The sequence below is a fragment of the Lepidochelys olivacea genome (genome assembly GCF_965140295.1).
Source record: "Lepidochelys olivacea isolate rLepOli2 genome assembly, chromosome: 3".
Lineage (NCBI taxonomy): Eukaryota > Metazoa > Chordata > Testudines > Cheloniidae > Lepidochelys > Lepidochelys olivacea.
In genome coordinates this window covers 87,556,607-87,700,785 of record NC_140413.1, presented here as the reverse complement: position 1 = coordinate 87,700,785, position 144,179 = coordinate 87,556,607, and the positions used below count along the sequence as shown (strand labels likewise).

At 41.6% G+C, this 144,179-nt stretch overlaps 1 long non-coding RNA gene across 1 annotated transcript; it reads right to left on the bottom strand.

The window, feature by feature from the left end:
• Positions 1-25,684: 25,684 nt before the first annotated feature.
• Positions 25,685-86,550, bottom strand: LOC311517743. Its single transcript, XR_014710784.1, has 3 exons — positions 86,220-86,550; positions 25,927-26,034; positions 25,685-25,765 (listed from the first exon to the last, which is right to left on the bottom strand). It is a non-coding gene; the product is annotated as an uncharacterized lncRNA (long non-coding RNA).
• Positions 86,551-144,179: the final 57,629 nt, after the last annotated feature.

Genomic DNA, 144,179 nt, shown 5'->3' with positions numbered 1-144,179 from the left:
ATATAACTCTAAGCAGCTAAAAATGAGAAAGATGGCATTTCCCAGGACTCAACAAGATTTGGACACCTCAAATGTGGCAATACTTTATATGTAGTTAGGGCAAGTAATTGGGACAAATCCATTGTTCTGGCAGCAATATTTGTCAGTTCCTGGAAAACGTTTTCAATTATATTTGTGCACAGATGTGAAAACAGGAAAGAGTACAAAGGTACAGTATTATAGAAAAAATAACACTTTTTAAGTAGTGCACAAACTCTCACAGCACTTTGTTTATCTATTATTGATTTTCATATAATAGAGTTTAAAGAGATATAGCCTAATTCTCAAACACGCCTTTACAGGACTTCCAGTTCCTGCATTTGGATACTTAAATCAGCATTACGTCCACAGAATATTTACATACCAAATGCCACTCTGAGCATCCAAATGATAGATTTAGTGATCCTGCTTTGGTATGTGGCATCAAATAGGGAAACATGCAGCAGAGGAGGGGGACACATTGGCTCAGGGGTATGTGAAAGAAAAACCCACAAAATAAACAAAATAACGCCCCCCCCAATATGTCCATTAAAGGCCATAATTCAATCTAGACATGACCAATAGAAAGCCCAAATGGCTGTTTGGTAGATTTACATGCGGAATAGGTTGGCCAGTCCAGTTTCCAGTGGATAGATGTTTACCTCACAAACCAGCCTTGTCAATTGTCCCAGCAGAGAGACCATAAAATGGAAGATTCTGGAGAGTGAACTATAGTCTTACTCTTAGGGGGGCCAAAAACATGCTGATGTCAGTTGAAAGACTCCCTTTGAGCTGAATGGCTCAGGCCTAGATTAGGACTCGGACATTTTGGTTATGCAGCAATGTGGAGAAATGTTCTGGTGTATGGAATTCTGAGACAAATGAAGAAGATTGTTAATTATCTTCTGTTATTTCCTCTCTTTCCAGTACCAAAGACCATAAGCAGATCCACAGAAAAGTTTGAGGTTACTTCATCTTTTCCTTCTTTAGTAAAAGGATCCTGAAATGCATACTGACATATCAGACAACATCAGTACCAGCTTGTATCATGAGAGATGGAGTTTTAGTAGTTTTGTTCCATGCTGTAGGTTTAGTGAAAATTTGCCCATTTTATGTCCCCACCCACCCATTTGTGAGCCAGTACCTAGGATTAGTGTACCTATAAAGAAGATAGGATCATGCCATGACAATGTGCTCATGCCTTATAGCAGTAAACTCAAACCATTCAATCTGTGTAGCTTAACAGAGAGAAGGTTAAACGGTGCCTTGTATCTAGATTGGGAACAAATATTTAATAATGGACTCATCAGTCTAAGAGACAGGTATCACATGATCCAATGCTGGAAGGTAGACAAATTCAGACTAGAAAAAAGGTGCAAGTTGGGAGGGAGGGGGTCCGTTTTTTGTTTTAACTGAGAACAATTAGTCATTCATACAATTTATCAAGAGTCATGGTGGATTCTCCATACTTACAACTTTTAACTCAAGATTGGATTTTTTTTTCTGAAAGATATACTCTAGGAATTATTTTTGGATGTTCTGTGGCTTGTGTTACATGGAAAGTCTGACAAGATGATCACAATGGTATCTTATGGCCTTGGAAACTATGCAATCATCTGTTGGCAAACAGCTCTGGATACAGAAAGAGCACACTACAAGAAATGGTTTCAAAACCAAATATTAGGCAAAATTTGTTTGTATTAAAGTTTCATTCCAAAATGTAAATTAATCCCACCTTCTTTGAGGTCTTCATGGAGTTTGCCAACCAGGACCCACTTCCAGATGAACTGGACCAATATATGGTTTGTACCAAAACTATCAAACTTGTAATTTAACTTTAAAAACAAAAAAGTGAAGCAAAAACAGTTCAAGCTTGGTGGTTCTAACAGTTTTGCTTTAAGCCAGATCTTACGACAATAACTGATGGGTGCAAACCAATGCAAAGGATTGCGAGAATCTGTCATTTTTTTAATTAACCATATTGACCCATGAACTTTTGATACACCCATTAAAAAGTTGTCTAAAAATTAAGAGTACCTTGAGGTTTGAGTTGAACCAAATTCTCTCTCATTCAGTGGCTTACACACGCTTTCCCTCAGCTCATTTGGAGGTTGATTACAAATGAAGTGTCAGCAGGGTTTTAGCAGTCCTCATTAGTGAATTTATGCAAAGAGGAGAGTCTTGAGCACTGTACAGAAACATGGCATTTGTAATGTTTCTTTTTATGGATTTAAAAGATTATGTGAAGTCAGAAAGGATGTATTCTTGAAATCTTTATTGCGGCTTTCATTCCCTCTGTGCTTAAAGTATATTTTGAAATTATTTAGTTGGATGAGAATTTAATAGAGGTGACATTAAAACTTTTGCACCAACTTACGTTGCAAGCAATTCACATGCATGCCCTGGAGAATTCAATGGTGATGTCCAAGTTTAGCCTTATAGATATGCACAGAGGACACATATTGGCTCTCACTGCACTAAGAAAGGAGGACACTGGTTAGCAGAACCAATAATAAAGACCTCAAGCCATGCGGTCATACACAGTGTCCCATTGCACATGGCACCACCCTCACCAGACATAGGCTAAGGATTTATTTTTAAATGAGAAAAGTTGAAACAGATGTAAATATCAGGAGTCTTGTGGAGAGAAGGGTGAGTGTGTATGGGGGAGATGCATTGATGGGGGAATGGTGAAAAGGAACAGGAACTTACTAGTAGGAGAGAAGTTGTGTCCAAGACAATTTCCAAACTTCCTCCAAAAGGTATACCAGCCTGGCACTACAGTATCAAATGTATACAATCCGTGAGGTGAATGATCCAGTTAATATAAAGTAAGAACACTCCTTCATTTTTCCAGACTTTTGTTGGGCTCAGGGTCCAAATCCACAAAGGTGTTTAGGCATCTAAATCATTTATTTCAATGGGAGTTAGGCACCTAAATGCTCTTGAGGATCTGGGCCCAAAAGCAGGAGTCTCAAATTACTATTAAAAACATAAGAATGGACATGCTGTGTCAGACCAATAGTCCATCTAGCCCCTCATCCTGTCTTCCAACAGTGTCCAGTGCCAATTGCCTCATAGGGAGTGAGCAGAACAGGGCAATTTATTGAGTGATCCATCTCCTATCATCCAGTCCCAGCTTCTAGCAGTCAGAGGTTTAGGGACATAGGATTGAGTCCCTGGCCATCTTGGTTAATAGCCATTGATGGACCTATCCTCAATGAATTTATTTAATTCTTTTTTTATCCGAGTTATAATTTTCGCCTTCACAATATCTCCTAGCACTGAGTTCCATAGTTTGGCTGTGGTTTTGTGAACAAGTACTTCCTCGTGTTTGTTTTAAACCTGCTGCATATTAATTTCATTGGGTGACCCCTGACCATGTTTTATGGAAGGGGTAAATAAGACTTGGTGGTTATTCACCTTCTCCACACCACTCATGATTTTATAGACTTCTGTCATATGCCCTCTACCCTGCCCTTAACCATCTCTTGTCTAAACTGACCAATCCCAATCTTTCAAATCTTTCCTTATATGGAAAAAGAAAAGGAGGACTTGTAGCACCTTAGAGACTAACAAATTTATTTGAGCATAAGCTTTCGTGAGCTACAGCTCACTTCATCGGATGGTATGGAAACTATTCCATACCCCCTAATAATTTTTCTTGCCCTTCTCTGTACTTTTCCAATTCTAATATATCTTTTTTGAGATGGGGTGAGCAGAACTGGACACAGTATTCAAAGTGTGGGCATACCATGGATTTATATAGTGGTCTTATTATCTCCTTCCTAATGGTTTCTAACATTTGGTTAGCTTTTTTGACTGCTGCTGCACGTTAAGCAGATGTTTTCAGAGAACTGACCACAATGACTTCAAGATCTCTTTCTTGAGTGGTAACGGCTGATTTAGACCCCATCATTTTGTATGTATAATTGGAATTATTGTTTCCCAATGTGCATTACTTTGCATTTATCAATATTGAATTTCACTTGCCATTTTGTTGCACAGTCACCCAGTTTAGTTAGATCCCTTTCTCACTCTTCGCAGTCAACTTTGGACTTATCTCGAGTAATTTTGATCATCTGCAAATTTTGCCAACTATTTACTCCTTTTTCTAGATCATTTATGAATATGTTGAACAGCACAGATCCTTGGGGACCTCACTATTTACCTCTCTCCATTGTGAAAACTGCCCATTGAGTCTTACCCTTTGTTTCCTATCTTTTAACTAGTTTCTGATCCATGAGAAGACCTTCCCTCTTATTCCATAATGCTTACTTTGCTTAAAGATCCTTTAGTGTTGGACTTTGTCCAAGGCTTTCTTAAAGGACAGGTACACTATATCAACTGGATCATACTAGTACACACGCTCGTTAACCTCCTCAAAGAATTCTAATAGATTGGTGAGGCAGGATTTCCCTTTACAAAAGCCATGTTATTCCTCTTCCACAACAAATCTTGTTCATCAATGTGTCAGATAATTGCTCTTTACTATAGTTTTAACCAATTTGCCTGGTACTGAAGTCAGGCCTCTGGAGCGTTAAACAAAACTTTTTTTGGAATCCCCTTTTTTTAAGGAATCCTCTTCCTTAGAAGTTTTTAAGGTCAGGCTTGACAAAGCCTTGGCTGGGATGATTTAGTTGGGATTGGTCCTGCTCTGGGCAGGGGATTGGACTAGATGGCCTCCAGAGGTCCCTTCCAACTCTGTTATTCTATGATTCTATGAAAACGAATGCATTGCATTAGCTATCTCCCAGTTATATGATACACAGGCTGATGTAAGCAATAGGTTACATACCACAGTTGTTAGTTCTGCAATTTCATATTTGAGTTTCTTCAGGGTTCTTGGATGAATACCATCTGGTCCTGACTTATTACTGTTTAAACTTTCAATTTTTCAATCCAAACCCCTCCTCCATTAACACCTCAATCTGGGACACTTGCTCAGATTTCTCATCTAAAAAGAATGGCTCAGATGTGGGAATCTCCCTCAAATCTTCTGCAGTGAAGATCAATGCAAAAAATTCATTTAGCTTCTTCACTATGGTCTTGTTTTCCTTGAGTGCTCCTTTAGCACCTCAATTGTCCAGCGGCCCCACTGATTGTTTGGCAGGCTTCCTACTTCTGATGGACTTTAAAAAAATGTTTGCTGTTAGTTTGTCTCTTTTGCTATTTGCTCTTCAAATTCTTTTTTGGACTGCCTAATTAGACTTACACACTTGACTTGCTAGAGTTTATGCTCCTTTCTATTTTCCAGTTGACTTCCAGTTTTCGAAAGATGTCTTTTTGTTTCTAACCACCTCTTTTACTTTGTTCTTTAGCCATGGTGGAATTTTTTTGGTCCTCATACTGGTTCTCCCTCTCTCTCTTTTAAACTTACTATAACGCTTATTATATTTCTCACCCAAGTAGAATGAAGTACTAGAAATCTGTCAAATAGGGTTGTTCTCGGTGAGGTTTTCAACCCCATTTTTCAGCCTCCAAGAGTTTTGTAGACAAACATCCAAACATAAGCATTTTTTTTAAATTTATCATTCACTGATTATGACAAATAAGCTCATATTATTAGACTTTCAGGATAATTAATTTTACCAGTAACATAAGAGAATATGATTTTTGTATCAGAAGTGCTTACAATATACTTTTCAAGGCTTCATATACACTTTTCCAAAGAAATCCCCACTTCAAAAGAAGTCAGTGGCATTTGTCATTCACAAGGGAAAAAAAGGATGAAGTTAGATGTGCAGCGTTTTCTAGAGAAATGTCAGCTGGGTCATAAAATAAATGCACCATGAGGATCCTGTTTTGTGCTCAATTAAGTGAGCAGGGGACATCTAGATTAGATATGTGCAAAATATTTTCTGTGAAAAGCTTTTGAACAAGATGTACAGGTTTTTTATTATTATTATTATTATTTCTTCTCATGTCTCGGCTCCACCTAGTTTTTTACTTTAAACTTCTCTAACATTGTTTAGACAGGCTTCCCAAGTCTTTGCGAACTAGGAAGATATTACAGCTGGATGAAATATTTATACTGAAAGGAGGTATTTCCATTTAAATCTATTCGTTTTTCCAAACTTTGAACAACTCTAAGAAATTTTAATTGTTTGCCAGTGGAAATATTGAGTGAAAAAAGGCTCTTTTGACAAAAATTGTTCAGTGACCTGAAATGACATAAAAATAAAAATTTGGTGGGTGCACAAAATACTTACACGTTGAATTAGTCAAATATACAAAACTTTCCATTTTTTTTACATCTAGATATATTTTGTGCTGTATGTAGTAGTTTCTCAGTAATCTTTAACTGTTTGAACATCTATTAGAATCAGGGTATTAACCATGCCTTAAAGATATTTTTGACCTACAGAAAGATATTGTTCCTTCTAGCCTACTAATGGTTATCATTTCTCCGTTTTGTTTCCTGGCCAAATCCCCTACACTGAATTTGTATAGTATGTTTAACAGAACCAAACCAAACAACCCCAAAACAAAAATAAAAATCAGAAAACACGGACTCTAACCATAGAAAAAAACATTGTGAACCATTTAGATTACAAAATATGTCACAATCACTTGCCTAGTATCTAGAATTGGTAAATGATTACAGCAAGATTTACCATGAAATGAACGTTCCCAAAGAAACTAATCCAGATTTGCACCAATATAAAATCAGAATCTGTTCCTGGGATTGTTTATTAGGGAGTCACTTAAGGTTCATAGGCTTTGTGTTAATGAGACAGGGTTCATAGCCCTGGTGTTAGTCCAGACAGACGAGATGGTTCCTAAACTGTGATTGAAGATGGGGCATGAAGTCAGTAAGGTATAGAGAGAGAGAGAGAGAGAGCGCGGGAATTTGGAGGGGGTAACACAGAATGAGAGAAAAGATGGGACATCACAAACAATTGGTCAGGCAGAAGTATATGAACCAGACAGAAGAACAGATAGAAAGAGAAAGGGCCAGAGAAAGAGTGGAGTAAGTTAAGGGATAAGGCAGGCAGAGGCCAATGTGACAACAGGATCAGAAAAGGAGAGTACAGTATAATTGTGGGGAAACGAAACAATAATTGCCTGTTTCTAGGTACATGTGAAAAGATTAGTTGCCACCCAATATTTTTTTTTATCAAAAAGTGTTCAAGCTGCCATTATTTGTTCCATGTTACAGTACTCCAAATATTAAAGCACTGACTCAGAAAGAAAACAAACCAATGGGTCTACAGTCCCTGTATATTTCAATTAGTTTGGGGGACCATTGCCAAAATATAAACACTCTTGTCTGCACCACAGATTGGGAAATTAACATTGTTAAAGAGAATGTAAATTTCTCTTTAGTTTGGAAAAAGCAATGGAATGCACAAATTTTGGGGGTGAATCCCCATCACATGTTAGAGAAGAAAAACCCCAAATAGAGACATGTTCCACACCTGTGGGGTCATTGATTGGTTGCCTCCTGGCCTAAAGGGGTGGAGGTAGATGTTGAAATGTTAGTCACCTGGGTCTTATCAGCAGACTGGGGGTACTCACTAGGGGAACACCACAGAGAATTAACCTGCAGGAGCTGGGTAAGGTCCTGGTGAGGTGAAGTCAGGGCTAGAAGGAGAAGGGAGAGCCCTCAAGGAAGCTGGAACAGTCCCCAAGGGGGGGAGGTAATGAAGGAAAACCTACTACACAAGCAACAGAGGAGGAATTCTGCAGAAGCAGGTTAGGCTCCTGTGGGGGGGATGGTTGTGAGAAGGGCCTCTATGAGCATGCCAGTGGAGCCTGGGGGGGTGGAAGACCTGTTAGTATAGAGATTTACTTGGATTTTCAGTGCGATTTGTTACTCTGGAAGGTGTTTTGAACATTTATATAATATAATGGCTGGAGGGCCAGGCCACAGATGACCCTAGAAGCAAGTGGTGTGCAGAGGCAGGCAGCCTGCAGGGGGCACTGGAGACAAGGACCCCTTGCAGCATTGCACCCTGATGCAAGGGGGCACACTTGTGGTGTGTATGCTACGTAAGTGTCCAATAACAAATACTGTGCATTGTAACGCTATCTACATGGCAAGAGTCCACCAGCAGTGGTATTTTAGAAAAATATGTAGCCTTATTGAGGCTAGGTTAAAACAGCCAGGAGGCTTGGGTTCTGCTTCTGTTGCCAGTATGCTGAAGTACATCTCCCCCCGCCCCAACCTCACTGATCATTACTCTGTGAAAGATCATAAAATTAGTGCTTATTTTAACTTCTAATAAATATATCCATACATATGTCCCCTACTAGCTGTTCAAAAAAAGTCACATGCAAATTGTATACAATACACAATGACATCCTTATCAGCCTAGCATCTTAAAATCCAGGCATAATCAAAACAAAGGAAGCCAGACATTAACCCCTTTAGATCCTATTTTTTCCCCACCTTTCCCAGATGTTGTGCCCTGATGGTAAACAGAGTCAGGCTATGTTGGACCAAGCAGAGAATGAATTCTAAAGTCAAAGCCCTGCCCCCCCACTGAGAATGCCCTGCCAGCACAGCTCTCCCCAGCAAATCAAGGACCTTTCAGAACCTACTCTGCTTACAAGTGTGGCCAGTCGGAGAACGCTTCAATCTCTTTGGTCACTCGATTACAGACCTAAAAGTGGCAATTCTTCAACAAAAAAGCTTCAAAAACAGACTCCAATGAGAGACTGCTGAATTGGAATTAATTTGCAAACTGGATACAATTAACTTAGGCTTGAATAAAGACTGGGAGTGGATGGGTCATAACACAAAGTAAAACCATTTCCCCGTGTTTATGCCCTCCCCCCCACCTCCGTTCCTCAGATGTTATTGTCAACTGCTGGAAATGGCCCACCTTGATTATCACTACACAAGGTTCCTGGCCCCTGCTCGTAATAGCTCACCTTACCTGATCACTCTTGTCACATTGTGTATGGTAACACCCATTGTTTCATGTTCTCTATGTATATAAATCTCCCCACTGTATTTTCCACTGAATGCATCTGATGAAGTGAGCTGTAGCTCACGGAAGCTTATGCTCAAATAAATTTGTTAGTCTCTAAGGTACCACAAGTCCTCCTTTTCTTTTTGAGGAGAGAGAGTAACACGGCTGCTACCCTGAAAAGTGTGGCTATGTTGCCTACAAGCCCTCAGGCAGCTAAGGGTTCATCAGTCAAAATCCAACAACTTAAATTCTACCTGAAAACCAGCCAGCCAGGGCATTCAGAGAGCATCAGTGCAACAGACTTCGAGAGATGTTCCATTCCTGAAGCTGAAAGCAACATTCTCCATCGTCCAGATAGCCTTAGGGCATAAGCTCCATTTAGAGGGCCTTGCTACAACTTTAATGCTGCTACAACTAGGAAGATTTGGTGGGGACAAGTGCTACTCTGCCACATGCAGATGAGCAAGGCTAAAAAAGCAGCACAGCTGCCATTGTTCTACTGTTCAGGAGTCATGTTACAAACAGGTCAAGTTCCCCCTCCTCCTCCATTTTGTATATGTCCAAGTATTGCTCTGCTGCTCGCTCTCTCCAGCACACGTGGTGGTGGTGTCAAGGCTACAAGAGCGAGAAATATAAATCCATTGGCCAAAAACTCAGAGGGACTGTACAGCTGTTCCGTGCTCATGTTCTAGAGAACAAAAGTCCTGTCTACCCTTCTAAGGTCAAATTCTTTATGGCCTTCAGAGCCACCTACAAAGTTTGATCTAGTTTCCCCACAATCTTGAATTCACTATTTCCTTTCAGGCTATTCTACAGGGAATGACTTGAGATAGAAAGTCTTGTTGGTTTATTGTTTTTTTTTTTTTATTTGGGAGGCATTCACATACTCAGGCAATGAGAACAATAGCTAGAACAGTCAGACCCTCCCACCTGTTTAATAAGGTTTTCCACAGGCTCAAGTATTTGGCCAAAGTTTAAAAAGGCATTAGCTGAATTATAGTGATTAATTTTGAGGTTTACTGTCCTTTACAGTCTTTCCATTCTGATGGGGTTAGAAAACAAAAACTCAGCATAGTTTTATCAGCAAATTATAACATCACCTTTGCCATACTCCTCAGTTTGTAATAGGCATATCTATCCCATTACAATAAATAATGTAAATAATTCAGTTAGAACACAATGTAACTTTGTTCTCAGTCCTTTGAGTCAGAGATCTTGTGTTCTCTTAAGAGCGGGTGCAGGGCATTAGAGCATCTTGAAGAGACGAGACAGAGGAAAAGTCACCTCCAGCTTCATAATCAAGAAGACATTATGAAAATTTCTAAATAATTGTACCTTAGAAGGTTTATTCTGAGGTGAAGACTGTCCTGTCCTTGACTAAGACTATTTGCCTAGTACTCAGAATGGCTGTTTGCTGCCTCTCTTTTGGGATGCTTCTTGGAGGCCCAGGTGTCCACATTGACAGGGATGGGATTATAAGAATGAGTCACTGGACTTTGATTAAGGAAAGTCCTACTCAACTATGGGAGATTAGGCATAAAGAGGGAAAATTCTGCATTGAAAGAAAGTGATCAGCAAACATCTGAGCTAAAGACCTATTAGAGTCTCCACTAATATACCAAATTTAAGATATGTACCTAAATATGCTAAACTATTTGTTTCCAACTTTATCTTAAAACTTGTTATTTATACTCTTGCTAGGTCTGTACAAGGTTTTGGATTATGTTTTTGGCAGTTCCTCTGTATTTTCCTTTTGCAGGGCATGCCTGCCCTGTAGCACCTGCTGTTGAGTTCGCTGGGAGCTGCAGGTACTCCCTACCTCAGTTTCTATTCTCAGGAAGCCAACAACTCCACCTTCCCCTGTTGGAAATATTAATGTTCTATTTACGTTTATAGCTCACTGTTGGGCAAAATCATTAGGAGATCTCAGACTAAGATGCCACTATCTATCTATAGTAGTTATAGTGTCCTATCACCAGAGTTTCTGAGCACCTCAGAATTTTCAATTTAGCCTCACAGCACATCTGTGAGGAAGAGAAGTATTCTTATCCCCATTTTACAGATGAGAAATGGAGGCATAAAGAGGCTAAGTAACTTACACAAGAAGCCTGGGGTAGAGCAGGGAAATTAACTTACATTTCTTAAGTCCTTGACTTGTGTCTTAGCTACTAAGGCTATCCTTCCTCTAACCCATACCTCCAACAGGGGCTGCAACCAAAAAATATGAGCACACTATGCCACACAGTAAAATCAAATTAATACAATTTGCTGAACTTGGCTGCATTCTGAACTGATCAGGGAGGAATGCTTATCTGATCTTGCAGAGGAAGAGGGATCAAGAGTGTCTGGTCATGATCCAGAGCAGAGCCCAGAGGGAAGAGAAATTTATAAAGAACACTGCTTGCAAATCTAAAACAGAGGGCACCATAATAGCATCTGCTTTCAGATTTCAGATCTACATCCATCAAATACTTGTAGGTTTATTTGGCAAGAAGATGAGGTTTAAATTCCAAAAGGTTAGAAGCCAGGGAAAAACCATTCGGAATATCATCTGCAAAAGAGTGAATGTCTGTTCAACAATGTCAACAATTTTACCATGTGGACACAGCGGGTCACTGAACAGAGCTGATTATGATAATGAGTGACCCTTATTAAAAGAGCAGTCTTGTAACCAGTCATAATCTGTTTCATAGTGTATGTACATCAAGGTGCACTTTGAGCCCTGAAGCCATCCACATCTTCTCTAGACACATACAGTCCAAGGATGAATTTGTGAATACATAGTGGACGGCTGGCTGTGAATGTACAGAATGTGTTAGCTGCAGTTCATTCAAAAAGTAAGATATTGTGTGACCTCCAACCAGTAGAGGCCTGGGAGATAAATACAAACCCTTCCACTTCTGATTTACATCTCACAGGCTTTCTGAGCAGTAGAATTCACTTCTTAACTATGAGCCACACTCTCAGAAATAGCTCATGCGAGTGCAAATGCAAAACTCCTGATGCCTCTTCTTATGGGAGAAAACTCACAGGTTCATTCTACACCTGTTGCCATTGTCCGTGACTTCACCTTGGTTCACAGAATCCTAGTGTTGTTACATTGTAACTATAGCCAAAGCAATACTGAATATGGACTGTACGCTGGACAGTCATAGACCTGAACTGGAGCAAATCAACATTGACTGCACTGAAAAAAAGTGTCTGAATTTGTGAACACTGAAATCACCACTGACTTTGATGAGAGTGGGACTGCTCCCCAAAATCAAGCAGCAGCAGAAGCCAAACTGGGTACCAGAGATGTGCTAGAAAATAAAGATGTTAGCAACATAGCTGACATGTGCAGTATACATAATTAAAATAATGAAACCTTAACAAGAAAATGGGAGGTACTTCTCCTCTTCCCTTGCAATATGTTTTTTATTTATATTTAGGGATGGGCTTAAGCCACAGAGTTTTGAACAGGAGCCAGATCTTGAAAATCCCCAATTTCTAGATAATGCTTTGCTACCTGCTGGTGACCATCCATTTGTTGACGTCTTTTGTCTCTTTTTTATAAAATGATTACTTCAGCCTATACTATTAAAGATTATGAAGGGATCTTGTAATAACATTTGAATATCTATAAAGAAAAATGCTTCTACACTGCTATTTTCTTCGGTGATCCTCAACCAACTACATAGAAGGCCAGAGGGGTTAGTTTGACCCCCATCACCACGTTTGAGAAGATCTTTAGCATCTCTCACGTATTTAGTTTTGGAATGTGTTCTCTTTAGAGAGATTGTTTTATTTAGCAGTCAGCTAGTAAATGTTTTGGTGACCAATATATAAAATATCAATATTTCAGTATGTGTTGGTCCAAGAGGTGCAATCCATTTTACTAACAAATGTATTTTCTGATTCCATTTTCAGCTGGTTTGCTGTACATTACCCATACTAGCATTGAAGAGGAATACGCTTGTCAGCAACACAGTTTGTCATCAATTTAATCTTCTATTCTGTACCAAAAACTATGCTGAGAGATTGTTAAGGTTGTATAATTAATCAATAAGTAGTAAGGAAATGCCCAAGTGAAGGTTCTATGTATAGCCTTGACTCTGAGCCCTGTGACACATATGTTAATATAGTCTTTAATTACATAATCACATTCTATTTCTCAAATAATATATCATACAAACTGTTTTCTACAAACTAACATGTGTGTATTATCTTGTAGTATTGTGTATTAGTCTGTGTATACCAGAGTATTTGTAAGTTATTTATAACAGAAGCACAGTAATGACTTCATTAAGGTTCAGGATTTCCCCCCCCCCCCTTAAAACTGGGTTTCAACATCTTTATTTTGTATGAAGAGTACAGAATAGTTCAGGGTTCTTTCTCAAAGTTACTACAATCTCAAGCTTCCCCTCCTAACACACTGTAAACTTAGCATGTGCACATATCAACTTTGAATCTTTACTAACATTGCTGGGGTTGTAATTACTTATGCTTTAAGGGAAATTAATGTTCTCTGTGTGTTTCCTTAACAGTTGGAGACAGATTGAAGATTTTTGTGACATTACAGAGCATGTCAGTGGAAACATGCTATTTGCATGTTATGGAACATCTCTCAACCATTCCCTAACTTGGTATTTCCTTGCTTTTTATAATTTGCATTGGGAACACATCACACTTAAATGTTACCACTTTTAAATTAACTTCTTGTTTATCAAATATGAAAAGGCACTTAGTGCAGTCTAGTTGAAACCAATACAAAAATGATCCCAACATATATAGGAGTTTAGAATGAAACTGCAACCAGCTTTTCTCTTTACAGAAGACGCTTGTCACAAACATTCACCTCCAACTTGCAGTGTCAGATGATAACATTCACATAGAGCTGTAGCTTTCCAAAGATCTGTATTGTCCTATTTGTAAAAGATTGCAAAGCACTTGACAAAGCCTGACTAAGCCCTATTTTATAGATGGCATAACTGGGTATATAGATTTGAAACACTCTGTCTGAGAACCCCTTTAGTCGAACAGATGGCATATGGGTCCTTTACATCAGAGTTCAGGGACCTCTTCCCAGCTCTACCACAAGCTTCTTATGTGATACCGAACAAGTCATTAAGACTAAATTTTCAGCTGTGACAAGTAAATTTGAGTTGCTTTCATTTTTTGGTGCCCTGATTGACAGACCTAGTCCGTGTCCCTCCCCCACCCTTTCTGACTGACCACAGAGCAGCCAGAATTTTTTCCTAATGAGGCACCTGATGATGTAAAATCAGATCAGATGGCTCTATTCTATCCATTCCAAGTCTCCCTCACCAAGCTTAGTAGGTGGGCTGAATTGAAAGGGGGTATGTTAAGGATCATTGTGCATGCTGGTAATCACAATCTCGCAGAATGATCTCTAGGGGACCATTACTACCAGGGTATCTCAAGAGTCTCTTATACTGGATCAGCTCCCAGCCAACCAGAAGATTGGGGAAGTGGAAAGGTAGCTTAGAGGCACCTTTCTTCCCTCCCGTCTCCGGTCCTCTGCTGAATGCAGATCGACTGGAACGCAGGGTGTGGCCTATAGAGTCTTATTTTCAGAAGTGGTGAGAGCACGCACAATTCCAGCTCAGAATAATGGGATGTTTGAGCCATCAGCATCTCCAAAAAAATCAAAGCTGTTTCTTAAGCTGGGCCCCCAAAACTTGGAACATCCACAATTATCAGACACTTCTGAAAATGTTGGCCTTCACCCCTCTGTCTCAGTTACCTCAGCTGGGAATTGGGGTGCTCTTTCTTTGCCTCCCTTCTCGGGGGGAGGGGGGGGTTGGGGAGTGGTATGAACTTCACTAAATAGGCCATGATTGGTGCTGTGCTACATGTATGGGGTTCTCAAAAGAGACTTGGGGAATTAGGTACCAAAATCCAGTTCAATGGGATTTTGGGTTCATTGGGTGAAATCCTGGTCCCACTGAATTCAATCACAAAACTGCACATTGCAGCCAGATTCTAAGCCAATGTTGGCTGGTTAATAAATAAAGTGAAACCAATCGCATCTCCTTAAATGACCACAAGGAACAAAAATATAGGAAGTCTTTTAGTTTTTCTCATCATTCAGGCATCAATCTGGTTAATTACAAATGGAATTCTGTTCAATGAGGTAAAACAGGGGCACCCTAAGTGCAGCCTGCAGACTAAATGTGGCCATGGAATATTAATATGTGGCATGCAGTTGCCTTCCCATTCACTGTACTTTAGTAAGCCTTTAGTAGAGTACTAAAGACTTTAGTAAGTCTTTAGTAGAGACAAGCTGCTGTAACAGGCTGTGGAGCAAATCAATTCTAAGCTAATGGCACTTCAAATGTTTGATTCCCATTACTAAAAAAAAAAATCCAAGCAATTTCTCATATGGAGCTATAAGAACAAGAAAATTACTGTGTAGTTGTAATTTGAAAATATATAAGTTTATATGCAAATTAAGTGCCACTCTTGGGATCCTAGCAAATAGCCAATGCAACACATTGCTCTCATAAAGCTTGCAGAAGTGTGCGATACAAATATCATGACTAGAAAGAAAAAGTGATTTTTCTGTGTGTAGCTTAAAAGTAAATACTCTGAAGCTCAGACTGTCTGTTCTGTATTTTGCTTTGAGAAATGCCTGAGTATGGAATAGCTGTGTTTGACTAATATGGACTGAAACTTCAACCCAGTTTCATAGAAAAAAGCTGGAGATAAGTCTGCACTTTAGAAAAGCAAACTAGGAATAAGGGAACCATCTGAATTTCTGTTCTGGGATTGGTTCTGAGCAAGGACGTGGACAGGCTGATATCACAGCTGTGAAGAGGTATCATCTACATTTCAGCTTGGGTGATCTATTGCTTCCTCTGACAGCCCTTTAACTGTAATTTTGGAAAGGCTTAAAGATTGGAAGCTGCTTTGTGTCTAACCCACTTACTTGTAGGAAAAGATCCAAGTAACATCCTGGTAAGAAACAGAAAGCTTTCCTGACATGTCATAAAACACAGCAATTGAAACCAGATACCCTATTACAGAGTTCCTTTGGATTGATAAGGGATAATGAATTATGGTCTATTCTGTGGGATGCTACAGATTGTATGATATTAGTTATCTTCTTTTAAGTCACCAGAAATATGTTCCTCAAAGTCCAATTTGTGGATCTAATTACGCCTCTGAAGAACTAAATCTCAGCATAAAGAATTACTAGCAAAAGGCTACCAATGGTAAATTTACCACCATCTAGAAGTAAACAATTTTAGTGAAGAATTCAAGTGAAAACAGATTAAGAATATGACATTGAGTCTAATGAAACTGGAAACTAGGTGCAACTCCAATGTTTTCTTTTTAACATTCTTGAGGCCTGTAAGTAGCCATTTAAAAAACAATCCAGGATCTCCTGTTCTGGGACAAAAGAAGTGAATGGTCACAAAAGGGTTTTCCTTCAGATACTTCTGTATCGTTTCTAAGATTTAAAAAAAAAAATCTAGCTCTTCTGGTTGTGGTGATTGCATTAAATATGTGTTTGCAATGTTGTTGTAGCCATGTTGGTCCCAGGACATTAGAGAGACAAGGTGGGTGAGGTAATATCTTTTATTGCACCAGCTTCAGTTGGTGAAAGAGACAAGCTTTCAAGCAATACAAAGTTCTCCCTTCCAGAAGAGATGCAAAACCTGCAGACATTTCTCCACTGCTCTAATCATCAATACTCCACTACATACATCTTTCAAAATCCATGGGTCCTACACATGCCTATCACACCACATGGTATACTTCATCCAGTGCCCTAAATGCCCTATAAATAACTATGTGGGTGACACCAGACAATTAGTACACTCTCAAATGAGCTCACACAGAAAAAAATGATAAAAGACAAAAACACTGTTTCAGTGCCGGGTGAACACTTTTCATAAAATGATCACGCCTTGTCTGACCTCTCAGTCCCTGCCCTCGAAGGAAATATGCACAACACTTCCAAAAGATGAACCTTCAAACTTTAAATCATAAACTTTGCTAAACATTGAAAATCATGGACTCAATAGAGACACAGGATTTATGGCTCATTATAACAATCTGTAACCCACTGACCCCACCATTTTTGTCCTATGATTGCAGGGATATTAATGCGTCTGTCATGAGGTCACGACTCACCACTGCTGGTGCCTCCTGCTGGTTGCTCCGGGAATTAGCTCTTGTCCGCTGCGGAGTGCCCTCTGCGCGTAGTGTCTCGCCCATTGTCTGCTCTGCTGCGCAAGAACTGCCTTGCTCCCTGCTCAGCAGCATCCGCTTCAGGACACTGCCCTCCGGCAGTGCCCCTTGCTCCAGTCTCACCCCCTTTCGGTGGGGGATAGTAACAACAGTCCTTTGACTTGCACCTGCCTCAGTGGCCAACCACAACCCCAAAGTCTAGCCCTTCACCTCAGGGGCAAATTGCAGTCTGTCTCTGCCATACTCCTCTGTGGTCAGGTCCAGTGTAAGGGGGAGAAGAGGGGGACCCAGGCCCACCAGCTACTCTGGGTCCTGACCCAGGGACCCTCTAGCGGCAGCCTCTCTCTGCCCTCCTTCTTTCGCCTCTTGTGCGCCTATCTTCTCTGGACCGTTTCCCCTTTGGCCCAGTGCACCTGCTTGACCCTTTCTAGCAGGGGCCACAGCCTGGCAGGTAACTGGGCTGGAGTTCTCCTCTGCTCCTTGGAGCCTGCCCAGCACTGCTCTATCTAAGGTGCTACCTCCTTACCTCAGGAGCCAGTCCTCCTCCCTTGCTAGCCAGGGAGAGACTGCCCTCCCCTCTGCTAGGCAGCCTTTATATAGGGCCCAGCCAGGCCCTGATTGGCTGCCCCTTCCTTGTCCCTGACTGGCACTCTACAGGCCTTTGCTGATTGGCTGCTGGTCTGCACAGCTTCTCTGGCCTGTTCCAGGCCTTTCTCTCATGGAGTAGGGCAGCTGCCCCACTACAGGGTCACTTCACCTTGAATGGTCCTTTGGAATATATGTTAACTACTTATGCTAAACAATCTGTTCGACCTTGTATTTAGCTGTGACACTCTGAGGCCATGTCTACACTACAAAGTTTTGCTAATGCAAGTTATGTTGTCATACAGCCACCACCATTAGTACATCGCTTATGTGTGTGCATGCTTGGCTCCTTGCGTCAGCACAGCACATACTCGTCATGAGCACTTGTGTCAATACACAGTACGGTGCACCATGGGTGAGTATCCCAGTGTGCAACCTGCTACTATTCAGTGCACTGTGTTTTGGGTAGTTTTGACACTGCATTATGGGGCAGACATGACTAGAGCAGGGATGACTAGGAGCAAGTGTCAGTTTCCCATAATAAAATGTTCTCCATCCCATAATTTAATCTCTATCCCATAATTTCCGCACCGATTTTCAATTTCCTATGAACCCACAGGAGGCTTGACACTGGACCATCTCTGACAGAACCATGGAGCCTGCACAGGTCTGCACTATTATTGTGAGTGTTGCAAGCACAAACTGCACAATCCTCCAGTATTTGCAGAGCTGAAAGAAGAACCAAGGGAACATGACAATTTCCAGGAGGTCAGTTTGTTGTGGAACATAGAGAGAGCCAATTGAAGGTGGTTGGCAGCATTCATGGAGTAGCTGCAAAGAGTGGAATCCTGCTTCTGGACATGAGAAATGAGCCCTGACTGGTCAAACGCCCAACAACATCTTTGTAAAGAAAACGATAGAAACTTGGTTTTTGTACATGAAGGTTTATAATTTCTCTACTATGAACACAGCTAAATTTGTAGACAAACTGTAAAATTGAAGGATACACAGTTATTTTTCAGACCCACAGTTCTCGGGTCCTTTGAGGATTCATGTGTGTTCCAATGAGACATTTACATTCAGTGAGATGTTTACATTCTATCGAATGTAAATGGTCTTAGAAGCATCTTAGGGGAAACCACCAATCTTTCTAACCCTATGCCCCGTGCTCTGTCCAAGAAGTTAGACTATCTGTCCTGTGATGTCATACGGGGGCAGGCCTTCATTAAACTCTGCTAAAAAGAATTAGCAGCTGACTAGTAAGCACACTCTGAAGTGATTCTTCTGTAGTTTGCCATTATTTTACAATATTTTTCCTCCAAATCAAGCACTAGTATTCTTGTGCATACTCTAGTATGAAGACTGTGCATCTACAGCAAATTTCTGGTTTCAAACGTAAGCCTATCTTTCTATGATTGTATCTAAAAAGTGGGGTTAATTTATTATTATTTTTACAATAGGAACAGTATCTTTTCTGCCATTTGGTATAACTTAAAGAACAGCTGAAGGAAATTGCTTACACTTTCTTAAAAATAAATCCACCTTTCTGGAAGATATCAAGCATGGAAACTTTCAGTCCAAAGTGTGAATGTTTTGGAAAGGTTATTAGCATGTGAAGGGAGGAGACTGCAACGGTAAATGTTTTAAAATGTAAAGGTCATATCCTGAAAAACTGTGAATAATCCTTACACACATAACTTGTCCCAGTGAGAACAATTAGTACCTGCAATAATACTGTAATTCTGTTACTCAGAATTATAGTATATTATTTCAATGTCTTTTAAAATCTGAATTTAACACAAAACAACAGCTGAAATTCAGTTGGCCTAAAAATACACATGAAGGAGAGATGTTTGCTAAGTAGCTGACTACAGAAGTTGGTCCAATAAAAGACCTTACCTCACTCAACTTGTGTCCCTAATGTCCTGGGACCAACACAGCTACAACAACAATGAAAAATAAGGTAACTCTTCTGAAATGTTGTACGTATCTAAAGGGCTGCATCAGTGTAGAAATGTGAACAACAGATTGTTTAATGTCATTAGGTACCAGTAAGTTTACCTAGTCTGACATATTGTACAACAAAGAGCACAAAACCTCACCCAGCAATTCCTGCTTTTTCCTATGCTATTAATGTGGTGTACCTTTACATTTCTAGACTTGTCCCATCCAGTAATTCGTTTTGAAAAAGTTAAATTAAATGGATTGCAGTCTAAACATCAAATAGTGGAGAAATTTTAGCTATTTATAGCATACATTGAAAGTGTTAATAATACCCTTTACCCTATAAATTGCCTTGGGGCTTGATGTGATTTCATAAGACACTTTGTCATTAACCTCATTTGTACTTTAGTTTGTAAAAGTATGTTTTATGACAGGTAGTGTATTTTATGTTTAGAGCCATCACATTCAATTAGGAATTGTTTTTATTGTTTAAAAGATTTCTCCTTTCCACACATACGGTCATGTGCTGCTTTAGGATTTCAGTACTAGGGCCAACCGTAGCTATCTACTAAAAGTATGACTGTATATGATCCTGCAGTCTGAGGGAGCATCTTGCTCATGTCAAAGAGCACTAACATTAGGGCTGACCAGAAAACAATCGTGAAAAATGTCAGGGTTTCAAAATTTGTTTTTGTTCTGATGTGGAACAAAACAGATCTTTTGTGAGAAAGAGAGAGACCCACCCCAGAATAGCCAATTGTTTGGCAATTAGGGCCCTCCCTTGGGAAGTGGGAAAGTCAGGGTCAAGTCCCTCTTCCTAACCAGCAGACTATTCTCTCTCTCATTTTGACCAGAAATTCCATCCTGGACCTAAGAAACTTTCTCAATGGAAAAAAAAAATAGTTTCATTAGGAAATTTTCAACCACCTCTGAACTAATGTGACTTTCCCTGCCAGCTGGTCTACCATGACCTCCTCCATCATCGCTTTGAGGATGGAAGTTAGTTTTACCAACCAGAAGCATTCAAAAATCATGAGATTGGCATAAAAATCAAGAGATTATAGCAAATAATACATTTTGGATTATTTTTATTTGCTTTCTGGAAAATTGCAACAGAAACAATTAGAATCTATTTATCTTGGATAGAAGCTCCATCCTAGTACTGTTGACCAATAATTGCAGATTTGGCTTTTCATCTGATTTTAGCGTGATTTCCAAGCCCAAGTGATATGTGAGGGAACATCTGGATGCACAAGTCACAGTTAGCTTTTGTTCACTTTGCCATAATGTTTTTTTCTGTTTCTATGATGATTCCTCACATGAATACAACTAGTTTGCCTGTTTGTGGCAGCACTACTCCCAAAAAGTAACAGTTGCTGTAGTGTGTCAAACAGGTGGAGAGTCCAATTATTTATTTAAGTGCATTTACCTGTTTTGTTTGAACTTTTATCAACTATCCCAGACCCATGTACTGTACCTATTCAGAAGGTCCCAAAGATTCTATTGACCATCCCTGTGAATCTTCTTATATTGGAAATATCTTGAGGTTCAGGCAAGGCCAGTAATGTCTGGATCAAGTTAAATTTCATTTTTGCTTGTTCTACGTCCTAAGAATTTTATTTGGTCCTCAAATTCCAATTTATCTTTAAATAAGAGGCCAGCTTCTTTGTCTCAGAACTGCACTGTTCACCATGTTCCATTTTGTTTCTTCCGTGTACAAGAGCCTTGTCATGACAAAGGATGCCAGGCAAACCTGTCATGATCTGAGAGATTCTGAAACGTTCTGATGTTGAGCATATGTGGAAAGGGAGTCAATTAAAACAGTACCCTCCACCTGGGGTGATTAATGTGGTTAGTACTACAGAATGTTTTGTGAGAGTGATTTACCAGGAGCCTATTATGGCTCAGTAATTAGTTTGTCCTCTGATAATATAGCTACTGTCCAGTCAATTTCAGGAAGTAGCTCTCTTTCTGTCTCTCAACAAGTTTTCTTAAGCAGTGTGAGGTCCACACAAACAAGAATCTTACAAGGGGACTGTGGACTAAAACTATGTCTGCAAAGCATGGTATAGAAAGAGCCCAGCTTCACTGTCTCAGAGCCAAGATTCCGCTATCTAAAAAAACATCCTTATGCCTTCCATTCTTTGTATTCATTGTCTATCCACAGTAGCTCTGTGAGCTTTAGAGCAACAGGAGTTGCTGATGGAAACAACTTTCTTTTCTCACTTAACTTGTTACTTGTTTTTTATTATATGTGCTTTCAACTTCTCCACTAGGCAAGGCCCTTTATTGTTGGCAGCTATGGCAGGGGTGTTATCAATCCCCTTTTACCCATTGTTTGTTTGAAGACCTTGCCCTCTTCTCCCTAGTTTCTGTATACATTGATCAAAAGAATCCAATGCAGAGTCACTGGACCCACCTCAGGATCCCATCCACTCTTTGCAGGTCTTCATCCTTGGAGCAATAGTGCCAATTCTAAATGTAACATTCTGACCAATGTAGGACCTGTGAAGGAAACTCCTCTAAAAGTTGCCCAAGGTATCACTAATGATGATCAGTAAAAGTATCTGACTTTCTTCTATCTTTTTGGCTAGACTGGAAGCCAATCAGAACCTTTCATATCTTGGGTACCATAGCCTCAGCTCCCTAAGTTTTCAAAATCAAACTCTTTGGCTTTGGACTTAATTTTGGCAAATCTTTCCAGCTCTACTGGTGGGGCTTTTTTGATTGTTAGTTTCTTGTTTTGTTGTTTGTTCCTCCATAAAAATTATTTGATTTGCTTCTTTGAGGTAGTGGCAGCTTTTGTCTCTGTATCATGGCAGTTCCTGTCTCTTCAAAGCTGAGGCTAGTTCTGCAGCTGTCTCTTGTTTGTTATGGAGATAGGTTCTCTTTGTTGCTCCGTAATCAGTCCGGAATGCAGCTGCACTTCCCTCTTGCTTTTCTAAATTTTGGCAGGATGGCTATAGTCATGTATTTACTTCTCTATTTAAAGCCTTTATTCAGGTTCCTTTTTCAGCCTCATACTTGCATCCTTGGTTTTCCTCTTTTTTGCCAGTTCCCTCAGGTAGAGATTCTTTCTGCTGTACTTCCTAGTGCAGCATCAGCAGCTCCCTCTCTCCTTAACTCCAAACCTTCCCCATTGAATCAACAGTTCTGGCTTTTGGAATCCTGGCTTCCAAGTTGTTGGATAGCACACAATTAACCTGGATACATTCCTTTTTTCATTAAACTGAGTATAGTGCTTGCAAAAGTACTGAATAAAAGTCTTCTGTTTATCCACAGAACAAGAATAGAAATGGCACCAGCAATGTACAAGCTGTCTCACACTTCTTCGCCACCACCACATCTCCACCTTGACCAGAAAGAGATCATTCTTTGGTGTGAGTGTAGTTAAGTCTCCAGCCCATTCAGTTTTTGCATCTCAGACTTCTAATAAAGCTACCAGTTACCACCAGTCATGGTGGTGCTTTATAGCATGTAGAATGTTTTCTACTAAGAAGCAGGTAGAGATTACCATTATTTTACACACATACACTACCAACCCAACCATCCCTCTACACACACTTCATGTGACTGGTGTTTGATTTGGTTTGAATTCTGGGTGAGGTTGTGTATAGGTATCTGAACTATTTTTGTTTTATCACTGGTTTTAGCCCTGTCCTGTCTGGGTGTGAATCTTCTTTCAATTGACTGACATTTTGGAGCTAATTGATGATTTCAATAACACCGTTATTTGCTTGCTTGCTTTGATCTGACCATATTGTGGCTGGTGAAGAAAAATTACATTCTATAAATATTTAAATTAAAATTCCCTGGGTGTTTTACAGTGACTCTGGAGGTTGGCTCAAGGCAATGGGTTCAAACTACAGGATTGCAGATTTTAGTTAAATCTCAGGAAGAACTTCCTAATTGTAAGAATAGTAGGGCAATGGAACAAACTGCCTAGGGAGGTCATGGAAGCTTCTTCACTGGAGATTTTCAAAAAGAGGCTGGATAGCCATCTGTCTTGGGTGGTTTAGATGCAACAAATCCTGCATCTTGGCAGGGGGTTAAACTATATGACCCTCGTGGTCCCGTCTAACCCTATAGTTCTATTATTCTATGGTTTTAAGTCCTGTTCCTGCCCACAATGGACACAGTTCCTTCAGCAGAGATTTTCTGAGAATGGTTTCCCAGTCAATAATTTCTCTCCATTCTCTACTAGCATCAGAATCTGAGCCCCAGTTTGACAGCAAATAATTGATAATTACTCTTTGAATATGGTTTTTCAACCAGTTGTGCACCCACTTTATAGTAATTTAATCTAGCCCACATTTCCCTAGTGTGCTTATGAGAATGTCATGTGGGACTGGGTCAAAAGCCTTACTAAAACCAAAATGAATGAAGTCTACAGCTTCACCCCTATCCACTAGGCCAGTAACTCAGTCAAAGAAGTCGGTTTGGAATGATATGTTCTTGACAAATCCATGTTGGCTATTCCCTATAACCCTATTATCCTCTGGGTGCTTACAAATTGTTTAATATTTTGCACCCATACTTTACAAATATCAAAAGTTAGGCTGACTGGCCTATAATTTCCCAGGTCCTCTTTGTTCCCCTTTGTACAGGCAGGTACATATAGTACCTTTCTCCAGTCCTCTGGGAACTAATCCATTCTCTAGGAGTTCTTGGAGATAATCACAAATGGTTCTATGAAAGCCTCAGCTAGTTCTTTAAGTATGCTAGGGTAAATGTTGTCAGCCCTGATGACTTGAATACATTTAATTTATCTATCTGATTTGGGTCCTGCTGATGAATGTGGAGGGTTGGGAGACAGCATTTGCCTTTGACATCCTGTGGTTTGGGAGGGGAGCAGGCTTACTTTCCCTGTCCCCACAAAGTCAAGAGTTGTCAAAGTAACACTCTCATTAATCCGAGAGGCCATGTGTGTCTTTAGGTGGAATATCACTCCACAGCAAGGATTCAAGCTTATAACACATAAGATTCCAAGTGGACTATATAGCCAAAAATCAGATAATTAAAAATATAGAGAGATAGGAATTAAAGTTGGGCAAATAACGGGAAGCATTTTCAGCAAATAGTCATGCAAAAATAAGACAAATTATTCAAAATAAAAGATTTGATCAGTTCTAACATGAATATGAATTTTTTTTTGTGTATAAAAAGGATTTTTTGATGGTTTATATCCATTCAGGTTTATCTGAAACCCACTTACCTGCTTCACCAATTTATCTTTTAACCCTACCTCATATCATAAATATGTCTAGTTGTCTACTGTTTGCTTTTATTTTGTTTTCTTCTGTGGCTTCACCTGGCAACTTATTCAGTATATTTACTGCTGCTTGAGTGAAACAGGACTGACAGAATTATCTATTTCTGCATTACATGTGAATATTAAAAAAGGAGGAAGCTTGTCTTAGCGTTGACTGTATGCTGAGCCCATCATGAATATAGACCTCATAAAGACCTCCTGGCCTGGAGACCACCATAAGTGTAGGTACCTCAAAGTGCAACCTTCTTAAACAGGCAGTAATTACTCTTGGAGTATCATGGAGATGATCATTGAAGTCTCCCAGGAGAAGAGGGCATTTTGTACTCTACTTTTTTACTACTGTACTCTACCCCAGGTGGTACCTGAGGTATGTTCTACCTTTGTTCACTGAAAGGAGAATACCTTGTTCACAAGGAGCATAAATGAATATCCTAAGGGAAGTAGGTAAAACATATATTATATCTAAAGAAAAGGCTGTTTGGTGTAGAGGGAAGATGAATCCCACTTGTTATGGCATGGATATGAGTTACTTGAAGATAGCATGTTTATCTTCATATTATAAATCAACTGTATCATAAGGACGTGGCCAATCACCTCCTCATTGCTTTAACTGTATGCTTGTACAGTGCCCTCTGTTTGCTTATTCCTTTTAGTGTGTAAGCTGTTGAGGGCAGAGTCTCTGCCTTCCTGTGTATTTATAGTAGAAGCAAAAAATATAATAAATAATGGTAATAATAAAGATCACCTGTGCTATCATTGTCCAGATGGATATGAAGAAAAGCCAGGGTAGGGTCCTATGCACATTCAGATGCCAGTTGCTGTCAACCTTAAAAAATAAATATTTATACATTTTCTTTAGTGATAGTAAATTATTTTAAACCACAGTAAATAGATGGAACACTTTAAGTAAGTGTTGTTTTGAGAATTTTTTTCATCCTTCTCTTTGAACTGGTTAGAAAAACAAACAAAATGAATTTATGTACTTACAGTATAGTGATATACTCTAAATTCTCCACTCTGTCGGTTTTCTGCACATTCCATACAGACTGATGTTCCCATTTATTGGGCATATTGAATTTCTCCTGGTCTTGCCTTCTGTTATTAGAATTTACAGAGAGAATAGAGATACATGTTGTTAGCAATGAAGTTTGTGAGCTACACGACTGTACCTCAGATCAAACATTCCTTCACTATGATGAATGACTTCCTTTCAGCTTTAAACTTCTGAAACAACTGTTTATTTCATTTCAAGTTCGCTTTAATCTATATTTGAAGGAGCCAAATCTATATTCAAGATCATATCTCCTGTGTTGGTGTTAGATCATAACTTCAGTGGGGAAATAAAGGCAATTTAAAGACTTTGTTTAGGAAGCTGATCGTTTTAATGTGTTAATATCACATCCTGTATGGAATTGTATAGCTGGCAGGACAGATGCTCCAGACACTAACATCCATTGCTACTGTTTATACTCAGTTTATGTTCTGTGGTTAAGGAACATTTGCATTATGGTAAGTGGTAGTTTAGCCAGGCAGAATAGGACATAAGAGTTTGAGGGAAACTTTAATGCCTTTTAGGTCAGGTCTACACTTCAGACCTGTATTGGTATTGCCATGCTGTCTGGAGTGGCTCACAGCTGTGTGAGTACCTACCTCAGGGCAGACAGTCAGAAAACAGAGGAGACACCGATGGCGTGTTTTATAATTAGATTTCACCAAGCTAGTAAAAAATCTGAACTCCTGGATCACTGTGACATGTGACAAGTGTGACATCACTCTTGCCATGGAGTCACAGACAGTCCCCCTAGACTCTCCAATTTATCTTGCCACCCAGAAAAAATGTCTTTGACTTTGTGATAAAAGATAACTTACATCAAAAATCACACCACCTCAAGTTGGTCTCAAGTGACCATTCACTTACCCCAAAGCACTTGGTACTCCAGAATTTATACCAGACACAACTAGTAAACTAACTAAAGGTTTATTAGTGAAGAAAAGGAAATGAGAGTTATTGAGAGGTTAAAGCAGGTAAATATATGCACAGGTGAGTCACAGTTTGTAATTCCAAATGGTGGAAGTGACGTAATAAACTGCTAGTTTCCTAAAAGTCTTTTCAGGGTACCCAGATTGCCTCTGATGATCTTGGCTTTGCATTCGGTACACTTCCCTGTAAGAGTCCAAACAGTCCACAGATGCTGCTTTTCTCTCTCTCTCTCTCTCACACACACACTGACAGGGCCTCATGGACTTTTCCTTTGATGATAGAGAGTGAGGAATGCATTTTGAGTTTTTGACCTCCGATCATCACACATGATGCCCACTTGCTTTGAAATTAGAACTTTTCTGTTGAAGTTCTTCATTTGCATTCCACAAGGCCTCTTCCTGTTTGATGGATTATTTCGTTAGAGGGTTACGAACAATGTAAATGTTTCCTATTACATTATAACAGGATACAGATAAGTGAAAATAGTGGAACTAACATCGCATTAGTTTTCATGAAGCTTAAACATCAAATACACTCTTATACATTTAACAATCACTTTATACTATACTAACACACAAGTGAATTGACCTGGGCCTTCGGCATACGCGGACACCTGGGTTGCCAGTGTCACAGGTATAACTACATCGCTCAGGGGTGAGAAAAATCCACTTCCCTGAGTGATATAGTTATACTGACCTAACCCCCACCCCCACGTAGACAGCACTATGTTGATGGGAGAAAGACATATCTTCACATAAGTGCTACAACTGCACCGATTCAGCATTTTAAGTGTAGACCTGACCTTACTGATGCTATCTTCTGGGGTTGGGGATGAAGAGGCTGGTTATCTTTTAACACTCTCTCCCTTTCACCTCTGCATAATAGCCAACTGTCCTCTCCCACACATTCAGGAATAGCTATCTGGCTTGTCCCTCCCATCCGGTCTTCAGAATAGCCACCAAGCCTATAACTGCCTATACCCTGAAAATGACATTGTCTTTGAGGGATGATGCAGCAGCAGGAGTTGGAAAGATCCTGCTATTCTTTTTATAGAAGTCCTCTAACTCTGGGGCCAAGATGCCTGAAAATACACTGGACTAAAAGAAATTACATCATCACATTATCTTCAACTGACCCTCCTAATTTTGACTGACCCTCCTAAATTTTGAGAACATTCCAATATTAAACATTTTCTAAGTATACTTATATTTTGTAGAATTTCTGTTTCACTTGGTTTATTTGTTCTACAGTCTTGTGATAAGAATTACCAGGGATATTTGTACCTGGAAGATGTTATTTTCCAGGGGGGAAGGATAGCTCAGGGGTTTGAGCATTGGCCTGCTAACCCCAGGGTTGTGAGTTCAATCCTTGAGGGGGCCATTTAGGGATCTGGGGCAAAAATAGGGGGCTTGACTAGATGACCTCCTAAGGTCCCTTCCAACCCTAATATTCTATGGTTCTGTTTGTGAGAGAGGCAAGCTTTCTATGGTGGAATCTCCTTCCTTAGAAGTTTTTAAGGTCAGGCTTGACAAAGCCCTTGCTGGGATGATTTAATTGGGGATCGGTCCTGCTTTGAGCAGGGGGTTGGACTAGATGACCCCCTGAGGTCCCTTCCAACCCTGATATTCTTTGATTCTATTTCCTAGACCTAGACTAATCACACCACAAAACTCAGTCCTTTTCCATCTCATCAATCCCATCTATAATTGAATCCATAGAAACCGAATAAAGTGACATGTTTAGCAGCAAGGTCCAGATCCTAAATTGCTGGATCAGTGATTTGGCTCTCATATAACCATATTAGACACCTTTATAGTATTTACATTTGACAAAACTGGAAGAAAATTAATTGCTGTTTGTTAAGCCTCTGAAAGTTAACAAAATTGTGGTACAGGCTAGATCATGTCGTAATAGGCCGCTCAAAAGTCAACTGTACGCAGTATTCTACCTCCAGATACATAGTAACATGGTCCTCATTATCAAAGGCTCCTCAGATCTGCAGAGATGAATATGAAATATGGTGCAATGCTAGCTAATTTTTAACAAGGGAACTTTTTTGGGAATTCACTGGTGATTGAACACAAGGGCTTTGTAGGACCACAGTGGCCTTTTGTATTTAATGGAAGACTATTGAAAAATGCTGTGGATAATGAATAGAAGTTTTTCCCCTGCAGATAAACAACCAGAGATTTATCATCTGATAACTGCTGTGTAGCTCAGTGAGACATTTTCCTTTTTCTGATACAGTGTTTATGATGTACTAAACTTGCAAAGCACTTGTGACTATTCACCATATAGAATCAAATCTGATTTTGTCTGCAGGCCTTTGATAATACTGTTCAGGAAATTTTTGATGGACTTTAATTCATGGGACTAAGGTTCAAAAGAAATCTTCTTGTTATATTTCTCATAGGTCTGTCTTCATCCTTCTATAATATGCATCCTTTACAGTGACAAAGAAGCTGAGAATAGATTAGAAAATACTTGAAGATGTGGCTTTTAGTCCTTATTTAATTTCTATAGATCCCTAGTGATGTCATCCCCATTAAAGTCTATAAGACTTTTCCATAATGGATAGTGACTGAAAACCCATAGACTTGGTAGCACTTATCAGGGAGTGTAATCCTTGGACTGGAATGGTAAAAAACATATCGTCAGGTGTGCCAAATGGAAAATGTTTCCTGAATGCTTTAACCACTCTTATGAGACAGCCTACTATATATAAAATAGGAATTAAAAACAGAAAATATTTTGGGTGATATGAAATGTCTGAGCTAAGTCCATAAAAATTAGCATGAACTTTTCAAAGCTGATCAGTATATGTGGAGTGGTGCAGCAATTTCAACAGCACTTCAGTCTAGTTTGACCATTCAACAGATTAGCTCATTTTAAACAAAAATTGATATTCTAATCCAGGTAAATCAAATCATACCTTGTTACTGCATTTCCACTATTCTTCTCACAGTCATACCATCATACCTCCAGTGAAGGTAGGGCATTACTCTAGTAGTTCAGAACCACAGACTTTTACTGGTAATTCACAAATGATTGGTAGATAACTGGTAATTGATAAAGGAGCATTTCCAGGAGGGAGGGTGACGTGTATTATCCTCCTGACCAGTAGGTGTCATGATTTTGCACTCCCCATCATACCCTAGATAAAGAAAACCTGTAATCATTGTTGGCAATGGGAGAAAAATGCCCCTTGATTGGAATGGGGCTAGAACGTGGCCCTATGGGTGAAACGTAGCCCTTTGCAGAAGGCTTACAGAAGGCCTGAACCATTTTAAAGATATAAACAGTACTTAAATGGTGCCTACGCCTTGTACCGGCTCTCTACAAAGGGGTCACTTTCATTTTAAATGCACTGGGTAAACACAACTAGTGGATGCTTGTTAATAATGAATCCCCATAGTAACAACTTTTGCTAAGAGCAATATTTTGCCAGGAGCCAATCCCATCCCATTGACTTTAACTTTAAAGTGATTTGGATATTGCCAACAAGCATGCTGCTTATCAACAACTTCTTTTTGGAAGAAAGACCCCGGCCAGAGGCAGGTTTGTGGGGATGCAGCTAGGCAAGGAAGCAATGGGGCTGCATGATACCTCTCCCTGAGCCCTGCCCTGACACTGAGAGTCCAGGCTTGGCATGGCTGCAGGCCTACAAACCCTCTTGCAGCCAGGGAGCCAAGGCCTGGATAGGAGGTAGCAGTCTGGGACACCTGCATGCCCGCCTAGTGAAGGAGCCCCGTCAGAATCCCAGCACTGCAGATTGGGAGGGGCACAAGTAGAGAATAGGGCTGCAGCCCAGATGTCAGGGTTTTTCACGGGAGGTGGGGGTGCTGGGCTGCACGGTACTGTGCTCTCTGAGGTGTATCTTGCTCTGGCACTGGTGGCCTGGAATCAGCATTTCCCAGTGCTACCTTCCCTGGCTATAGCTCTATAGGCAGGTTTCCAGAGCTGCAGCTAGGGAAGGCACAACCTAGCAGTTCCTGCCTTAGCAGCAGCAGCCCCACAAACCTACCTTTCACTTATTGCCAATTCTCGGGTAATAGCAGTGTTTGGCTGGAGAAAGAGATGTTGCTATATATTATTTTTTCAATGTACATAACAAAAGATTAAAGTATTTTCCTTATGTAAATTAATACACTGAAATGTAACACCTGTGGGGAAATTCACCCAAAATCATGTTACTGTACAGCTCAAGGTAGTCGTTTTCTTCTGGTGCACAAAAAGCTCATCAGGTAACATGTTAAGGCTTCCTTAATTTGGGGTTCTGTATACATAAAAGAAACCCCAGAAACAAGTTGTGCAGTAAAAATATTCCGAAGCATAAAGTATTTCATGGGAAACTCATTGTGAAAAAAGAAAGACTGCATCCTAATGAAGCTGTCTGGCCCCATTTTGTGTAATAAATTTAAGAGGCCTGAAAAGGGGGAAATGCCTCTTTAGTTTAATAACCATTCATCCGTCAGGATACCCCACCACAGATTTTTTTTTCCTGTCGTTGACCATTGATAGAGATATCATAAGCATTTTTAAATAAATGCCTCAAATACGCTCTCATTCTGATAACTGGAAAGGGAAAGACTATAGACATCTACATGAAATCTCCTAGCACAATATATCGGCAAGCTCTCAATATGGCCCCCTCTTCACCTGGCTTATAGAATAGCCAACACTGGTCACAAGTCAATTGGAGAAAAGACAGTGAAGGCTCCCCAGGATAGGCCTTGCTATTTGATTTATTTAATAAGGGATGGGGCAGTACTTTTAACATCAAGGTTGACAAAACCTCTAACCAGAACCCTGGCACAATGAATTAGATGGGAATCTGACCATGCCCTTTGCAGCTAAGACTGAATACATTCACAGTTTGTGTGTGAATGTGATGAGAGAATTGCACTTAAATTGTCCACCTAGCCACTAAACCTTACAGTAGGCTGATATATCTAGGAATGACATCTCATACTGACCCAGGAAGGTAAAGGTTTAACATCTCTAAAATTGCTTAATCTTTGTTATCTGACACTCTCTAGAGTCCAAAAACTAAAGGCATCAAAGGGATCCTCAAACCCTCTTGCTAATTAGAAGACTTTCACTCATCCAATCAGGGACCAGAAACAATCTCATGTTAGTTATTTCACCAGCTAAAGAATGCAGCACGAATTTTGAATACCGACTACCCACAGAAAATTGTTCACAATCTATATATAGAATTAAAAACAATCTTTCAAAAATTGACTTGTTGAGTAGATGTGAATAATAACCAATCAGGAAACTTTATAAACATGCCGAAGAAAAGGAGGCTAAATTGGTCATGTACAAATGATTCCTTCTGCTTCAGTTCATTTTCATGAAGGAGCATATCGAAGGCAAGGAAAAGCAAATTTGATGTCTGCTTAGAAATAAGCATACTGTATTCTTTGCTCTTTCTGTTAAAGAGCAACAGACATCTTGACAAGGTTCTTTTGTAACCCATGCATCAGTGTATCCCTAGGTATCACCTGAGCCCAATATTTTCTTGCCCTCTACAGTAGTACATGACAGAGCATCTCAGACAGGCTCAAATTGAGCTGCAAAGTTCAGACCTGGATCTGAGTTTTCCCACAGTTCACAAACTTCAGCTGGGTTCAAACTTCTAAATGAAATTTTTCCAAAGGCAAGCTAGTTCCCATATATCTAATCAAATCATTAGGTACACAAACCCATGGGTCATGTTAGACTATTTGAAAGAGTTTGTCCCCTCTTAGTGTTTCAGAATGCTGCTCCTCAGTATATTGTTTATTGAAATATAATTAAAAAGATGACAATGGCAAGAATGACAGAATTTTTCAATATCCTGCTTATCTCCGCTATCTAATCTAAGCAGTGTTTAGAGTTTAGGGGACAAGTGCAGAGTTCAGTGAGGCAAAAAGTTAATATACACTTAGAAGTTGTACACAGCATGTCTTCTCACTTACAGTGTATATAAAGGTATAAATTGCATACACGTAATAGTTTAGAACCATGGAAAGGCTTATTCTCAATGAGAAGAGTGGGACTGCCAATGTATTTGGCCTCACAGCTTGTCTTATGAGAAAATTGTTTCTAATGCTATAGTTACACATTATGCAGTGTTTTATTCCTTCTGTCCATGAGCTCAAACATTCATGAAAATTTTATACATACTTTTTTTTTGCAGTAGTCATACAAAATAGATTCTGTATAGAGATATTATGATTGCATTTGCTATGTTATAGTTTTAAAATGTCAACACTTGCATTATGAAACTCTATTTTCAGGGTTTAAAACTCTGATAAAAATGATCTCCAGAATAGTTTTCAATAGTAGTATTCAAAATGTTCTGAATAAAATTCACCCATCTCACACCCCTAGACTCGGTGTCCATCCTTCAGATCTAACCAGAACCTCTTTGAAAATTCAAACCAGTGCAGTTAACTTTTTTTTAAAAATAAGAATAAATTGTGTCTTGAAGGCACGTACCTGGGAGAGGGTACTATAGAGCCAAACCACCCAAAGGGGACCTCAGGGAAGGATTGTGCTTTTCTGTCCATGGGGCTGCTGCCTGCTGCCCTGAAGCAGAGGTGGGACAGGGTTTTAGCCTCACTTCCACACTGCTCAGTCTGGAATCACATGTTCCCCTGGAAATACATGAAGAGTGCAATTTCTGCACACCCCTGTGGTTATAACTGGCTCATGAAAAAAGGCTTGCAGGAGTAGGGGAGGTTCCTTCTGCTTTCCCCTTGCACACTAGGGGATCATTCCCCTCTATTCGACATTAGTGAGGCCTCATTTGGAGTACTGTGTCCAGTTTTGGGGCCCACACTACAACAAGGATGTGGAAAAATTGGAAAGAGTACAGCGGAGGGCAACAAAAATGATTACGGGACTGGAACATATGAGTTATGAGGAGAGGCTGAGGGAACTGGGGATGTTTAGTCTTCAGAAGAGAAGAATGAGGGGGGATTTGATAGCTGCTTTCAACTACCTGAAAGGGGGTTCCAAAGAGGATGGCTCTAGACTGTTCTCAGTGGTAGCAGATGACAGAACAAGGAGTAATGGTCTCAAGTTGCAGTGGGGGAGATTTCGGTTGGATATTAGGAAAAACTTTTTCACTACGAGGGTGGTGAAACACTGGAATACGTTACCTAGGGAGGTGGTGGAATCTCCTTCCCTAGAAGTTTTTTAAGGTCAGGCTTGACAAAGCCCTGGCTGGGATGATTTAGTTTGGGATCGGTCCTGCTTTGAGCAGGGGGTTGGACTAGATGACCTCCTGAGGTCCCTTCCAACCCTGATATTCTATGATTCTATGACTACGAGAGCCAATCACAATGTGGTTCTGTATTTTTAATACTTCATCATCTGGACATTATGACATTATTATTAACTGGTAGCTGAAAACCTGTGCTGTTGCATGGGTGTGGCAATTGAGCCAAATTATCGACCATCTGTGCAGTCTCCCTCATGTAACCAACAAAATTGTTGCATGGAAATTAGCTGTAGAGTGATTGGTTGAGTTAACCTCCGATATCATTAATTTCTGATACTACAATGGTGTGGGACTATTGGCATGGTGCAGATACATGTCTTACTGTAGCTATACACAACATGGGCATAATTTGTAAAGTCAAGAAAGCTGCAAACTTAAAAACTGGATGGTAACAGACCTTGAATCCCAGTGACAATCAAACCCCGTGATATTCTAAACAAAGAGAGCTCTCAGCCATGTTTGTAGTTGTTACCATTGCTTCAACTTGACTCAGACATTCTAGGCTGCAGAGTGACACACAGAAGGACAATCGTGAAATTTTATTATATAGATTATTTGTATTTCAGTAGCTCCTAGATATCCCAGTTCCACTGAACTGTACAAACACATAACAAAAAGATGGTCCTGTCCCAAGGACACACAGGAAGAGGAATTTCTCTTGTGGTATTTTCAACATAGCCAAAGCCTTGAGGTGTTTGACCTTGTAAGAAATCATATTCGACACTGATAGCCAAATCCGAGCCTCTGATAAGCCAAGGAACTTCCAATGACTTCAATGAGATCTAGGTGTGTCTTGAGAAAGGTGTCCTAATATGTACAAAAGCAAGACAACCTGGTCCAAATTAATCCTTTGTGTAATTCCATTGGCTGTAATGCAGTTACACTAAGATTACATTTGGTCTCCAGTATCTCACTGCCTGATACACATGCTGTTCTTCTATCTATCTAGGTTTATACTGCACTTGTCACTGTGGTAGTTGATCTAAATTTTATTAATGAGAAAATCTTGCTATCTGTCTTTTTTCTTCCCACACACTTCATACATTTTCCCCGATTCAAATTAAATGCCAAGTTGATAAATGAGTCTCCCTTTCACCTTCCATGAATGGTTGATAGTTTTCTAATGTCAAAGCCATAACACTTAATTTCTTTGACCCCTAGAAAACATTCAGGGTAAAATGTTTCGGGTAGTTCAGATAAAAAATTGAACATTTGGGTCTTTATTCAAACAGGAACAAAGGTTCTGAGATTCTCTCGTCACTAATTATCATTCTAGGATGGAAATTTCCCCAGGCCTGATGGACAGAGACACCCAGGCCTATAACACTCTCTGTCAGAAATAGTTATCCCACTTCTATAATGGATACAAAGAGACAGAAGGAAAGATTAAAATACAAATGTCTAAATGCCGCTATCAAACTATAACTCTATACCCAGTTGGTCAACGAATGTAAAAAGAATGAAAATCCAATCAATGTACCACTATATACACAAATATTATTAACTTCCATATACATACTCAAATACACATTATTGGGCTATATGGACCTCTTAATTTCTTTGACCCTTTAAAACAATGACCCCTATAAAACATTCAGGGTAAAATTCAGGGTAAAACATGGCCTGTAAATAAATAGTAATAGGCAAAATGTTTGCTATTCCTGTGCCATTTATGTTTTCTTTCTGCAAATGTTTAAATGATCTACTTTTGCTGGTGCAAATGGTTTTGGAAAACAAATTTCAGGTGGCATACAGGAATATTCAGTAGTAATAAAGTATAATATATAAAATAATAAATTCTGTAAATTTTACATTTGTGCTTAGTAATACTTGTGCAGTATTTGCCCATGCAATCACTCAATCAAGAAACAAAAACACATGACTTATATGGCCAATCAAAACTAAATAACGCAGCTTAAGATTTGAATATTGATATACAATTCATGGCCCAGATCCTCAACCTGTATTGACTTCAATGGAGGTAAAGTTTTACATCCGCTGAAGATTCAGCCCCAGTTGTGTAAAACACAAATAAATGGCATTCTGCTCCAAGATATTTTGCAAGCAGTAAAGAGGATAAATGTGCTGAATAATTCTTCATCTTCAATTAGTCAGTTCTTATTAGTATATGCACATGAATATCATTGATCCAATCTGATGAAGTTAACAGAAACCCTTTACTGCAATATACTTTAGCATTCACTGCTCCAAAGTAATACCAGCTATAGCATGGGCTTCATTCCTGAATGCAGAGATAAGATAACACTGCCATATGTTAAGGAAACTTCTTGTATTTAACTAATAGGTCTCCAAGTACTATAAATAAGAACTAGGAGTGAAAAAAAAAAGCTTATGAAAGGAATAAAGCAATATTTCTACTTAAATGGTTCTGAATATGTTTGACACTGTTTGGGTCAGCTGTGGCTTAGTGGATGCTTTCAGTAATTCAGAAATCAATAATATTGTAACCGTTGAACAATCATGCACATAATGGTAGCTATCCCTTTTTAATACTCCACTTTAAATGTGCATGCCAGAGTTTAATTTAAACTGTTGTGTCTGTTGGTAAACAGACAAAGGATGAATTTGAAATGGCTCAAAATCTAATGCATTGATTCAATTGTGATTATTATAGTAACCACTCTTGAATTACTCTCCTGGGTGAATACAAGAAACTGAAGAATAACAGGCATAGAAACAATGCGTTTTAAGAATTATACTACACACATTATACCACCAGTCAAGAATGGAAATGGAACAACTTATAGCAAAATGTATTTGTTCCCGGGATCCAGAAAAAAGATAGTACACTGCAGTCATTTTAAAATGGTGTATAGTTGCTTGTGTAAATAAATATAATCAAAACCTTCTGAACAACTTGGGAGGTATTAAAAATTGGACAAAAAAAACAAAAGAAATTATGATTCTCTAAAAAAAGGAGAGATTCAGACATACATCAGGATTAATTCTATTCCTAGAAACATAATGGAACAAATATTAAAAGAAAAGGTTGCTAAATTTCTAGGGCCAGATTGTGATGGCCCACTCAGGTATGTAAGGGGTGGTCACAACATGAATTCCCTTTCTAAAGCGTTGAGTCTAAATTTCAGATGCCTCCAGTCTCCTTATTGCAGGTAACATACATTCATCTATTACATGCTCTACAAATTCTTGCTGTGTGAAGCTGTACATTTATGTAAATATCATCATAAAGCCTTTACAAGGGATTTCTCTCAGTGAACTGATTTATAGTTAAACTCCTTTCATGGGGAAGTATTTATACTCAGTCTTTTCAGTGCACTGCAATGTGCAAATTGAAATCCCATTTATAATAAACCTTCATTTACAGTGAAAATGTTCTCTGAAAATACAAAGTTCACTATAGAAGGCATCTGTTTTTGAATTTTACAAAAGATATGGTGAAGAATGCCTGAACCAAACCACAAAGATTTCTCCTAAACAATCCAACTTTTTACAAGACATTGCTTTCTTAAGTGATTAAGTAATTAACATTCTGAATGCTTTACTGGATGAACATACATTATTTTCTTTTGTTGGAAAGTATATTTTATAAGGATCAAATGTCTGAACTGAAGACAGGGAAGAAAGGAAGGAAGGAAAGCAAAGCAGAATGTCATCAGGAAGAGTCCAAGTAAAGGGATTGCTTTGCTTTTTCTCTTGTTTGTTTTTTTATATATTAAGTAAAGTCTGAAACTGTGCTAAGTGTTATGTAGAGCAGGCTGAAAAGCAAATCTTCAAAAAGCTAGATAGCCACTCATCTACTAAAGAATAACAAAAATGTAGTGATTAAAAGCAGATTTTTAGTAGCCAGAAATTTAGAATAAGGGGAAATATTTCAGTCCTACCAACCAAAATCTATGTTTAGCAGAATGTGGATCAGAGATTCTCCAAAGTAGGTCTCATTACCATTCCTCGATTCTGTTTGTACAAACAACATTGAAGAGAATTTTTAATGTCACTGGGATGTTAGCTATGCCCAACCAGATGTGCAGCTTCTTTATCAAACTTTTCCCCGACAGTGAAAGATGGTGATATTTCTATGCAATTAATTTGCATATTGTTGTCCACTGATGGCAGTAAGGAATTATTCTTAGAAAATTCAGTCCATGCTGTAATATTTCAAGTCTGGATACCAAGGTGATGGTTGTTTCTATAAATACACAGGACACTACAGTAGATAAACATAAGAACGGCCATTCTGGGTCAGGCCAATGGTCCATCTAGCCCAGTATCCTGTCTTCTGACAGTGGCAAATGCCAGGTGCTTCAGAGGGAATTAACAGAACAGGGCAATTTTTGAGTGATCCATCACCTGTTGTCCACCCCCAGCTTTAGGAAGACAGAGGCTGGGGACATATAGAACATGGTTTTGCATTGTTGGCCATCTTGGCTAATAGCCATTGATGGAACTATCCTCATGAACTGAACTAATTATTTTTTAACCAAGTTATTTGTTTTGGCCTTCACAACATCCCCTGGCAACCTGAGTTCCAGAGGTTGACTGTGCATTGTGTGAAGTACTAGCTTTTGTTTGTTTTAAACCTACCACTCATTAATTTCACTAAGTGACCCCTGATTCTTGTTTCAGAGTAACAGCCGTGTTAGTCTGTATTCGCAAAAAGAAAAGGAGTACTTGTGGCACCTTAGAGACTAACCAATTTATTTGAGCATAAGCTTTCCGATGAAGTGAGCTGTAGCTCATGAAAGCCTATGCTCAAATAAATTGGTTAGTCTCTAAGGTGCCACAAGTACTCCTTTTCTTTTTCCTGATTCTTGTGTTACACAAGGGAATAAATAACACTTCCTTATTCACTTTCTCCACACTATTCATGATATGATACAAATTAGGCCTATCTCCTCTTATATGTCTCCTTTCCAAGCTGAAAAGTCCCATTTTTTTAATCTCTCCTCTTCTGGAAGATGTTCCACCCCTCTAATTGTTTTTGTTGCCCTTCTCTGTACTTTTTCCAGTTCTAATATAACTTTTTTTTTTTTTTTGAGATGGGGCCCATGAGAACTAACACTCAGTGGTTCTCCCTTAACCTTTGCCATTTTACGCCTCATTTTCACATGTGCCTATTTTCACTTTAGCTGTCTACAGTGAAGGAACAACACTTAAATTATCATAATTCTCAAATTTAAGCTACCCTTCATTAAGATCTGATTCCTACTCAGAGGCAGGGGGGATGAACAGTAATGCGGAGTAGTAAACTGGATTTTGTTTGTAACCTTGAAGTGGGATCGTAAGGCCAGTTTATTTATACTGTTAGAAAACTTTGGGGACAAATTCATCCCTAGTGTGGGGTTACACAAGTTACCCCTTCTAAAGATTAAGACTATACTCCCTAATAATTGTTACCGAGCCCACAGGGTTCCCATGAGTCTACTCACCACTGGACCCCCTCCTGCTAGCTGTTCTGGGGATTAGCTCTGCCAGTCTAACCTCTCTTCCTGCAGGCGCTCACTCCATCTCCCATTCTCTCATTGCCTCTATTGGGACTTGACTGCTCTCTCTTGTGGCTTGACCTTCTGGCCAGATCACTGTAGTTTTCCCTTTTCAGGGTGTGTGTTCTCTGTACCAACTGGCATAGGCACTCTTCCAATTCACTGCACCCTCTACCCACAGTAGTGCCACTTCCTCAGTGGCTGGTTAGGGAACTCAGGACCACCATCTTCTCCAGGCTCTAGACCAGGGACCCTACTGCAAGCAGCTAAGTCTGCACAGTCCTACACATTCCTGCTGTTTCCTTAGACTACTCCCTACATTGCCTCCAGGAGGCTCCTTCTCTCCCTTCTTCTAGGTATGCCCTTCCTCTAACCAAGCTCTCTTCTCTCTGTAGCCTCAGAAACAGTGACTACAAACCTCACTACAGCCTCCTTCTGCCCTCAGCTATCTTTTTACAAACACTGCCTGTTCCTGTCCAGCTGAGTTCATCCTTTAATTAATCCTCATTGCTCCCTGGCTCCTCCTCCAGATGCAGCCTAGGTGATTAATTGGCCCATCTAGCCACCTAACCCCTTTAGTGTCAGGGGAATACCCCATCACACCATGATTATCTCTTATGGAATTGTGCTGTAGAATCTAATGATTCTAATACGAATGAAACCAGTAGGGTTCTATCAAAATTAAATAGTGTTCTACACTAAAAGCAGATTGAATTTAATATGAAGTGATCACCTTTCATTCAAATTTTTCTTTCATCCATATAATTTAATGGAAAAATATTTCTATACAATGACATAGTCTGGATTTAAATATCTTTAGAAAATCTATAATTCTTTATACAACTCTATAGGGTTCTTTTAAAAGAAATTAAATTTGCCATAGATATTTCATAGTCATAATGTGGTTCATAACAATACTCTGCAACTACCTTTTACACAGGAGCTTCTTACTGCAATATACAGCATGATGACATGATTGCAGGAATGAATGAGTCTAGATAAGACTAAACTGCCATATTGTAGGTGCAAAGAGCAATTATACTATTAATACTTTTGTAAAAACTGAACCTTTTGCAACCAAACCCAATGCGATATTTGGATCACTGTTTCTTTCTTTTCTTTTACAGAATCGTTCAGGCCCAGAATAAGTATTACAGGATGTGCTGAGTCAGGCATTGACTCAGAATGCTGTCAATCAAATCCCCACCAGTATACATTAATTGGGACCTGATTGAAAGACAGGCAGTTGCAGAAGGTGCCAATTAACTAATAGAGATTCAACTGAGGGGCTAAATGGGTGAAAGTAACCTTCTGCAGCTGGGATTATATAGGCAAATAGTAAGGACGTGCTAGGGAGCCTGAAGAAAGACAAGAACAGATCAGACTGACTGCTGCTGCTAATACTGTACCTTGCCCAGAAGCTAGCTAATGACTGTAAACAGTATGTAAATAACACTCCAGGCTGTGGCTTTCTGAGGGGACAAAATAAAGCATGATGCTGGTTAACAACACCTGGAGTTGTGATTGTCAATTACTCAAGCTGGAAAAGAGTCTCAGAAGAACCACCCCATGATAGTAAATCTTCACTGCAGTGTTAATCTGGGTTCTTACTTGGGTGTAATCCCTATTTTGCCTTCCGTCCATACAGAAAAACCTGTGGTCGAAGTTTTGTGGTGTGTTCAACTCAAGCTAGTTAGCCAGGCTCAGCATATAGTTTAAAGTCTGAGTGCTGTTTACGCTCTAGCTTCTAAGCTGCCCCCTTTGCAGTGTGGATGCAGACTAATCAACTCAGGTGCATCTAGATCTCCAATGCTGTTCCACAATTCCCGTTAGGCTGTATTTTCTGACCTACTCCCTTCTTCCGCACCAATAGTCACCTACCAGTTAACAGCTAACAGTTCAGTGTTCAAACCCCATATTGTATATGGCTTACTGTACTGGCAACATTTCTACTGCACTTCCACAGCATTTGAACATAGATGGCATCTGAGAAAACATCCTCCACATGCTGCCAACTGGCAAGGGGTTGACACCAAGATTCTGGTGGATCTCTGATGGGAGGTCAGTAAGAGACATAATTTGGGAAGACCTACATGAAATCTGGAGTTCTCTGCCATTTTTTGGTGTGGACTTGTAGGAGGGGATTCATCAGGTGGGCTCTCAGTGCTGGGCTGAATCTCAAGAATGTATGCTGGAAGAAGAGTTGTCAACCCTCCAGGATTGTCCTGGAGTCTCCAGGAATTAAAGATTAATTTTTAATGAAAGATTATGTCGTGTGATGAAACCTCCAGGAATATGTCCAACCAAAATTGGCAGCCCTAGCCGGAAGACCACAGAGCAGAACTCCCAGTCCAGTAACTCACTGAGACTGTGTCCATTCTAGGATGGAGTAGGACTAGCTGTGCAGTATGTTGGTCAGGCTTTTGAATTCAGGAAATCTATTGTGGCAAGCATGGCTGCAAGTGTGCAAAACAGGGATGGTTATTGCAAGCTGAGCAATGCCTGCAAATGCAGGGAGATGGGTGGCACAAATGTATATTCATGTGTTTTTTCTCACAGGGGCACTAGCAGTAGAACATTTTCTGAGGCAGCCAAGACATTAAGTCTCCGGGGTGATCTGTGGTAATATTAAAGTCCAGAGCACTTGAAAAACCTCTTGGCAGTACAGTCTGGGGATCCGGCTACCACAGGTGGAAGAGGGAATTGAAGAGGCACATCTGTGGTGGCTCTGTGCTGCTGCACCCTAGCCCATCATCCTGTTTATGTTGGTCTGAATTTTAGTCCACTCCTTGGTAATGATGCAACAGGAACTCCAAACCGCCTTTCAGGTTTCTGGGCAGAGCATACTTCCTGTCCCCCCACACCTTGTAGCTCATTAGTCCCCTCTTGTCATTAATCTGCCTACCAGTTACCAAGCAATGAAAGAGCACCAGAGGCCTGTGACAACTGCTCACTTCTCCAGTCAGGGATCTACAGCAAGTAAAAGTCTTCTGATACTGCCACCAATACCTAGAATAAAGTTAAGCCCATCCCTGGCCTGTCCCCTTCACACACCCAAATCCACAAAATCTGATATTTAAGATAAAATAAATACAAAGCACTTGCCATTGTCTTGGTAGGATGGAATCCTGGGACACAGCAGTGATGGAAGAAACTATGTGCCAAGGAGATAAAAGCTGTGACCTTTGCCTTGCTGTGGTGCAGAAAGTTAAAGAGGAGAACCTCCTCTCCATCCCACCCTGGAAAGAGGAATGATGTGCTGTTTCAATGCTTTTCAGGTCACCTACCCCAGTGATGGCAAAGCACCACCCAGGAGGTCACTGATAGTCAGCAAAAAGGTCCAGAACCTCCAGGGGAAAGGAAAGAGAGCCAGAAATGACCTGCAGTAGGAGATTGTTGTTGTTGTTATTAGCATTATTGTAGTGTCTAGGAACCCTAGTCAAGGGCCAGAAGCCCATTGTGCTAGGTGCTGTACAAACAGAACACAAATACAGTCCATACCCCGAGAAGATTACACTCTAAGCCCTGGTCAACATTATGGGTTGAGGTCAAATTTAGCAGCATTAGATCGATTTAACCCTGCACCCGTCCACATGACAAAGTCATTTTTGTTGATTTAAAGGGCTCTTAAAATCGATTTCTGTACTCCTCCCCGACAAGGAGATTAGTGCTAAAATCGAGATCGCCGGGTCGAATTTGGGGTAGTGTGGACGCAATTCGACGGTATTGGCCTCTGGGATCTATCCCAGAGTGCTCCATTGTGACCGCTCTGGACAGCACTTTGAACTCCGATGCACTAGCCAGGTACACAGGAAAAGCCCCGGGAACTTTTGAATTTCATTTCCTGTTTGGTCAGCGTGGTGAACTCAGCAGCACAGGTGACCATGCAGTCCCCCCAGAATCATAGAGCGTAGAATGTTTCTACGCTCCCCCTATCATCTCTGTCCCCGAGGTTATCGCAGATTAGACGGCGAAAAAAATGCACTCGTGATGACATGTTTTCCGAGCTCATGCAGTCCTCCCGCACCGATAGGGCACAGCTTAATGCATGGAGGCATTCAGTGGCAGAGGCCAGGAAAGAATTGCTGGGTTTGCTTAACAGCAAAAGTATCATGCCTCGCTGGCTATCCTTCCCGAGCCAGGTCGCTGTGTCACATGCACTCCGCGCTGTGTCAGCCTTGACCACTTTGTGAGCAGGAAGGCCATAGATATAGACATTGCATTAGGTAGCTTCTGTAGCTAGAGAAAACATTCCTGTGCATTCGGCAAAGTCTGTGGCATAAAAAGAGAAGCCCTTTCAAGCTGGGTTTCTGTAGCATAGTGGTTATCATGTTTGCTTAACACGTGAAAGGTCCCCAGTTCAAAACTGAGCAGAAACAGGTCACTGTTTCTTTCTCTGACTCACCTTCTGCATTTTTAGTCTTAGAACAGACTGCGCTGTGAAATTTTACATTGAATTATATCAATTATGAGTTAAATAATACGGAAGCTCTCTCTAAGTTATAGTCCTGGGTTCCTTACCCTTTCAGCTGCTCTGATAAATTAACATTTTTGTTAGGGGTGGGGGAATATTTTCATGAAGCCTTTTATAGGGACTAAATGCTATCTAGGACTCTGAAATAATCTTGACGTGGCCCATAGAGTGCAATTCTTTGTTCTGGATTTGTCATTCCACAAGTTGAACTGCTCCTTACTACTGTCCAGGCTTCATGAGTCATGGGAGCAAGGGACAGGCTGGGGTAGGTGCGACCACGCGGTGCTGCCGGCTGGGAGAGCAGCCTGATGCAGAAGCCTCCAGCTCGCGTGATGGTCCAAGCAGGACTGAATCTCCAGAATATGAAGCTTAAAGAATAGAATGACCTGGAGTCACTCCCATTCGGTGCTCTAAGACGAGGATATCCATGTCTGTCCAGGCCCCCCTGATCGACCTCACCGAGGTCTTCCAGGAGCACCCAGGAGATGTACGATGGCTACCAGTCCTACTGCACCGTCTGCTGCGAAGGCAAGGAGATGCTGCTGTGTAGCAATGCAGTACCGCGCCTGCCAGCAGCACCCAGGAGACGTATGGTGATGGTGAGATGAGTGGGCTCTATGCTTTCTGTGACATGGCAAGCATGGCAGTGGGCTGAGCGGTGCCGGCAGCCGGGACCCTGGCTGGCAGGAGCCGGCGGACGGAGACCCAGACCAGCAGTGGGCTGAGCCACTCAGCCCGCTGCCAGTCTGGGGCTGCGTCCACCCAGCCCGACTCAGCCCTCTGCCTGCCTAAGGTTCCGATCATCCAGGCAGGCAGCAGGTTAAGTGGGGCCGACAGATGGGACCCTGGAAAAAAGGCACAAAACTATTGTCTGCCATTGCTTTCATGCAGGAAGGGAGGGGGGCCCAACGACATGTACCCAAAACCACCCACAACAAAGTTTTTGCCCCATCAGGCATTGGGAGCTTAACCCAGAATTCCAATGGGCAGCGGAGACTGCAGGAACTGTGGGATAGCTACCCACAGTGCACCGCTCTGTAAGTCGATGTAGCCATGGTAGTGAGGACACACTCTGTTGACCTAATGCGCTTAGTGGGGACATACGCAATCGCCTGTATAAAATCCAATTCCAGAAATCAACTTCTATAAAATCGACCTAATTTTGTAGTGTAGACATACCCTAAGTATATAAGACAAGAAACAACAGATGAATACACATAGACAGGGGAGCACAAGGAAATAATGTGACAATATTGGACAGCATGATAGGCAGTGGTCTCAGAAGGACTTTTCTTGCAGGTCTGACCAGCCCTTGTAAGTGCAGAGGGAGAAGTTGGAGCAGAACTGACAGAAATAGGGTTTAGCACAGGCCATGCTGGAGAAGGAGAAAAAGATGGCAATAATCTACAGTGAGTATAACCAGGTAATGAGGGAGCAAGACCATCAGCTGCAAAGGGAGTGTACAAGCAGTTGTTTGACATGATGGCTAGGGAGCAGAACATGTCCAGTCTGCTCCAATGGCTTCTCCTCCAATCTACCATGTCCTGCAGCCAGCGAGACAATTCTGGGTGGGCGATGAGCCATGCTATGCATTCTATGAATGCAAGCACACATGGGCAGAGGAACCCACTGCACTTCACTGCCATTTACCGAAAGGGGAAGGAGAACTGATAATTCCTTTATATGGGACATTGAACTTCTTGGGGGTTATTTTTTATTTGATTTTTATTGCACTTTGATTTGTTTGCACTTTCTTTAGTTTATGGCAGCTGGACTACCTGCGTGATTTTTAATAAATTATTTTGCTGTTCAGACCTTCAGTGTATGAATACGTGGGAAACAATAAAGAGAGATAGGCACTTCAAAGCAAAGATTTTAATAAAGTCTCAGTTTAACAATACATAACATTGATTATCTCACAGGTCAATTGATACAGTGCACTACTATTGTGCTCACTTAATTCCTTCCTATTACCCCCTTCAAACCAAGGATGTGGGCACATACAGCATCACTTACTTCCCTTGTTCTCTCAAACCCAAACACAGTTATCAAAGGTGAACTTTCTGGCTACCTGTACAGGGCCTGTAAACCAGCAGAGATATCAATCCTCTACAGGCAAAAGTACTCTCCCTTCTACTCACATATGATGTGCTGTGCAAAGCAAGCCCTAATAACGTGAATCATATCATACACATTGGCATCCAGACTGTTTTGTAGGTAGTGCCATCCTGCCTTCAGTTTTCCAAATGCACCAGTAGGATGGGCAGTAGAGGCTAGATTGGGTCTCCCAAAATAACAGTGGACACAGGCACTCTTGAAATCTGGATGAGAATAAAGTCCCAGCTTGTCAAAATTTAAAAACACTAGATGCCTGGAATATGCTGGGATCCTGCTGGGGCATCCCACACTGGGGTTGTGACTCTCCCACTATGGTCATCAAAGGCCTGCACAATGAGCAAGTAATATCCTTTCTGATGTATTTTGATGTATTCCTGTGCACCTGAGGGTGGGATAGGAGGTGACAATAGGCACACAGGTGCTGTAGATGGCCCCAGCAGTTTCTGAACCCCATTCACACAAAGCAACCTTCACAACTCATTGGTAAACCACAGCAATAATTGCCTTCAAACCTCCATCAGCACAGCACTGACAGTTGAATGGCCAAAACCAAACTGGTTAGCCATGAATCTATAGCAGCTGAGGTAGCCAGCTTCCAGTTACTAATAGCAATCTGCTTCGAGACTAGTCTCTCTCATCTGTGATTCCTGGGGCAGAAGGACTGAGTCTAGCTCATCACACAGCTCCAGGAAGGTGGCCTTTCTCATGATGAAGTTTTGGACCCACTGCTGGTCATCCCACGTCTGCATAATGGTGTAGTCCCACCACGCTGTGCTTGTGGTCCTGCTGCAGAACTGCCAGTCAGCCTGTGGGGATTCCACAGCTATTAAACCCTGTATCAGCCGTCTCCACTCTGCCATGTCAATATGCAGGCTGTGTGATCTACTCAGCAAGACATCTTCTCAAGGCAAGAAGCCCCTGCTGAAATGCCCTCCACTATGTCTCATGCCCTGCATCTGCCTCCTGTTGCCAAAATGAGATTTGCATTTATGCAATAAAGTCATAAAGTCATTATATTCCTGAGTTGGATCCATTCCTTGTCATAGGTTGGAACGAAGGCTGAGGATATAAGTCAAGTATGTTGATCCAGAAGTGGCTTACTTTACTGAGTTCCTAGGCTAAGACCACTTATACACAGGGGCCTGGGCAAGTTTTCCCACAATACACTGCAAAACACAGCTTAGTTCAGTGCAAAGAACCATGGAAGTCCTAGCACCTTACACAGGCAACTCTGACACCCAGTAGGGACGCAGTAACCCAATTAGAGCTTTGAAGTCTGGCTAAACCAACCTTGGAGCTGAGAACTGAAGTGAAGATTTGAGCCAAATGTTTCTAAACCGCATGTGGAGTTGCTGAACTATAAGAGTTAGTAATTCTAGCAGCTATCCAGTATTCAGACCAGCAGAAAAGAAAGAGAAATATGGAATGCAGAAAATTAAAAGGCATAATATCTTTGGCACTTTTCCTATCACTTTATTGAATAATACTGCAAATGAAAAGACAAAGACCCAGTATTTAATAAAGAAAAAAGACAACAGCTGCTTATAAGAGTCCAGCTGTGGAGGCCTGGTTATGCTTTCAGGCACATTTTGTGCAAAAGTGAAACTGAAAGCTCATAATTAAAAAAAGTGATCTGCAAGGTTCCATAGCTTGTTTTGCAGTTCAGAGGAGACTTGCTAAGACCACACTTAGCCCTGGCACAGATGAGAAACCAAAGTGAAAGCAGAGGAAAATTTGCTTACAGAGTACAGATTTCATTGTCTGAGGCAAAGCTGCCCTTGATTTGCTTCAGTCATTGTAACAATCAGTCCAGCCAACTGTTTACATGCTCTCCATTGTGTTCGCGTTGGCTAGGAAATGGCAGACTCAAGGAGATTTTCTTTCTGTCTGCACCCCAGGGAACAGTAGGAGTTCACACACTTGACAGACAGAAAGGCAGACTGGACTTCTCTTTCCAAGAAACAAGAGAGTGGCTTGCTTGTCAAGCTATTATATTGTGGCACAGAACCCAGGAGCATATGTGGCTTAAACCATGTCACACTGCACTGTTCAGATCTCAGGAGAGAATGGGAAATTGGTAGGGATTTGAGGGAAGAGACAGTGCCAGGAATTTAGTGCACTGCAGAGTCTGAAATATTTAGCCCATTGCTACCCACTTGAGTCTCAATGATCCTTAAGTAGCCTTTTCTTGGCACTCAAATGGGGAGCCAATCAAAATATATTTGACAATTGAAAGAGTGTAAGAAAGGGGGGAAAAAATCAAGCTTTTCTAAGTAATATTTAAATAGTTGTTGCCTTCCTGTTAAAAGGACCTCAGTTAGCATCACTGCTGTCATACCAACACTGTCACAGTTGTGAACATAAGATGCTCACCTGGGAGAGGACCTAAAATTTAAATATGTCCAGGATTAAGCAATAGGCCAATGAAACTCAAAAATCAACATCCATGGCAATCCTAATGGATTACGATTGGGAGATCTTTGTTTTCCCCCCTTTGCATTCCTTGGTTTTGTTGTAATGCAAGAGATTCAAACACCGTTGTAAACCATTTGTCTAACTTGGTATAAAGTGGCCCATCTTGGAATTTAACATCTCTTGAGTTGCATAACTGTACTTTCAGTTCTGCTTGTCAGATGTGGAACGTCTTGATGGAGTAAGACAGGATTTAAAATGAATGCAAACTTGCAAAAAATATTTCACTTGAGGCAAACTTTGACACTGCAGATTCTTAATGCAAAATTGGGTTGGACAGCACTTATCAACTAGCTAATCTGCTCCACTCACACCACTTCTTAAGGATACAGAATATCAGTTCAGTCCCTATGATATTTCCTAGAGATCAGGCAGTGAACAATAGTTGTTATTTTTTTGTTTACGTTAAAGTCGTAAATTCAACTTTTACTATGCAGGCAAAGCCAGTATTTGTTAGCTGGGAACACACACTGAGATTTAGTCAGCTACAAAAGGAAATCAGCATGGGTCCGTATTTCAAATATTTCTTTTCTCTAGATTTCTCCTTCTAAATGTATGTGAATTGTGCTGGAAATATCCACTGATTACTAGTAAAGAAATGTTAATTGAGAACAGTCTTTCCAACTATTTCTACTAACTCTACATGCTAGAATTATGTGCTATCTAACCCTCAAAGATGCACACTGCTGTTTAAAGCAATCTGGTGAAATGTGATGACTGACCTAGAGACTGCACTTCTGAGGGATTGAGTCTCCAGCCAAACAAAACACAAAGAAATATATGGTTGAAAATAGAGAAGTAGGAACAGAGCTATCAAAAGAATGAATCCCCCAGTGAAACAAAATACCAAGAATTAAAATTTAATATGGTAGAAAGCAAAGTAAGCATTTTACACCTCTATTAAATTCTCCTTATAGGTTTTCTTTGCAAATACAGAAAAGATGGGAATTCTGCCTCCTTTACACAGACCGTTAAAGTTTTGTTGGTTGTGATTTATTTATTTACACAGATCTGACAAATGGCTTGAAATGAAATAGCTGCAGCAGGGAAATGATAAATTATCTAGAGAATAATGCAGTTTAAAACCTAAACATATGTTTATAGTTGCTGTTTTGGGCGGGATGCCAAGGGGGCATTTTACTTAGCAAGTTATATTACTATTTTTTATATAAAAATAAAAGGCTCCAAAAATAATAAAGGCAGTATGGGAAGAATTCTCTTTGCCATGTTTCTGGAACGTAGGAGGAATGAGATTTTCTAAAGAATTCACACACTGTTATTAAAATGTCAATTTTTAATACAAAAAGGGTTGGGGGTTCAGTAAAGATATGCATTACACAGTAAATAATCTGGTCACTTGGTTGAGGTGCAATTTCTGGACACCTGAGTTGACCGCTGCTTAGAACAATTAGTTCTAGAGCACCCAAGAGGAGATGGTATACCCAACTTATTCCAAAGTAGCACATAAGAGATGGTTCAAGCACTAAGCAATAGTGAACACAGGATAGTTCATTTTAACATCCTTGGGAGGAGGAAAGTCTCCATAAACTAGCATGATGACTCTCTGGCAGGGACTTAAAAAAAAAATAGGGAAGATTATCCAAAATGCCTTAAAATCAAAAGTAAAGAAATGACCATACTTGCATTCACTATAGATGCTACTTAAAGAAACAGTAATAGTCTCTCAAAAGGAGCACAATACCTCTCAACATAAAAGTAAGTAGGAATCATAGAATCATAGAATCTCAGGGTTGGAAGGGACCTCAGGAGGTCATCTAGTCCAACCCCCTGCTCAAAGCAGGACCAATCCCCAAGTAAATCATCCCAGCCAGGGCTTTGTCAAGCCTGACCTTAAAAATATCTAAGGAAGGAGATTCCACCACCTCCCTAGGTAACGCTTTCCAGTGTTTCACCACACTCCTAATGAAAAAGTTTTTCCTAATATCCAACCTAAACTTCCCCCACTGCAATTTGAGACCATGACTCCTTGTTCTGTCATCAGCTACCACGGAGAACAGTCTAGATCCATCCTCTTTGGAACCCCCTTTCAGGTAGTTGAAAGCAGCTATCAAATCCCCCCTCATTCTTCTCTTCCGCAGACTAAACAATCCCAGTTCCCTCAGCCTCTCCTCATAAGTCATGTGTTCCAGTCCCATAATCATTTTTGTTGCCCTCCGCTGGACTCTTTCCAATTTTTCCACATCTTTCTAGTAGTGTGGGGCCCAAAACTGGACACAGTACTCCAGATGAGGCCTCACCAATGTCGAATAGAGGGGAACGATTACGTCCCTCGATCTGCTGGCAATGCCCCTACATATAATCCCAAAATGCCATTGGCCTTCTTGGCAACAAGGGCACACTGTTGACTCATATCCAGCTTCTCGTCCACTGTAACCCCTAGGTCCTTTTCTGCAGAACTGCTGCCTAGCCATTCGGTCCCTAGTCTGTAGCAGTGCACGGGATTCTTCTGTCCTAAGCGCAGGACTCTGCACTTGTCCTTATTGAACCTCATCAGATTTCTTTTGGCCCAATCCTCTAATTTGTCTAGGTCCCTCTGTATCCTATCCCTACCCTCCAGCGTATCTACCACTCCTCCCAGTTTAGTGTCATCTGCAAACTTGCAGAGGGTGCAATCCACACCATCCTCCAGATAATTTATGAAGATATTGAACAAAACCGGCCTCAGGACCAACCCTTGGGGCACTCCGCTTGATACTGGCTGCCAACTAGACATGGAGCCATTGATCACTACCCGTTGAGCCCAACAATCTAGCCAACTTTCTACCCACCTTATAGTGCATTCATCCAGCCCATACTTCTTTAACTTGCTGACAAGAATACTGCGGGAGACAGTGTCAAAAGCTTTGCTAAAGTCAAGGAACAATGATTTCCCAGTTTCATTAAAAAGAACAGGAATACTCGTGGCACCTTAGAGACTAACAAATTTATTTGAGCATAAGCTTTCGTGAGCTACAGCTCACTTCATCGGATGCATCTTTTTGCGGATACAGACTAATACGGCTGCTGCTCTGAAACCTGTCATAGTTTCATTAAGGCAGTTTTTACTTCACAGTCCCATCATGGTGTTTGTTGGACTCGTGCTAATAACACTTTAAAAAGCCCTGCATAGTTAAAGCCAGGGCAAAACTTATGCATAACAATCGGTTTCCATTTTTAAAAAGTAAAATTACAACTGGGCTAACAGGTCATGGCTATGGTAACTTTCTGCACAATAGAAAGTGCAACAATTGAGAATGCACATTTTTAATGTGGTTGTGTATGATATCGTACTCTCTTTGACTCAGTATGCACAAGGAAGATCCACATGTCCAGATAAATCTGTGCTTGCTTTCAAGTGTGTGCCTGGAAAAGACCATTGAGAATGGAGCAGGGAGCACACTGAACTAATTAATTCTGAAACCAGTACAACCTCCCTAAAATGATGTATTTAATAGCATATTGCACCTGGTAATGTGCTCTCCCAATATTCATCTTAAGGTTAGGAGGGAGGACAATGTTTTTCCAATGCCCCATTGTGCCTGTACCTCTTGTGACAATGTCCGAGATCCCCACTGCTCTTCTGCACTATCTGCATCTACACAGAGAGAAAAGTGGGGACCGCAGACAGCCCAGTAGCATAAAGCTGTTGATATTCACATCAAAGTAGTTCTTATGAAAGGAAATACTAGAATGTTGCTAAATTCAAGCCACCCTTCAAAGGTCTATTCCCTATTCCTTTTGTTCAGGGAAGTAAGATGAGAGGTAGAGCAAGAGAAGAAAAAAAGGAGAGGGACAGACAGAAATAATGGAGAGAGAGGAAAAGGGGGCATGTGGAGATGGTAAGGAGAGATAAGTGTTCCTATGGTCTATGGATCCAAAAAATCTCATGGCCCACTCATGCCTAGATACGAGAGGGATTGCCCATTTTCAATGGTATCCAGCCTCCTGCCCTATGTGAAGCACAAACAAACTAGCTAATGTGATTTAAAAAAAAATCCAAATGATGGTGGCATTTGTTTTTTTTTAAACTAGGTCTGACTAAATTTCCTGTAGAAATCACGGGGAACATCATGTGCCACAGTAGAAAATGCTGTTATCTAGGACTGTTTTTAATCCGGACATTCTGTTACATTTGCATTTGCAGGTGTACACACAGAAGTTCACGCCTCATGCTTGGTTTATCTAATCATCCAAAAATAGATAAAAATCAGAGCTCTTCCTATGGGCGTCCCAGATTCTAGCCATATTTGAAGCAACAGTGGGATGAATGATAAAATCAGACCCCTCTCACTCCAAGTGTAAGAGTGAACTGAAATACAACAATACAAACCTGCTGCTAATATGGGCTGGTCTTTCAACATTTTAAAGGCAGTGCTGGTGTAGCCAGGGGGTGGGAGGTCACCAGTTTATCCTCCCACCCCCTCCAACTCCCTGAAAGTGATTTCTGTAACAGCTCCTACCCCATCTGCTGAAGTTCCTATCACTCTCCATCTTCCCATTAGGAACAAAAAATATGGCTTTGGTGCTATGCTTCCTAGCCCTAACAGGGCAGATTCTGCTGAGCTCTGCACACCTAAGACTGGCTCTGCTACTAATACTGTCATTTTGTGATATATTAATCATGGTCTTCACAGTCTTAGAAACCGAGTGGGTAAAGATCCAGGAGCAAGATGTCTGTGTTTTTTTCAGTTTGATCTCTCTCTCTAGCTTCTTATATGTACCCACCACAGTACATCACTCTGATCCTAAAGTGATGTTTGTGATAATGGTAACTCTTATTATTAGATGGGGTAATTTTTGTCTTTTTCTGTAACTCCTGTTTCTAGTAAAACATAATTTAAAAAATCCAGTAATAGTTAATTCTGAAGGTTTGTAAAAGAGCTGTGTGCGCTGCTTTTAAGCTTGTGTACACAGTAAATAACAGACATAAAAGGACAAGTCTGAAAAGTTCTGGAGGTTCAATTACAATAAACACCCATCAGATGTGATGCTTTTCTAAAGCTTGTCTGTTTCATTTTGGCTAAGAGACATCCTTAGCTCACAGATGTAGCTAATTTTAGCACATTACTCTAAATTTACATTTCCTGCCTTTACCTTGTTCATGTCAGCAACATTACATAATTTTTATGTCTATTATTTATTTTGCATTTAGTAACAGCTTATCCCTTCCCCATAACCAGCCACAAATAGACTATTGTGAGTCTATGCGGGCGGACATCTTCTTCTGCAAATGTAACAATGTTCTGAGCCAGCTAACAGTCATCTAGTCTTCATTGTTCCCACCAAAGGAATAAGGAGGTTACCTCCTAAACAGTCCCAGTCTCTGTGAAAATCAACATGAGCAGCATTGGCTGGACTGCACTTCCCTGGAAACTTGATTTGGAGCAATGAATAAAAGTAGCATCGTTACTTAAAGATAAGTGGGGTTTTTTTTGCCTACTTTGAAGTCCTCAGCTTGATACATCAGCTCCATAATATTTCACTCCTCATTCCATGGGTCTTGAAGAGTTACACAATGCACAACCATAGTGGGATCAAACTGAGGGAGAGCAATGTAGTGTTTGGAGAGAGACCAGAACAGAACTGTGTCCAAATACCTGAAATAATTCCAGCAGAGTATTTAACTGCCTCGCCAGTTATAAGGTAGCAGAAACAAAGTAATGATCTGCATTCCCATGTGATTTTGTGAGCACTTTTTTCTCTTTGATGTGAGCCACCAGCTCTGGAGACCATTGTTTGCAATGGAAAGAATGGTTTCAGGAGAAGGATGGTGAGTGGCATGATACAACATGTAGAAATGGCAAGCAACATTGTTTTGGCAGGGAAGATGACACTTGTATTTACACCTATTGTAGTTTCTACTTACAAAAACCAAAGCACTGCTTTGAAATGAATCACCTTGCGTGTGTTTTAGGCCTGCAAATGTGGCCATGTAAATGATGACATACAACACCATTCAGAATGGAACTATAAATGGGAGGCAGCATAGTCCAGTAGATTGTGCACTCTGGGCTCTGCGTCAGAAATGGAACCCAATGCTTCTAACACAGTCTCTGACTAGCTGTTTGAAGGAGTCATTTCACATCTCATCTTGCTCCTTACCCTTTCCCTTACCCCTATTGGATAAAATTATGTGGCCTGACTTATCCTGGAAGTCAGAGTGGGCCTTTCTGACCTTAAAATCTATGAATCTGTCTGATAAGTCATCATGATCCATCAGCCCTTGTCATAAATATAAAGGGAAGGGTAAACCCCTTTGAAATCCCTCCTGGCCAGGGGAAAGCTCCTCTCACCTGTAAAGGGTTAAGAAGCTAAAGGTAACCTCGCTGGCACCTGACCAAAATGACCAATGAGGAGACAAGATACTTTCAAAAGCTGGGAGGAGGGAGAGAAACAAAGGGTCTGTGTCTGTCTGTAGTCGTCTTGGCCGGGGACAGAACAGGAATGGAGTCTTAGAACTTTTAGTAAGTAATCTAGCTAGGTATGTGTTAGATTATGATTTCTTTAAATGGCTGAGAAAAGAATTGTGCTGAATAGAATAACTATTTCTGTCTGTGTATCTTTTTTGTAACTTAAGGTTTTGCCTAGAGGGGTTCTCTATGTTTTTGAATCTAATTACCCTGTAAGATATATACCATCCTGATTTTACAGGGGGATTTCTTTATTTCTATTTACTTCTATTTTTTATTAAAAGTCTTCTTGTAAAACACTGAATGCTTTTTCATTGTTCTCAGATCCAAGGGTTTGGGTTTGTGGTCACCTATGCAAATTGGTGAGGCTTTTTATCCAACATTTCCCAGGAAAGGGGGGGTGCAAGTGTTGGGAGGATTGTTCATTGTTCTTAAGATCCAAGGGTCTGGGTCTGTAGTCACCTAGACAAATTGGTGAGGCTTTTTACCAAACCTTGTCCAGGAAGTGGGGTGCAAGGTTTTGGGAAGTATTTTGGGGGGAAGGACGCGTCCAAACAGCTCTTCCCCAGTAACCAGTATTAGTTTGGTGGTGGTAGCGGCCTGTCCAAGGTGTAATATTTTGTACCTTGGGGAAGTTTTGACCTAAGCTGGTAAAGATAAGCTTAGGAGGTTTTTCATGCAGGTCCCCACATCTGTACCCTAGAGTTCAGAGTGGGGGAGGAACCTTGACATGGTGGCACAGTGGTGGGATTAACCTGAAATCATTTTGATATCCAGTTGAGATTTTTTGAACTAGAAATACAGATTTTAAAAAGGAATTTTTAGGAAGTCCAGAAGGCAGCTTTGAAACTGAAAGCAGCTTGGTTTCTCTCTGCTTTGTGGCCAAGCAGAGACAAAAGGGGATTATCTTGTGAATTGCAGGTTTTCTTTGCCTGGAGGCAGGGTACTTAACTCCTGCAGGGAAATTCACAGTCTTCCAACCCAGAGGTTTTTTTTTCTTTTCTTCCTAAAAGTAAATAGGGGGTGTGTGCTCTACCCATTTGCCTGGAGACAAAAGTGGCAGGGTTTTTTTTAGGATTTTGATTTTTTTTTTTTTGTTTTACAAGGAGCACAGGTTTGAAAAGAAAATTTTTTTTCTTCTTTGGGCTGGGTAAGCAGGTTTCCAAGTAGTTGGAGGTTTTTTGCTTTAATTTGGGCCCAGAGCAGAGACAAGGGAATTGTCTTTTTCTGTAGGCTGACAATCACTATCAGAGAATAGGTATTCTATTCCAGCACAGCAAAATTTTACAGCCAAGTTTTGTTTGTTTATTTCTAAACCGCGGGTGTAAAGTTAGTTAAAAACAGAGAGGTTAGAATGGCCAAATCCTCAGCTCGACTACAGCTGGAATTAGCCAAATTTCAGGCTGAGGAAAAACAAAGGGAACATGAAAGACAGATAGAACTCATGCGGCTGAAGGAGGAGGAGAAGGAAAAAGAGAGGAAGCATGTGGAGGAGATGGAGAGGATAAAGGCCCAGCAGAATATACCAACAAACCCTAGCAATCCTTCTCCAGGTACCACTTCCCATCCCAGAAAGTTCCCCACCTACAAGGCAGGTGATGATACTGAGGCCTTCTTAGAAAACTTCGAAAGGGCCTGCCTTGGGTACAACATCTCTACTGACCAATACATGGTAGAGCTGAGGCCGCAGCTCAGTGGACCCTTAGCTGAGGTGGCAGCTGAAATGCCTAAAGAACACATGAACAAGTATGAACTGTTTAAATCCAAGGCGAGAGTCAGAATGGGGATAACACCCGAGCAGTCTCGTCGGAGGTTCAGAGCCCTAAGGTGGAAACCAGACATGTCATTTACCCGACATGCCTACCACATTGTAAAACATTGGGATGCCTGGATATCAGGAGCAAGTGTTGAATCTCCAGTAAATTTGCCCTTCCGAATGCAAATGGAACAATTCTTAGAGGGTGTTCCTGAGGAAATAGAAAGATACATCCTAGATGGGAAACCCAAAACTGTAATTGAGGCAGGAGAGATTGGAGCCAGATGGGTGGAGGTGGCAGAGAAGAAGAAAACTGGTCGCAGTTGGAGCGGAGACCAGAAGGGACCACCCCAGACCACACCCTATTACCGGGGGCCGCCCAAAGCCCCACCTACCTCCCAAAGAACCCTCCAGACCCCTTATCGTCCCACCACCCCGTTCTCCAGCAACCCTCCTCGCCCCAGTGACCCGTCAGCTGGACGATGTTTTAAGTGTAACGAGCTGGGGCATGTAAAGGCCAACTGCCCCAAGAACCCCAACAGATTACAGTTCATTGCACCGGAATCACACCAGAGGTCCACAGGCCCAGATACCTCCCAGATACCCTTGGAGCGGAGGGAAACTGAGTGTGGGTGGGAAGAAGGTCACCGCGTGGAGGGACACTGGAGCACAAGTGTCAGCTATCCATGCTTCCTTAGTGGACCCCAATTTAATCAACCCAGAGATCCAAGTGACGATTCAACCCTTCAAGTCCAACTCTTTCAATTTGCCTACAGCCAAGTTGCCTGTCCAGTACAAGGGCTGGTTAGGAATGTGGACTTTTGCAGTCTATGATGATTATCCCATCCCCATGCTGTTGGGGGAAGACTTGGCCAATCATGTGAAGCAGGCCAAGAGGGTGGGAATGGTCACCCGCAACCAGGCTAAACAAGCCGTGAGGCCTAGCTCTGTTCCGGAAACTTCTATCAGGACCCAGTCAGAGGTGATGGACCTGGACCCCAGGCCAATGTCTGCAACAGCAGTAGTGGATCCAGTCCCAGAGACCCAGATGGAACCAGTCCCAGAACCGGAACCAGCCAAACAACCAACACCAGACCCCGTGTCAGCACTGAATCCAGTACTTGCAACCTCAACACCAGAGGGCCCCACCGAACCTGAACTGGCAGCAGCCGATAACCCTACACAAGAGGCTCAGCCGGAGCCTGAATCCCAACATAGTGCACCAGCGGAGAGCGGTTCACAGTCAACAGAAACAGCTCCATCCCCTATATCGCTTCCAGAGGGACCAAGCCTAGGTCCACAATCCCATGAGGAACTGATGTCTCCAGCATCAAGGGAACAGTTCCAGACCGAACAGGAAGCAGATGAAAGCCTCCAGAGAGCTTGGACGGCGGCACGGAGCAACCCACCGCCTCTCAGCTCTTCTAATCGATCCAGGTTTGTTGTAGAAAGAGGACTTTTATACAAGGAAACTCTTTCTGGGGGACACCAGGAAGACTGGCATCCTCAGAGACAGTTGGTAGTTCCAACTAAATACCGGGCCAAGCTCTTGAGCTTAGCCCATGATCACCCTAGTGGCCATGCTGGGGTGAACAGGACCAAAGACCGTTTGGGGGGGTCATTCCACTGGGAGGGAATGGGCAAGGATGTTTCTACCTATGTCCAGTCTTGTGAGGTGTGCCAAAGAGTGGGAAAACCCCAAGACCAGGTCAAAGCTCCTCTCCAGCCACTCCCCATCATTGAAGTTCCATTTCAGCGAGTAGCTGTGGATATTCTGGGTCCTTTTCCGAAAAAGACACCCAGAGGAAAGCAGTACATACTGACTTTCATGGATTTTGCCACCCGATGGCCGGAAGCAGTAGCTCTAAGCAACACCAGGGCTAAAAGTGTGTGCCAGGCACTAGCAGACATTTTTGCCAGGGTAGGTTGGCCCTCCGACATCCTCACAGATGCAGGGACTAATTTCCTGGCAGGAACTATGAAAAACCTTTGGGAAGCTCATGGGGTAAATCACTTGGTTGCCACTCCTTACCATCATCAAACAAATGGCATGGTGGAGAAGTTTAATGGAACTTTGGAGGCCATGATACGTAAATTCGTAAATGAGCACTCCAATGATTGGGACCTAGTATTGCAGCAGTTGCTCTTTGCCTACAGAGCTGTACCACATCCCAGTTTAGGGTTTTCCCCATTTGAACTTGTATATGGCCGTGAGGTTAAGGGGCCATTACAGTTGGTGAAGCAGCAATGGGAGGGATTTACACCTTCTCCAGGAACTAACATTCTGGACTTTGTAACCAACCTACAAAACACCCTCCGAACCTCTTTAGGCCTTGCTAGAGAAAACTTACAGGATGCTCAAAAAGAGCAAAAAGCCTGGTATGATAAACATGCCAGAGAGCGTTCCTTCAAAGTAGGAGACCAGGTCATGGTCTTAAAGGCGCTCCAGGCCCATAAAATGGAAGCATCGTGGGAAGGGCCATTCGTGGTCCAGGAGCGCCTGGGAGCTGTTAATTATCTCATAGCATTCCCCACCTCCAACCGAAAGCCTAAGGTGTATCATATTAATTCTCTAAAGCCCTTTTATTCCAGAGAATTAAAGGTTTGTCAGTTTACAGCCCAGGGAGGAGACGACGCTGAGTGGCCTGAAGGTGTCTATTACGAAGGGAAATGTGCTGGTGGTGTGGAAGAGGTGAACCTCTCCATGATCCTTGGGCGTATGCAGCGACAGCAGATCCAGGAGCTGTGCACTAGCTACGCGCCAACGTTCTCAGCCACCCCAGGACTGACTGAACGGGCATACCACTCCATTGACACAGGTAATGCTCACCCAATTAGGGTCCACCCTTACCGGGTGTCTCCTCAAGCTAAAACTGCTATAGAACGGGAGATCCAGGATATGTTACAGATGGGTGTAATCCGCCCCTCTGAAAGTGCATGGGCATCTCCAGTGGTTCTAGTTCCCAAACCAGATGGGGAAATACGTTTTTGCGTGGACTACCGTAAGCTAAATGCTGTAACTCGCCCAGACAACTATCCAATGCCACGCACTGATGAACTATTAGAGAAACTGGGACGGGCCCAGTTCATCTCTACCTTGGACTTAACCAAGGGGTACTGGCAGGTACCGCTAGATGAATCTGCCAAGGAAAGGTCAGCCTTCATCACCCATCTCGGGCTGTATGAATTTAATGTACTCCCTTTCGGGCTGCGAAATGCACCCGCCACTTTCCAAAGACTTGTAGATGGTCTCCTAGCGGGATTAGGAGAATATGCAGTCACCTACCTTGACGATGTGGCCATATTTTCGGATTCCTGGGCAGACCACCTGGAACATCTACAAAAAGTCCTTGAGCGCATAAGGGAGGCAGGACTAACTGTTAAGGCTAAGAAGTGTCAAATAGTCCTAAACAGAGTGACTTACCTTGGACACCAGGTGGGTCAAGGAACTATCAGCCCCCTACAGGCCAAAGTGGATGCTATCCAAAAGTGGCCTGTCCCAAAGTCAAAGAAACAGGTTCAATCCTTCTTAGGCTTGGCCGGTTATTACAGACGATTTGTACCGCACTACAGCCAAATCGCTGCCCCACTGACAGACCTAACCAAAAAGAAACAGCCAAATGCTGTTCAGTGGACCGGAAAGTGTCAGAAGGCCTTTAACAAGCTTAAAGCGACACTCATGTCTGACCCTGTACTAAGGGCCCCAGACTTTGACAAACCGTTCCTAGTAACCACAGATGCATCCGAGCGTGGTGTGGGAGCAGTTTTAATGCAGAAAGGACCTGATCAAGAATTCCACCCTGTAGTGTTTCTCAGCAAAAAACTGTCTGAGAGGGAAAGCAACTGGTCAGTCACTGAAAAAGAATGTTATGCCATTGTCTACGCTCTGGAAAAGCTATGCCCATATGTTTGGGGACGGCGTTTCCACCTGCAAACCGACCATGCTGCACTAAAGTGGCTTCACACTGTCAAAGAAACTAACAAAAAACTTCTTCGGTGGAGTTTAGCTCTCCAAGATTTTGATTTCGACATCCAACACATCTCAGGAGCTTCTAACAAAGTGGCTGATGCACTCTCCCGTGAAAGTTTCCCAGAATCAACTGGTTAAAATCGTCCTTGAGATGTGGAAAATATTGTTAGTCTTTATGTACTTGGTAGTATATTTAGAGATGCATGTGTCTTATTAACTCTGTTTTCCTAGAGCTCCAGGAAGACATCCCAGCCAGTGTTTCACCCTAGCTGAGATTTGGGGGGCGTGTCATAAATATAAAGGGAAGGGTAAACCCCTTTGAAATCCCTCCTGGCCAGGGGAAAGCTCCTCTCACCTGTAAAGGGTTAAGAAGCTAAAGGTAACCTCGCTGGCACCTGACCAAAATGACCAATGAGGAGACAAGATACTTTCAAAAGCTGGGAGGAGGGAGAGAAACAAAGGGTCTGTGTCTGTCTGTAGTCGTCTTGGCCGGGGACAGAACAGGAATGGAGTCTTAGAACTTTTAGTAAGTAATCTAGCTAGGTATGTGTTAGATTATGATTTCTTTAAATGGCTGAGAAAAGAATTGTGCTGAATAGAATAACTATTTCTGTCTGTGTATCTTTTTTGTAACTTAAGGTTTTGCCTAGAGGGGTTCTCTATGTTTTTGAATCTAATTACCCTGTAAGATATATACCATCCTGATTTTACAGGGGGATTTCTTTATTTCTATTTACTTCTATTTTTTATTAAAAGTCTTCTTGTAAAACACTGAATGCTTTTTCATTGTTCTCAGATCCAAGGGTTTGGGTTTGTGGTCACCTATGCAAATTGGTGAGGCTTTTTATCCAACATTTCCCAGGAAAGGGGGGGTGCAAGTGTTGGGAGGATTGTTCATTGTTCTTAAGATCCAAGGGTCTGGATCTGTAGTCACCTAGGCAAATTGGTGAGGCTTTTTACCAAACCTTGTCCAGGAAGTGGGGTGCAAGGTTTTGGGAAGTATTTTGGGGGGAAGGACGCGTCCAAACAGCTCTTCCCCAGTAACCAGTATTAGTTTGGTGGTGGTAGCGGCCTGTCCAAGGTGTAATATTTTGTACCTTGGGGAAGTTTTGACCTAAGCTGGTAAAGATAAGCTTAGGAGGTTTTTCATGCAGGTCCCCACATCTGTACCCTAGAGTTCAGAGTGGGGGAGGAACCTTGACAGCCCTCACAAAGAGAGTGCCAATCACAACACACCATTCGTGTTGTTCTAGCCAGTTCCTCAGCCATCCACTGGCCAGGCTGTCAGTGGCACCGAACACCCAATCAGCACAGAACGCTGCAGCCCAGGACCCCCGAGCTCAAGCAATCTGCTAGCCTTACTTTACCAAGTAGCTGGGATTACAGGTGCGCACCACCGCGCTTGATGACTGATAAGTACCTGAGATATATATTACATTTATATAGGTGGGGGAATAATACCCACAAATAATTGCCAACCAAACAGCAGAGTAAATGAGTGTGTTTCTAATAGCCGGGGACTCTGTGGTTATGGAGTAAAAATGTCAGTGGATTCACATTATTAAGGCTCTACCAAATTCCTGGTCCATTTTGGTCAATTTCATGGTCAGAGGATTTTAAAAATCAAATTTTATGATTTCATCTATTTAAATCTGAAATTTCAGAGTGTTGTAACTGTAGGATACTGACCCAAAAAGGAGTTGGGAGGGGGGTGTCGCAAGGTTATCGTGAGGGGGGTTGCAGTACTGCTACACTTCTGCGCTGCTGCTGACAGCAGCGCTTCCTTCAGAGCTGGGTGCCCAACCAACAGCCGCTGCTCTCCGGCTGCCCAGCTCTGAAGGCAGCACAGAAGTAAGGGTGGCAATACTGTGACCCCCCTAAAAATTACCTTGTGACCCCCCCGCAACACCCTTTTGGGTCAGAACCCCCAATTTGATAAATGCTGGTCTCCCTCATGAACAGAAGACCAGATTTCAAGGGGGAAGACCAGATTTCATGGTATGTGATGCATTTTTCATGGCCGTGAATTTGGTAGGGCCCTACACATTATCCACAGATATTGTGTGATTCAGGATTGACTAATAAATAGATGTATAGCTACTTACTCTGGAGTGGGTCCGGAAATTAGCAATTTTTGTTCTCATAAACGACATCAACTTTTTTCCTCACCATATCTGATCATTTGATTTTAGTTCATATGGGACCTGATTCAAAGCCCACTGAAGTTAATAGAGAGGCTCCCACTGACTTCAGCACACTATAGCTTAGACCAATACATAGCATCTCTGATCAGCTCTTCATTCCTATTCAAAGCTTACAGCGAGAAAAGGCATACTCTGGAAGCCTTTTTGCTTAAACCTTAGACTTTGCCACTGACGAATGTGTTCCGTAAAGTTCAACTAACATTTTTTTTTTAATCGTCTCATTCTGTAGGCAGACACAATGTGAAATAATAGAAAGCAATTAGGCATAAACTACATATCAGAAAAACAGCATTAGAAATAAGAACCTTAGCAACAAATGCCAGGGCACAAAACCAGGGAAATGATATGGATGGGAAAGTTAAATGACTGATGAAAAGAAAAGTGTGAGCAAATGATAGATAGAGAGATGAAAGAAGAAAATGTTAGGAAACACCACCAAAAGGGAAAATAAAGAAAGATAATAGTGTTATCCCTTGCAAATAGATTAAGAAATGGGAATCAAGCCAGTGAAAGGAATAGAAGAATGGTATTATAATCTTTTCTTGAGAATGATGGCAATGAGCCATTATCCCGTTGGTTTTACCTTGGGTCGTTGCCCAGGCTGGACAATTAAAAAGATATTTTTGTCAAAGCGCCAACCATTTTATCTCACTGCTGTTAACAAGGTGTCACTACCAACTGTGCACACTGATTTAATCAGTAGTCCTAGGATTAAGAGAAACAAAAAGCATTCAGTAGAACTCAGACAGCTCGGAAGCACCTCCTTTGTGATAATGGTGAGTGGGCTTTTAGTCTCAAGTAGCTTGCAGGTCAAATATGGGACGCTTAGTAAAGTAAATGGTGACAAATTCAAAACAAATTGAACCAGCCAACTATGCTTTTTCATTGCACGCTAACCTATTCTCTTCTCCTCTCTCTCCCTGACTGGTGCCATCCTCAGGAAACCAATTTTAAATAGAAACATCAAAATATTAATATCCCTGGTTGCCCATCCAAAGCCTAAGGAATGAATATTGATGATCCCACAGTGTTGCCACTGAAACCTATCACCACATCTATTTTCCAAGGCTCCTTCTGAGGGCTTTCCTGGTTTGATGGTGGAATTATTTTAGTTGCATTGGATCACATTGGGTTAATACATATGTAATGCTGAAGCTTTATTGTAAGTGGTTCTAAATGATATACAAAAATTGCAAAAATGTGAAAAAATGAATAAAATAAATGCTTATAGGAGCTCATTGTCTATGTCACTCTCTCATAAACAGATTGTTGACGCTATAGCCGTTTCCTGAGGTTTTATTTTTTAAAAATATTGCAATTCTTGGAACCATTTCCACTCACTGTTTAGCTTTGAGAAAAAAGATAAGCAAGAATTCTCCATACTGTAAAGCAAGCAATTAAAATCTCATTCACTACACTGTTTGAAGTAACCATCTAAGAAAAAAAATATAATCCACAATGTGTAGGATTACAGCTGTTCATGCCTGAGAATGGGTGGGCAGATTGCTCTCCTTACTTCTTCAGTGTTTGGAATCAAGTGGGTCAAATCAAACCCGACAAAATCAGGATCAGATACAAGATCAACACATCCTTTTCAGCCCTTCTCGTTTTCAGTGCATATGCCCAAGAGATGTGTTAACAGATCAATCCCTGGATTTTAAAAATGTTTCCAGTCACCAGAAAATTAAATGCAACAGTTTCCACCTAAACAATTGTTTTATACGGAACCTTTACCCTTTGTGCTATTTTGTGATCGGACAGTGTACTAGATGGTATAGGGGGGTAGTTTACCATCCTGATCAGTTACAGATACAGAGCTCATTGTAGAATAGGGCCTTTATTGACTTAAAACAGCAGTAGTGACTGCTATTGTCAGGACTTTTTCTGGGGCTCCATCCCTAACCAATTTCCAGGTGCTCATAATTTTCTGAAACTTAACTTTTTGGGTTGAAATGTCCCAAGTTTTTTTGTTTTGTTTTTTGTCAGCTTCAAGGATGCAGATCTCAAAGTGCTTTACAAAGGAAGTATTCCCATTTTACAGATGGGGAAACTAAGTCTAAATGACTTTCCCAAGGTTGCACAGAATGTCAGTATCATAGCCTGGACTAGAACACAGGGTCTTCCAAGTCCCCATCCCATGGTCTCTTTACTAGGCCATGTAACTACATTCTGTACATGCACTATACCTATTTTTTTATGGTCTTTTCTTGCTAAGGACCCACTCCAAAGCCACTGAAGTCAGTGGAAGAAGTAAACTATAAAGTGCACAGCTAAGGAATACCATTCCAAACATGCATGGCTAATTTAACTGTGCAGTGAAAAATGTAGTGAAGGTTTCCAGTGATTGAGGCAAGCACTTACCAGGAGCCTTGCTATTACTTGTGGTGTAACTCTTAAGGTAAACACTGTGCTGCTACTCTGGTTGGCAGGAATACACTCTTTCCCATTGACTTCCTAAGGTGTGTAGCGAGAAGATATCCCACCACCAGCACCCCATGAGTACAGCTGGTAATAAACATTGAATGACCAAAATGTTTCTGACCAGCTATACTCTTAAAGTTACATAGGTTAGCGGGAGAGAGTTTCTGTAGTATATAGCCAACCAGTTCACATTATTATTTTTTTCCCTTAAAAAAAACACCCAAGGAAAGTCATCACCAGAATAACTGCTAAAATTAAGAATGTAAAGGCTGCAGGGCTGTGTGCTCAAGACAGTGAACAGGAAAATTAAGGCTGCCCTTTGCCTCCCCATTATATGTCTTCTTTATGATTCAGTCACTAATTATATACCTCATAGGTGCTAAGATACTATGGTGACAGGACCCACTAAGTAACTAGGCCTCATATAACACTATTTCATACCATACATGTTTTCTACAGTCATATTCATGTATCATTTTATAGTAATTGTCACCACACTGTGTGCTACCTAGACCCCATGAAAATTATCTGAAAATTACACTGGGAACCATATTGCCTGTATTTAGGAAAACATAGCATGCAAGTAAGGCTTCACTTGGCATTACAGACATAACTCTTTTTCTGGTTTGTCAAGAAGCAAAGATTTTGGGTTTACTAGTGGCTTATGTAGATAAACAGTTAAAATATTCTAATAATTGTTTCCCATTAAACTCTACCCTCCTCAGATATGTGCAACAAAATATTAACGTAAAAGGAGAAAAATGGGAAAGAAGACAGAGAAAACTAGTTTTGCTTCCCATAATAACATACACAAAAGGAGCCTGTTATATTCTGCCTCAAACCACCCAACCCTTGTAGAACAGAGAAATATCTAAGTGGAACTAAAACCCAGATTTGTTTTTTTTTCAGGCAAATACTCTGCTGCTGACCTATAGGGCCAAATATGCTAGCTCAAGCCAGAAATTCATGCTTTACTCACAGTCTCTTCCAAGATAGCCACAGTGTTGTAACAAGACGTACCCTTGTTTATATGAAATAATGGCACCGAGATTATAATGAACATATTGCAATGTAGTCTGCAGACAAAGAACTACATCATTCTCACTGAAAACAGTAATTTCAATCACTAAGGACTAGCTTCTGCGCTGGCATCTGCATGAACAATTCCCATTGTTGAGTTGTGTGCCTGGAGTTAAAAGAAGATTTTGGTCTTATGTTTGGCAAAGAGTGCCCATAAATAGTTGAAAAGGATAAGGCCTTGGTGAGACACCATGCATTCCAGATCAGGTTTTCTGTTTTTCATCCTAGAAAGTCCTATTGATTCCTATTTTTACAATGAATTTTGTGTTCATCCTTATGTTGCATTGGGAAGAAAATGGAATTACTTAAACAGAGGAACAACTTGATCCAGAAGATCGAGTGTGGGACCTGGAGCCAGAAACACCTGACTTGGAATTCCAGCCACAATACAAACACAGAGCTGATCACCTGTTCTCTCTTGTCTTATGTTTAGCTTGCAAGCTCTTTGGAACATGGGCTGTCTTTTTGCAATGCGCTTGTACAGGGCTTGGCACAACAGGGCCTTGATCCCTGAATAGAGTCTATAGGTGTTACCATAATACCAATAAATCAAAAAATAATAATTGGAGAGAAATCCATCAAAAAAGTTCTATCCACTGTGTTTTTGAATCTTAAAGTACATTCCCACCAACCAAGAAAAGAATCCTCCAGGAACTCTATTAAATAAGCAACAACCTGATGTAATGAATTATTCTTCATGCTTGGGAATGTCACATATGTAAATCCAAGTAAAGTTAAACACAAACCTGAACAAAACACAAATTTCATCTACCTTTCATAATACCATAGTCAGCCGATTACCACAGAGAGAAAAAGAGAGGTTTAACAGACACTTAAACACTTATTCTAATCTTTTTGTCAAACCAATGCAGCTACCCTTCTAAAGTGTGAGATCATTGGTTTGGCATTTTCCTATTAAAACTTTCCTACCTCTCACCCTGTAATTGGCCTGTGAATGTGAGATTGCATGGTAACAATATCCCTCACCAGAATATAAACTTTTTCTAAAGTTCTTGAGTGACATGTAGCAGATACTATAATTCACTTTCAACCACGTACGCTGAGATGCAGTAGTTTTCCTTTTTAAATCTGTGTGCTATTAGACTGCAAGGGCTAGAAGTGATTTGGAAAAGAAGTTTAGAGCCTGGAATGTCACCAGACAGAATCCTTTAAAAATTTTCAGAAAATAGCTGTTTCTAAATCAAAGTATGAAAATACTGAGGCGGTAATCTTCACACCTTAGCTATCAGCCTGCTAACGTCCCCAGTACAGCACCCAAAAAAAAGCTGCAGGAAAAGCTACTATGTTCTGGAATTAATCTCTTACCAGTAAATGAAGATTTCTATAACTGGAGTGTCATGTTTAACCAATATTTTATGTCAAAAATGTGGTAGGATAGCACCCACCTGTGTGGGACAGAGGTAAATGGGAGTCTTAAATGAAACAGAGATAAGTTTATATAATCGCTGAATAAAACTGCTGAGGCATGTGACCTCTACTCAGCTGTCCTGTTAATAACTCATAACCACTGGCGGCAGGGAGACTTTTCCATTCAGTACAGCCAGAGACAGCTTAAATTAATAAAAAGGAGCAGGCCAGTGGTACAGTCTGATCTGCAGTAAAGCTGTCTCTTGTCTGGAAACATCTGAATTTAACATGAATTAAAATCTGAAAAGTTCTTTTAAACTTTTGCTGCCTTTCTATGTTCCTGTGGAGATCAGGGCGTTCACATTTCAGAGCGCTGTTGTCAGAAGGATTTTCCCACTTGCCTTCAAACTGTTTGGTTGTTCAGAAAATTGATTTTATACACCCACCCCATATGTGGCTTTATGCCTCAACATGAGAGCAAAAATACTCTGATTCTCGCAATTCATAAATAAATAGAATAAAAATCATACTCTTCCGTGGTACAGTCTTTCACCATCTCAAAAAGCGGCAGCTAAGTTTAATAGAACCACCTCAATCCAAGCAAATTAATCTTTTAAAGTATTTTAAAGTAGCATTTAACCAGTATCTCAAAAATTGGTCACTTGGGGTCTTTAGTCTCTCCCCTAATGTGGTCAGCAGCAGTGATTGTGTTTTGAAAATGCAAACAAGGCCAGTTTTTAAAGACTGAATGGTCTTCTGTAAGTAAAAAAGCTCTTATCTCCTTGTTGGTTTTTGTGACACAAACCCCCTCCCACTTTCCCCCATTTTTCTTGGCTTATACGTACTGAAAAGAACTAAGAATGGTTTTCAAAGTATAGCTTCAAACTGCCACATGGCAGCTCAGAGGGTGTAGAAAAACATATGGATTGTGTTTGCCTTTCCATCAGGTTTTAATTAGTGAGAAAGGATCCTTAAAGGTGCAGACTAGGTACGACCATCCCACTTTGCAGCCTTTTACATTTCCCTGAAACTTCCTTTTTCTCCACAAGCATCCTGGGCTCTTTGCATTCCATCTCCATATACTTCCAAAAGGCCTTATTTCCCTAGACTTCCCTTTACCTGATGCGGGGCTATGCAGTGCCATATGCATTTTACTCTCCAGAGCATGACATCGTTGTATGGAAGCTGGACCATAGCAGAGAGACAAGAAGCTACAAGATGTAAACTGCTTGGAGCAGAGATGATCTTTGTGTCTTCTATAGCATTGTCAGCACTTCAATAATAACAAAGTTTATTTTGTTACATATTAAGTTTGTAATGTAAGAATAATTCTATTTGCAGGATGCTTTTCATCCAACATTTTCCAAATGCTTTACAAAAATATTATTTTCACATCAGTCCTTTAAATCAGTATTTATATCACTTCATAGATTTGCAAACTGAGGCACTAGAGATGCTAAGTAACATGAGTATCATGGAGATAATGAGTGATAAATCCAGGAATTCTCCGACTAGCAATTCCTTGCTCTAACCACTGGACATGCTGTTTCATCCCAAGCTTCTGAGCTTGCTTGAAATCATCCTGTGGAAATTGGGCTATACATTTTCAAGAACTGGCTTTTTTACTATATTTCTAGTGCTTCCTTTTCTTCTTCAGGCTGTAAATTGTTGGCCACAGTATTGTGGTACTTTGTTTCAAGGCCCAGCTGGTACAAGCGGTATGTAACGTATTTTAGAAAGGTTTGTCCATTTTTTTTGAACCTAGTAAAAAGGTTCATGTCAAGTTCAGGTGAATTTTCAAATGAAATATTGGGTCAATTTTTATTTCATGCATACTGGTTGGTATGTCCATGAGGCACACCAGGTACCTGGGAGCAATGAAACAGTTAAATATAGGAAATCAGTCCCAACCATAAAGGATACCCATTAATTTATGGATTTCAGTAGCATTCTTTTGTTTGCTGTTGAGAATTTTGGTTGGCTTCCGTAGTCATAAGACTTTTCCTAGAATGTCTTTATGTAAATTGGCTCCATTTTTTCTTTGCAAATATTCCCAACATGACAAACATTTTGACATATTTATGTGACATAACTTGTGAAGAGATGATAGGGGTATTATAGCATTGAGTTTGTGATGCTATAGGTTAGGGCTGTCATATTTTCTGTTATAAAACACTATTTAACAGTTTGTAAATCTAGGATGAAAATTCCCTTTGGACAGTAGTTTAAAATACAAGTTCTCAGATTGAGAAGTCATATGTTTTGGTATTATTCAAAAAAAAACAAACAAACCCACAGCCGTTTAGTAGACTTTTGAGATAAGACCACAAAAAAGTAAATGTCAGAAATATTTGTGTACTGTATTAATTCAAAAAAACACATTTCCTTTTTGAAAATGAAACCTTGCAGCTTATTGGTCTTTACTGTGAATGCAGAGCTTTTGGGATAAAAACTGTGCACATCTATGGTAATTTAAAAACATTTCTTTATGTGTGAATAATGAATGCATTGATTTTGGAGGTGTTTACAGATAAAAGACAGTAACAACTCACAGTGAGCCATTAAAGTGATACTGATGCCTCATGGAAGACTTTCAAAAACATTACATTTCAATATCATTCTACTTCTAGATCTTAGATTTTTCCTCCACCATTATTTTACTGTTCAGGTCATTTTCATACAGATGAGAATTGCTGTTTTTTAAGGATTCATCTGTTCCTGCTGCTTCTTACCAGCCTTTGAGGATGTATCTATTTTGATAAGCTTCTGAACCAAACCTCTCAAAATCTTTGAGAGTTTTCATCTTTCCTTCTCTTCCCTTTGGCTCTCATATACTTCCCCCTACCACACCCGAACATCTCCTACCTTAAATTTCTCTGTCATTTTGTGGTGGCAGGATCTTTGCCCCAGAAAGCATATCATCTTTTCCCTTTCCACCCCGGTATGGCATTTTTTTTTAATATCTAGGGAATAGTATTTTTACTGCTGATCCTAAAGTTCATGACATTTTGCAGCCTTCCCTAGGGGTTTAATAGGTGAAGAATGGGAAGGGGATAGATATCTGCCTCTTGGAGCACTGCAGATTAGTGTTGTCTAGATGGAGGAGCAGCTGCCCATCACAATCCTCTGTAATACCCGAGAGAAAGAATCAGAGCCAACACTGCAATTCTGACCATCAATGCTGGCCTCAACAACACCTGAGGGACAATAGCATCAACCTGTGCTGTAGCAGTATGAACATGTACATTTATTCCTTTTCCATAGCTAAAAGGAATGCACGTAAATGATCAGATGGCACTGTCCCAGTACCCTGTTCTGGCCAGGAAAGTGATGGAGATGCACCAAGTATCATTACAGTAACTATGATTTCACTAACCCTGTTCACTCACACTAGATACAGAAATGGTACAGGCATGCCACACACTCCCAAAGAAATGCCATAATGACTGGGTAGCTGGGGAGTACCTGGCTTGTCTATTACACCATTTCTTCAACCAGAACACCACATTGTTAAATAAAGGTTAATATGCACAATAATATAACACCTTTAAAACTTAGTCTAGACAAGGCCCTCTTCTTCCAGTGTGAGTGAGCAGATCAATATCAGTGGGTAGCATCACAGTGACTCTGGGAAAGAAGAAAGATGGGGAGGTGTTACCTACCTAACAGTGATAGAGAGCAGTTTTGAAGGCTTCCTCAGCAAGATCAGTTTTCTCACTTTAACAAACCAAACCTGAAAACAGATTTGGTTTGGGAGTTAAGGTGAATATTCAGGCTTATTCTTATTTGGGCTGAATTGGCTTCTTCATACCTTATTGCAACTCACATTTCCCCTTTTAAATCTACTGAATTCTTTCAAGACCAGAAACCGAAGAAAAACAAGATATCAGTGAATTTCATTAACATCTCACATTTTTTTTAAAAAGGAAAATCTCTCTCATACACATTAAAAACTAAGGGCTGAGATCAGCATAAATCATATTCATGTAGGTGTTGAAGCTATTTTTTATAGGTAAATTATATTTGTCTCTAAGCAGTAGTAGTAATGATATTGCCATTTCATCCATATGTGTAGAGAGACTCTTCACAAGCATTTAAAAGTCAACATTCCTGGAGGGGATTATAGCCCTCCTTCCTCAGATATACTGCACCTGCAAGTTCTCCAGCAAACCTACACTCCTGCCCACCTGTAAGGGTGGCATCGTGTTCACTCTCACAACAAGGTGAGGCAAGCATATGTGCCAGAATCTGACATAGCTTGAGAAGGTTAACATGCAGAATGCTAAAAGAGTAACATTTTAAGGTGGTCCTGGCACACCCCATATTTTTTCTGCATTCAGTCCAATGCTCAGGGTTGTCCACCTGCATAACCCTTGTGGCAGGGGATTAGAGCAGATGGCAGTGCCATTGTATTGTGTACAGACAGAAGGGTCATCACCTTTTAAAAATTCAGTGCTGAAGTTGTTTTCTTCTCATAGGAAATTTCATGCTGGTGAAAAGGTGCAGCACAGTCTAATGGAGTTCATTGTTTATTCACAGTACAGATATGGGCAGAGCAAGGATCCCTACTTGAAACCTCTCAGACTGCCTGCACCCTCACCTGCAGGGATGAAAGGGTATTTCAGCCTCCATGTCTATTCAGTCCTTAGCTTCTCTGCTGTGGTTTCCAACCAGGATACCATTCAGCATGTGTTTGTGGATTTGTTTGTTTTTGTGATGTGAACAGCTGTCTACTACAAAATGGCCTGAGATCACCAATTCTTTCATGCAGACCAGCCATCTGGCTGAGCAACTGATGGGAACACTTTCCAATTACCACCAAGCTGGGCTGGATCTGCAGTACTAGAGATGAAAGGCTTTGTATGGCATAACCAGTGGTCACCCAATATCTTAAGAGTTCACACTGGTACATTATAAAGAGTTCCCACAGTCCAATATGATGCTTTTATTGTGAATAGCAGCTCTGGTGACATACCAGAAATTGATTTGTTGAATTATTTAGTTGATGAAAAATGACAAAATCAGATGTACTTGATGATCAGTATTTGACTAGCTCTAATAAATAGTCACTATTAGGCTTTTTCCTGAGGCCCATGGCTCAGGTCTGTCTCCATCTTCAGTCTTGGACCCCTAGAGGAGTCATTAAAAGTGTCTCATACACAGGAGCATAGAACTCAGGTAAAGCGCTCCTCCAGTCACGTCAGTCAGTAGGGTGTTGCACCTCGTGTTCATGTGCTGAGTGCCACAGAATCTATTAAGGAGCTTATTTACTCGGATTCATCATACTCCTAAGATACAGGAGAGGAGAAGGTTGGTCTCCAAAAATAAACTAAGCAAGCTTTAGGGGATTGCAGCTCGTGGGCTGATTTGATCTCCCCTTTCCAACAGAGTGATGGGAAGAAAAGGGGCCTTTCTGCTAAATTCTCCCCTCCAGCAGGTTGGGAACCTGACCTTGTCTAGAGTGTCAAAAAAATAGTACAGCTAGCCCCAAGAGAGGGCTTCCATCATTCTCCACACTTACTGGCTCATTGTATCTACTGCAGCTATTTGCTGGTTCCATTTCCTCTCTCACCTATTAAGATTCTAAGGCAGTTCTGTATTGAACCCATGCTCATTCCCCAGCTGCCCTAATCTGCTACCTCTGATACCTTGGGAATCTTAACAAGCATGCACACTCAATCCCTGCAGGGAATGCCAGAGGTTGACCTGGGTGCTCTAAAACTGGTGATTCAGGACACAGCATATATCTCACTTTCTCAGTCTCCCATGTGGCTCTGCAATGGGGTTTGCAAACTTCACGCAGAACATATGTAGAGGAAAGAGAGTCTTCCCCACTTATATGCAACCAGGCTGACCACACCCATGCTCAGCTGCCAGAACTGCCAGTCACGGAGACACGCATCCAGAGCTGACACCAATAAGGAAAGTAAGCCAAGCAATAAAGGAAGAACAGAGGGTGAAAGGGAGGCAGAAGGGCCTGGGATAATAGCCCCAAGCCAGGCTGCCTATAGGGAACTAAATATGGAATCAAAGGAGGACTGCAAGCCCAGGAGTTTAAGGGCTGATTGATTTGTTTTATATTAAGTTGACAGACTGAGCTAATTTGAGTTAAACAGAGGAGACCCAGTTCGGCAAGTGAGCCACCAAAAGAGGACTGCACAGAACCATTGACAGGCTCACAATAGGGAACATATCGCTGCCCTTAGGTCTAGGGAGTTTGTGTATGCAAAGAGAGGTGTCCACTGTGGCATTATTTTTTCACCCTCCTTATGTCAACAGATGTTCCTGTTATGTTGCTACTCCAAGGAAGGTGATTTGCTGGCCTCCCTGGACACCGGTCCAGCTGCAGCTGCGTAAAAAGGATACATATAATACTGGACCCTTCTTGTTCTCATTTCAGCTTGACATGATTCTGGCACTGATCATCAGGTAGCAGCCATCGGGTTTCTCTGGATTCCTCCTCCCATCCACACCCTTTTATCTCCACGACCTAGCTCACTTTACTTAAGACTCAAATGATTTTCAGACTCAGGAAAGATCTTGTTGTGGCTCTGTTGATCATAGCATGATTTAGTTAGTTTAGGATTTAGTTTATAGAATCTTTATATCTCCATAAAATATTAAATGCTTTAATGTAACACATTTCAAGTACCCATCCTTTTTGACAGTTAAATGAAATCAGATCTGTTGTATTTCACATTTTATATCTTACATGCATAGCAGAATCACCATTTCTTACCAGTGACTGGAAAGCATAACTGCAATTTAACCAGTAAGTGAATACATGCAATTACAGAACATTCTCTAGACATTACTGGCTCCAATCCTGGGAACCTAACTGCCACGTTAGGCACCTACATTCCCTAGGCATGGAAGTTTGCACCTATAAAGGCCCCTAAGTGCCCAAAAATCTTCCAGTGGACATGCCCACAGCTACCTAATGCTCAGGCCTAGCACCTAGCTCATGATTAAATCCCGAGGATCCCACCAGGCTAGGCATTCCCCCATCTATCTCACTTGTTGGGCCTGATCTAGTGGACTTGCTCTGAGGCAATACAACTATAGATTGAGCCCAAAACACAGGAAGTGGTGGTAACCCTGCTTTGTCCAATTGCCCAGTGGTTAGAGCTCTCATCCAAAACAGCATTCAAATCCCCACTTGGGCTGAGAGGAGCAGAGGTGTGAACTTGACTCTCCTATGTGATTGGGAGTCATTCTCACATGCCCTTTGGAAGAAAAGGCTGACCTGCCTTAGGCCAATCTACAGCAGCTGTGCCACTATAAAAAGAAAAAGGAGGACTTGTGGCACCTTAGAGACTAACCAATTTATTTGAGCATGAGCTTTTGTGAGCTACAGCTCACTTCATCAGATGCATACTGTGGAAACTGCAGTAGACATTATATACACACACACACAGAGACCATGAAACAATACCCCCTCCCACCCCACTGTCCTGCTGGTAATAGCTTATCTAAAGTGATCATCAAGTTGGGCCATTTCCAGCACAAATCCAGGTTCTCACCCTCCACCCCCCCACACACAAACTCACTCTCCTGCTGGTAATAGCCCATCCAAAGTGACCACTCTCTTCACAGTGTGTATGAGAAACTATAGTTAAGGTTGCTTCACAACTTCTGTTTAAAGTTCAACCTTTCTAAGTCCTCTAAAATCAACATGCTTAGTCTGATTTCTTTAGTTTTTGGTATGCTTTGGGAGGGTGCAGGGTAAGGTTAGTGACCCAAATCTGGAGTCATTTGAACCAGGTGTTCTGGAGTTAAGTGTAGGGAAAAATAGCCATTTTGTAAAAAGTTTCTAGACTGTGTGTTTGTTCGGTCCCCCAGAGATAGAGATCAAATTATTGATGTGAACAAAATGATCTTTCAATTTGTAGAGTTTTAACCAGAGTAGTGCAATGACACCCACTAAATCTTTGGGGGATCCAAACTGAGAACAGTATTTTAGAAAATGTACATTTTTTTTTTAAACACTGCTTGTGTGCCAATTCAGAAAAACAGCTAGCGAAATTTCTATGTCATTTTGTGTGGTTTAAAGCTTGATTATTGAAAGTGCTCTAAAATCTGAACAGTTAATCATATTTCTTTGAAATTTGGTATGCCTGATTGGGATGTGGAGTAATATTAGTGAATCAAATTTGGGGTAATTTGACCAAAGGGCTACAGAGTTAAAAGTAAATATGGAAGTGTTATTTATTCCTTCTGTGAATATTAGGGGTCACCAAATGAAAATACACTGCAGGTTTAAAACAAAAGGAAGTATTTCTTCCACACAATAGACAGTCAACCTGTGGAACTCCTTGCCAGAGGATGTTATGAAGGCTCCAACTATAACAGGGTTCAAAAAAGAACTAGGTAAGTTCATGGAGGATAGATCCATCAATGGCTATTAGCCAGGATGGGCAGGGATGGTGTCCCTAGCCTCTGTTTGCCAGGAGCTGGGAATGGGAGATAGGGAAAAGGATCACTTGTTCTGTTCATTCCCTCTGAAGCACCTGGCATTGACCACTGTCAGAAGATACGATACTGGGCTAGAGGGACCTTTGGTCTGACGCCCCAGTATGGCCGTTCTTATAGTGTCCTTCTACTCCCTTGTACTATTAAGCTGAGAGGTACTAGAGTAACAGCAACGTTAGTCTGTATTCGCAAAAAGAAAAGGAGGACTTGTGACACCTTAGATGCTCAAATAAATTGGTTAGTCTCTAAGGTGCCACAAGTACTTCTTTTCTTTTTGAGAGGTACTAATGACTGGATGAATCAGACCTCAATGGCTGTGAACTCAACATAAGTAACTTATCCTTAGTTAACATAACTAAGGATAAGTTAATCACAACCCCACCCACCAAAGATAAAAAAAGAGTTTTGGATTGAGTGGCTAGAGTTTGCTACAATTTGTGAGTCAAGGGTGGAAATTTTATTTTGGGGGGAATGTAATCAAAGTCTTGGGGGAAAATATTAGACTGAGTGCTTCCTGGGAGGAGCAGAGGAGTGGGTGCGTGTGGAGGGGGCACTTGGGGAGGGGAGGAAGTGATGTAGCTTTTCCTTACATACAAAGGGTGAAAAACAGCTTTTCTTATACCAAAATCACATCTGTTACAGATGTCATTGTAATCCACACATCTTCATATCAAACAAACCTTTACCCAGCAGGCTCAACTACTATCTCCACAATGTAGTGTGGGCATACCTAACACACAGATTGCATCTGGAGTATGTGCAAATAATTCTGGTTGGCTACTGCCACCTCCAGGGGATCAGAGGGAAGGTGGCATCGGCAAACTTTTTGTTTTTGTCCTTTAATAATGTTAGATTGACTCCTGTGAGTGAGAGTAAATGGGCTGTAAAAGGTGGTGAAGAGCTTCTACCTTTCAGCAGTTGTGGGGTTGGCAGAGTAAAGGTAAGTGTGTTATAGGACATATTGGGGCATTGCTGAAAAAGGGTAGTTAAGGTTGCATGGGTAACCTTAACTGTGTATTTACTGGATTTCATGAGTTTGTGTTTGTTCAATTCAGCATTCTGCAAGGGGATGACATACACCAAACCACCTTAATTCTGCATTAACAGAGTTATATTTTGGTGGACACTTGCATCAAGGTGACACCTTCAAAAATTCTATGGCCCCTTTTTCTAGGCATGTTGTTCCGACAGGCACATTTTTTTGCCTGTTTCACTTGCCTTTGAAGATACTCAGCATGTAAAAATCTCCCTTCATGCATATTTTTATGCATGCAAAAACCTTCTGAATATCAGCGGATGCGATTGCAGAGCCATTGGCCATTATCTTTGAAAACTCATGGCAATTGGGGGAGGTCCTGGCCGACTGGAAAAAAGCTAATGTAGTGCCCATCTTTAAAAAAGGGAAGGAGGAGGATCTGGGAACTACAGGCCAGTCAGCCTCACCTCAGTCCCTGGAAAAGTCAGAGCAAGTCCTCAAGGAATCAATTCTGAAGCACTTAGAGGAGAGGAAAGTGATCATGAACAGTCAGCATAGATTCACCAAGGGCAAGTTATGCCTGACTAATCTAATTGCCTTCTACAATGAGATAATTGGCTCTGTGGATGAGGGGAAAGTGGTGGATGTGTTATTACTTGACTTCAGCAAAGCTTTTGACGCTGTCTCCCACAGTATTCTTGCCAGCAAGTTAAAGATGTATGGGCTGGATGAATGGACTATAAGATGGATAGAAAGCTGGCTAGATTGTTGGGCTCAATGGATAGTGATCAATGGCTCCACATCTAGCCATTGGCAGCTGGTATCAAGTGGAATGCCCCAAGGGTCGGTCCTGGGGCTGGTTTTGTTCAATATCTTCATTAATGATCTGGAGGATGCTGTGGATTGCACCCTCAGCAAGTTTGCGGAGGACACTAAACTGGGAGGAGAGGTAGAGACGCTGGAGGGTAGGGATAGATACAGAGGGCCCTAGACAAATTAGAGGATTGGACCAAAAGAAATCTGATGAGGTTCAATAAGGACAAGTGCAGAGTCCTGCACTTAGGACGGAAGAATCCCATGCACCGCTACAGACTAGGGACCGAATGGCTCGGCAGCAGTTCTGCAGAAAAGGACCTAGGGGTTACAGTGGATGAGAATCTGGATATAAGGCAACAGCAAACTGTTGACGCCAAGAAGGCCAATGGCATTTTGGGCTGTATAAGTAGGGGCATTGCCAGCAGATAGAGGGACGTGATCATTCCCCTCTACTTGACATTGAGGAGGCCTCATCTGGAGTACTGTGTCCAGCTTTGGGTCCCACACAAGAAGGATGTGGAAAAATTGGAAGACGTCCAGCGGCGGGCAACAAAAATGATTAGGGGACTCCTGACTTATGAGGAGAGGCTGAGGAAACTGGGATTGTTTAGTCTGTGGAAGAGAAGAATGAGGGGGGGATTTGATAGCTGCTGTCAACTACCTGAAAGGGGGTTCCAAAGAGACTAGTCTAGGATCTGGACTGTTCAGTGGTAGTGGATGACAGAACAAGGAGTAATGGTCTCAAGTTGCAGTGGGGGAGGTTTAGGTTGGATATTAGGAAAAACTTTCATGAGGAGGGTGGTGAAACACTGGAATGTGTTACCTACGGAGGTGGTGGAGTCACCTTCCTTAAAAACTTCTAAGGTCAGGCTTGACAAAGCCCTGGCTGGGATGATTTAGTTGGGGATTGGTCCTGCTTTGAGCAGGGGGTTAGACTAGATTACCTCTTGAGGTCCCTTCCAACCCTGATGTTCTAAGATTCTATGTTTCTATGTGAAACCCTTTGGAAATTGTAGTTAGAGCCATATACAAATCAAAACAACTTTGTTGCTTCAATTATTACTTTTGTGGATAGGTCTTGCATAGATCTTGAAAATTGCTTAATTAAAATATATATCTGTAGAGGCACAAAAATCAAGGCAATGTAGTATTTTGAGTTAAATTAGAAAGAATGAAAATAAGCAGCTCTCAACCATAGTCCACTCTTGGAAGAATAGTACATAGGAATATCTGAATCAGAAGAGCTAAATTTTTTTAAGAGTCTGAAAGAGTGTGAGAAGCAATGGTAATTATTTTCCTTATTAGAAAAAAATGCCTATATTTATAACTCACCAGCAAGATTATCCCAATGTACAGACAGAAAAATAAACACAAAGTACCATAGTAAAAATCAAGGAACTGGATTTCATCTTCATAAAAAAATAGGGAATCCAGAACTATTACATTTGGCAGTGTAGAAGTGTGGAAAACAGAAAGCAGAATGTGTTGCTACAGTGCTCTATTCCACCTTCAACATCCAATATCAACAAAAATTACTTTACATAATGAGGAAGGATCCAAAGTGGAGTATGCTACCCAAACTTCCTTTCTTTTTATCCCTTGATGCTTTCTACTGCTTCCCTCATTCTGTTTTCCTCCATCTGCAAGACTCCTTAGGAAAGCCATTTGCAGCTTGCCCAGCTGTGATCCAACAGCCTAAGTTAGATTTTTCTCTTTCACCTTTGTATGTTTGCTATTTCTTCCAGCATGTTTCCTATTTTACAGCTGAAGAGCACCTGACAAAAGCTCTCTATAGATAAGAAAAAGACTGAACAGAAGATGTTTAGTATGACCTACGTGGATGGCAAACGAAGATCAAACATTAAGAAATACACAAGAGAAAGGACAAAAGAGGGAGGCATTCAGCATTTCTATGGTTTGCATTTTATTGTGACCATGGTTGAACCCATCTATTTACAGTCACAGAGAAAGAAAATATTTTCCTGACCACAGCTGAAGAGAGACTCTGACAGAGTTTTCCTGCTCGCCATCTCCCATGTCATCAGTGTTTTCTGGGAGAAGAATCTGAGGTGGTTTTCCACCTAAGTGGTTACAGCTGTTTCCACATGATCAGTCAGATGGAGTTTCTGCCTATGTTTGTTTTGGCTCTGATTTTCAACTGGAGCCCGGCAGGATGACAGAGTTTGCTCTGGGTCTTGGGACTTTGGACAAACATTCCAGAATTTCTGACTTCTTAACATTAATGTTTGATGAATTCTGCTCTTAATTTCTTCTAGAAAAAAGTCAAGCCCACTGGGGATTTCCATTAGGATGAAAACAAAAGATGGTTGCAAGACCTTCTTTTGGGGAGTGGAGGGAAAAGAAATCATTTACCACCCTGTGAAAATGAGACTGCTTTAAAAAACCCAAAAAACACATTTGTACTGTAATTTTCTCAAATTGCAGGCTTCAGTTCTGCTGTATTTTTTCTTATTTGTCATGCTTGAAAGGAAACATCCACTGTGGGTATTTGTAAAGCTAAAACCTCTGTGACAAAGTTTGGAACATAGTCAAAGAATCAGTTGCAAAGATCAGTTAACATGTATGCAGTATAATTTTCTCAAAGCTGCTATTTTAACAACCCTCAAAGCATCATTGGTCTATTATTTTATGTACATTGCCTTTAAAGAAACATGATAAAGACCTGGAGTAAAATCCTGAAAGGGAAAGGGAGTTCTGCCATTAATTTCAATGGGGCCATGTAGCAGGGTGAGACTCACTGGCGTGGCACCTCCTGCTGATCATCTAGGGAATTAGCTCTTCACCAGCACTGGAGTGCCCTCTGCAGGCCAGTATCTCGCCTGCCGCTGGCCCTGTGTCCCTCCCAGACACTGGTGCCTCTATCTCAGGGTTCTGCCACAGCAGTACCCCCCTCGCTGGGTCTCCCCTCCCAGGGAACCCCCAACCCTCTAGACCCACCTTGCCTCAGTGGCCACTGCCAGTCATCAGCTAGGCCCATTTCACTGGGGCAGACTGCAATGTAATGGCCACTCATCATTGGCAAGGGTGTAGGACCTGCTGCCTTTGCCTATCCTCAGGCTGCCCCTCTGGAGCCCTAGTGCATCTGTAGCCTTCACCAAGACCTGCAGCCTGGGGGTTTATCAGGCTGGAGCTCCCCAGCTCAATTTGCCCTTCCCCAGCGCTGCGCTGCTCAGGCAGGCACCCTGTTCCCAGGCAGCTAGCCCTTCCCACTCCGGGGCTAGAGTGGGCCCCCTCAGCTTCTGGCCCACAGCCCTCTTATAAGGGCCAGCTGGGCCCTAATTGAGCTGGCCACAGCTGTGGCTGCTTCCCCACCGATTCCCCCAGCTGTTCTCACTCCATTTTCCAGCCACAGCCCTCTCCACAGCTGCTTTTAACCCCTGTTCTGCAAGAGTGGGGCAACTGCCCCAGGCCAGGCCAGGATTTCATCTCTGCTATCTGAACACTTGAAAGACTGGAAAATGGAGGCAATAAAACCTGAAATCTGGGAACATTTCTTATTGCACAGAGCTGGATGGAAAAATGTATTCACAGATTACTTGAAAAAGGGTAGCAATTTCTTTTTACTAAACTTGTATGTAAATAGTGTTCCAACAGCTGCATTACTGCGGACGGTTGCTGCTTCCCCCCCCCCCCCCCACACACACATATATTGGTCTTCCAACAAGTAAGGGACATTTAAATGTACATCCTTTGGACATAATTGTCAGCTGGGCCCAATCCTTCTCTCACTGAGGAGGAGGAGATTAAGATTGAGCACAGAGGGACAGATCTTCAACTGAGGTGAACTGCCACAGCTCCATGGATGAAATGATGTCAATTTTCACCAGCTAAGAATCTGCCTCTCAATAGCTATCACTGTGCTTTTGTTTGGATTTCAATGGTAAAAATGAGAGAAGGAAAAGAAGAGGGGGAGGGGAGGGCTTTGTGGGTGTGCAAATAGAAAAAAACACTTCATGAATATGCAGTTTTGCACAGGAGCAGCTTTGTACATACAGCTTCACAGAACACCTGAGTACAGCAGGTGTATCACTGTCCACTGATCCATGTCGGCAGCTGTAGAAGCTAGCACTGGAAATGATGCTAGCTTCACGTTTTGCACTCCTACGTCAAAGTGTGACAGCTCCTGGCAGCCTCTTCCCCAGTTTGTTTATCCAATCAGCGGCCTAATGGAAACCTGAGTTTACTAATCTGCCCCACTGACTTTTCATACACTGCAGTGTGAAGATGGATGGTAAGGAAAGGTTTTGAAGATTATTTTTGCCGATCCTAAAAGACAAAATAAAATTAAAGGAAAGCACTTGCCCACATGCCACACACACATATATAACCAAACCTCTTGAAGCTGTTCCCTCCTTTGCCTTTCAGTGGCTATATGACAATAGGGCCACGTTAGGGGCCAGCTGTCCTCATAGTCCTACAAAGTAAAGGCCCTCAAGAGAAATGAGGTGGATATCACCCACCACTGAGACTGAATCCAATAGCAATTTGCTTTTTAAGTATTGCTATAGTCCAAGCAAAAATACCCAGGCTTCCATTTCAGTATGTAAAATGCTTTACTCTTTAAACCAATACACTGAATAGTTTCTGCCATACTTAGTTTGTAAGGGCTGGATCCAAAGGGATTAGAATGAGGGTAGGCTGGTGGCTTCTCAAATGTTAATGGAGAGCTCTTTCCATGCAGAGTGGAAGACAGCGCACAGTTACTTGCGAGAAGCCCAGAGGAGTGGGCAAGCAAGGCTGGCATAGATGGCACAGCAAAGAAGAGGGTAACTTTACATTAAGAGGTTAGAGTTGATAGTTTGAAAGGCACTAGTTGATGGAAGAATCCTATAGGTGAATATAAGCACATGCTCAATGTGGAGGAGAGCAGGAACCAGATGTGGAATGCAAAGAGGAAGTGGACCAAGGTGGTCAAACCAACAGTCTAGAAAAATGACCTTAACAGCATAATTTGGAATGGATTTAAGGGGAGCAAGCTGGGAGTAATCCAAGCCAAAGAGGAGGAAATTATTGTAGTCCAAGCACAGGGCTTCAGCACACATTTTGGCAGTCTATGGAGGAAGAAAAGGCTTGATCTCTGAGATGTTTTACAAGAGGCAGTGAGGTTGTCAACTGCATTTGTATTGTTTAAGGGTTTAACTCTTATTTAAGACAACTTAGGAACTTCTTGCTATGATATTTTTTATTTTTGTCTTCTGGGTGTAAAAATATTAAATAAACTCTTAATAGTGTAAGACATTCACATTATGAGGGTTCAGGAGACTGGTAATGAGATATGGAGAGTGTCACCTATGGGTCATGAGTATACGTCCAGGCCAGTGTAAGTGTTAATGAACCAGTGATTACTAATTCATTTTACATCAGCCACTGAGCAATAGTCTCAAGAAGAGATAAATCACCAGAAAAAAAAATCTCAAAGTTATCGTTTTGGATAAGTAAAGTCTGGAGGTTTGATTGATCCTTCCAAACATTGACAGGACTGTGTGACCCTCCCTCAGTCTCAGCACTTTAACAGATTGTTACTATACAAACTACCACCTGCACATTGATTTCCCTGGTCCGCCACCATCACAAGGGGCTTGTGGTTGGGGAGGAGTGGGCAGCCCACCCTCTCCTGCATCCATTGTTTTCAAGGAGTCCAGTTCTGCCAGTCAGCGGGATTATTTTCTGGAAGACATCCAGTCAGCTGACTTCTGACTGAGCAGAGAGGGCGTGCTGCACCAATCAGCCCTTTAAAATTTATAAGGAACTCTGGAGTCCTCTTCCCTCTGCATCCCCATAAAACTGGATCTTTTTGCAGCATCTGGACCATAAATTTCAAAGTGGTTTGAAACTTTCAGAATGATTACCAAATTGAAACAGATGCACACTGTACTAGATAGGTTCCAAAGTTTTCCCCATATAGTTCACAATTTAAGATAGAAACTGATTGTAGTGGGGCACCTGCCCCACTCCTGGAGAACAGGGGTTAAAAGCAGCCCTGGAGAGTGCTGTGGCTGGGAAGAGGGATTAAGAGCATCTGAGAGAGGCTGGTGAGATAGTTGACCCCAGGTGTGGCTGGCTTAATCAGGCCACAGTTGGCCTGGTAAAAGGGCTGTGGGACCAGGATACAGAGGAGTCTCACTCTAGCCCTGGAGTAGGAAGAGCTAGCTGCCTGAGAGGATGGTACCTGACGCAGAGTAGAGCAGTGCTGGGGAATAGGGCAAGGGAGCTGGGAAGCTCCAGCCTGGTAAGCCACCAGGCTTCAGACCTGGATGAAGGGCTACAGAGGTGCAGCTTGGGAATAGGCAGAGGTAGCTGGTCCAACCACTTTGCCAATGATGAGCAGATTACAGACTGCAGTCTGCCCAGTGAGCGGGGGCTAGATGACGACTGGCAGTAGCCACTGAGGCAAGGTGGGTTTAGAGTTCCCTTAGGAGGGGAGACCCAGTGTGTGGGGGTACTGCAGTGGGCAGAATCCTGAGGTAAAGGGCACCAAGGTCTGGGAGGGACACTGGGGCCCTGAGGCAGGCAAGCCACTGGCTAACAGAGGGCGCTCTGGAGGCTGGAGAGCTAATTCCCAAGATGACCAGCAGGAGGCGCTGCATCAGTGAGTCCTCACCTTGCTACGCTGATCATAAACTTTTAGAAGCCATTGAGCCATCATTAAAAAGCTTTTGAACAGAGCAAACTGTGCCAGAATAAAAGGCTACTCGTGAGACTGAAGAGGAGCCAGTTTAATCCAAGCACCTCAGTTAAGCATAAGACCATAGTTGTGGCAGATACATATGCATCAGAAGTTGCGAGTACCATGGAATGTGATGTAGAAGAACAGTGCACATGCTTACTGAAGTCTACCAATCTCTATTGATAAAATATTTATCTGCTACTGGAGATACATGAATTGTACCTTAGGAGGAGGCAAAAGTTCAAGTTCTCAGAAAGTTGAAGCCTGAGGGATAGCCAAAGGTGAGGAGAAGTTTCATCCCTGCTACATCAATGCAGCTGTGTTCAAGAGTTGAATGGTTATTGGTCATGTAATTGTTAAAAGGAGAGGAATGAGTCATTCCTTGCCAAATGAAATTAGAAATGTGATATTCATGAACATCTGTACAAAAGGAAAGCCAGAGGAATTCTTTACAAGCCTAGTTTTGGTATGCACAAGAATTTAAACACCACACTAGCAACATTCAATGTACCAACATATTGATGACAGCAGCATAATTTCAGTCCTTAGGAAGAAACAAGGCAGACCTTAGAAATATATATTAACGGCAAATACTATTTAAAGGTAACTAATTCATTCTCACCATCCTGGTTCTAGTCTTCTAAAAGTTTCTGGGTGAAACAGTGATTCTTAATCTGAAATCCATTTTTGCAAAACCATAGATTTCCTGATAATTTTTTACAAATGGTGCAGAAGAAAAATGTGTAATTGAACCAAGTTCATACAAACAGTCAAATGAGCTAGCAGAATAAATTCTTCAAACTATGAAAAAAATATACTCAAGAAAGCAAAGGAGGATAATCTGGATCCTTACTGAATCCTTACTATAATTTTGTAACAAAATATATCCAGAATGACCTATATAGAATCACATACCTGCTTAGTAATGAATAGATATCTGGAGGTAATGAGTAGATATCTGGAGGGAAAAAAATGCCACTTACAACTCTTTTGAATTAGAAAAACACAATATTTTTCATGAAATTCATAATGGTTCTCCCCATTTTTCAACCAGTTTACATGAAACTAAAATTAGCCACTATTAAGAAGCTGAGCCTTCATAAGCAGATGCAGAAAAGCTATTGCCACACAAGTAAAACCAGCCTCCTCTTTGAAAACTGCTGACCAGATTGGTGTACATCAAGGAAGCAAATGAGAACCTGCTTAAGCGTAGAACAAAAGTACTGCTTCCACATTTTATATGGAAGTAGAGATGAATCCCAAAAGATATCTTGATGGTTCCAATACACTCTAAAAGACATAGCTTTAAACATCCCTATAACAGTGCCAGACTCACCACAGCAGCACCTCTTGCTGGTTGCTTAGGGAATTTGCTCTTTCAGCAGCTTGCCTTCGCTCATAGTGTTTCATCCTCCATTATTTTCTCAGTCTCCACCATCCTCACTGTCAGACCCACATCACTCCCAGACAGCATTTGCTTCTCCAGCTGTGCTCACTCTGCTAGCTCTCCCCACTTTCCAGAGGACCAGCAGCTTCTGGTTCTATCACTCACCTCAATGACTCACTGCAGACCTCAGTCTAGCCCCTTCCTCCAAGGGCAAACTGCAGTCTGGCTTAGCCACTCTCATCACTGGCAAGTCAGGGGAAAAGGGTGAGGGACCCAGACCCACCCGCTACTCTGGGCCCTGACCTATGGACACTCAGGCAGCAGCCATTTACTGCCCTCCTCCAATTCTCCTCTACTGCCGACTTCCCTTGACCACTTCCCCATAGCCCCAACACCTTCTCTGCCCCTTTGTGTCAGAGCCCCAGTCTGGCAGTCATCAGCCTAGAGCTTTCCCAGCCCCTCCTCTACTCTCTCTTCCCTGCAGCCTTCTTATTATAGGGCCCAGCCTGGCCCTGATAGGCTGCTTTCAAGCTTCCACTTGATTGGCTGGGGCTCGGCACAACCTCTCTGGCTTGCTTTAACCCCTTCCACACCAGCTGCCCCACTACAATCCATACCATACATACTACATCCATACAATGGTATGTTGTGAATGCCATACCACATCAGAAAGAAAGCTTGGAAGGAAACAAGAAAAACTATGTACTCTCTAGTACACCTTTCATAGTTTCATAGAATTTAAGGCCAGAAAGACCATCTAGTCTAACTTCCTGTATATCACAGGCCATTACATTTCACCCAGTAATCCCTATACTGAGTCCAGTAACTTGGGTTACACAAAAGAATTTCAGTCCTCAGGAAACTAAACTGTTGTGTGCGACAGGCAGAGATCAGGAGAGACCAAGGTGTCACCAATGCCTGAAACCCCTGCAATGGCAGGAAATTGATTAGATAATATATGTTCATGTGATCCATTCTCCAAATTGCCAAAGAAGGCAAAAAAAAAACAAAACCCAACCTGCCAATCTGATCTGGGAAAAAATTCTTTCCCAATCTGATGATCACTTTAACCTGGAGCACATAGAATATCAGGGTTGGAAGGGACCTCAGGATGTCATCTAGTCCAATCCCCTGCTCAAAGCAGGAGCTATCCCCAATTTTTGCCCCAGATCCCTAAACAGCCCTCTCAAGGATTGAGCTCACAACCCTGGGTTTAGCAGGCTAATGCTCAAACCACTGAGCTATCCCCCCCCCTAACATGAGCAAGACATACCAGCTGGTAGCATAAAGTAATGTATTATGTTAGCATATGAGTTCCCACTCAGGGTTGATAATGTGGCTTTACTCTCAGAACGTCAATGCTGTCTAATAACCAAGGACACGGCTGCTACCTGAATGTACCAAGCTTCCTTGGTGAGGGAGATAGGGTTCTGAATCAGCATTACAAACCTTAAAGTTTGGCACAGGTTCAATTTTAGTCTGAATGAAGGTTCTGGAAATGTTCAGGTTTTTTTTTTTAAACTGTTTTTACCATCCTTAGCGAGCAGGTGTCCACACCACACACACAAAAATCTTCATCATAATTGGCACCAGTTTCTGCCCCATTTGGATTCTCAGCTGAGGGGTCAAAGTTTTAGCCCCTGATCCAGCAGAGTTCTTAAGCTTTGGCTTAAAGAGAATTGCATGACCACATTGATGGTACTATTCAGATGTGTAAAGTTAACATATGCTTAAGTGCTTTGATGGATCAGAACCTTAATGGGTATGCAGGTCATGACTGAGGTGCGGTTTGTGGAGCAGTGTGAAGAAGCTACAACTAATTTGTTGATATAACTAAGTTGTGACTAGATGATTTCATTTTCCAGGCATGGTGCCTTTAAATATCAGTAAGTTAGTTAAAACACTTTTAAAAATAAATAAAGGGAATTTTGTAGCCTATCATTTAATAAAGAAATGATTAGAGATTCTATCTTCATTTGGCTATTGGAATAACTGTCTGGTATCCAATTAAAACTATAAGGTTTATCTACTGCTTCCAGTTTAAAAAAAAATAATCACCTCCTGAAAAAGGACAGATTTGAGACAAAATAGCTACTATTGCTTTGAAAAAATCTATACCACTAATCTCCTCACTAAACAATTTTCAAAATGCACCTGTAATGGTCATTGTCAAGAGGAGCTGGCAAAGGGCATCAGCTTCTGCCTGAGCTAATAACTCAGCCTGGTATTCTTGCTGATTATTTATGAGCTAGTGGTAATTCCTATGGAGCTATTCTTACTGGAGGGAGGGGGAATAACAAAGTGCAGTAGTTAGTTGTCATTGAAAAAAGGGGTGGGAATGTAATGTTTCTTGCTTCAACTGTCCAGAGTAAATACAAGGCTATATCATCATGTCTCATTCTTTCTGTTACTTTTCTTCTCTGGAGGAGAGCAGGCAAAGAAAATGAATGCTTTAAACGACTGGGGGTAAAATTGGGGTCCCTAAAGAAGGACATGGTACCACTTGTACAGTGGAAATTGCTTTGCATAAACATAGACCTTGTCTGCATGAGAAAATTATACCAGTCTAACCAAAATGGCTTAGAAACCAATTACATACCAGTTTACAGGCGTACCGGAAGAGGGGGTCCAGGAGGCCATGGCCCCGTCACTTTTAAAAGGGAGAGGGCTATGGCCTCCACTTTTTACCAGCCATAAAGGTGAGCGACAGGGGGAAGGGGACGAAGAGGAGCAAGTCTTAGGTGGAAGAGATGGTGCAGGGCTTCTGGAGAAGGAAGGATATGAGGGCAGGGGTTCGGGAGGCAGGGGTGGGGTGGGGGTGGGGCTCAGGGGGAAGGAGTAGGGTGGGGTGGAGCAAGAGGAGAAGGGGCAGTATAGGGGTGCAGCTGTGGAGGAAGGGGCAGTGCAAGGATAGGAGCTCGGGGAGCAGAGTCACAGTTCGAGCACCGGTGGACTCTCCACTTTTAAGAAGCTTCCATCACCCCTGCCAGTTACACTAGGTACTCAGGCTCAGACCCATTGGAAGTTAGGAGCCTGAATACTTGGGCCTCTTAAACCAAACTGAGAAGACACACACAAGGGGGGGGGGGGAGTCTGCAATGCTGCAACAATTTTCCCACGTAGACAAGGCCTTCATATCAGGCTTGTCCTCTCGTGAGCTGCTTTCAACATTCTTTGCCACTATTTAATTACTTCAACTATTTGTTTTAAAAGGCAGAACATTATTGCTAATGACATGTTGGCAAACAGTCAATCCATGTGGGAGTTAGCAGATAGACAAGAACCTCTCTGATACCATGTGGGTTGGTAACTGGTATATAATCAACTCAACAAATGTAGTGTAAAGGAATACAAAAGGCAAAATATTCAGCGTCCATTTTATGCAGGTAGTCTGTCTTGAAGGATGTTTTCAACTGGATCCATTCTAGTGTTCTCTATTCCAGAAGACACTCTTAGGGTATATCTATGGTGCAATTAAAAACCCTCAACCGGCCTGTGCTAGCTGAATCGGGGTCATGGGACTCGGGCTAATGGGCTGTTTAATTGTGGTTTAGATGTTTGGGCTCAGGCTCTAGGATCCTGTGAGAGGCAAGGGTCCCAGAGCTCAGGCTCCAGCCTGAGCACTAACATCTACACTGCAATTAAACAATTCCTTACCCCAAGACCTTTGAGACTGAGTCAACTGGGATGGGCCAGCCACAAGTGTCTAATTACAGGGTATACATACCCTTCGAGAACTGCAGAATTTTGAGATTTGCCCAGTAGACGTATGTGAAAATGTTCACCCCTGAAGTGAAATTGGAACATGTTGAGGTTTATACCTGTCTCATCTGATTTATTTACATCTGGAAATTGCTTTTAACTTTTTACACCCTTTAGTTTTAATTTCTTCAACTCTTACCTGAATCTGTAACTCACTATAAAAACCTGTAGGTAAAAATCTGTGGTGATTTACAGTTCTCTGAAATAATCCCTTCATTGAAAAGTGTGTGCTCCTGCAACAATGTTCTACTTCCCCAGTAGTTTCCTTCCCATTTTATAGGTCTCTTGCTTCCTTGTATGCTAATTTAGAAGCAACTAGCTGGCCCAACATACCGTTGTTAGATTTTGCATATGAACAAGTATTTTCAAAATTAAGTCCACACTAGCTCTGCCACTGAAGACATCCTCATACTGAAAATCCTTTATAAAAAAAATGCTGCTTTAGAATTCAGCCCAGGTCAATAGTAATTTGGGGAGGGGGTGGGGGAAGAGTTATTCCCCACCATGTGGCTGTTTGGTGCACTAAAGTATATGAAATGAGGATGTGGCCATTACTCAACTGATAGATGTCTACATCACATAAATCTTCATCACAACTAACACCCTTATGGGGGGCATCAATCAAGAGGTCAAGTATTAAACTGGCATGGAGACTTCCTTATCACAACAGAGATGATCCCTCCAGGTCAGAGTTGAATCACTTACATCAGACAGTGAGAAGAATCATGCAGTGATGTTACCTATTTTCAAGGTAAACGGAAGATTTCTGTTTTGTTCTGTTTGGGACCAAATAAACCCAATTCAGGGTTCAGGCACACCCTAAACAAGGTCCCCAGCTCTGCACCATAGCCCTGCCCATGCCATGCCCATGCCCCTCCTGGCAGCAGCATTCAGAATTAAGTGGATCAGTTTACACTCTTGGAGCTATTGTTTTAGGTTGTCTGCAACTCAGACAGAAATTAGTTACACATTATTCACATTTAGTGAAAGGCATTATATAACAGCAAAGTATCATTAGTAGTAATATTTCCAATTTTTTCTTTGCATCCATGAATGCTAGAACCTTTTCTCTAAATGAAAGTTGAGCTTATTCTGATCTCATTCAGTGACTCCAGAAGATGGGGATGTAGGTATGAGCCTGTAAGTACCTCTGCCTCAATCTGGCATTTATTCTGACACCTTGTCACTGGTAATAAAGAAGGTGTGCTCAGAGTAGCCCATGTAAAAAAATAGGGTGGTTGGGTTTTTTTTTTGTAATTTCATTTAATCTGGATAATTTATTATATGGTCCATTTTAAGGATGGTACTTTTTGACATAAATGAGAACCTGCTTTCAGTTCGGTTCACTGCCATGAATTTATTTTACTGAATATAATGTTTTAGCCAACTATTAAAATTGGGTTCTGCAAAGGGAACCTGTTTGACTTCAGTTTTCACTTGTTTCCTCCATTTAAAGCACATTTTGGAGGAACATATTTTAAGACATATTGGTGTACAACAACTGAATTTCAATGCTGACAAATCACAGAGCTCATATCTTATCTGAAACACACACACACACACACACACACACAAAACAGGTCTTCCTCTGAAATCATGTACATCTGGCAGAGACAGAAGCATATGGAATCTTAGACAGGACCACACTTCTGAAGGCTAATAATAGTGTACATTTATATGGCATTTTTTATTATGAAGGATCTCAAAATGCTTTAAAAACTGTAGCTACTATCCATACAGCATCACACTATATATAAAACAAGCTGTCCTTTAGGAGAAGAGACAGCAACTATTCAAATCCACAGTACTATATGCAATACTATATATGCATAATGGCTCAGCTGGTGTAAATTGGAATCTCTCCGGTGACTTACATGGGGCTATGGTGATTTACATCAGCTGAGGATCTGCTCCAACATCACTGAAATAATGTTGTTCCATTCCCCTGTGGAAGGTGGCAGTCAAACAGACAACTGCCCTATTTCACATTGGACAACAGTAGTAGGAGGACAATTTTTGACCAAGGACACAGAAAAAAAATCTTACTTTTATAAAAAGTACTGGGGGATCGTTAGTCACCATAGGAAGCAGGCAAGACCTCAATTCTAAGGTTTCATCCAATGACCTGCACACAGTGCACTGAGGGAACTCCGTCGATCTGCCCTGACATGGCCATTATTTGTAGCTTGTGGTTCCTGGGAGGTTAGGTATTTCCATCCTGGTGCTCAGACCACTGATCCATCCCCCTTCATTCAGGTTTTATCACCAGGTACAGTGAAGAGCTAGATAAAGAAGCTGATGTTGCTCTGGAAAAAGCAAATTACCACATAAGTGTAAACAATTTGTCACTACATAAAATGACAATGCATTGCTCGATATCCATAGCAACAGCAGAAACCAATGCTCTTTAACAGTCTTGCCTGGAGTCATATAAACTGCTTTGATAAAACATGAATCGCAGCAGATGGATGTATGAAAATAGAAATAATTTTGTATCCAAACAGGCCACCCTTGAAGTATAGCACCAGTTATACTACCCTTCCTGGAATCATTTTGTTCTATCATATTGAGCCCAGGATGGAGATAATTTGCTTCCACATATTTCTACTGCATGAGCACTTGCTAACAAAATGCAATAGCAACAATACTGCAATAGCTAAGGGTCAGCTCTAGCCCCCACTATGGGCTATGGAGCAGAACAGGTGTGATTCTGTGCAAGGACAGGGGTTGGATTTGTGGGTTGGACACCTTCTGCAGGCCACAGACCCTAGCTCCACAGAGTCTCCCTTCACAACAGAGTCCAGGGAGCATTCGGAAGCAGAGCACAGGTGAGCTAGGATAGGGGTAGGGAACTGGACCAGAGGTATGTTAGGCTGAAGTAGCTGTTATAGAGTGTCACCAAAGCTTGTCCACAGACCTGGGAGAAGCATTCATCTCATCAGTCTTTCCACAGAGAATACCCAGTCCCAGCTTGATAGGACCCTAAGCTGAAATAATTGCCATTGAGGGAACAGTATTGCAGTTCAATAACTTTAAACCTGGATGAATGGGCACCTTCAAGATCACAGGCTATTGCTTTAATTTCTGATAAAATTGATGCTAAGAGAGGTATGATTCACTGTGCATTTTTTCATGTGTATAAGAGGAAATGTGAGTAGGCAGGTATTGACAGAATTCCACCCCTGAGTGAGAAGGAGGAAAAGGCAAAGGTGTGTGTATTTACTTCTAGTGAAAGGAGATGATTGATAGTCCTGGAAAGTTAACTGTTCTCCTTTACCCAGAGATCAGGTAGTCTGCACTGAAGTGGAACCTTTTCTGCCCGGCTTTACCTATGGACCTTACCCCCCTACTGGTAGGAGCCACCCCTCTAGATAAAAAGATGGTCATGCCCATTCAGTGGGCCTCTTCTGAGACTGTTACTCAGGAAGTCAACTATAGAGGTACTGGAAACTAGACTGAAACCACCAAACTCATCTCCCATAATCTAACAACCAGCCATTAAATGGTGGCCACTTTTGATCACTACAAACCTGGGCACATGTAGCCCAAATTACCGATATTTAAACAAATATCTAACATGAAGTTCAGTGGAGTTACTCCAGATTTACACCCCTGCCACGGAGATCAGCATCTGAACCAAGATTTTGTAGTTGAAAATCAATCTGATAATCAGAGGTATGCATCTGCATTCACTCTTTTTTCCATCCCAGTATCATCCTCAAAAGTTGATACAATGAAGTCTGTCCTTGTTTCAAGATGTTTATATACTTAGCAAATAAAACTTGTACATTTAAAATAGAACTTCTCCCACTACAAAATCTGCTCCCAGTGCTCATTACCTTTCTCCAAGGTGATTTATTCTCATTTTACTTCTGCAGTGGAAAGCATTCTCCATCATTCAAAGGAAAAAAACTCACAGAAAACCCTGGAAGGGCAACACAAAAGCATTTTTACAAATCAATGAGGTGCTATTTCAAAACTGAAAATGTGGCTCTATGCTATTGGTTATATTAGTGTTATTTGCCCAAATCAGGTATGGGTCATGTAAAACCTAAATACAGCCTTGCATTTCATTGCAAGAGTGGGCCAAGCTGCAGAAGCACTCCAGTCCATTCAGGGGACTCTGTACCATGATTTCACTAGGGCAAGATCCATAACTGAAGGGGAATGGCACTTCACATCCACTTCTCACCCTATACCCTACAGAAACGAGCCACACATTTATTTTGAGAGTGACTTCCCTTCACCCTGCTGTGTACCTTATCCTCTGGGTAATTCCCTTTACTCAAGTTTTGTTATATTTTTCAAGACATGACCATTTATTAACATTCTCTTATTCTGATTCATAAGAATAGGGGTGCTGGAATTTGGGGTTCTGGGGGTGCGGCAGCACTGTCTGGCCTGAAATAGTCATAATCACCAAAAAAACATGGTTTCTACTTTCAGCACCTCCTCTACAAAAAATTTTCCAACACCCCTGCATAAGAACATACTTTTCTCCTATTTTTGACTTATCCTAAAGCTGTTGTCTCACTGTTTGGGCTTCTGAATTCTAGTAGCGATGGAAAATAGCTACTTCAAGAACCATAGAGTTCCTCCTGATTCCCAGGTAAAATAATTGCTTCTCTACCTGTACTTACACTTTTACTCATGTTTCTCCTCCCAAACAGTCTCTTTGGCTCCATCTTGTGATGTACTGGTATTAGAGCTATGCCCAATGCAGTCTCCACCTTGCTCCTGACAGCTTTCAAAACCTTACATTTCTATAAACAGAAAGTTTTGTTTATAGAAATAGGTCCCTGTGCTAATTTTGTATACAAGACTCCAAAACAGACAAATTGGCATGGGGTACATAAAGAAACTCTAGCAATGGAGTTGCTCTGTTTTTTCATCTGCTTTTACTGAGAACAGGATCTGGGGCTATGGTGCTATGATTCTAAAGTATTGTGAATTTAATGGCACTAGGTACATGTTTTTAATAAAACAGTAACAACAATAAAAATGACCTATAAACCAGTGCTTTGCAATATTGAGAAGTGAAGACTCAGAGCAAGTTAATAGGAATGACTAAAATTTTGCAAATAATGGCTTTTGAGAGATTAATATTTTTATGCTATTCATATAAAGTGTGTTTTCGCAAACCAATTTGTGAATGAACGTGAAGTAAAAATGATGTAATATTTTAAGGTAATAAATATTATAGTAAAAAGTATTAAGTAGCGTGTGCAATTTCCTGGAAAATACGATGTCATATAACTCCAAATATATGAGATGTATTTTTATCTTGCTTTTGGGGTAGAATAACTGCACAATTACTTGAGCATATTAGTAGCATTGCAAATACATTGAAAATAATAAATAAACTCAGAGTAGCAGCCGTGTTAGTCTGTATTCACAAAAAGAAAAGGAGTACTTGTGGCACCTTAGAGACTAACCAATTTATTTAAGCATAAGCTTTCATGAGCTACAGCTCACTTCATCTGATGCTATAGCTCACGAAAGCTTATGCTCAAATAAATTGGCTAGTCTCTAAGGTGCCACAAGTACTCCTTTCCTTTTTAATGTGAACTGTGTACATGAAATGTAGTACGTTGTAAGATCCAGTCTGCATCCTCGCAAAAATTAAGTTTGTCTCACAAATACAGAATGAACCTGCTCCTGATCGTGCATACGCCAACCAGTGTAAATTAGAAGTAGCTCAACTGAAGTCATTGCTGTGAAATCATAATCCGGCCTTTTATGTTCAGAATTTGGTCACAGAGGGATTTTTATGGTATGGAAAGGAAATCTGAGGTTACCGTCTAGTTAAAATGATCCTTTTGAAGCACATGTATGTAGGCCTTGTTATTCTTTGCACACAGCTGTAATGCACACTGTATACAAATGAACACGGGCCACTTACAATTTACAAGGCTGTTTCTCAAGACCACTCCAAACCCTCACAACTAAACTGAAAGTCCCCTGCTGAATCAGCTTAGGAAACACATCGTTTGTTCAGTTAATGCCGTTCTGTTTCTCCAAGTGACCCTCACCCTCAATCTTTTCCCAGGTCTTTTTTGTTTTCTTTTCATTCAAATATTTTCCTGTTTTCCTGTGTAAATCTGCGTAATAGATTTTCATGCTTCCTGCTGGCATCACTTCATATGTATCATATGCATCCTGCCCATCGTTGTCCCACAGGTGGCATCATCTTTACTCAAGAGCCTGCCCTTTGTGGGTTGTGACACTTCCTGTTGCAATCCCTATCTCTGTGGCTCCCAAAAGCATTCCATTTCCTAGGGAACATTCCTGCACTGAAGTGAACTGTCATTGTCTTTCATAATATAATAAATAATGCTCCTCTGCAGGAGCACACAGAGAGGAAACAGAGGAATTTTTACAGTTTTGCGGTATGTGGTAATTTATGAGTGAGTAACATTTGAGGGCAAAAATCACTGCTAAGTTTAGTGATTCATGAATACCTGATCACAGGAGATTCAGATGTTGATGCCTTTAGTCTTTTAGCGTCAGAGAAGCTCATGAAAATCAATGCTACCACTGTAGGTGTTGAATGAAAAAAAATAGAGTTGTATCTGATAGAGTAGCTAGAAAAATATGGCTTATTTAAATTTATTTTTCTTTATTTTTGGTAGGTAATTACATTTTCCTTTGGCCTGAAATCTTTGGAAAGAAATGGCTGATTATTTCACAATGTTTCCCAAGGTCTCATAGTTGTAGGTCATTGTAATTCTGCATGAAAATGACAGTGATACAACTGGTAAACAAATCTTAGTCACTAATGAAAATAGTGAAAAAGAAACCTGTCAAAAACATGCTGTTCTTTCTAAGAAAATCACAGCTGCTATTGGTGTGGCACTCTGAAATGCAAATACTGTTGAGAACACAAAGATTTGTCTAACCTGAAATCTTCTCCCCAAAACCAGCTTTATACTGGTCTGTATCTTGGAATGTGTCAACAAATCTCCTCTTATTACTATGTTGTTGGTATGCAGTCATGGGGAATGGGACATATCCATATTAGATTGTCCTTGCAGAATGCTGCCTTCCCTCATGGTCTGTTATAAATATTTTTTTAACTTTTAAGTTCAGCATTCATCAACCTTTCTCCCTGTTCTCTAACATTTGAATTGGAGTCAAACACTGAACAAGTCAGAGAAGAACTGTTGTGATAACTGGACATACAACTTTACGCTAATTATGAGCTTAACTGTGATAAGAGAATTAAAGTCATAAAATGTCACACTAACCCATAACAACAAATATTGATGGCAAAAGATGAAAAAGGGGGACAGAAAGACTGAATTTGTCCAAACAAAAAAGGCTTACTGATACTAACTCAAGGACTGTTAAAATCATGTGTGGTAAACAAGAGAAGTGTGGGGGGACCAAAATTGGTGTGTCGAAAATTAGGCCTAATTGGTGGACAAAATAACGAAGGGATGGACTATTCCAGCCATTATCCCCTTTTGAGGTCATTAAAAGAAAATACTTTGGGGGAAAATCAAGAATGCTGGCTGACTGAAAGACAGGAGAACAGGAAGGAGAGAGTTTCAACATCCTAGCTGCTACTCCCACTGTCTCCTGGGAACCCGAGATTCACTATAACACCATTGGGCCTTCATCATCTTGATCCTGAGAGATCTTCTGACCAGCCCTGCCAGAGAGAGGGACCCAGATGACCTCCACTGGCTTTGGCTAAATTCTGAACACTGCCTGGGATGTGAGTCTTAGTCAATCTCTCCCCATAATGTGTTCTTTTCTTTTCTACTCTTTCCTCTCCCTCTCCCTTTGTCATCTGTTTAATAAAAGTCTTGCTTAGCCAGCAAAGACTGCATGTTTTTCAACACTGTTTTGAGCCTGTGATCAAGAAGGCAGATAAAAGAGGTGAGCTGTAGCTCACAAAAGCTTATGCTCAAATAAATTTGTTAGTCTCTAAGGTGCCACAAGTACTCCTTTTCTTTTAGCGAATACAGACTAACACGGCTGCTACTCTGAAACCTAAATAGCCCTGTGATGGCACAAGTTTGTCAGGTCTCAGGGTGGTTAATAAAACCGTGCGCCATATCTGTGATTCTCCAGTAGTGAGACTGCAAGTGAAAGTCAACGCCAGAAAGAGAAGCTGCATTTTCTGTCTTTGCTGTTCTTTTCTCTTCCCTCATGTGTGTGTTTTTCTTGTTGTGTCTTCTAGGAAATGGGATTGAACTTTAACAACAGCTCTAGTCCATCTCAACTCATTCCTTCTCTTTCCCCCAAAAGGACAGTTATTACCATCTTTAATACCATCTAAAAGACTATCAGACCAGGGGGATTCTTTCTAAAAACCCTCCCTAGCTAAAGGGAAAGGAAACAAAGCATGTTGTTAAAATGGAAGCCTTACTTAATATTTTACATTTCAAATGTTTTAACTGTTTTTCCTTCTTTTCTGTATTTTTAATAAATGTATTAAAATATTTTAAATTGTGTGTTTGCCATGATACTAAGCAGGATGAGGTCTCTGTATACCAACCCTTAGGCCTTGTTTAAAACTATTAAATATTGGACAGTGACAGTCATTTTAACACCTTTGACTCTTTGTGCCCCTATATTCCATCAATCAATACAACAGAACCACTACCAGCATGCAAGACAGTAATGATAATGTCATGGGAAGAGGAGATGCTGTTACAGAGGGGCAGTTCTAATACTTTCTGCAATGTCACAATGTTAGCCAGATTTGACTGACCCTTTAGAACAAGTTGGGTAATTCTAAGCAGTACTCTGCATTCAGCCATCCACACAATTACCCTTTCCTGGCTATTGTAGCTCCATTATCTAGTTATTGCACCTTTACATTTTCAGATAACCTAAATATTTTGTTGATGATGACAAGAAACAAGATTCTTCAAGAAACAAACAAAATAAAAACACAGCTCAATACATTTTGTATGCTGACTGGTGGGGAAATCAGCTGATCAAATCAGTCCTTATAGACCACTTTTATGCAGAAACCAGTTAGACATGCACTGTGCTTACAAACATTGTGTGAACTACGTATGCCAGGATTCTTACAAGAAACAAGTTAAAGCATTCATGTTTTGGAAGAATGCTGCATTTTCCTTGCCCACTCATCTTACCCATGCATTTTGATTTAACATATTAAATCCTGGGTTCTATACACTGAACAATCATTAGTTCCATGTGGAATATTATTGATATAACCTGAAGCCTACACTCAAACTCATTGTAAAAAATGTTTTGTTTGTGGGGCTGGGAAAAAACTTACTTCCTCTCCTCATTTTCCCTGCTCCCTGCTTCTCTGGACAAAACTGATTGGCTATGGGGGAGTGCCACTCCAAAAAGAGACACCAAATTAGCTCTGACCCCTGGGAGGGCTTGAGCCAATAAGGAGATGGGGGGCGGGGTTGGTCCTTTATCACTGCTTAGGTGGGCAGGAGGTGGGAGTGGCAAGGAACTGACATCCTGGGTTGTGAAAAGAAGGGAGAGGGGATGCACTTTCTACCTTTGCTGGGTTTAAATCTCATGCCTTTCTCACAATTTTTACATTACATGAAGTCACTATGTACATTTCAGGGAGATACAGCAATGCAGTGTCCCACACAATGGCCTCATGAATGCCATTATGTGGGCATTTCCATGTGCTTTCATCCATCAGCACCACTGGTTTTTACATTTTGTTGTAATTTTTTACATTTTACAGTCACTCAATGTGGAGGCCAACTTAAGTATCTCTTTATCTATGGGAGTTCTATACCACAGAATGAAGGAGAAATAGGAGCACTGGTTCCTGCATCTGCATCGAGAAGATTGTTAGGTATCAGTGCACTGCACTGGATTGGGCATGAATAAGTGCTGTGAAGAGAAGCTTATTTCCATACTGAAGGTTATGGCCCTGTCGATCTCTTCATACTGGCTAGCATAGCTGCACAGATATAATGGGGAGCACCCAGAGAAATTCTGGCTGAGTGTCTTGCTGCAGCATAGCCCTTCTATTTCTCCCCTGAGCAAGTTTTAGTTTACAAGACACAAAATAGCCCTCAAAACGTACCCTCTCCCCAGCATACTGAGAATGAGAACCTGCTCCATTCCTCTGCCATAGCCCTCCCTGCTTCCTTAGATATCTTACCAGATCTCTTCCCTCAATTAAAAGCCAGAATAGGAGTTGCTTTCAAGCATAAAATTATATCATTTGAGTTATTCTTCCTCCATATTGCCTGCTCCTGGAAGTCAAACCCTTTGAAAGGTTACTGCGTAGGCCAGTCTGGCTGCTGCAGATTACCAGCTAAATATTGCACGGAGGAAAGTGGCTAAATCCAGCTGCTTCTCTTAAAAAAACAAACCATAATTTGGTGAGCAGTGACTAATGTCCTCCTAGAAAGCATAGCTCCAGAAAGGCCAATATTTTATGATCTTTTAAAAACCAAATAACACTAGAGTAATGTACTTCTTAGTGAATGACAATACAGATATGGACTGGACCCGTTCTTCAAACAGAGATTCCCCATACACAGGTATCTAAAATATGGCTGATATTTTTACTGCTAGTTACAACCCTGCCTCTCAACTCAGGTAGCTGGTTCCAAGAGCAGTTCAGCTGGCAGTAAGTACAGTAGAACCTTAGTGTTACAAACACCTCTGGAATGGAGGTTGTTCATAACTATTGAAATGTTTGTAACTCTGAAAAAGACGTTTTGGTTGTTCTTTCAAAAGTTTACAACTGAACATTGATTTAATACAGCTTTGAAACTTTACTATGAAGAAAAATGCTGCTTTTAACTATCTTAATTTCAATGAAATGAGTACAGAAACAGTTTTCTTACCTTGTCAAATATTTTTTAAAACTTTTTTTTAGTAGTTTAGTACTATATTTGTTCCGCCCCCACCTCCTCTGCTGCCTGATTGCATACTTGTGGTTGACTGCTCAGTTTGTAACTCTGAGGTTGATTAGCCCTGTCTTAGAAACCATACTGTCTCTGTGTGGTTACCTCTGATTACATTGTTTCTTTGGAAATGGTAGGCATTTCCCCTCCTTTTAGGCTGGTAAGGATTGGGACACAATGTAGCCACTGCAAACTGCCATCTTCTGTGTCTTTGCCCTACAGAATATCTTTGTTGGGAGTCAGGAACCATGACCTAGACCAACTGTGCATTGTTAGGACAAGTCTAAGATTTTAGCATTGCAACCTCATGATTGGCCTCATTTTTCCCCTTCCCCTCACAGGGGACTGTTCCTGCCCTCCAATCATTTTACTTCTGAAACGTAAGGAGACCATTATTATGTTTCCCAAATAGATCTGCACAAATTTGTTCCACTTTTCTGTGAACTTATAGGGTTCCATTGATCCCTGGCCTAACTCCACAAGCTTCAGTAAAGCTACTGCCAGAGGTGAATTTGGCCCATGTTGCTCATATTTCTTTTTTCATTTTATTCTTTGTTCCTACTGCTCGGACACTTTAAATTGTATATGTTCCATGTTGTCAGAGGTCTCATGATAAAGTATTTACTAAAGAAGATTTTGTAAATGTTACTTTACCTTTGGCCAGCATTAATTGCACACTTGGATTTTCAAACATTTTTCACCATTTCCCTTGTGAACAGATGTAATGCACATGTTGGAGCCAAATATTTATAGCCATCTCCACTCCCTCCTTTCTGGCTTGTGCACACACCCCTGAGGAGGGTAACAAAGCTCAAGGAAGCCATTAACTTAGGCTTTAGTGAACTCAAAAAGCATGAGATTTATATAACTTGTCAGCACAATTCATTGTTCAGTGCCAGAATGGATTGTGTTGTTTTTGTGGTCTAGTGGTTATAGTAGGTGACTGGGATTCAGGAGTCCTAGGTTTTTTTCCTGAGTCCACCACAGTCTTATAACCTCTCTGTGCCTCAGTTTACAACTTGTAAAATAATAGCAGTTTGCCTCTGTACACCACCTTTCATTCTGAAGTGCTTTGCAAATGATGAATTATATCAGTGAAATGTATACAGTGGAGAGCAGCAGCCAGGCAACCAGCTCACAGCATACTGCACAATTGGAAGGAAAGGGGAAATCCTGGCCCAAGACAATGCAGAAAAAAAGCCTATTCTTATGAAAGTGCTATAGACACTTTAATGTTTCCACTGCCCCATATTTTATCCCAAACAGCCACAGGGTGAACTTCAGGGAACTCCATATATTTACTTTAGGAAGATAAAGGAGTGAGACAATTCTAGTGGGATTTGCACTTCTGATATTTAGTGTGCTGATATTTCAAGGCTGACGTTTAGCCCGTTAATCTGACTCTCTAGCTTGTCACAGAATAATATAAAATTTGACTGAAAGGGGTGTTGTGAGGCTTTAATTAATGTTTGAGATTCTCTGCAGGAAGGCACTATGCAGCTGCAAGTATTATTATTATGATGACGATGATTATTAATCATGTGGATCTATGGAAAGAGGATATGCAGTGTCCTCTGCTTTTATAATTTAGAATTAATGACAGTTTCTAGGGAGGATGGGCACTGCGCTCCATTTGTGCCTGCTATTTAATCCTCTCTGATGGACTGCAACCATGTCATGGTGGAGAGGCTTGCATGGGTGAAAGACCCTCAGAGCTATACCTCCAGAGCTTTTATACCCTGGTAGAGTCCCCTTTGGCAAGCAGGTCTGAGGCAAGACTCCTGACTAACCGTGGTCCAAACTTCAAAAGACCCTAATTGTGGATCAGGCACATATAGAGGACCTTCTAGTACTCTGCAACTATGAAGTCAGATGAGCACTGCAGCAGGAGGGAGGCCCCTGGTTGCTTTGGATCTCCTTGCCACTGGGTCAGGGTTTTCCTCCTGTCAAGTTTTGTGTGGTTACCGCCTGCACACTGGTTTCCCCTCGTTAAAAGATTTTACACACAGGCCTCTGCCAGTGGGTTCACACCTGCACAAAGTCCTGTGGCAATGGATGAGTGGCAGGGAAGACAGGAGCAGTGATCTCTGGGAGTGTTTAGTCACAAATCTGCATGCAGGCAGCCACTGTGTGATGGTCTTTTTGTGCTTGGTTGAGACAGATCTGCATTTCAGCAGCAGCGGCTGTGACTGACCAGGCCTTTTCAGGATCCCCTCTGCTCACCCTAAATGGGGAGTAGGCTAGAAAAAGTGCCCCAAACATAGGCTGGCTCACACTCTTCCAACTGGATGGCCGTATCCATGGGATCACTCAACTCTGTGGCCAAAACAAGAGATACAGGAGAATGAATTTTGCTACCTGGAATGTCCACACCCTTATGGACTCTCAGCACAGTGAATGCCCAAAAAGAAGAACTGCCATAATTGACAGAGAACTGACACGACTCAACATTGACATTGCAGCTCTTAGTGAGACCCGCTGAGCCGATGAGGGCCAATTAAATGAGGATGGAAGTGGTTACACCTTCTTTTGGAAAGGAAAGCGATCTGAAGAGAGGTGCATTCACATGATTGACTTTGCCATCAAAATAAGATTGCCAGTCAGCTTTTGGAGCTTTCCCTGGGGATCAACAAGCCTCTCATGACTCTGCAGCTCAAGCTTAGCAACAACCAGTATTCCACAGTCATCAGAGCATGCGTCCCAACACTCAATGCTGAGGAAGACAATAAGGAGCAGTTTTATAGAACTCTTGATGCAGTCCTCAGAGCCACACCTAAGGCAGACAAACTCATCCTCATGAGAGACTTCAATGCAGGAGTCGGACGGGATTCCCAACTCCGGAGAGGCACAATAGGCAAAGAAGGGGTGGGAAATGTAAACCTCAATGCCATTCTTCTCCTCAGCAAATGTGTGGAGCATGACCTGCTCATCACAAATACCATCTTTAGGCAGAGTAACAAATTTAAGACCACCTTGACTATGTTAGAGTCAGAGCCCGAGACTATACCAATGTCCATATAACATGAGCTATGAGAGGTACCGATCCCTGTTGGACAGACCATCGATTAGTAAAATCAGTCATGTACCTGCATCATTTGAAAGTGATACAACGTCAAAGCACTTCAGGACCAAGCTAGCTGCGAGACGTTCCAGCAATATCAGCCTAAGAAACTATCTAACCTGCTTGACAACATCATTGACATTCAAGAGCACTGGGATCAACTTAAAAGCACCATTAACAATGTAGGTTTCAGAGTAGCAGCCGTGTTAGTCTGTATTCGCAAAAAGAAAAGGAGGACTTGTGGCACCTTAGAGACTAACCAATTTATTAGAGCATAAGCTTTCGTGAGCTACAGCTCACTTCCTCAGATGCATATCGTGGAAACTGCAGCAGGCTTTATATATACACAGAGAATATGAAACAATACCTATTCCCACCCCACTGTCCTGCTGGTAATAGCTTATCTAAAGTGATTTCCAGCACAAATCCAGGTTTTCTCACCCTCCACCCCCCCACACAAATTCACTCTCCTGCTGGTGATAGCCCATCCAAAGCCCATCCACAATGTATGTGCTGAAACCATAGGATATTCCACTCACTGGCACTGTCAAGGCTGATTCTCCACTCCAGCACTTCTAGTGCAGAAGGTGGGGGCCTGCAAGTATTCTAAAGATCAATACTGGCCACTCCAGGCTTGAATTAAACTCCCAAGGTTACAGATTCTCTCCGACCTTGGATGGATAGATGTTGCCACCACCCAAATGCAAAGCTCTTGGAACCCAGGAAGGCACACTTGGGAATTCCTTCCTGTGGGGTACCCTCAAGCCCTTCCCCCACCCCCTCCAGAGAAGAGCTGAGAAAGAAAACAAAGGAAATTAGCTGTTGCCCCCAGCTAATTAAACAACATATGCACAAACCTCTTAGGACACCAAAAATCCAATCCTGTTCTTAAAAAGGGGTAAATTTTATTTTTTTAAAAGAAAGAAAATACATCTGGAATTTAGGCTTTTGCTAGATTTAAAAACTGCACTTACAAAAATTAAACATCAAGAATAACCTTCTTGAGTTTCAACTTAAAGGTTACAAACAAAACAAAAAGCATTTGAGGTTAGCACAGAGGAGTCCACACGCCAATAAGAAATAAAAGAAATAACCCTAATCATGTCTTCCTAGACATTCCTTGATTACTTACATATTTGGGGTTTCAGATAAGTAGGGTTGAGGTATGATTTGATACTTTTTCATACCTGGTTTTAAAGCTTTTTACAGCATAGCTCCAGCCCTCTCCTGCTCTGTCCCCTCTCCCTGGAGAACAACAACAGACAAAGGGAAGTTTTTTTTTCCCCAATTTTAAAAAGTTCTAGCCCTCCCATTGACTCTAGTGATCAGGTGCCCGCTCTCTTTCTTTAACCTAGGCAGGGAGACTTTTTAACCCTTTACAGGTAAAGCAAGCAGAGAACAGCCACCAAGAGGGACTTTATAGCTAACTGGCTGGCTGGGTGTCCATAAAAGGGAGCTACCCACCCCCTTCATTTATCACACACCAAGACTGGTTTGATGAAAACAATGAGGAAATCCTAACGTTAATTCAACAGAAAAGAAATGCATTTTGTAATTGGAAAAATGATTCCTCTAACAAATGAAAACATGAGGCCTATCACCTGCTTAAAGCCAAAGTCCAAAGGAGGCTACGCTACATCAAAAACAAGTGGTGGCAGGAGAAGGCCTCTGAGATCCAAGGTTTCATAAACCAGGATGACATGAGAAGCTTCTTTTCAGCAAAAAAAAGCTATTTATGGACCAAGCTCTAAAGGCCCACCCCCCTTATGTTCCCAGGATGGCTCTATCCTCCTCAAGTACAATGCAGCCATTAAACAATGCTGGAAGGAGCACTTTGAGAGCCTACTAAACCGCGAATTCATGGTCTCAGAAGACACCATTGAGTTTATTCCAGAATGCTCAGCAATGGAACACCTTGCTGACCCCTCATCTTTTGAGGAAGTCCAGCATGCCATCACTCAGACAAAAAATCACAAGGCACCAGGCCTACATGGCATCCCAGCTGAGGTTTTGAAAGCTGATACAAAAATGCTCCAGCACAAACTTTGCCAACTCCTCAACAAAATCTGTACTTGCAAAGAAATTCCACCTGACTTTAAGAATGCCACCATTGTTACAATATTCAAGAAAGGGGACAAATCTTGCAGGAACTACAGAGGTATTGCTCTCCTCTCCATCGCAGGGAAGATTCTTGCCCGGGTCCTATTAAACTGCCTCCTCCCCCTTGCCAACTCCTTCCCAAATCACAGTGTGGCTTCAGGCCATCCTGAAGCACAACTGATATGATCTTTATGGCACGACAGATTCAGGAGAAGTGCAGAGAGCAACACTAGGAACTGTTCATGGCATTCATCGACCTAACCAAGGCCTTTGACTCTATCAATGATGATGCCCTATGGAAGGTACGGTGTAGGTTTGGCTGTCCACAGAAATTCATTTCCATCATCAGACTACTCCATGATGGGATAACTGCCACCATTTTGTGCAACAGCTCAGAGACCGAACCATTCACCATTCTAACCGTGTCAAGCAGGGCTGTGTGATTGCTCCAACACTCTTCTCCATTTACCTTGTTGTGATCCTGATTCTCATTCATTATCACCTTCCTGACGGAATCGGGATTGAGATCGTATGGATGGCCAACTCCTCAATCTTTGATGTCTCCAAACAAAATCTAAGATCACGAGTACTGGCATAACTGACCGTGTCATTCTTTCACACACAGAGGCTGACCAGCAAAGCACCCTAAATCTTTTCCCAGAATCCTATCACAGCCTCGGTTTCTCTCTCAACATCAGGAAAATCAAGGTACTCTACCAGCCCTCACCTGCACAAACTACTCTTTGTACTCCACAAATCACCGTCAGTGGAGAACCCCTGGAAAATGTGGACCATTTTCTGTACCTTGGCAGCCACCTCTCCCAAACAGCCAGCATTGACACAGAAATTGAATACAGGATCCACTGTGCCAGCTCATTTTTTGGAAGACTACTCAAAGGAGTCTTCAATGACAGGGATCTACAAACAGGTACCAAGATCTTGGTCTACAAGGCAGTTGTCATCCCCACCCTTCTCTATGGGTGTGAGACCTGGGTAACTATAGATGACATCTCAAGCAGCTGGAGTGGTTCCAGCAGCGCTGCCTCAGGAGCATTCTCAGGATCAACTGGGAAGACCGATGCACTATCATCTGTGTTCTATCTGCAGCCCACATCAGCAGGATAGAAGCACAGGTCATGAAATACCAGCGCCGCTGGGCTAGCCACGGTGTACATATGCCTGACACTTGCCTCCAGAAGCAAGTACTCTTCTCTCAGTTAAGTTGGGGGAAAAGGGCTCATGGAGAGCAGCAAAAGCGTTTCAAAGACATCCTGAAAGTACATCTTAAAAATGGAGCCATCAGCCCAACAAACGGGGAGAACCTGGCACGGAACAGAACACAGTGGCACCACACCATACACCAAGCCACAGCTCACTTAGAGGAGAACAAACGTACTCGTGAGACAGAGAAGTGACAAAGGAGGGAAGAAAGGGCACAACAGTCCAGCCAACAACTATGTCTCCTCCAAGATTACACCTGTCACATCTGTGGGAAAATCTGCAGGGCAAGAATTGGGCTCCTCAGCCACTTAAAAACTGACCAATGAACTCCCTTGGCAGACATCATCCTCGCATCGAGGGACAGCCGAAGAGACAAGAGAGAGCTACTTAATGGGGAAAGACTTGTTTTTTTAACTCCCTGACTGTACATATACTGAACGATGTTTTGTTCTGTTCTGTCAGGATTCACTGAGTGCCTTTGAGAAAAATATAGCTGCAGTTGGGATGCGATGAGCGAAAGAAGGTGTTTGCCAGAGTTTAGCAAATATAAATCATGCAGCTATATTGATGTGTCATTTCTTTAACACTGGATTTCCACATTTATGCTAAAATTACAGGAAAGACACACAAATATTTTGTGAAATATTATGTACTTACATCCCCCACCCCTGTTCTGTCAGAATAGTAGAATTTTATCTAGAACCTCAGTGATTTTCTGTCAAAGGAAAATATTCTGCAGGACAATGACAGCTGAATGTGGTGAGAGTTACAACCTGCAGTTCAGTGCTGGCCTAGAATGCAAGCCAGTACCATGGCAACAGACTTCAGGACCTGTCAGGAGCTTGTAAGTCACTGTATATGTACTGTTTCAGAGTAACAGCCGTGTTAGTCTGTATTCGCAAAAAGAAAAGGAGTACTTGTGGCACCTTAGAGACTAACCAATTTATTTGAGCATGAGCTTTCGCGAGCTACAGCTCACTTCAGCTGTAGCTCACGAAAGCTCATGCTCAAATAAATTGGTTAGTCTCTAAGGTGCCACAAGTACTCCTTTTCTATATATGTACTGTATGTTATTGCCATGCATTTGCACCACTGAAGTTAAGTCAGAGTTGCAGTTTTCATTATAAAGCCATATTTCCTGTTAAAATTTCCTCTGTGATGGAATTTAACATTGAAGCCAAGTATGTCCTTCTCCTCCTTCAAAAAAAATTACAGATTACTTTTAAATTGCACCTGTGCCAAAAATGAAAACTAAACAAAACCACAGTGTCAGAGCTCTTTTCCCCTAAGAAAATAATAACAAATTAAATTTGGCAAATAATTAGTGTACAGCAAAAGTTATACTTCCACCTTTACAGTAGAAAACATTAACCAAAGATGATTTGGGAACAAAATGGCTTGACGTTAGGGAATCAGTTAGAGAAGGCACAACTGAGTGTAGCTGGGATGATGTCAGAGGCTGGGCGAGAGTCACAAAGCAGCAATTGTGGGTGGAGATGGACAATCAAGTTGCTTTGTTAAAGGTTTATTTTTGCTGTTGTTTTAATCACACTAGCTAGATTTTTGTGTCTGTGGTACAAAACAACAATAATGAGAAGTGTTTATCAGTCAGTTGTGAGTCATATCTCATCACCTGTCATACAACAGCAGCCTCAAAATGGAAAGTAGTGTAAAAAGCCTGTTCTGTGGCTATACAACCAAACTTAAGTATGCATTGTAATTACACAAGAGATTAATCAAAGTTGCTAAATTTCAAAGCGGTCTCTTGTTTCCTCTTCTGAATATTTCTTTATTGTTATAGAGATATCCTTCAGTCGCTGTCCCCAACACCAGGCATCAGCGCTAAAGTAGCAATGCTATTTTCAAATATAATTGGAAGACAAAATAAAAATATCAGGCCATATTTTGAAGGTTTTACTCAGTTTTTATTCAGTAAAAACTTCCATCTATCTCAGTAAGAGTTCTGCATACTTGAGGACTTAGGGCCATATTCTGTTGCCTTCTCTCATGTTGAATAGGAGCTTAATACCAGTAGACCCACTGAAGCTCATGTTGAATAAGAGCTTACCCAGTAGACCCACTGAAGTCAATGGTTATGTCACAATAGGTGGAGCAAGGTGCTTGTCAGTGTAAGGGAATCACAAGTCTGGCCCACAGGGAATGAATAAGTCCTCCAGGGTTTGTCCTTTTCAGCAGAAATCCTAAAAAGTATAAAGACATGTAAAAGTGCAATGATTTTATCAGTTAAAATGTAAAAGCGTCTGTACATTTTGAGAAATAAAAATAAACAACAACAACAAATAACTACTTCTTACCCCACCTTTGTTCTGTTGTTCCTGCAGTCTCTTTCTAACTTTTGAGTCAAGGAGATAACATTGCCAGTGAAATCACAGCCTTGGCTCACCAACCAGTCTCTAATCTAAATTCCCTAAAGTTTAGGGTTTTAAATTCTTTTATTTCCTGTTTTAGATGTGGAATATGCCCAATTCTACCCTGGTCTAAGTCCTAGTTGGAATTGCCTCACTGATGTTTATCCATTTAATAAACCCAGAGCATGTCGTCTGTCTGACTGTTTCCAAATAAAGTGTTTGTTTATTCTGTAAAACCCTCTTTATTTCTCCTATAAACTCTTTCCAAATTGTTCATGAACTCTTAATTGATTGTAATAGAAAATGAAATGATATCTCTGTATGGGTAATTGCCCTGAAAAAAAAAAAGAGGAGTAAGGGAAAGAAAAGGGTGTGAAGAAGCAAAAGAAAAGAGAGAAATAGTATATATCTGAGATCTGCGAGAGAATGCTCTGCAAGCAGAGAAGTAATTGGTATTAGAATATTTTGGTTGCATGCTGAGATGCAGGCACCAATGCCAACTGCTGACTGTTTAACATGACACAGTTGGCACTGCTGATTTAAACAGATATGAATGGGACCTCGTCAGTAAAATTGGTGATAATTATGCACTATATACAGTGCAGGCTAACACTAAGAACACTGCATAGAAGGTGTTAGGTTTTTAAAAAAAAGATTAACTGATTTCACAAACACATACTGGTTTGCAATTGCAAATGCTGAATATATATTCATATTCAGTGACCATGGCTCTTCTTCTACTGCTCCAGTTCTTTTCAAAGAAGAAGCTATAAAAAGCTTTCAAGTGGGTGTGAAAAGGGTGAAGACCAAGATTTGAAATGTCAGGAACCATTTGCCTTGTGAAAATGTTGTAACTGCATTAGTCAATGGAAGGAGATAGAGAGAGATGGATGATTTACCACAAATAGAATCCTGTTAATAATCATGCTTTTGGTCTTTCTTCATGTTTTAATGGAATAAAATTACCCCTCCATTTTTTGTTGCTGGTGTTTGAAGGAACAATTTTTGCTGAGCATTCAAACTTCATGGTGGATTAATGGAACAGCAAGAAATTCAAAAAAGCAAGTCACCCTGTCACACCATCCAAGCAATGACAGAGCAAAAATATCCTCATTCTAAGTATACTGGAAAGAATGTCAGAGGAAATAAAGTACTTGTATGTCCTTAGAAACAAGGGCACTGTGAGGGCTACTCCTTGCAGAAAATATGCCATAAAGTTTCTGCTGCAGCTCTGAAGATACAGCAGAACCTCAGAGTTACGAACACCTCGGGAATAGAGGTTGTTAGTAACTCTGGAATGTTCATTAACTCTGAACAAAACGTTATCCTTGTTCTTTCAAAAGTTTATAACTGAGCATTGACTTAATACAGCTTCGAAACTTTACTACATAGAAGAAGAATGCTGCTTTCCCTTTATTTTTTTAATAGTTTATATTTCACTCAGTACTGTATTGTATTTTCTTTGTTGTTGTTGTTGTCGTCTCTCCAGATGCCTGATTGTGTACTTCTGGATCCAAATGGAGTGCATGATTCAAACTCTGGTTTTCATAACTCTGAGGCTCCACTGTAACTTAATTGTCCAGAGGAACAGAACATATTGACATTGTATACTGAACATGTCAATTACATGTACTGCCTATATTACATATTTATTAAAAAAGAATCTGGTTTAGTGTTATTTAGATCTATACTGTACTAAAAATAGTAGATGTTAATTAAGTCATTTTGTCTTATTTTATACCCTGGAACTATATACTGTATTATTCATCGCAGGACCAGCTCCTACAGATCTTTAGAAAAAACTCGAAGCATAATAGGTTATTACTATTCATCTGTCTAGCTCAGAGCTATCTAAGATGCCCATCACTGTGGTATCTAAGGCCCAGATCATCCAAGGTATTTAGGTGTCTAACTCCCATTGATTTCAGGTAATCTGGATTTCAATGGAAGTTAAGCACCTAGATACCTTTGAGGAGCTGGGCCTAAAAGATTTCCAGGTTAATTATACTAGCATACTGAGATTCCTAGTTGACTTAATGGTGTCTTCTTCTCTCTCCTGTCCCTGGTTTCAGGAGGTTCTGCTTTGGGTGTGATGGAGCTCATTACGTCCATGGAAAATATGATTCACAACTGCAATCCACTGCAATCATCATCTCTCCAAAGGGTTTCAATTTGCAAAAATTTACACTCATGCCTCCCAAAATAAAGGGAAATTTAATCATAAAAAGATAAATTGATTGGTTAACATACTAGCAAATCAGTAGTGTCTGAAAATAATAATTGCTGCTCAATATGGAAAAAGAAACAAAAAGAAATGGAAAACCCAAAAGGAGCAATAATTTAATGAAATGATGCATCCTCACATTATCAACTGAGATAATAAAGCATCTGGGGAAGCCAAAATATTGCTGTCTATCTAGATGTTCTTATTTTCATGTCACAAGAGGAAATGCAGAAGTGAAAGAAAGATCCAAGTAATGCAAGAATAAAATTAGGACCAACCAACATCTACTAATGGAGAAATAAATTATTTGTACTAGTTGGTTGTACAATTAAGTCAACCTGTTCATTGAACCAAATGGAATAGAGTAACAAGTAAAATGCTAAAATTACTTAAGAGAAAAAAGCCTGAGGTAACATAAAGTTTTCAATGTTTTGTAATTTTCTTCAACATTCATCTCGTTAAATGATATGGCTGAAGATAAATGTTAAATGTTGGCAAAAAGAATGGGGAGTACTTGTGACACTTTAGAGACTAACAAATTTAGTTGGGCATAAGCTTTTGTGCGCTAAAACCCACGTCATCGGATACATGTAGTGGAAAATACAGTAGGAAGATATATATACACACACAGAACATGAAAATAAATCCCTGCCCTGAATCAGGTACAGCAGGGAATGATTGCATATTTATTGGACCAGAAATAGAATGAGGCAGAGCAGGGTCTTCCACATCCCAGATGAGTGGCCTAACATCTAGGCTATTGGTTATTTTGGAGTGTGTTTGGGTCTCTCTCTCTCACACACACACACACAAACACACACACACAAGCACACACACACACAGGCATTTTCTTACCTTCTCTCCCCCACCCCCACCCCAAAAATACCAACCACTTCTAATACTCAGGCATCACCTTTGTGTGCTATGGTGACATTTTGACTGGTCATCCTTTTCATGTGATTTTTGAAAATAGAAACTTTTTACTTTTTAAAATGACTTGTTTTGAATTTTTTTAAAGTCCAACAATAAAATGTTTCACAAAAATGAAAAACTGGTCAATTTAAAAAACTAATGCAAGGAAATAATGTCAGAAATTTTAAATGTTTTTATTCCCCTCCTCCCCCCATATTTTTGACCAACTCTAGTTTGCAGGTCTGTAGACCCACTAAGTTCTAGTTTCCTTTTGCCCTTACTGTCACAGGTCACAAGGTGCATTCAAAGGTTTAGATTTCTAGGATGAGGCATTTTCTGCTTCTGAGGTTGGAGGAGAACAAGGCTGCTGCATCACCTTTTACTTCTTTTTCTTTGCCTTTTTCTAGAACCCATCTTTATTTGTTTAGTATCAATTAACCTGAGGACAAGCTGAGCTACATAGTGTTGATGATAACATTTATTCAGATATGAAAGTAATATCAGGTGACTTCTTCAAACTCAAACTGCAAATGGTGCTGGTTTCATTAATGGCTCACCTTGCTTTTATTGGCAAGATCTTGAGGTGGTTGTCCTGTGATGAGCTGATTGCTAGTGATATGGTTAGGAAAACAATAGAAGAATGGTCTCTGAAAGTAACAGGAAACCCCTAAATGAAATCTGAGTTCTCTATTTCAGTGTTTCTCAATGACCGGTCCATGGACCGACACCGGTCCCTGAGTTCCACCGACACAGTTTAGGAAGGCAGGAAACCAGTCCCTGGTATCAAAAAACTGAGAAACAATGATCTATTTCATATTTAGTAGATCTGTATCTGGCTTACATGGCAGATTTCACTTGGCATTTCAAAGGACAGAAGTTCAATTTGTCCAGTTTCAAAGGTCAAATTACTATAAAAACTCTGTCTACTTCCCTCTCCCGCAACCCCCAGTGCTGCTTGATTCTTCCTATCTAAATTTTGAAAAATCTGGTAACTCTATTGGTACCATTCTGATTGTTTTAAGTTTGAATACTTACTTGGCTGCCTATTACTCTTAAAAGTTACCAATAGCTACAGTGCTCATAATGTACTTTTATGAATTGCGCAAATAAACAGATATTCTTTAGGGTACAATTTGTTTTTAAAAGATTAAGATTACTTCAGGGGATGTTGAACTCGATACATTTATTTGTTAAATTAGTATAGGCCTGGTGAATATAAAATATTATATTTTATGTACTCTTGTTAGAAGGGAAAAATGCATGGCTATTAAAAGGCTTTTACCTGCCCTCAACATTTTTCCCAAGGCAGACAGTATTAATTACATCCGAATCAATAACTCTTAAATTAATCTTCCAGAACTACAGACAATTAGGGAAGAAAAAAACAAATTGTAATGTGCAGTGAAATAAACATAATTGTATGCATTTACATTTATTTTACAGTGCAATCAATCAAGTTATTTAGAAAATCTTAGCCTAGATACGTTTATTGCAAAGCCTAATAAATGCTCTGATTCCTTTCTCCAGTGATTCAGTCATTCCAATTGTGTAAAATATTAAGCAGTCAAAAGCCCAATAATGGACAGCAGAATCTGCATTCCATAAAGAGATGGTCGTCTTCCTGTGTCTTTCTTCGTTGGGTGTATTCTTAAATATTTGGATTCCATATTATTTGCGGAGTGCAGAGAGTGAGGGGTGGCCATGTGGGTGTTCACATTAATTCAGACAAGCTTACTTCAGATGGATTTAGAAACTATTCAGTATTTTCATGAATGCCTTGAATAATGGAATGGATAATGCTTATAAAATTTATGAATGACTCCAAGCTGGCAAGCGTTGCAAGCACTTTGGAGAACAGTATTCAAATTCATAATGATCTTGATAAATTGGAGAATTGGTCTGAAATCAACAAGATGAAATCCAGTAAAGACAAGTAAAAAGTACTTGACATAGGAAGGAAAAATCAAAAGCACAAATACAAAATGGGGAACTACTGTCTAGACAGTAGTCATGCTGAAAAGGATCTGGGGGTAATAGTAAACCACAAATTGAGCCAACAATGTGGTATCATTCCAAAAAAGACTAATATAATTTTGGGGTGTATTAACAGAAGTGTTATATCTAAGACACATGCAGTAAATGACTCACTAATCAGCACTGTAGAGGCCTCAGCTGGAGTATTGTGTCCAGTTGTGGGCATAACATGTTAAGAAAGATACGGACTGACTGGAAAGAGTCCAGAGGACAGCAACAAAAAAGATAAACCTGACCTATGAGGAAAGATTAAAAAAAACCGGTGTATGTTTAGTCTGCAGAAAAGAAGACTTAGCAGGATCCTAACAATATTTTTCAAATATGTTAAAGGTTTTATAAAGAAGATGGTAATCAATTGCTCTTCACATCCACTGAAGGCAAGATAAGAAATAATGGGTTTAACCTGAAACAAGAGTGATTTAAGTTAGATATCAGGAATAACTTTCTAACTATAAGAATAGTTAAATAGTGGAATAGGCTTCCAAGGAAGGTTGTGGAATCCCCATCAGTGGAGGTTTTTAGGAACAGGTTACATAAACACCTGTCAGAGATGGTCTAGGTATATTTGGTCCTGCCTCATCAAGGGTAGTATGGGCTAGATAACCACTCAAGATCCTTTCTAGCCCTACATTTCTATGATTCTGAAGTTCCTATTCCTTGTTGTCCGTATCCAGTTAAAATCAACCAAAGAGAAATGTAATTGTGAATGCATAACAGCTGGAACTGATCATTTCTTTGGCCAAAATTGAGTGCAAAGATATGCCCAATAGTATACAGATGTCTAAAATATATCTAATGAGTTGACATCAATACATATGGTTGAACTTTAAAAAATTATTCAAAAGAATTAGGAATTAAAATCCCATTGAAAGTTAACGGCACTTGCGCTTCTGACTCCCTTAAGTGTTTTTGAAAACCCATTCTCTCTATCAGTATTCCATTCCTGAATTCCTTGTGGACATAAAACTTCCACACTAAGAAGTTGTTAGTTTGCAAGAAATGTGGGATTGGTCCCCAAGTGGCACACACTCTGAAGTGAAGAATCTTCCCATCTAGCCTTGATATTTTCCAACTACAGCCACATATAGCCTGGAAGGGACAGTATGTTAAAAACTAGTTAGCTTATTTTCATTTTTTTAAATAGTATGAGAGAATTTCTTTAAGAAAGATCAGCCATTGTGGGAGATGGTAGATGGACTCAATCTGTTAGTGGCATGCTCCAAAGTGGTCAGTGACCAGTTGAGAATGTGTTTCCATGCAAATTTCTCTACTGTCTATTGACAAAACCTGACTATGTGAAATGATTTAATCTTTTATCGGATCCTTTTCAACTTTGCCAAGAGAGCTGTTAACTTTTGGCCGGTAAAAGACATGCCAGTAAAAAACCACTTTTTCCTGATCCCTTCAGTGATTGGTTAATACTTGTTTCACTGGACTTCAGATGACAAGCATTGCACTATATGAATTATATTTTAAATACTAAAACATATCCTGTGGCAAAAGTTTTAAATGCTATAGTCAAGACTCATTATGGCCTCAATCCTGCTGCCCTTGAAGCCAATGAAAAATTCCTGTTGACTTCACTGGGAGCAGAATCAGATCTTCTAAGTATCTCCAAAATGTAATGTTTCTCATATTTAATCCCTGATTTGCATATTTCAGTGAGTCTTATTCAGATATGTTATGAAGTTCTGAATAAGGATGAATATTTAGCTCTAAGGGCTAGACTGTTCTATTTGCCCACAACACATAGTAAGGGCAGTGTCTATGGAAGCCCCTTACCGCAAAGAGGAACAGCCCCTCCTGAGGCTACCTGGTTCCCCCAGGGAAGTAATTTGAGACACTCCTTATAAAGTGCAGAATATTCCCCCTATGAGTCCAATCAGCTCCACTTACCAGTGTGGGAGAGGTTCACAGCTCTGCGTGCTCCTTGCCTCTCCCGATCTATTCATTCCAGTGGGTTCCAACTGACCCACAGCTCCTGTGCTCTGTTGAACCATAGAGCCATGATCAAGGTAATCCTTACATGGACTGCAGAAGGGCATGGGGGATCCTTACTCTCCTGCATTGACACACAATGTAGGCACAGTCTAGCCCTACATCTCCAAAGTACTGTGTAAACATTAACTCTGTTTAACTCTCCCATACCCAGATGACATTGGAAATGTGCAAATTGGGCTAATATCTTTTGTTATCTTGTATTTCTCTCTTAAATACTCCTTCCACTTCAGAAGGTCAGTATCTTTTTAATGTCTATGAAACATGCCTTTTGCAGCTTAATAAAGCTGATCTCATTTGCTAGCTCTAAGAGGTGATTTATACTATATTGAAATTTGCAACCTGCATGGTGAAACACACCACATTTTGTTTCCAAGTTATGTCTGATTTGACTACAATTACAAACCACGCCATGTAACCATTCCCAGTAGTTACTATAGGTTGTCAGATGATGTTAATTCTTCTTTTCCTCCAATGGGAATTTTCAGGAAAAAAGGCCCTCTGTATAATTGGCCTTGACAGTATAACTGCAGACCTTTTATGCTGGCCTCAACAATATTTCATTAGACTTATGTCGTTGGTAATTACATTTGTCTTAGAACATAACTGTATGTTAAACTATTACTGAGGGGAAGGGAAAAAAGTTTGCATTTCACATTATAGGAATAGTGATTGGTTCTGAATCATTAATCTTAGGCATGCCGTGATCATCAGTAAGGAATGGAACTCCCTGAAACCCATTCTTTCCATGCTTTTTCTGTGAGAGATCTATCACATCCAAATATATGTTGTTGTTGTTTTTTGCAGGGACGGAGGGTTCATTTGGGAGTTTTGGTTCATGCTATGTAGGATAGTAAAGTCCTTGTGAATTGCATCAGCCCATGCCCACAAAACTTAAATGGATGTTTCCAATAAAGTGTGAACTTACTCACCATGAAGATTATTCTTTATTAATATTACAGTAGTGCCAGAAGTCCTCAACTGGGTCAGGGTGCCATTGTGCTAGGTGCTGTGCAAACATTTAGAAAATGAAAGCCCTGGCCCTAAAGAGTTTACAACCTAAAAATTCCACTTTTCAGGGAGCTCTAAACAAGATCCCAGATCTTCTTATGCCATATGGTCAGTTCTAGATAGATAACATACCTATATCATGTTTAATTGGAGATTTGAAGAAATCCTGAATATATGTTTATTCAGATTCTAAAGTCTTTGAGTCTGGTGTCTTTCAGTGTCGAGTAAACTCCAAGTCCACTATTAGATGTTAACAAATAATAAAATAATAATAATAGATCATCTCCTTAGTACCCTCTTCATGGAGGTTGCTACCTGCCATGGGGAAGGGGAGCGGGAAGTGCCATCTCACTACAGATATATACAGGATGGAAAGGGTAGAGGATGGTTGCACTACTCACATTGTTTCCCCCAAGGCAACAAATGGGCAATACTCAGAAAAGTTAATAGAGCCTCGAGCTGGGCAGCAGGAGGAAAGAAGGCTTGTGGGTAGTGGGTGGAAGGGTTGGGAGAGAGGGACAAATGAGGGAATGGACGGGTGAGAGAGACAGAGCAGGTGAGTAGTGAAGAGGGGGTGATTAGGAGAAGGGTTGAGCATGTCAGTGATTGTGGGTGGATGGGATCTGAGAGGGTGTGAGAAAAAATACTATCTTCTACTACCCCATCATTTGCCGTCACATCTCTCATTCAGAAAGGAGGACAAGGGGATAGCTTGGAGGAGAGGCAAATGTAATAGATACTTTGTCTCTCTCCTCCAGCTGTCTAAACTTCACCACATATATCTTTCCACTGGCCCTTCTCCATGGCTTCTCTCCCCTAACAGTCATCCCATTTTTTTCACTTTGAAAACTCAGACACCTACAGGAGCTGAAGCGTGAAGTGTAGAAGGCAACAGGTCATGGTGATGGGAATGGAACAGGGAATCCCTGTTGCCTCCCTCATGCACCTTTGGTACATAACTATAACCAGCCACCCATTTAAGGCACCAGCCACGTCTGTGTAACTTCCTCCCTATTTGATAGAAGAACAACGGACTGGCTTCAACAAGAAACAAAGACAAGGAAAACAAGAAAAAAGAAAAAAAATCTAGCTTATAAAAGCAATATTATTACCAAAAAACCACCACACTCACACACACCCCCCACACTCACCTTATACTCCACTGAAATTTTTAAAACTATTATCTATTTTATCCAAATTGTTTCTTTTTGAATCCTATAAATTGGACATTTTAAGTCTGAATTATTTTTAGTATTACTTTCTGATCTCCAGTACCTACCGGTAGTGTTTTTTTTTTAACCATTAAACTTGATGAGAAAAAAGACTGAACAGACACTATGTTTCAATCCTTTTCTATCTCTAATGGATTATGTACTTTTAAAGGGAAGTATCCACTCTGTGTTGATGGACACAAACACACCTGCGGAGATCTGGTTTTGGCTGATATCGCATATCTAAGTTCCTCCAAGAGATTTCAATAAAAAAATGCAGTACCTGCAGAAAGTAAATTGAAAACAAACTGTAGTTGAACATTTTTTTACTTCCAAGTGGTGTACTTTGACCCCCAAAGGCAACTCTACTCTTGATGTACAGCTTTTCACCTTGTATTGCATTCATATTAAACATCACTTCTTTGTTATGTGCTTCATTCGGCGTGGGAAAAAAATCCCTCCTCAGATATCAAGAGAAAAGCAACAGAAGATAATTGAGCTAACATTTGTGCATGAAGGATCTTTGGCCACTTTGAATATTATATCACAGAGGAAAAATTATTCAAAATCATCCTGGGTGTCACCACATTGACTTTTTGTATGCACAGATTAATTGATTCTATCTGTTTAAGATGTGGGATTTCAACATAATTTAAATCGTACAGGCCTCATCTGTAGCCAGTTGGAAGGGGAGGGCTGTTAAGAGAAGATAAATCCCTCCCCGAAAATTGGATTGAACCAGAAGAAAGTGCTAGAGGTGTTCCTGAACCACAGTGCTATCCCCCTGGCTCCAGCAAGTGACCCTCTGTCCCTCACAGGTATCATCTGTTCCCAAGTGGGAGTGAAAGTGATGTTTGCTGCTTGCTGAGAACAGCTGAAAGAGGCACAAAGGACAAAGTGATAAGAGAAATAATCTTTGGATTTTGTGTGAAAATAGAAGGGCAGGGAGCCTCAGACTTCAGGAGCTACGTGATGATGGCAGGAAAGTGATACTTAAACACAGCAACTCAATAAGTAATTTTCCAGCGACACTACTCCCATGCAGATGCATATTTAGCCATTAGGACATGGGCAGGAACCAAACTGTCACACACTATAACTTTATTAATGAAGGATGTAACTGACACTATTTTACTTAACTACAGTTCTCTTAATGACTTGATTACTAACAGCAGTGCTGGAACTGAACAATGGCATGTGAAATCGAACTTGCCATTGTTTGTCAATTTGTTTTGCCCTGTCTTCCTCAGAATTTGTGTAAGAGCCATTTCTAGCTTGGAATTTCATGTTAACTTTTGTGCAGTTATAATTGGCAGTCATTTCTGGCAATTTTGGCTGTGGATGAAAGACAGGGAGAGACCAACCTCCACACAAAATGTTTCACATCCACATTTATAATACATAATACAGACAAAAACACAGTCACAAAGGCAAAAGAACAACAAAACTTTTGTCTTTCAGAGCTTTTAAAAAAAACCCTGAAAGACAAAAGTTTTGCCACAACAAGTGTTAGTGTGAACAGCGCATTATCGGCAGACGTGTTCTCCTGACGACAGTGCAAACGCTGCTCTCTGGGAGTGGAAGTTTGTTGTCAGCGGGAGAGCCGACAAACAGGGGCTACACTGCATGACTTCTAGCAGCATGGCTGTAGCAACACCACCATGTCGCTAAAAGCTGCGTAGTCTAGGCATAACCAAACAGGATTAGCATCATAGGTGGTAAATTGTTTCATGGCTTGCAGCACTTCTGGTGTTCAGACTGAGACAAGTATTGTCCCACATCAAGCAATATTTTGCAATAAGGAAGCAATAATAGAGGGTGATTTTCTGCTGGGAGGTCAGCCTGAAGTTAGGCAGAGATGGAAGAACCAAAAACGTGTGTACACCAGAGAGGAAGAATGGCTTGGTCTTCACATTGGAAGACATGAGTCCAATACCTATTCTGGCATTGACTTCATCTGTGACTCTTGGTGAGTCATTCAGTTTCTCTGTTGCCATCTGTAGAACGGCATACTAGCACTTCCCTACTAAAGAGAAGAGTTGTGAAGATAAACACTTTAAAGATTGGGAGGTGCTCAGATACTGTTGTAAAGGAGACCACGTAAGCAGTGCTGGATGAGTAGATGTTTCAGTTTGCTGGCAATCCTGAAAAAACAAAATCATTTCAGGTCAAACTGAAAAGGAAATTTTTCTGCAAATCAACAAGTCAAAAACATTTTCAAGTCAGATCAAAGCAAAAGAGGACAAAACAAAACAAAAACAAAACAAAAGAACCTCCCTTGAAACTTTTGGTACAACAGTTTTGCAATGCCCTCTGTGCATGATATGGAGAAAGATTGGACCTTGGGTATTAGATATTATAGGAGACAGTCCAAGCCACTAAACTGTGGGATAGGCTCATGTGGTTTTTTTCCACTCTCTCCTCTTGAAGCTGTTCCACTGTGTATAAATAAAGAAATATTTACTAGACAGGGACTTGAGTGTCCCCCATCCACAGACCAAGTCCCACACCACCAGGCTAGAAGAACATCCTCACTAGCTACTCCTCACCCACTGACTAGTCACTGTCATTCATAGTAGCAATTCATAGTCATTCATGAGATTTTTTAAATCTACTACATGAGTTTGAAGTGAATTGATGACTTGGTGGGGGAAAGCCAGTGTCACCATTGGTGAGGTTTTTAACTATCAGAGGGTGAGGCTCTAGAACAGCCTCCCAGTAGGAGTTTTGGGGGGAAACAACTTAATTAGCTTTAGGAGAGAGAATAACAAGTTTATAAATACAATTATGTGATGTTTGTGATGATGAGGGGCAGAGCTCAACAGCCCGGCAGCTCATTTCTGGTTTATGTCTTATGTTCCTAAAGCTCATGCCTCAGGGTTTCAGCTGGCCATGATCAGGGGTCAGGAAGGGATTTTTTCCTCCCTAATGTATTCCGGGAATACATTTTTATCTCCTCCGTCTAACTCGGGTAGCCATGGCTGGAGATAGAATATTGAGCGGGGTGAGGCAGGGCTCTGAGCATTCCTTCTCTCTCTCAGGTGCTTGGCTGGCTGGTTCTTGCTCACATGCTCAGTGTTTAACTAATCACCGTATGTGAGGTTGGGAAGGAATTTTCCCCCAGGTCAGATTGGCAGTGATATTGCAGGGTTTTCACCTTCCTCTGTAATGTGTGAGTGTGGGTCACTTGCCACGGTATCTCATTTAATCATTTTCTTGCCATTGCAGGGGCCTTGAGCACTGATGCACCTCAGTCCCTCCTATTCTCTGCCCGTGGCACACAATAGTCTAATCTCCTGTGGGTTGCCGTACTTTGGTCTCATTTTGCTTCCTGGGTTTAATGTGCAGGTCCTGGGTGGTGTTGATGGCCTGTGATCTACAGGAGATCAGATTATCTGATATAGTGAGTCCCTCTGGCCTTAAACTCTGTGGCCATGTTGTGTGATGATGATTCTGCATCCACAAATCAATCACTATTCACAATAGTGTTTACTCTAGTTTGGGAGGCTTTAAAGCGAGAGAAATAAATGATCTGTCTGAAAGAAGGGCTGTGAGGTGGCATGACAAGGATGGAAAATGTACAAACCACGGATGGATTGGGAAGAGCTCCTGCATTAGTGCTAATGGATTAGTGTTTGTCACATTGGCAAAGTTGAATCACTGATAGCAAAAATCACTCGATTACAACAGAAACTACAAATTCAGATAGATCCTGCTGAAGATGCATCAGAGCTGGACTGAAGTACTCTAGTATCAAAAGGACTCCTTCATAAAACAAAAAATTGAGGTCTGATATTCTCAACCAAGATAAGGATCATTCCTAAGTCATATTTCTATCCAGATACCTTAGGACTAAATTGTGCCCTCCCCTGTCACAAGGTGGTTGGCCCTTGTGACTGAAAATAGGCCCAGGTTCCCAGCTAAGCCAATGAAGGAGGTGGAGCTACACCAGGGCTATAAAGGGTCAGAGCAAGTTCAGTGAGGGCAGAGCTTAGAGGGAAACTACTGTGTTGGGGAGAGAAGGTCTTTTGCAGTGGTCCTGAAGGAAGGATATTGGGGCTGGGGAGGAAGACCCAGGTGAGACAGTTCCTGAGGGAGGAGGGGCTGTTCCTGGCTTAAAGCTAGGTGGAAGATTTGTTTTATGTTTGCACTGGAATTTTGTAAAGAAAGAAAGCAGCTCCCAAGGCATGCTGTGACTGAATGAGAAAGTGAGTTTGCTTAAGGATCCCTGAAGGAGGAGAAGACAGGCATGGGGCACTGCAGAGGCACCCGTGGCTACAAGGGGGAGTTCAGATGGCAGCCAACCCTGTTACATACCCCTTCTCAGTCTCTTGCTCAGCCTTCCCAGGTATTGGGTCCAGGTCTGGTGTGGAGTGTGCAGCTAGTGCTTTCTGCCCACTGCATAGTGGGTAAAGCATTGACTCCATTCCCTGTCCCCCTACTCACTGACTAGGCATAACGGGGCAGGGTGAGGTAAGCTGCATCCTTTCAAGGGCTACAATAATGCATTTCTCCCCCTGAAGCAAGAGGACAGGAGCTGAGACTTTGAGTCACAAACCGGATCCTTCCTGACGCTGCTATCAAGGCAAAGCAATTACATACAAGCCAAGCTCTGGGCAGAGTCTCAGGGCTCACTCTAACCTTTATGCATTTCCACTGTGCCATAGTGTCTAGGCACCATATATGCACTATAGTCAGCCAAACCTCAGCCTGGGCTCAGCCGTAGTCTCATTGAGTCTATTGCCCCTGGGTCTCCTATGAGAGCCCCGCTCCTCAGCAATCTCACTCTTCCCAGCAGGAGTTCATCTCACTCCCATGATTTTTTCAGGGTCCAACTACTGTTCACTTGTCTGCAGTCCCTGGAGGTGCTCCCCAGGTCCCACCACTGGCTGCTGGCAGGAAACAACACTCCAAGGCCCCATGCAAGAAAAATTATTAAAGGCCTAGAAAATATGACTTATGAGGTGCTCTGGATTTTCTCCAATTTATCCACATCTTTTCTGAAATGTGGTGCCCAGAACTGGACATAGTACTCCAGTTGAGGCCTAATCAGCATGGAGTAGAGCAGAAGAATTACTTCTCTTGTCTTGCTTATAACATTCCTACTAATACACCCCAGAATGACGTTTGCTTTTTTTGCAACAGTGTTACACTGTTGACTCATATTTAGCTTGTGATCCACTATGACCCCCGAAATCCCTTTCTGTGGTACTCCTTCCTAGGCAGTCATTTCCCATTTTGTATGTGTGCAACTGACTGTTCCTTCCTAAGTGGAGTACTTTGCATTTGTCCTGATTTAATTTTATCTTATTTACTTCAGACCATTTCTCCAGTTTGTCCAGATAATTTTGAATTTTAATCCTATCCTCCAAAGCACTTGCAACCCCTCCCAGCTTGGTATTGTCTGCAAACTTTATAAGTGTATTCTCTATGCCATTATCTAAGTCATTGATGAAGCGATTTTACAGAACCAGACCCAAAACTGATCCTTGAGGGACTCCATGTGATATGCCCTTCCAGCTGGACTGTGAACCGCAGATAACTACTCTCTGGGAATGGTTTTCCAACCAGCTTTGCAACTAACTTATAGTAGCTCTATCTAGGTTATATTTCCCTAGTTTGTTTATGAGAAGGTCATGTGAGACAGTAGCAAAAGCCTTACCAAAGTCAAGATATACCACATCTACTGCTTCCTTTGATCCACAAGGCTTGTTACTCTATCAAAGAAAGCTATTAGGTTGGTCTGACATGATTTTCTCTTGACAAATCCATGCTGACTGTTACTTATCACTTTAGGATTTCTGCAGTTTTGAAGGTGGGCAAAGTTTAAGCTTGCATATGAAGTTTAACTCTGTCTCCTTATGAATTGCAAATACAGTTGGCCTGGAAAGGCTTTTTTTGTTACCACAAAAAATGCCACCGAAACTGAAAGTTCATTTTTTCTTCTTGAAAAGTCTTGTGATTTTTGATAAAAAAATTAAAACCCACAAATCAAAAAATGTCATCCTAAAAACAAAACAAACTTTTCAGTTGTCCAGTTAATCAGTGAAAACTCATTTTTATTTCGTATATATAAATATTTTATATGTAATATATATTCAAATCAGACATTTCTGATAACAATTTCTGCTTTAGTAAAAAAGTCAAAATATTTTGAATGAAATATTTCTGCCAAATTTAACTGCAATAAAGTAGAGGTGGAGGTGCAGCTCCACCTCCTTTGATTATGTTATAACATCATGGCCACAATTTACAAAGGTGAGTAGTGATTTTGGGTGTATCAATTAATGTGTATCCAATTTAAGACACATTAGGGGAACCCCTCTATGTGATAATAAGAATGCAGGAATTTGTTAATATTTTCTACTTTTGCACCAATATATTCCTCTCTATGGTCTAATTTCACAAATAAGAAAAAGGAAGAAGAAATCTGTGACGGGTTGGACCCCTTGGGAAGTCACCTGATGTACTGAGATACCACTGAGTCTACCTGTTCTGACAGCATGGGCCCCCTTTAACCTGTTTTGTTGAACCAGGCTCTTAAAACCTCTTCTAACACACACAGGCCGGGCCACACCCAGCTGCAGATCAGGGAGCTGATGGGCAGGATCCCCTGGGAGAATAACATGAAGGGGAAAGGAGTCCAGGAGAGCTGGCTGTATTTTAAAGAATCCTTATTGAGGTTACAGGGACAAACCATCCCGATGTGTAGAAAGAACAGTAAATATGGCAGGCGACCAGCTTGGCTTAACAGTGAAATCCTTGCTGATCTTAAACACAAAAAAGAAGCTTACAAGAAGTGGAAGATTGAACAAATGACCAGGGAGTAGTATAAAAATATTGCTCGGGCATACAGGAGTGAAATCAGGAAGGCCAAATCACACCTGGAGGTGCAGCTAGCAAGAGATGTTAAGAGTAACAAGAAGGGTTTCTTCAGGTATGTTAGCAACAAGAAGTAAATCAAGGAAAGTGTGGGCCCCTTACTGAATGAGGGAGGCAACCTAGTGACAGAGGATGTGGAAAAAGCTAATATACTCAATGCTTTTTTTGGCTCTGTCTTCACGAACAAGGTCAGCTCCCAGACTGCTGCACTGGGCAGCACAGCATGGGGAGGAGGTGACCAGCCCTCTGTGAAGAAAGAAGTTGTTCGGGACTATTTAGAAAAGCTGGACGATCACAAGTTCATGGGGCCGGATGTGCTGCATCCGAGAGTGCTAAATGAGTTGGTGGATGTGATTTCAGAGCCATTGGCCATTATCTTTGAAAACTCATGGCGACTGGGGGAGGTCCCGGACGACTGGAAAAAGGCTAATGTAGTGCCCATCTTTAAAAAAGGGAAGGAGGAGGATCCTGGAAACTACAGGCCAGTCAGCCTCTCCTCAGTCCCTGGAAAAATCATGGAGCAGGTCCTCAAGGAATCAATTCTGAAGCACTTAGAGGAGAGGAAAGTGATCAGGAAGAGTCAGCATGGATTCACCAAGGGCAAGTCATGCCTGACGAATCTAATTGCCTTCTATGACGAGATAACTGGCTCTGTGGATGAGGGGAAAGCAGTGGATGTGTTGTTCTTTGACTTTAGCAAAGCTTTTGACACGGTCTCCCACAGTATTCTTGCCGATAAGTTAAAGAAGTATGGGCTGGATGAATGGACGATAAGGTGGATAGAAAGCTGGCTAGATCATCGGGCTCAATGAGCACTGATCAATGGCTCCATGTCTAGTTGGCAGCTGGTATCAAGTGGAGTGTCCCAAGGGCCGGTCCTGGGGCCGGTTTTGTTCAATATCTTCATAAATGATCTGGAGGATGGTGTGGATTGCACTCTGAGCAAATTTGCGGATGATACTAAACTGGGAGGAGTGGTAGATACGCTGGAGGGGAGGGATAGGATACAGAGGGCCCTAGACAAATTGGAGGATTGGGCCAAAAGAAATCTGATGAGGTTCAACAAGGACAAGCCCTCTGTGGAGATAGAGGTGGTTAGGGACTATTTAGAAAAGCTGGACGTGCACAAGTCCATGGGGCCGGACGAGTTGCATCCGAGAGTGCTGAAGGAATTGGCGGCTGTGATTGCAGAGCCATTGGCCATTATCTTTGAAAACTCGTGGCGAACTGGGGAAGTCCCGGATGACTGGAAAAAGGCTAATGTAGTGCCAATCTTTAAAAAAGGGAAGAAGGAGGATCCTGGGAACTACAGGCCAGTCAGCCTCACCTCAGTCCCTGGAAAAATCATAGAGCAGGTCTTCAAAGAATCAATCCTGAGGCACTTGCATGAGAGGAAAGTGATCAGGAACAGCCAGCATGGATTCACCAAGGGAAGGTCATGCCTGACTAATCTAATCTAATCGCCTTTTATGATGAGATTACTGGCTCTGTGGATGAGGGGAAAGCAGTGGATGTGTTGTTCTTTGACTTTAGCAAAGCTTTTGACACGGTCTCCCACAGTATTCTTGTCAGCAAGTTAAGGAAGTATGGGCTGGATGAATGCACTATAAGGTGGGTAGAAAGCTGGCTAGATTGTCGGGCTCAACGGGTAGTGATCAATGGCTCCATGTCTAGTTGGCAGCCAGTATCAAGTGGAGTACCCCAAGGGTCGGTCCTGGGGCCGGTTTTGTTCAATATCTTCATAAATGATCTGGAGGATGGTGTGGATTGCACTCTCAGCAAATTTACGGATGATACTAAACTGGGAGGAGTGGTAGATACGCTGGAGGGGAGGGATAGGATACAGAAGGACCTAGACAAATTGGAGGATTGGGCCAAAAGAAATCTGATGAGGTTCAATAAGGATAAGTGCAGGGTCCTGCACTTAGGACGGAAGAACCCAATGCACAGCTACAGACTAGGGACCGAATGGCTAGGCAGCAGTTCTGCAGAAAAGGACTTAGGGGTTACAGTGGACGAGAAGCTGGATATGAGTCAACAGTGTGCCCTTGTTGCCAAGAAGGCCAATGGCATTTTGGGCTGTATAAGTAGGGGCATAGCGAGCAGATCGAGGGACGTGATCGTTCCCCTCTATTTGACATTGGTGAGGCTTCATCTGGAGTACTGTGTCCAGTTTTGGGCGCCACACTACAAGAAGGATGTGAAAAAATTGGAAAGCGTCCAGCGGAGGGCAAGAAAAATGATTAGGGGTCTGAAACACATGACTTATGAGGAGAGGCTGAGGGAACTGGGATTGCTTAGTCTGCCGAAGAGAAGAATGAGGGGGGATTTGATAGCTGCTGTCAACTACCTGAAAGGGGGTTCCAAAGAGGATGGATCTAGACTGTTCTCAGTGGGAGCGGATTACAGAACGAGGAGTAATGGTCTCAAGTTGCAGTGGGAGAGGTATAGGTTGGATATTAGGAAAAACGTTTTCACTAAGAGGGTGATGAAACACTGGAAAGCGTTACCTAGGGAGGTGGTGGAATCTCCTTCCTTAGAAGTTTTTAAGGTCAGGCTTGACAAAGCCCTGTCTGGGATGATTTAGTTGGGGATTGGTCCTGCTTTGAGCAGGGGTTAGACTAGATGACCTCCTGAGCTCCCTTCCAACCCTGATATTCTATGATTCTATGTCCACCTCCCTTGGAGTACAGACCCTGAGATATATTTGCCTCTTCTCTCAATGTGGAAAAGTGGATGCACAATTTCTCGCCCCATCCCCAACCCCCACAGTTAGAAATCACATAAACTGGGTTGTATTATAAACCAGAAATAAATTTATTAACTATAACAGGTGTATTTTAAGTAGTTAAGGAGGTAGCAAGGCACAGAACAAGGCAGATTACTAAGAAAATAAAACAGAGCACACAAACTAATCTTAATACACTAAAGAAACTGGTTACATGTGAGTTCTCACCCAAAATGTGGTTCTAATAATCTTCTTCACAGGCCAGACGCCCTTCCAGCCTGGGCCCAGTTCTTTCCCCCGTTCAGTCTTAGTTGTTTCCAGCAGTCATCTTGGGTGGCGTAGCAGGGGAGAACTGACAACTAGATTACCTCACTCCCCTCTGTTACTAGATTTGCCCGTTACTTTGGGGTATGCTCATTTATTAGGGTTACTCTTCTGGGAGGGGTTTCTGTAATTCTATCCATGTACTGCTTGTGTCACTTGTGTTTTCATATGGAGCTCTACTTCTCCCTTCTGCAAGTCCCCTCCCAATGGAGCTATCTTGCAGGACCTAGGTTCCCCAGGACTGGGTTCCTCCAGCCCCAAAATCAGATGAACACACACATACTTTAACAGAGCAAGTCTGAGTGGACAGGGTCAATCAGCACTCTTAAGCTAACCCCTTATATGTTCCTGGACTTAGTGGGCTGGGTCAAGCAGGATTTCCAGGATGCCACCCTTATATGCCCCTGGACTCAGCGGACTCAGTCAAGCAGCACTGTCAAGCTGCCACCCTCGTCTGTCACAGGTTCAGCATGTCCCTATCCCCACTTTCGTGTTACAATTGTTCTGGTAGTGTCATAAATATAAAGGGAAGGGTAAACCCCTTTGAAATCCTTCCTGGCCAGGGGAAAGCTCCTCTCACCTGTAAAGGGTTAAGAAGCTAAAGGTAACCTCGCTGGCACCTGACCAAAATGACCAATGAGGAGACAAGATACTTTCAAAAGCTGGGAGGAGGGAGAGAAACAAAGGGTCTGTGTCTGTCTGTAGTCGTCTTGGCCGGGGACAGAAAAGGAATGGAGTCTTAGAACTTTTAGTAAGTAATCTAGCTAGGTATGTGTTAGATTACGATTTCTTTAAATGGCTGAGAAAAGAATTGTGCTGAATAGAATAACTATTTCTGTCTGTGTATCTTTTTTGTAACTTAAGGTTTTGCCTAGAGGGGTTCTCTATGTTTTTGAATCTAATTACCCTGTAAGATATCTACCATCCTGATTTTACAGGGGGGATTTCTTTATTTCTATTTACTTCTATTTTTTATTAAAAGTCTTCTTGTAAAACACTGAATGCTTTTTCATTGTTCTCAGATCCAAGGGTTTGGGTCTGTGGTCACCTATGCAAATTGGTGAGGCTTTTTATCCAACATTTCCCAGGAAAGGGGGGGTGCAAGTGTTGGGAGGATTGTTCATTGTTCTTAAGATCCAAGGGTCTGGGTCTGTAGTCACCTAGGCAAATTGGTGAGGCTTTTTACCAAACCTTGTCCAGGAAGTGGGGTGCAAGGTTTTGGGAAGTATTTTGGGGGGAAGGACGCGTCCAAACAGCTCTTCCCCAGTAACCAGTATTAGTTTGGTGGTGGTAGTGGCCAGTCCAAGGATAACAGGGGTAATATTTTGTACCTTGGGGAAGTTTTGACCTAAGCTGGTACAGATAAGCTTAGGAGGTTTTTCATGCAGGTCCCCACATCTGTACCCTAGAGTTCAGAGTGGGGGAGGAACCGTGACATGGTGGCATAGTGGTGGGATTAACCTGAAATCATTTTGAGATCCAGTTGAGATTTTTTGAACTAGAAATACAGATTTTAAAAAGGAATTTTTAGGAAGTCCAGAAAGCAGCTTTGAAACTGAAAGCAGCTTGGTTTCTCTCTGCTTTGTGGCCAAGCAGAGACAAAAGGGGATTATCTTGTCAATTGCAGGTTTTCTTTGCCTGGAGGCAGGGTACTTAACTCCTGCAGGGAAATTCACAGTCTTCCAACCCAGAGGTTTTTTTTTTTCTTTTCTTCCTAAAAGTAAATAGGGGGTGTGTGCTCTACCCATTTGCCTGGAGACAAAAGTGGCAGGGTTTTTTTTAGGATTTTGATTTTTTTTTTGTTTTACAAGGAGCACAGGTTTAAAAAGAATTTTTTTTTTCTTTGGGCTGGGTAAGCAGGTTTCCAAGTAGTTGGAGGTTTTTTGCTTTAATTTGGGCCCAGAGCAGAGACAAGGGAATTGTCTTTTTCTATAGGCTGACAATCACTATCAGAGAATAGGTATTCTATTCCAGCACAGCAAAATTTTACAGCTAAGTTTTGTTTGTTTATTTCTAAACCTCGGGTGTAAAGTTAGTTAAAAACAGAGAGGTTAGAATGGCCAAATCCTCGGCTCGACTACAGCTGGAATTAGCCAAATTTCAGGCTGAGGAAAAACAAAGGGAACATGAAAGACAGATAGAACTCATGCAGCTGGAGAAGGAGGTACAGGAGGCTGCCCACAAGAGGGAAATGGAGGCAAGGAAGCATGTGGAGGAGATGGAGAGGATAAAGGCCCAGCAGAATATACCAACAAACCCTAGCAATCCTTCTCCAGGTACCACTTCCCATCCCAGAAAGTTCCCCACCTACAAGGCAGGTGATGATACTGAGGCCTTCTTAGAAAACTTCGAAAGGGCCTGCCTTGGGTACAACATCTCTACTGACCAATACATGGTAGAGCTGAGGCCGCAGCTCAGTGGACCCTTAGCTGAGGTGGCAGCTGAAATGCCTAAAGAACATATGAACAAGTATGAACTGTTTAAATCCAAGGCGAGAGTCAGAATGGGGATAACACCCGAGCAGTCTCGTCGGAGGTTCCGAGTCCTAAGGTGGAAACCAGACATGTCATTTACCCGACATGCCTACCACATTGTGAAACATTGGGATGCCTGGATATCAGGAGCAAGTGTTGAATCCCCAGTAAATTTGCCCTTCCTAATGCAAATGGAACAATTCTTAGAGGGTGTTCCTGAGGAAATAGAAAGATACATCCTAGATGGGAAACCCAAAACTGTAATCGAGGCAGGAGAGATTGGAGCCAGATGGGTGGAGGTGGCAGAGAAGAAGAAAACTGGTCGCAGTTGGAGCGGAGACCAGAAGGGACCACCCCAGACCACACCCTATTACCGGGGGCCGCCCAAAGCCCCACCTACCTCCCAAAGAACCCTCCAGACCCCTTATCGTCCCACCACCCCGTTCTCCAGCAACCCACCTCGCCCCGGTGACCCGTCAGCTGGACGATGTTTTAAATGTAACGAGCTGGGGCATGTAAAGGCCAACTGCCCCAGGAACCCCAACAGATTACAGTTCATTGCACCGGAATCACACCAGAGGTCCACAGGCCCAGATACCTCCCAGATACCCTTGGAGCGGAGGGAAACTGTGAGTGTGGGCGGGAAGAAGGTCACCGCGTGGAGGGACACCGGAGCACAAGTGTCAGCTATCCATGCTTCCTTAGTGGACCCCAATTTAATCAACCCAGAGATCCAAGTGACGATTCAACCCTTCAAGTCCAACTCTTTCAATTTGCCTACAGCCAAGTTGCCTGTCCAGTACAAGGGCTGGTCCGGAATGTGGACTTTTGCAGTCTATGATGATTATCCCATCCCCATGCTGTTGGGGGAAGACTTGGCCAATCACGTGAAGCAGGCCAAGAGGGTGGGAACGGTCACCCGCAGCCAGGCTAAACAAGCCGTGGGGCCTAGCTCTGTTCCGGAAACTTCTATCAGGGCCCGGTCAGAGGTGATGGACCCGGACCCCAGGCCAATGTCTGCAACAGCAGTAGTGGATCCAGTCCCAGAGACCCAGACGGAACCAGTCCCAGAACCAGAACCAGCCAAACAACCAACACCAGACCCCGTGCCAGCACTGAATCCAGTACTTGCAACCTCAACACCAGAGGGCCCCACCGAACCTGAACTGGCAGCAGCCGATAACCCTACACAAGAGGCTCAGCCGGAGCCTGAATCCCAACATAGTGCACCAGCGGAGAGCGGTTCACAGTCAACAGAAACAGCTCCATCCCCTATATCGCTTCCAGAGGGACCAAGCCTATGTCCCCAATCCAATGAGGAACTGATGTCTCCAGCATCAAGGGAACAGTTCCAGACCGAACAGGAAGCAGATGAAAGCCTCCAGAGAGCGTGGACGGCGGCACGGAGCAACCCACCGCCTCTCAGCTCTTCTAATCGATCCAGGTTTGTTGTAGAAAGAGGACTTTTATACAAGGAAACTCTTTCTGGGGGACACCAGGAAGACTGGCATCCTCAGAGACAGTTGGTAGTTCCAACTAAATACCGGGCCAAGCTCTTGAGCTTAGCCCATGATCACCCTAGTGGCCATCCTGGGGTGAACAGGACCAAAGACCGTTTGGGGGGGTCATTCCACTGGGAGGGAATGGGCAAGGATGTTTCTACCTATGTCCAGTCTTGTGAGGTGTGCCAAAGAGTGGGAAAACCCCAAGACCAGGTCACAGCTCCTCTCCAGCCACTCCCCATCATTGAAGTTCCATTTCAGCGAGTAGCTGTGGATATTCTGGGTCCTTTTCCGAAAAAGACACCCAGAGGAAAGCAGTACATACTGACTTTCATGGATTTTGCCACCCGATGGCCGGAAGCAGTAGCTCTAAGCAACACCAGGGCTAAAAGTGTGTGCCAGGCACTAGCAGACATTTTTGCCAGGGTAGGTTGGCCCTCCGACATCCTCACAGATGCAGGGACTAATTTCCTGGCAGGAACTATGAAAAACCTTTGGGAAGCTCATGGGGTAAATCACTTGGTTGCCACTCCTTACCATCATCAAACAAATGGCATGGTGGAGAAGTTTAATGGAACTTTGGGGGCCATGATACGTAAATTCGTAAATGAGCACTCCAATGATTGGGACCTAGTATTGCAGCAGTTGCTCTTTGCCTACAGAGCTGTACCACATCCCAGTTTAGGGTTTTCCCCATTTGAACTTGTATATGGCCGTGAGGTTAAGGGGCCATTGCAGTTGGTGAAGCAGCAATGGGAGGGATTTACACCTTCTCCAGGAACTAACATTCTGGACTTTGTAACCAACCTACAAAACACCCTCCGAACCTATTTAGGCCTTGCTAGAGAAAACTTACAGGATGCTCAAAAAGAGCAAAAAGCCTGGTATGATAAACATGCCAGAGAGCGTTCCTTCAAAGTAGGAGACCAGGTCATGGTCTTAAAGGCGCTCCAGGCCCATAAAATGGAAGCATCGTGGGAAGGGCCATTCGTGGTCCAGGAGCGCCTGGGAGCTGTTAATTATCTCATAGCATTCCCCACCTCCAACCGAAAGCCTAAGGTGTATCATATTAATTCTCTAAAGCCCTTTTATTCCAGAGAATTAAAGGTTTGTCAGTTTACAGCCCAGGGAGGAGACGACGCTGAGTGGCCTGAAGGTGTCTATTACGAAGGGAAATGTGCTGGTGGTGTGGAAGAGGTGAACCTCTCCATGACCCTTGGGCGTATGCAGCAACAGCAGATCCAGGAGCTGTGCACTAGCTACGCGCCAACGTTCTCAGCCACCCCAGGACTGACTGAACGGGCATACCACTCCATTGACACAGGTAATGCTCACCCAATTAGGGTCCACCCTTACCGGGTGTCTCCTCAAGCTAAAATTGCTATAGAACGGGAGATCCAGGATATGTTACAGATGGGTGTAATCCGCCCCTCTGAAAGTGCATGGGCATCTCCAGTGGTTCTAGTTCCCAAACCAGATGGGGAAATACGTTTTTGCGTGGACTACCGTAAGCTAAATGCTGTAACTCGCCCAGACAACTATCCAATGCCACGCACTGATGAACTATTAGAGAAACTGGGACGGGCCCAGTTCATCTCTACCTTGGACTTAACCAAGGGGTACTGGCAGGTACCGCTAGATGAATCTGCCAAGGAAAGGTCAGCCTTCATCACCCATCTCGGGCTGTATGAGTTTAATGTACTCCCTTTCGGGCTGCGAAATGCACCCGCCACTTTCCAAAGACTTGTAGATGGTCTCCTAGCGGGATTAGGAGAATATGCAGTCGCCTACCTTGACGATGTGGCCATATTTTCGGATTCCTGGGCAGACCACCTGGAACATCTACAAAAAGTCCTTGAGCGCATAAGGGAGGCAGGACTAACTGTTAAGGCTAAGAAGTGTCAAATAGGCCTAAACAGAGTGACTTACCTTGGACACCAGGTGGGTCAAGGAACTATCAGCCCCCTACAGGCCAAAGTGGATGCTATCCAAAAGTGGCCTGTCCCAAAGTCAAAGAAACAGGTTCAATCCTTCTTAGGCTTGGCCGGTTATTACAGACGATTTGTACCGCACTACAGCCAAATCGCTGCCCCACTGACAGACCTAACCAAAAAGAAACAGCCAAATGCTGTTCAGTGGACCGGAAAGTGTCAGAAGGCCTTTAACAAGCTTAAAGCGACACTCATGTCTGACCCTGTACTAAGGGCCCCAGACTTTGACAAACCGTTCCTAGTAACCACAGATGCATCCGAGCGTGGTGTGGGAGCAGTTTTAATGCAGAAAGGACCTGATCAAGAATTCCACCCTGTAGTGTTTCTCAGCAAAAAACTGTCTGAGAGGGAAAGCAACTGGTCAGTCACTGAAAAAGAATGTTATGCCATTGTCTACGCTCTGGAAAAGCTACGCCCATATGTTTGGAGACGGCGTTTCCACCTGCAAACCGACCATGCTGCACTAAAGTGGCTTCACACCGTCAAAGAAACTAACAAAAAACTTCTTCGGTGGAGTTTAGCTCTCCAAGATTTTGATTTCGACATCCAACACATCTCAGGAGCTTCTAACAAAGTGGCTGATGCACTCTCCCGTGAAAGTTTCCCAGAATCAACTGGTTAAAATCGTCCTTGAGATGTGGAAAATATTGTTAGTCTTTATGTACTTGGTAGTATATTTAGAGATGCATGTGTCTTATTAACTCTGTTTTCCCAGAGCTCCAGGAAGAAATCCCAGCCAGTGTTTCACCCTAGCTGAGATTTGGGGGGCGTGTCATAAATATAAAGGGAAGGGTAAACCCCTTTGAAATCCCTCCTGGCCAGGGGAAAGCTCCTCTCACCTGTAAAGGGTTAAGAAGCTAAAGGTAACCTCGCTGGCACCTGACCAAAATGACCAATGAGGAGACAAGATACTTTCAAAAGCTGGGAGGAGGGAGAGAAACAAAGGGTCTGTGTCTGTCTGTAGTTGTCTTGGCCGGGGACAGAACAGGAATGGAGTCTTAGAACTTTTAGTAAGTAATCTAGCTAGGTATGTGTTAGATTACGATTTCTTTAAATGGCTGAGAAAAGAATTGTGCTGAATAGAATAACTATTTCTGTCTGTGTATCTTTTTTGTAACTTAAGGTTTTGCCTAGAGGGGTTCTCTATGTTTTTTAATCTAATTACCCTGTAAGATATCTACCATCCTGATTTTACAGGGGGGATTTCTTTATTTCTATTTACTTCTATTTTTTATTAAAAGTCTTCTTGTAAAACACTGAATGCTTTTTCATTGTTCTCAGATCCAAGGGTTTGGGTCTGTGGTCACCTATGCAAATTGGTGAGGCTTTTTATCCAACATTTCCCAGGAAAGGGGGGGTGCAAGTGTTGGGAGGATTGTTCATTGTTCTTAAGATCCAAGGGTCTGGATCTGTAGTCACCTAGGCAAATTGGTGAGGCTTTTTACCAAACCTTGTCCAGGAAGTGGGGTGCAAGGTTTTGGGAAGTATTTTGGGGGGAAGGACGCGTCCAAACAGCTCTTCCCCAGTAACCAGTATTAGTTTGGTGGTGGTAGCGGCCAGTCCAAGGATAACGGGGGTAATATTTTGTACCTTGGGGAAGTTTTGACCTAAGCTGGTACAGATAAGCTTAGGAGGTTTTTCATGCAGGTCCCCACATCTGTACCCTAGAGTTCAGAGTGGGGGAGGAACCGTGACAGGTAGTAACCCACTTGATGAGCAAACCCCACAGTATTTCTGGGCACTACAGGGATCTTTAGTTTAGATAAGACGAGCGTTGCTGCAGAGTAAATGGGGAAGCCAAAAGCACAAAAGAGTAAAGTTCAGAGAGAGAGAGGGAAGCACCCAGCTTAACCATAAAAGTTATTTACTGAATAATGGTGATAATACAAGGAGAGCCTAAACAAATATAAGTTACATTCTTAAAGATTACAAATGTTATATATACAAAACTATATCTGATCAAACAAGTCAGGGTTAAAAAGTTATACCTGAGGTAGAAAAGAAAACAGAGAGAGAGAGAGAGCGCGAGAGAGCTGGGGTCTCACCACTCCATGAAGCTTGAACTGGTCAGGATTTCTAGATGATGGTGGTAGCTCAAGGTCCTGAGTGCTGGAGACAGGCAGAGGTCCCAGGATGATCCGTCAGGAGAAGATGAAGTCCCAGTGGAACTGATGCAGGGTTTGGATCCAGGCATCTGAACACGTACTTGAGCGTGGGTAAGGGTATTTGAAGGGAAACAGCAATGGTTCAAGGGAGAACTCTAGACTTGTTTATGGGTAAACTGATGACTCAAGGTTTTCTTTAAGCTAGACAATAGGAATTGATAATTGCTGGGTATGGCCTGTGTTCCTTCAAGGGAGCTCACAGTGCAATTAGGCAGCTTCAGTATTTTGGATATCAACCAAGAATTCATTACTAGAATGGTCTGATAACTGCTGAGTTGGGTGTGTGCAGGTGTAGGTTCATTAACATCTGGAGCAGAGATCCCCCATAATGCAGTGGTTCCCTGTTTTACTGGTCCTAGAGTTCAGTGTGGTTCTTGCCTTGGAATCTCTGTTCTCCATTCTGTATGCTAATAGAGATGGCTCCCTGTCCCATCTTTGATACAGATGAGGCTAGGGAAGTTGCCTTAATCCTGTCACCCTTGTCCGGAGGGGTTTAGGTGTGTCTCCCACTGCCTTTTTATTGCTTTCTCTAAGTCTTTCCTCTGATTGGTTTTGGTTCAAGCAGAGGCTGCGGGGGGGTGTCCTTCATGAGTCAGACAGGCTGGATACTGCCCCCTGGTTCCCCAAGAACACAGAGCTGACTGGTATCACCACCCTTAAATAGGATTTGCATAAGGAGGGAGTCCTTTGTTTCCTAGTTTGACCCCCATCCCACCCCTTCCCTTACAGCAGAAAGTTACAAGAAGTCCCAGGTAATGTTTTAGTATCAGGTGACAAGACCACCTGACTCTGTAGGGGCTTTGTATCCACTTTTCACAGGCTGACCCACACATTCACAGGAAGACTAAGCTCTTTTACAGCCCATTGTCCTTGTTGATGGGCCCTATCTGCCCTGTCTGTCTTTTCCATTGTTGTACCTGAAGTGTTAGCAGTGGGCGTCACCCAAAGTAGCATAGCTGAAATACTGATACATAGTCAACATTCCTAATTTCAGATACAGAAATGATACAGGTATACAAATAGGATAATCACATTCAGTAAATCATAACCTGTCCAATGATATCTCACATGAGCCATCTTGCATAAAGTATATCTCAGTTATGTCATATTCAAATCATAAGCATATTTTCATAAATAATATGGAATGACACATCACAAAATCCATTCCTGATTATATGGAGGGACTTTTTTTTTTAATAAAGATTTGAAAAGACAAATTCATCTATGGTGATATACTATATATTCTGTTATATCATCTGTACTCCTTTTGTGTGTAACTTATGAACTATGGAAATGGAGCAATTATATCATTACTTTGTTGATATGAAAATTAGTCTTCTATTGTGTAATTGCAAAGAGATTTCCCCTTTTATGGTTCCTTATGAAACATGTATTCAAAGCAATTATAAGTAACAGAAAGAAAAATATCCCATTTTCAGAATAAAAACAAACAAAAATACAATAATATAGCTTTGATATGACATAAGATGCAAAAAGGAGTTCTGCTATAATGGTTTGAAATCCATGCTGTGCTTAAAACACACACTCGAGGAAAAAAAATCACTTCATATTTTAATTACAAAAAGTCACGATGATTTCAATTACGTATAGGGTTCAATTACATAATAGGTAGGGAACTAAATGGAAAATGATCCTTTGTAATTATTCAAACAGAAGGCTAATTTCCTGATTAACACCAGAGAAGGCAATAATTCAGAATTGCCTCAAACACATTGCCTGGGAGCTTTTTGAACCAGCACCCCACATTCAGAAAAAAGCAATTACAATGGATTAGGTTGGGCATCTGGGAATTTTGACACGTGCATAAAATCTGAGCTATTATTCTGGCAATACTAAGCACTGCAATTTAAGTCTTTTGGGTCAGATCATGGCCTAGTCCTCCACAGCTGCCCATGGGCATCAAGGAGAGTAAGACCCACATGTACACACTTTCCTGGGTGGCCTCCTTGCACATTTGCTGCAGAAGCAGGGGGAACAGAAGCTGAGCACCCAATATTCCCATTCCCACCTCCCCGACTCAAGAGGAGGAAGAGGGGGAGGCATGGGCAGAGTTTTGGCTCAACCCCTTCATGTGTCCGCCAGCACAAGAGGGTTAGCAATCTGGTGCTGGGAGAGGTCAGTAGCTGATTACTGTTCCACAAAAGCAAGAGGGAGTTAGTGAAGCAACTGTGCCTCTTATGCTTGCTGCTCCTTAGGCAGTGAAACTATGGATCACCCTTTACACGTGACTAGATGTTAAAGCATAATATAGTCCTTTCCATTTTTGGAAAGAAAGAAAGAAAGAAAGAAAGAAAGAAAGAAAGAAAGAAAGAAAGAAAGAAAGAAAGAAAGAAAGAAAGAAAGAAAGAAAGAAAGAAAGAAAGAAAGAAAGAAAGAAAGAAAGAAAGAAAGAAAGAAAAAGCTTATATCTGAGCTAAAATGTTTCTCATGTAAAACAAGCCAAGTTAGAATAGTCTTTCCAGATAGAGATATGATAACTATAAAAACAGCCACATTAGAAAAATCTTAGCTATTTAATTAATCAAGTTAAACAAACTGCAGTTACAGCTAACTAGGTCCCACTTCTCTGGGTCTGACTTCCATTTGTAGGTTTATGATTCTCTGGAGGGGACCAAGTTAGTCTTAATTGTTTCTTGTTTAAATTAACCACTTAATGATCTATCCCTTTTCTCCTGTGGCGGTTTTATAGTTGTCATGTCTTTATGTGGCTGTAGTGTTTTTCTTTTCTTTTCTTCTTTTCTTTTCTTTTCTTTTCTTTTCTTACTTGTCTTTTTAACATAATATGTTTTCCATCAGATACAAAGTTTACAGTCTATGGACTGCATTCTCCTTTGTGGCTGAGAAGTGTTGGAGGGGAAGAGGAGGGACATGTGTAAATGTAGCTTGCTTTGATCTCTGTGCTTTCTTGGTTCTAGGGCCATTGTCCACTTAATGGGTTCCCTAAGAGCAAGTTAGAACAGCATGAATGTTGCACTAACTTGCACCAGCTGCTTATGACCAAGGGCACAATTTGGCAGATGTGGAACATTGTTTGTAGGTTGGGGGTTAGTGTGTTAGAGCCCCGCAAATCCACAGACAGAGCCGTCCCTTGGGTAGGGCGAATCAGGGCGACTGCTCCAGGCCCTGCACTTTGGGGGGCCCCACAGGCCGGTGCGATGGGCCGGTGCGGTCGGTCCTGGAAGATGAATCCGTCACTTCTGCCCCTGGCCACGCACCCCGTCACTTCCACCCCAGGCCCCATACCCCCTTGGGGATGGCAATGTCTGTGGATAACCACTTTATATCCATGGGTCATTTTGGGGGATAGCGGGTGGATGTGGATCCAAATTTTATATATAAAGCCCTGAAAATCTGTGGATAGCTGCTTTATATCTGCAGACATCTGCATTCATGGATTCAGATATCCGCATATCATTTTTGCAGATACAAATTTTCTGTCCTCACAGGGCACTACTTAGTGTAAGACCCACTTTGGAGAAAGTATGCTATCCCACGGAGTAGATCCTCCAGTGAATGGTGGAGCTGGTGTTAGTAGTATATGCAATGCAAACATGTCTAAAGAACGTGGGCCAAACTCTGCAGTTCTTACTCACACCTTGCCCAGTGGGTGTTTAACTTGAATAAGGAGTATGAAGTGCAGGATTAGGCCCATCTGAGTCCTGAGAGGCCCTGAGCACCTGACTAGGGTAACTCAGGAACAGCAAAGGCCTAAAAGTCTATTTTCTCTTTTAGATCATCAAAGGTCTGAATGGCTGAGGCAGATACTGCTGAAGTTCATTAAACTATAGGAACCAGCTGCATAAAATGGGGCAGAGGAAAGAAGTGCAGAAAGTTGTAGGAAACCTGGATTCAACCTAAGAAGATCCCGTGTTTGGATCGGGGATCTGCTAAAACCCAAATGGGGGAGCAACTTGTATATGGACATTATTAATACCAACAGAAAAGGAAGAAGTTTCTTAAGACCTGTTAACTTCCTAGAAAGGGGAAGAGAATTTGGTGTTGTGTTCCAGGAATGACACCAAGCTGGTGAGGAAGAGCAGATACTGTGACAGGACATTGTAAAATGATAGGAATTGCATAAAAGGGGGGAGGGGAAGAGAAAAGGGATTAAAAAATCACATCAAGTAATCAGTAGCCAGTCTTTCTTCATGTTTAAATTATTTACTACTTACATTATATAGGCACTCATATATGCAGTATGTTGTAAATAAATCAGGTGGCATTTATGTTGGGGACCAATGACCTATTCATTATTCTCTGTGGAAATGTCTCACAAATCATTGTGTTATTGTTATGCTCTGACTGGTTGTAACACTTTCTTGGGGTGCCCAGAGCTGTAAATCACCCTGTTACCTCATTGCTCAGCATAAGAGGGATCTGTTGGTGTTACACTGGGTGAAAACTCTTTGCCACTCCAGTTTGTTAGCCAGCCGCCCCCATTCCTCCAGACTCTGCCAGTCCTAACATTGCATTGCAGATTAACCCTTTCTGTACTGTGGTTCCCAGACTCTCCAGAGGTATCTCCCTGCTGCATCTAGCCACTGTCACTGGACATTCAGAGAAATTACCAAAGCCACTGTCTCCAAAAAGACAAGAGTACACACCAGCCTGTTTAGTCAACTGAGGATGTACATCTTACTTTAATATAACAGTACTGAGATGGGGATATATATTAACAGAGATTTAAGTAGTACTAAGCAGAGATACAAGAAACAGAAAAGGGTTACCAGTAAAACTAAAGTATATTCATGTTTCCTTGTAAACTTAACAGACTATAGTCCTGGACTCAGATAAGTTTCTTATCTAAAGCAACCTTTCATTGTCACCCACCCACATGGCAGGGGATCCACCATCCGAGGTGCTGGAATGGAGAAGGGGGGGCAGAGGGACCAGGTGGCCATGGCCCCATCACTTTTAAAAGGGGGAGGGCTATGACCTCCCACTTTTTACTGGACGTAGGACACGTGACAGTGGGGAGGGGACAGAGACAAGCGAGTAAGAAGAGGGGTCTTGGGGGGAAGAGGCAGCGCAGGAGTAGGGTCCTGGGGGAAGAGGGAGGGGGGCTCAGGGAGAAGAGGAGGTGCGTGTGCAGCGACTTGGGGAGAAGGGATGGCACAAAGACAGGAACTTGGACCGAATAGGCGGTATGACGGCAGGGCCTTGGGGGAGGCGTGGCAGGGGGTGGGGCCCTGGTTCAGGAGCCGGTGGCCACCCTCACTTTTAGGGAGCTTCTGCTGCTCCTGTCCACCATAGAGATATACAGAGCGTGCTAGCCTCTTTTCCCCCTAAGTGGTGGATAATCAAAATGTCTTTTTGCTTCTCCTTGTATTCTCCAACATTTATTGTCTGTGTCACCAGAGTCAGGATGAACGCCTGGGATTCACACCCCAGTGTGACCTTCTGTGTGTTGAAACCTTGCTGTTTCCTCTTCTTCCTGGTAATTCCTGAGATGCAAATGAACTGCCCATTGTCTCTGAGGTCACCAAGCTTGATTTACATTAGAGGCTGGGAAATAACTATCCTCCCTCTTGTCTAGAAGAAAATCTGTTTTCCCTGTTGTTTGGTTACAGACTTAAAAGCACAAATCAGTAAGTATCCATAATTCCTCAAAAAGTATTAATACATATATTTCACAATGATATTAATGACCAGTACGTCACTGGCTTTCACTTGATATCTCACATTCTTTATAGCTGAATATTGTGACAGCAATGTGTTAGGTGTAGTGAGTTGGTTAGGCTTGATGAGAGTTACCTTTACATGTCAGTGTACCCTTTGCCAGTGAGCACTGAGGGGCTGTTAGGGTCACACCTCCCCTCTCACAATGATGCAGGAGGTTCAGCCACCAGCTGATCCATAGGCAGTGGATCAGAACCCTCTTTCCTGCACAGGGCATCTGCTAATATATTTTCTTTCACCTCAATCGGCACAATTTCCAGGTCATGTTCTTGGAGCATCATGCTCCATTAGTGTTTGAAATAGGTGCTTTGGTTCTGTGTAACTAAATTAATGGACAGTTAGAACCCTGGATTTCCTGTGAAAGAGAGGGCCTTAACTGTTTGATTGCCCACACAATGGCATAACCCTCTTTTTCTATGACAGAGTAATTCTGTTCAGTGGATGTGAGTTTTTTACTTAAGGAAGCAATAGTATGCTTTTTGTTACTTTTCCTTGACAGCATCAATATTGCATTAAACTAATGTCTGAGCCATCAGTACATAGTTCAAACAGTTTGTCAAAATCTGGACTGGCCAGAACAGGCTTTTCTGACAAGGTCTTCTTTACCTTATCAAAACCCGCTTGACAAGCTTTTGTACACAGGACTTTGTTTGACTTTGTGTTTTTTGCAGGAGTCTGTGATTGCAGGCACAACATTACTGAATCCATGCACAAATCAGCAGTAATAGTTAGCCAAGCTTAGGAAACACTGGACCTGCATTTTAGTTGGGAGTATAGGCCAATTAATAATAGCTTCCACTTTCAAGGGATCAGGAGACGTTTGGCCATTCCCTACCCTATGTCCCAAATAAGGAAACTTGACTGCTCCTATTTTACGTTTGGATGCCTGTACAGCAAGACCTGCATCTCTGAGTTTTGTTAATACAATCCCCAATTCTTGTGATCTGATTAAGAGTTAAAAAATATTGCTACATAGTTGATATAAGTCTTGTAATCCATATAACACTTGGTTGCTGAGCCTCTGAAAAGTGGTTCCTGTTTTAATCTACCCAAAAGATAACACCTTGAACTCATACAGTTCCATATCAGTAATAATAGCAGATTTTTTTCTATACATCATTGTCTAAAGGAATCTGCCAATAACCTTTAGTCAGGTCTATTGTGCTCAGGTATTTTGCTTTGCCCAAAGTATCTAACATGTCACCAATTCTATACATAGGATATGCATCAGGAACTGTGACAGCATTATGTTTTCTATAATCAACACAAAAACCTTACAGTTTTATCTTTTTTTAGGAACCAATACAACAGGTGAGGCCTAGGAGTTGTCAGATTCTTTATTTAACCCATTATCCAGTACAGT